Source organism: Canis aureus, chromosome 6 (genome assembly GCF_053574225.1).
Source record: "Canis aureus isolate CA01 chromosome 6, VMU_Caureus_v.1.0, whole genome shotgun sequence".
In the NCBI taxonomy this organism is placed as follows: domain Eukaryota; kingdom Metazoa; phylum Chordata; class Mammalia; order Carnivora; family Canidae; genus Canis; species Canis aureus.
In genome coordinates, this window is record NC_135616.1 from 12,063,427 (window position 1) to 12,193,019 (window position 129,593).

A 129,593-nucleotide genomic window follows, 5' to 3' on the forward strand; every position below is an offset into this window, starting at 1 on the left:
TTATGATTTTATTTATGTATTCATGAGAGACAGAGAGAGAGAGAGAGGGGGGCAGAGACAGAGGCAGAGGGAGAAGCAGGCTCCATGCAGAGAGCCTGACTTGGGACTTGATCCCAGGACCACAGGATGACCATGCCCTGAGCCAAAGGCAGCCGCTCAACTGCTGAGCCATGCAGGCATCCCTAAAATGAGTCTCTTGTAAGCAGCATATAGTTAGATATTGTTCTTTTTTTAAAATCCATTCTGTTACCCTATATCTTTTTATTAAAGTATTTATTCCTTTTATATTCAAAGTAGTAATTGATAGATATGTATTTATTACCATTTTATTACCTCTTTTGTAGTTATTTCTGAAGTTTTCTTCTGGTCCTTACTTGTCTATTTCTCTTTCATAGTTTGCTGGTTTTCTTTACTGTTGTATTTGGATTTCTTTCTCTTTATTCTTTGCATATTTATTATAGTTTTTAATTTGTCGTTACCATTAGGTTTGTATATAGCATCTTCTGCATAAAGCAGTCTATAATAAGTTGATGATTTTTAAAGTTTGAGTCCTTTCTTTATTCCTCTCCTCCCTACATTTTAGGTATATGGTGACATATTTTATATCCTTTTATTTTGTGAGATTCTTGACTGATTTTTTATGGAAATATTTACTTTTATTGCCTTTGTGTTTCTCACCTTCTTACTGTCATTTTTTTTTTGTCTGTCCACTCAGAGTCCCCTTTAATATTTCTTGCAGGGCTGGTTTAGTGGTTATGAACTCCTTTAGTTTTTGTCTAGGAAACTCTTTATCTCTTCTCTTGTTTTGAGTGATACCCTTACTAGATAGAGTATTCTAGACTACAGATTGTTCCTATTCAGCACTTTGAATATATCCTTCTAGTCCCTTCTCGTTTGGGAAGTTTCTGCTGAAATATCCACTGATAACCTTATGGTGTTTCCTTTGTATGTAACTATTTTTGTCTGGGTGCTTTAAAATTTTTTTCTTTAGCACTATCTTTTGTTATTTTAATTAATATATGTCTGGTGTGGCTCTGCTTTCTTGATTTGTTGGGGGTTCTCTGTACCTTTTGATTCTGGATAGCTCCTTCCTTCTCCAAATGAGGGATTTTTTTCAGTAATTATCTTTTCAAATAAATTTTCTGTACCTTTTTCTCTCTTCTTTTGGGACTCCTATAATGTAAATATTATTATATTTGATGGAGTCTCTGAGTTCCCTATATCTATTCTTGTTTTACACAGTTCTTTTCTCTCTCTTTTGTTCAGCTTGATTATATTCCATTATTTTGTCTTCTGGGTCATTAATTTGTTCTTCTGGTTCTTCGAATCTGCTGCTCTTTCCATCATTGTGTCTCTCATTTTGTTTATTAAGCCTTTTATTTCTGTTATGTTATTCCTTATCTCTATGTTACAGGTCTTACTGATGTTTTCCACTCTTTTCTCAAGTCCAATGAATATCTTTATGATCATCACTTTAAATCCTTTATCAGGTATGCATGTTACTTATATCTGTTTGACTTAGATCTCTGGCCATGGCCTTGTCCTGTTCCTTAATTTGGTAGTAATTCCTTCTAATTTTGCCTAGTCTCTGTGTCTGCTTCTGTGAGTTAGGAAAGCCAGATATGTCTTCTGTTCTTGAGGGTAATGGCCATATGAAGAAGAGGTCCTATAGTGCCCTGCAATGTAGTATCCCCTGTTCTCCAGGCCTGACATTTCAGGGGGTTTCTTCAAAGTATGCTGTGTTCACTCTGCTGTTATGTACTGGCTACTTTATTCTTTAGGTTCATTGTCCACAGAGGCTCTTTTTGCCTATTATAGGCAGTATCTGGTCCCGGGCCTGAATGTGGTACATTTTAACGAGATATGCTCTGATCTGTTTGTGAAATGAGACCAGTCACCACTGCTTATAAAACTGAGGCCGCGCAAAACTATTGGGTTGGGAGACAGTGTAGGCAGGGATTTGGACCAGTTTTCTGGGGGAGGGGTCCTGCCAGGCTGGGACTGAAGCAAGTGTAACTGGGATGGGTGGTTACACCACAATGCAGGGTGGGCAGGGCTTGGTGTAAGCAAGTTATGTAGTGAATATCAGTCCTGCGCTTGTTCCTGAAGGTGGCTCTATGTTTACACTGGGAGAGTTGACTGATGCCTGTCAATTTCTTTGTTCCTAGTTGTATCTCTCCATGAATGCTGCCTTTCTTGAACAAACTCCAAGATGAGCAAATAACCTCCACTGTATGCCCCAGGAACTTTTAAGATTGCTATTTCCATGCTATATGTGTATAGGCTATCTTCCCTGCCTTCTCTTTAAGAGCCGCCCCAATGTCCTCTGAGCTGTCCCATAGCCAAATATGCTGACATTTAAAACCCCATGCTTTAACCACCTGACTGCATGAACTCAAAAAATTTGCCCTTCTTGCTTTCTAAGCGAATTGCTATGGGGATTCATTTTCCCCATGTGAACCCACCTGTGTGCTAGTCTACCTCTTGCCCTTTTCTGAGACCAAGGCTCCCTCCCCACCAGAGCATCTATGATTTGTTTTTCTCCAAAATCTCTCTGCACTTCCTGTCTTCTTTGATGTGGCCTCTTCTCTGCCTTTAGTTGTGGGCATTGTTCTGCCAGTCTCCGGGTCAATTTTTGGGGTATTTAGGATGTTTTGGTAGCTATTTAGTTGTATTTGTGGGACAAGGCAAGCCTAGGGTCCTCCCACCTAACTGCCATCTTCCACTCCAGCAGTCAAAACGAACTCTTGTGCACTGTGGGTGGGGACATAAATTAATACAGTCACCATGGAAAACAGTGTGGAGGGGCCTCAAAAAATTTAAAATAGAATCATATGATCAAGCAATTCCACTTCTGAGAATATATCCAATGGTCACAAAAACACTATTTCAAAAAGATATCTGCATGCCTATATTTATAGCAATATTATTTGCAATAGCCAGGAAAACATGGAAAAAACCTAAATGTCCATTAGCAAATGAGTCAATAAAGAAGTCATGGTATATATAAATACAATAGAATATTATTTGGCCATAAAAACCGAGACAACTTTATCATTTGCAGCAACATGGATGGACCTTGAAGGCATTATGCTATGTTAAAGAAGTCAGAGAAAGACAAATACTATATGATCTTACCAAAAAACAAGCTCATAGGAAAAGAGATTAAACTTGTGGCTAATAGAAGCAGGGGGTAGGGGAAGAGGGGATAGGAAGTAGGTGGTCAAAAGTACAAACTTCCAATTATTAGATAAATAAATATTAGGGATGTGCTTTAAAGCTCCTGGATGATATATAAGAAAGTTGTTAAAAGAGTTAAAAGTTGTTAAATCTTGAGTTCTTTTCACAAGGAGAAAAGAATTTTCTTTTTTCTTCTTTTTTAAATTGTATCTATATGAGAAGATGGATGCTAGCTGAACCTATTGTGGTAATTATTTCACAATATACGTAGATCAAACTATTATGCTATATACCTTAAAATTATACAGTTATATATGTCAATTACTTCTCAATAAACCTGGAAAAAATTTAAAACTAAAAAGCATTGCAGAAAATGTATAGAATTGTGCATTTTCATTTAGAGTTATCGTCTGATTAAAATGATGTTTTCTCAGTTCATAAGTCTTTGATATCTTAGTGGACTTAGATGAGATTACTAAACTGCCAATGCTGGAGGCAGTATTTAGACTTTAAAGGCTGGATTCAAATAATGGCAGGTAAATATAAAAGTCTTATATTTAGCATCACATGCCATTATTGCACTTCTGAATTTTACAGTATTTTTGTGACTCCTTCTTTTTTTGTGATGCACACTCCTTGAGAGGACCATTTCTATTGATTCTTTTACCATCTATGTTAGTGTTCTGTAGAGTTCTGTCCTAGGATAGTTTTGCTTTTCATTCTACTCTCTTCTCCAGGATAATTTAATTTATTTCTATCTTCAATTATCATCTGTATGGTAATTAATTTATGCCATACTCTTTGGATTATTTCCAGAATTACACACCCGACTGCCTAATATACTTTTCCATTTTCCCACCTTTCAAACTTTGTCTAAGCTTGAACCCACAGTATAATCTCCCAAAACCATGTATTAGCCTTTATTCTCTCAATGAGTGAAGGTCTTTTGTTGTCTAAAATAATAATAAGAAAAATATAGGTTTCATCATTAAATCTTATTTTTCCCTCACTTCTGCCCCTGTTGATCACTAAGTATAATTGATTCTACTTGTTATTGACTCTGAAATATATTTATTTCTCTCTATTCTGACTGGTCCCAGTGCAGTAGGTATCCTTACTTTTGTGCCTAGACCACTGCCATAATTAGTCTTCCTTAATCCTGCCTTGCCAGGATGGTCCTCTACTATGCATATCTGGTCATGTGACTTCTTTGCCTAAAACTCCTCCCACATTTTTTAAGGTCATAATGTAAACAACAAAACTATTAAAGAAGTAAAAATATGGAAGAATATATTTTTTAAAGATTTTATTTTTTATTTATTCATAAGAGACACAGAGCGAGAGAGAGAGAGGCAGAGACACAGGCAGAGGGAGAAGCAGGCCCCATGCAGGCCCCAAAGTGGGACTCAATCCCGGGTCCCCAGGATCACACCCTGGGCTGCAGGCAGCACTAAACTGCTGCGCCACCGGGGCTGCCCATAGAAGAATATTTAGAACATCTTATAGCGATAGAAGCTTTTAAGTTTCTGAAAAACCCGGAAGCCAGAGGTGAGTGGATTTGTTTATTGTACTATAGAAGCAAACTTGCCTTCCTGATTCACCTTTTGATGTTGTCCATTAGCAACATTGCAATATGTTAGTTCATCTTTTTTCACTGAGTATGCATGCCATTTGTGGGAGAATATAGTGGGAATTAGAATACCTAGGCTCTGTCTGGGCATACTGTTCTTATCTGAGTAATGAGGCAGGTAGATTGGTAAAAACTACTATCTACCATATGAAGAACTTCATTATCACCTAACAAAGTTCAGGCGTATATGTTATAATAACGTGAAATTGAAAGGGTAAACACTCTCCAATCACCTTAGCTTTTCTGTGTACCATTCGTCACATTGTCTCCTGATTATGACTATTATGACCTGGATTGTGTTTCCCAAAATTCATATGATGAACCCCCAACTCCAAACCTCAAAATGTGATTCTGTTTGGAACTAGGGCCTTCAAAGAGGTGATTAAGTTAAAATGAGGCTGTTAGGGTAGGCCCTACTCCATTCTCACAGGCATACAGACACCAGGGATGTCCAAACACAGAGGAAAGACTACATGAGGACAGTGAAGGAGGTGTTTTCTGCAAGCCAAGGAGAGAGGCCTCAGTAGCCAACCCTGCCATCATCTTTATCTCAGGCTTCCAGCCTCTAGAACCGTGAGAAAACAAATTTCTGTTAAGCCACCTATGGCAGCCCTGGCAAACTAATACTTTGGTGAGTTGATGATGATTTCTAAGACAGTAGTCATCATGCTTCATTTTCCAAGGAGGACATAATATCTTCCTTGTAAGGACTCACCTGCTCCCTGATGCTCCTTTCCTGGCTTACATTTCCCAGCACTGCAGTCAGTACCCATACCCATTATTATTTTGTCTCCATGACCAAAGGTGATAGAATTTAACAAATACTGAAAGGAGTTAGTATCAAGTCCTTTTTGAAGTCTGGGAGTGGAAGCTTCTGCTAACAGCTGCTGTTTTCCTAATGCTCGTGCCTGTCTCAGTGTTGAACACTCCCACCCTCTGGTTTTGAGCTCCATTCACTTAAGCAACTTGGTCACTCCAACTCCATGAATATTGTGGTCATCAGAGATAACGATCTACTGTTTCGTGCAGTAGGGCCCACTTTGCAGCCCTTGCTTCAGTCCTATGAATGTATCTCTTTCTAGGTTGTAGGCTCTTACATTCTGCCTCATCTCACTGTCAACAGTCCTGGGATGGGTCATGTTATTAGATGCAAAGCCTTTGCATTTCTTGATTCCTTTGCTAGCATGCTTGTCCAGCCACTTCTTTCATTAATACCAGCTCTTCCTTTGGATCTAAGCTCAAATTACTCTTTCTCCCAGATAAGGCTTGGTTCTCTTACTATCATAGCAGCCTGTGTCTTTCCTTCATAGATCTCTCCCATTTATATTATACTTTCTTCAATTATTTGATGTATACCTCTCTCCATTAGTATACTGTGACCTCATTAAACCTAATGTTGAATGCCATCATATCCCCAATGGCTAGTACCAAGGCTGCCACATAGTAGGTAAAAACATTAATTTGAGTGAAATGAATGAAATAGGACTTTTATTACTGGCCATTTATGTCGCATCATTTAGACTTGTAATTCTAATCTCCTATTTTCTGTCTGAGATCTTTCTGAGATCTCTAACTCACCTTCTTCTCTTTTTTGTCATCTACTGCCACACTCTGGAACATCTCCTTTGGCCAGCTACTACATTATATCTTGATTGAAATGTTTCAAAAGTTTATGCTCAAAAGATGATCTATAATTTTCTACTGCAAGCTTCTACTTAGGCTGTTATAGTCATTTACTCTCTCAAGCCTCTAGAGTACTTTTTCCCCATAGAGCAGATTCATGAAGAAATTTTATTAGATTTGATTTTACAAAAGGGAAAACAGTTGTGTTTGGTTTGCAAGGAAGCCAGTAGACTCAGGTTGATTAAAAACCTCTTTTACAAGTGCAGGAGCAAGAATGGAAAATGTAATAAAGCTGAAATCAGAGACATAACTTTATTTTTACTCTTTTGTATCACTATAATTTCCCTCCTGGAGATTACTTCATTGAAGTATATAGTTTAATCTTCTTTCTATAATGACTGATTCAGGCCAATATGGCTGACATGTTCTGCTACTCCCTCTCAGTAGCAGAGTAAAAGATGTTATAATGCAAGCAGGTGGCAAAGGTACTAGGACCAATAGGGCTGAGCACTAGGTTGACACCGAAGGCTATAGGCACTGCTGAGGCAATTCACTTCTTGGCTGATCACAGCCAAAAAGCTGAAAAAAGCTTTCATTGTTTTCTTTTTCATGTGGAAGAGAACCTTAATTATGTAAGCCATCCCGAACTGTTGACAGTAGTGCCTCTAGTAGGCAGAATTATGGTTCTCCAAAATGCCCGCATCCTAATTCTATAGACTGAATGTTTGTTTCCTCAAAACTCACATGTTGAAGTCCTAACTACCAATATTATGGTATTAGGAAGTGGCTCTTTGGGGAAGTAATTAGATCACAAGGATAGAGCTCTCATGAGTGAGATTAGTGTCCTTATAAAAGAGACTCCAGAGAGCTTCTTCACCCTTCTGTTATGTGAGGACACAGTGAAAAGATGGCCATCTATGAACCAGAAAGCAGATTTTCACCAGGCTCCTTGTGTCCATTCCCCTTCACTGAGTTTGCCCATCTTTCCTACTCCCCTCCTCTCTATTTATGGGTTTTCTAATATAAGTGAAATCATATAGTATTTGTCTTTCACTGACTTATTTCACTCAACATAATATCCTTCAAGTCCATCCACGTTGTTGCAAATGGCAAGATCTCATCCTTTTTTATGGCTGAGTAATATGCTATTGCATATATGCTACATCTTCTTTTTCCATTCATGTATTGATGAACACTTAGGTTGCTTAAATATCTTGACTCTTATACATAATGCTGTAATACACAAAAAAGTGTATTAGTGTTTTTATAGTCTTTAGATAAATAGCCAGTTGTGAGATTACTGGGGTCACATAGTAATACATTTTTAGTTTTTTGAGCAACCTTTATAGTTTTTTCCACAGTGGCCATACTAGTTTGCATTCCCAACAACTGTGTACAAGAGTTACTTTTTCTCCACATTCTCACCAACACTTGTTATTTCTTTCTTTCTTTCTTTTTTTATTTTTTGATTCTAGCCATTCTGTAAGGTGATGTCTCATCATGGTTTTGATTTACATTTCCCTGATGATTAGTGATGTTGAGCATATTTTCATATGTATGATTACTGATTTTAAATGTTAATTTTGTCAGTTAATTTTGACATTAAACTCTATTTGTTTTCAGTCATGTTGTACATGTAGCATGGTTTCTGCTTAATTACAAAGCATCATAGTTACTGGCTAATATGATAGGTTAATATTTACTTACTTTGGACAAACTGTAGGAGAGTGGCTACTGACCTCAATCTTACCTGACTTGAATATGACTGTGATTTATAAAGCGTACTTATTTAAGAAATAATGGCATTGCATTTCAAGGAGTCAGGGTCTAGAATTACATAGACCTAGGGTTTAATTCTATATTGCCATTTATAAGCTATATGAGTTTGGGAAACTTACTTCACCTCTCTATGCTTTTTAAAATGTAATTAACAGGGGGCGGGGCAAGATGGCAAAAGAGTAGGTTCCCCAAGTCACCTGTCCCCACTAAATTACCTAGATAACCTTCAAATCATCCTGAAAATCTATGAATTTGGCCTGAGATTTAAAGAGAAAACACCTGGAATGCTACAGTGAGAAGAGTTCATGCTTCTGTCAAGGTAGGAAGATGGGGAAAAAAGAAATAAAGAAACAAAAGGCATCCAAGGGGGAGGGGCCCCTGGAGGAGCCGGGCTGAGGCTGGGCCAAGTGTCTCCAGGACTGGAGAGCCCCATCCCGGAGAAGCAGGAGCTGCACCAATCTTCTCCAGGCGGAAAGGGGCTCACAGGGAGTTGGAGAAGGACCCCAGGAGGGCGGGGATGCCCTCAGGCTTCCTGGGACACTAACAGACATCTGCGCCCCAGGAGAGTGCCCTGAGCTCCCTAAGGGCTGCAGCGCTCACGGCTGTACCCGGAGCAGCTCGGAGGGGCTCGGGTGGCGGCTCCGCGGAGGTGGCTGCGGGGCGGAGCGCAAATCCAACAGCGCAGGCCAGGGAGCACTGGGCGCCGGGCACACAGCCCAGGATCCAGCCTCCCCGGACAGGCAGAGGTCGGGAGGGCACAGGACAGCAAGGACGCTCCTGCCCCGAGCTGAGCAGATCAGCGGCCCGGCTCCCGGAGCATCCAGGCCCTGCAGACTGAAAGCTCCCTAGTTACTGCGGGAGCTGACTCCAGGGCTCCGGAGCTGGCCGCCACCACTATGGTTGTTCCTCCTGGGGCCTCACAGGATAAACAACCCCCACTGAGCCTCACAGTGGCCTCACCAGATAAACAGCTTAAACATCTTTCACTGAGCCCTGCACCACGCAGGGGGCTGAGCAGCTCCCCCAAGTGCTGACACCTGAAAATCAGCACAGCAGGCCCCTCCCCCAGAAGACCAGCTAGATGGACAGGAGAAAAACAAATTATTGACCAAGCAGCACTGGAAAGTTCCAGGGGAAGTCGAGGGACTTACAGTATAAAGATCAGAGGATACTCCCCCCACCCCTTTTTTTGTTGTTGTTGTTTGTTTTTTTGATTTCTGTTTGCTTCCCCCATATTTTTTCTTTTTTTTCTTCTCTTTTGTTTTCTTTTTTCTCTTTTTTTCTTTTTTTCTCTTTCTTTCCTTCTTTCTCTTCTTTCTTTCTCTCCGTTTCCCAATACAACTTGTTTTCAGCCACTCTGCACTGAGCAAAATGACTAGAAGGAAAACCTCACCTCAAAAGAGAGAATCAGAAACAGCCCTCTCTCCCACAGAGTTACAAAATTTGGATTACAATTCAATGTCGGAAAGCCAATTCAGAAGCACTATTATACAGCTACTGGTGGCTCTAGAAAAAAGCATAAAAGACTCAAGAGACTTCATGACTGCAGAATTTAGATCTAATCGGGCAGAAATCAAAAATCAATTGATGAGATGCAAACCAAACTAGAGGTCCTAACGAGGATGGTTAATGAGGTGGAAGAACGAGTGAGTGACATAGAAGACAAGTTGATGGCAAAGAGGGAAACTGAGGAAAAGAGAGACAAAAAATTAAAAGATCATGAGGATAGGGTGGCGCAGCGGTTTAGCTTCTGCCTTTGGCCCAGGGCACGATCCTGGAGACCTGGGATCTAATCCCATGTCGGGCTCCTGGTGCATGGAGCCTGCTTCTCCCTCTGCCTATGTCTCTGCCTCTCTCTCTCTCTCTCTCTCTGTGTGACTATCATAAATAAATTTTAAAAAAATTTTAAAAATATCATGAGGATAGACTAAAGAAAATAAGTGACAGCCTGAGGAAGAAAAATCTACGTTTACTTGGGGTTCCCGAGGGCACCGAAAGGGACAGAGGTCCAGAATATGTATTTGAACAAATCATAGCTGAAAACTTTCCTAATCTGGGAAGGGAAACAGGCATTCAGATCCAGGAAATAGAGAGATCCCCCCCTAAAATCAATAAAAACCATTCAACACCTCGACACTTAATAGTGAAGCTTGCAAATTCCAAAGATAAAGAGAAGATCCTTAAAGCAGCAAGAGACAAGAAATCCCTGACTTTTATGGGGAGGAGTATTAGGGTAACAGCAGACCTCTCCACAGAGACCTGGCAGGCCAGAAAGGGCTGGCAGGATATATTCAGGGTCCTAAATGAGAAAAACATGCAGCCAAGAATACTTTACCCAGCAAGGCTCTCATTCAGAATAGAAGGAGAGATGAAGAGCTTCCAAGACAGACAGGAACTGAAAGAATATGTGACCTCCAAACCAGCTCTGCAAGAAATTTTAAGGGGGACTCTTAAAATTCCCCTTTACGAAGAAGTCCAATGGAACAATCCACAAAAACAGGGACTGAATAGATATCATGATGACACTAAACTCATGTCTTTCAATAGTAACTCTGAATGTGAATGGACTTAATGACCCCATCAAAAGGCGCAGGGTGTCAGACTGGATAAAAAAGCAGGACCCATCTATTTGCTGTCTACAAGAGATTCATTTTAGACATAAGGACACCTACAGCCTGAAAATGAAAGGTAGGAGAACCATTTACCATGCAAATGGTCCTCAAAAGAAAGCAGGGGTAGCCATCCTTATATCAGATAAACTACAATTTACCCCGAAGACTGTAGTAAGAGATGAAGAGGGACACTATTTCAAACTTAAAGGATCTATCCAACAAGAGGACTTAACAATCATCAATATATATGCCCCGAATGTGGGAGCTGCCAAATATATCAATCAATTAATAACCAAAGTTAAGACATAACTAGATAATAATACACTTTTACTTGGTGACTTCAATCTAGCGCTTTCTACACTCCATAGGCCTTCTAAGCACACATCTCCAAAGAAACGAGAGCTTTAAATGATACACTGGACCAGATGGATTTCACAGATATCTACAGAACTTTACGTCCAAACAACTAAATACACATTCTTCTCAAGTGCACATGGAACTTTCTCCAGAATAGACCACATACTGGGTCACAAGTCAGGTCTGAATCAATACCAAAAGATTGGGATTGTCCCCTGCATATTCTCAGACCATAATGCCTTGAAATTAGAACTAAATCACAACAAGAAGCTTGGAAAGACTTCAAACATGTGGAGGTTAAGGACCATCTTGCTAAAAGATGAAAGGGTCAACCAGGAAATTAAGGAAGAATTAAAAAGATTCATGGAAACTAATGAGAATGAAGATACAACCGTTCAAAATCCTTGGGATGCAGCAAAAGCAGTCTTGAGGAGGAAATACATTGCAATACAAGCATCCATCCAAAATCGGGAAAGAACTCAAATACAAAAGCTAACCTTACACCTAAAGGAGCTAGAGAAAAAAACAGCAAATAGATCCTACACCCAGCAGAAGAAGAGAGTTAATAAAGATTTGAGCAGAACTGAATGAAATGGAGACCTGAAGAACTGTGGAAAAGATCAACAAAACCAGGAGTTGGTTCTTTGAAAGAATTAATAAGAGAGATAAACCACTAGCCAGCCTTATTAAAAAGAAGAGAGAAAAGACTCAAATTAATAAAATCATGAATGAGAAAGGAGAGATTACTACCAACACCAAGGAAATACAAACGATTTTAAAAACATATTATGAACAGCTATATGCCAATAAATTAGGCAATCTAGAAGAAACGGACGCATTTCTGGAAAGCCACAAACTACCAAAACTGGAACAGGAAGAAATAGAAAACCTGAACAGGCCAATAACCAGGGAGGAAATTGAAGCAGTCATCAAAAACCTCCCAAGACACAAAAGTCCAGGGCCAGGTGGCTTCCCTGGGGAATTCTATGAAACGTTTAAAGAAGAAATAATACCTATTCTACTAAAGCTGTTTGGAAAGATAGAAAGCGATGGAGTACTTCCAAACTCGTTCTATGAGGCCAGCATCACCTTAATTCCAAAACCAGACAAAGACCCCACCAAAAAGGAGAATTATAGACCAATATCCCTGATGAACACAGATGCAAAAATTCTCAACAAGATACTAGCCAATAGGATCCAACAGTACATTAAAAAGATTATTCACCATAGCCAAGTAGGATTTATCCCCGGGATGCAAGCCTGGTTCAACACTTGTAAAACAATCAATGTGATTCATCATATCAGCAAGAGAAAAAACAAGAACCATATGATCCTCTCATTAGATGCAGAGAAAGCATTTGACAAAATACAGCATCCATTCCTGATCAAAACTCTTCAGAGTGTAGGGATAGAGGGAACATTCCTCAACATCATAAAAGCCATCTACGAAAAACCCACAGCAAATATCATTCTCGATGGGGAAGCACTAGGAGCCTTTCCCCTAAGATCAGGAACAAGACAGGGATGTCCACTCTCACCACTGCTATTCAACATAGTACTAGAAGTCCTAGCCTCAGCAATCAGACAACAAAAAGACATAAAAGGCATTCAAATTGGCAAAGAAGAAGTCAAACTCTCCTTGTTCGCCAACGACATGATACTCTACGTAGAAAACCCAAAAGACTCCAGCCCATGATTGCTAGAACTCATACAGCACTTTGGTAGTGTGGCAGAATACAAAATCAATGCCCAGAAGTCAGTGGCACTTCTATACACTATCAACGAGACTGAAGAAAGAGAAATTAAGGAGTCAATCCCATTTACAATGGCACCCAAAAGCATAAGATACCTAGGAATAAACCTAACCAAAGATGTAAAGGATCTATACCCTAAAAACTATAGAACACTTCTGAAAGAAATTGAGGAAGACACAAAGAGATGGAAAAGTATTCCATGCTCATGGATTGGCAGAATTCATATAGTGAAAATGTCAATGTTATCCAGGGCAATTTACACGTTTAATGCAATCCCTATCAAAATACCATGGACTTTCTTCAGAGAGTTGGAACAAATCATCTTAAGATTTGTGTGGAATCAGAAAAGACCCCGAATAGCCAGGGGTATTTTAAAAAAGAAAACCATAGCTGGGGGCATCACAATGCGATTTCAGGTTGTACTACAAAGCTGTGGTCATCAAGACAGTGTGGTACCGGCACAAAAACAGACACATAGATCAATGGAACAGAATAGAGAATCCAGAAGTGGACTCTCAACTTTATGGTCAACTAATATTCAACAAAGGAGGAAAGACTCTCCATTGGAAGAGAGACAGTCTCTTCAATAAATGGTGCTGGGAAAATTGGACATCCACATGCAGAAGAATGAAACTAGACCACTCTCTTGCACCATACACAAAGATAAACTCAAAATGGATGAAAGATCTAAATGTGAGACAAGATTCCATCAAAATCTTAGAGAAGAACACAGGCAACACCCTTTTTGAACTCGGCCACAGTAACTTCTTGCAAGATACACGCAGGAAGGCAAAAGAAACAAAAGCAAAAATGAATTATTGGGACTTCATCAAGATAAGAAGCTTTCGCACAGCAAAAGAAACAGTCAACAAAACTAAAAGACAACCTACAGAATGGGAGAAGATATTTGCAAATGACATATCAGATAAAGGGCTAGTTTCCAAGATCTATATAGAACTTATTAAACTCAACACCAAAGAAACAAACAATCCAATCATGAAATGGGCAAAAGACATGAAGAGAAATCTCACAGAGGAAGACATAGACATAGACATAGCCAACATGCACATGAGAAAATGCTCTGCATCACTTGTCATCAGGGAAATACAAATCAAAACTGCAATGAGATCCCACCTCACACCAGTGAGAATGTGGAAAATTAACAAGGCAGGAAACCACAAATGTTGGAGAGGATGTGGAGAAAGGGGAATACTCTTGCACTGTTGGTGGGAATGTGAACTGGTGCAGCCACTCTGGAAAACTGTGTGGAGGTTCCTCAAAGAGTTAAAAATAGACCTGCCCAGGACCCAGCAATTGCACTGTTGGGGATTTACCCCAAAGATACAGATGTAATGAAACGCCGGGACACCTGCACCCCGATGTTTCTAGCAGCAATGTCTACAGTAGCCAAACTGTGGAAGGAGCCTCGTTGTCCATCGAAGGATGAATGGATAAAGAAGCTGTGGTCTATGTATACAAGGGAATATTACTTAGCCATTAGAAATGACAAATACCCACCATTTGCTTCGATGTGGATGGAACTGGAGGGTATTATGCTTAGTGAAATAAGTCAATCGGAGAAGGACAAACGTTATATGGTCTCATTCATTTGGGAAATATAAAAAATAGTGAAAGGGAATAAAGGGGAAAGGAGAAAAAATGAGTGGGAAATATCAGAAAGCGAGACAGAACTTGGAAGACTCCTAACTCTGGGAAACGAACTAGGGATGGTGGAAGGGGAGGAGGGTGGGAGTGGGTGTGACTGAGTGGCAGGCACTCAGTGGGCACTTGACGGGATGAGCACTGGGTGTTATTCTGTATGTTTGCAAATTGAACACCAATAAAAAATAAACTTATTATTAAAAAAATAAAAAAATAAAAAATAATAAAATGTAATTAACAATGGTACCAGCTTTATAAAGGATTTGTTGGGAGGATTAAATAAAATAATGCATTTGAAAGACTTAGCACAGAGAAAATAGTATATGCTATATATGATGATGCAAGATGATTGCATAGACAATGCTCAGTTAAAAAATAATGGGAGAAGCATGTGACAGGAAGTGGTATGTGCCTCCCAATATCTATATTTTTAGTCAAATGAGCCTTGGTTTTTAGCTGGCACATTTCCAATGATGGAGAGCTAAAATCAGGGTACAGGTAATAGTGAACAAATTGCAAACAATGAATTTCCTAGAGACTTAAATTCCATTCTAATGATGCTGATGGAGTCCTCTGCAAGTAACACTGGGGAGAAAAATAGAAGGGGCGGGGAAAACCCAAACAGAAAGCCTGGAGAATGAGAAGTAGCCACAGATCAGATGAGTTTCGGCTGGAACACTCTATTGAGTGTATGTCCAGTTGCGGGCATAAGTATAATGGTGTGCATTCCTTTTCTTTCTATCATAGCGTATTTGCCTTTATTTCTGAGGCTTAGGAAAATGCTTGGTTTGTGTGTATTATTAGACTCCTATAATTTAGGACGGTTTCTGTTTATTTTTCTTGTTGGTTATAGACTTATTGCAGGAACAGATATTGGCAAAGGGCATAGTTTCATTTTTTCAGGTATCTTTAAGGGATCAGAATGGATGAGTTGTAGGCAACATAATGCAGGCAATACAGTAAGCATGGACTGGCTGTCAGTTGGAGTCTGGTTATTAGGGAAATAACTTTCATTTGAAAGATCAGAAAAGCTTTAAAATGGAGAGACAATGGTGGATTACTGTAAGAAAATAATTGGGTTTTATTTAGTTGAAGATGGGGTACAGAGACTGAGGGATGTGGAAAGTAGACCAGCTCTCTTGTTTATATTCTTGTTTTGTTTTGTCTTTTAATTATTAGGCTTACAATTTAAACAAAGGAAAAGGGAAAACCAGATGCAATTCTGGCTTTTTGTATCCTTTCTTTACCACAGGTAAATATATTTACTTCAGCTGAGATGACTGAGTCATAGTTTGAGCTTCCTTTGTAGCTATTTGTAAACAAATAGAATTAATTCCCAGCTTCCAGGAAACAATATATATAGAAAAATAGGCCAATGTGTTTTTTGTCTTTATACCTTTCCTTCCCACCTCCCAACACTCAAACCTTATACAAGTAGAAACGATATCTCTTCCTGTTATAATAGCATGGGTGCAAAAAAAAAAAAAAATAGCATGGGTGCTAGGTCATTCAATCTATGCTTTCTTTCAGAGGTGACTCTCCATGGAAGCTAAAATCCAAATATTTGCACACGCATTTCTCTAATATTGATGGAGAAATTTAACCAAGGACATAAGAATATATGGTTTTGCAAGCTCTCAATGATAGTGTATATCATTCAAAACATTTAAAGGGCCAAAGGCCAGGGGCCAGTTATTTTTCTTTTTAAATGACCTTAAGTTTCAGTTTTCCCTAAGATAATGCTTTTTGTGGCCCCTGTTTCTCATTTTCAATTCACTCTACCATTTTTATATTGCCAGTCTCAAGTTCCACAATGCTGTCAGCATGAAACACATTTCAGATTCTCTGATTTCCTCTCCTTTTTTAGAACTAGAACTATTACTTGGAAATTAAAAAAATATCTATTCATTAGACATTGTACATCTAGTTCTTTTGAGGCTTCGAAGGACTATACCATAAGTGGACATATGGTGCATTTCTTTTGGGGCATTCCATTTGGAATCAACAGTTGATGAACAAGAGAGATGGCCAGCTTTGAGGGAAGTAGTTTCAGTTGTTATTTTTAATGTGAGGATTATTATAATGACTTTGTCATCTGTGCTTTCAAGATTTAGAACAATAAATATTTTAAAGCATCTTTTTGGAAAATGAAACTTTGGAACTCCCCATATGCATCTGAGAGCTAATATGGCATTTTATAAATAAGTATATGATATCTAGATTACTTGTAATATAAACTGAAATCATCCTTGGCTTTTCTGATGGTTGGATATGATCCAGACTTATAATGATGAATAATGCATTGAGTTTTGTTTTTCTCTATGATTGCCTACTTTGTTATATGGGAGGGATTTCTACTACAGTGTCCCATATTTGAATTGTATAGTTTCTTTTTGTAGCAGATGCCCCCAGAATTACATGAGCTCATTGAGAATATTCATAGAAAATAGAAAACCTCACTCCCTATGCTTAATGGATACAGTATCAGAACTTTCTCTAAGAATTGGCTCATCAAGTGTAATTTAACATGTATTCTGACCTGGATCCCCCGTTTTAGACAAAGCTTGTCAAATCACAAATCCTTGTATACTTGATACATTTCAACAAAGAGGAAATTATTTTATTCATCATCTGGAAATGAGTAAAGCTGAATTTTTATAAAAATAAGACAAAGCATACAAAAGGATGGGGCTAACTCTATGTATGACTTAAAATAATTTGTACGATATTCTAGCCTTCTAGGTTCCACAAGAAACCTGTGTTGTCCTTAGTCTCTACTAGACTCAGGGTGAGGGTTTGTTTCTAGGACTGTGTAAGAAGAAAATGGACTTTGGAACCACCATGCTAGATCAGGTGATAAACAACATTAAGGATGGCTTATGCCATAGCACTTTGTATTTTCCCCTTCTTTTTGGCTGAATAGGCTCCAGAATCTGGACCAGTTCTAGTCTACAGGTAGAATCAGGTAGATCCTACCATGGAGGTTGAAGAAACACAGAGCAGGAAAGTAGGCTGCTGATGATACTGTTGGGATGTGGGTTGGTGGTGATGTCAGTTGTGAATAAATAAATGGCTTCTGTCACCCCTCCCCTTCCAGTGCAAATTTGGAACCAAGTACATGTAGATCAAAGCACCAGATTTATTATTGACAACACCTGGGTTGGAGAAAGTGGTTTATATTTCCAGAAAAATGAGATTGTTAATGCTCCTCTGCATTAAACTTGAGATGGGTTGGATATAGACGATGAGTGGGAAAGGGGAAGCAAGAATAACTCCTAGGAAACAACATTGCATGTCACCTATACTCCGATGGAAAAAAAAGAATAATTACTCCGATGGAAAAAAAGAATAATTCCTAGTTTCTTTGCTTGGATAATTGGTTAGATGCTGGTGGTGTACTAAGATGGGAAAGGTGTGAGTTTTGGAGAGCATGAGAAGAATCAAGAATTCTATTTTGGTTATGATAATTCTGAGAGGCCTATATGACTTCTTTGTGGAAATGTCAAGCAGAAAGTTCGTCTTTGATATGACAACTTGTGCTAGTTCTTTATGGTTTAGGGAATTCAGAAGGTACAGAGAATAACTAAATTTCAGAACCTTAAAAAGGCATATAGTTCATTTTATCTGCATTCAGATTAGTGCAGGCCTCAGTAAGTATAGCTAGCATTGCTATGATTATGACCTTGGTTGTCTGATATCGAGATCTTAATATAGGACTTAATTTTTTTTAATTATAAATTTTAGTGGACACATTCTCTCCCCATATACCAGATTAACTTCTAGTAAGCATTTCAATCACTATTCAAAAGCATAGACAGCAAGAAGTAGTTTAGGTGTTAAGAGATGATGTAATAAGGCAGTAGATAGGAATATTCTTACTTCCAGGGTAGTTTCTTCCCTCTTCAAGGGACCATTCCCAGAATTGGAAATGAAGAAAAAGGAAATAAGAATATGTGACACATCTTTTACTTGTTAACTATATATTTTTAGCCATTATATGTTGAGTCTGCCCCCCAAAAGCCAATATATTTGAACCAGTTTTCCCTAAACAATTGTTTAACCTAATATTTGATTACTACTTACTTTTTACAAGATATTGGACTAACCATACTATTCTGAAAAGCATTCACACTTTAGTCAGATGGCTAAATGAAATTTAAGACTGAGAAAAGAGAAAGAGTATGAATCAGCTATGAAGTAAGTAAATATTCTCGATATACCTGGGGAGCTGAGAAGATGCTTGCCCCAAGAGGGCATGGTTGTGCCCCTTGCCTCTCTATCTTGTGTTGCCTATTTCATAGACAAAAGACAGGACAGGCTAGCTGAAGAGCAAAAAGGAGACAGTATTTCTTTTGCAATAAAGAGAATTCTGAGACATTTTAGTGTCAGAATGATGACTGAATTAGAGAGAGATGAGCAATTCAAATGCTTTCCCTCATAAATCTCACTCAGCAAGGAAATACAAGACAGATAGTTTCACTTAGAGATAAGACTACACCAATCCTAAGAGACAGGGCACATTGATACCAAAGTGACAAGTGCAATTTCAGCTACAAGAAAGCTCTGTCATCTGCCAACTGAGCCAGCAAGTTGGCTAAAATATTGGAAAGAGTAAAGAATTGAAATGAAAACTCTAGCAGAGGGGAAAAAAAGGGGTTTTCAGAACAAAATGTGAAGTTAGCTCAAGTTGTAAAGTCTTGGACTAATAGTTTCTCCCTTAATTGTTTCTAACATTGGTGTAGCACATAATAGCATTTTGTATTTTATACCAACTTGTCAAGTAGCTGGTTTTTAAAAGGACGAAAAAAATTAGAAAAAATGTTGTGAAGTTATATTGCCTGCTTCTGCAAAGGATTACTACATGACATTTAATCTCTATAGCAATTCAGTGTCACTGTAGATCATTTATACCTGCCTTTATCAATAATACCTGTCTTAGATTGAAAGCTGCATGTTAGAGATTTGCCTGCTGCCAAACTGTGAAGCAGACACAGTCTTATTTTGTTGCCATTTCTTCACCATTTTTTGGGTGCCAGGTGCTTCATTCATTCATTTATTTGTTCAGTCATAAAACTTTTATTGATTATGGCTATGTACAAGACACTGTTGATTGTTAAGGAAGATGCAAATTAAGTGACGTAAATGATATGATGGATGTATACAGCAATCACAAGAAAGCATGAAGAAGGAAGAAACTAACTTGCTTATGGTTCTCACAAAATTGATTTTCATTTGCACTTTGATGTAATTTTATTCACTTCTGATAATTGACAGGAAAAAACTAACAAAATGAGACAAAATGCAAACTGTTGGGGATGCTGCTAAATAACTCTCTCATTGTATTTTTTATGAGGATCCCTAGAAGATATTCCCATCAGCACTTAATACCAAGAACAATTATACTTCTCCTGAATAATTGGTAAAACTTTATTTAATGGACAGTGTGAATACTGTAACTGACAAGCTTCCATTTCTATTTAGCAAAAGCTAAAGATGTATTTTGTGTGTCTGCCTATCTATCATCTCTTCTCTATCTCAATCTTGATTCACTGAATATCTTCATATTTGTTTGTCTTTTATTCTCACTTAAAGTATAATATATATGTAGAGACGTACATGTGTTGAGAATAAATGTCAATGGATTTTCACACAGTGATTTCACGCTATGTAATCACATCCAGATCAGGAAATAAAACATTACCAGCACAGTAGAAGCCTCCCTTGTTCTTCCTCATAGTTGTCACCTGGCCCCTCCTCAAAGTGAACCATCATCTTGACTTCTATTACTGTAGATTAGAGTTTTTGAATTTTATATAAATGAAATGATACATCATGTGCTTTTTTATGTCTGACTTCTTTCATTTAACATTGTATCTGTGAGATCCATTTATGCTGTTTCATGTGGTAGTTGGTTCATTTTCTTTGCTCTGCGGTATCCATTATACTGTTAATAGACATTAGAATATTTTCTGTTTGGGGCTTTATGAATGGTATTTCAATAAACATTCTTGTATGTATCTTGATGAAAATACATATTCTTGTTGAGTATCTGAGGAGCACAACTGCAAGATCATAAGGTAGATATTATCAAACATTTTTAATGTTTTTGTAACAGTTTTCTCTCATATTGATGTGTTCCACCTACCTCACCACCATCATTTAGTATTGTCTATCTTTGTCATTTAGGTTATCCTGATGGATAGAGATGGCATCTAACTGGTTTGAGTTTGCATTGCCAGATGACAAATGATTTTGAGCATCTTCTCATATATTTACTGGTTAATTAGATATATATTTTTTCTATGATGCTCCTGTTTTCCACTAATTGTTTATGCCCACATTTAAAATTGGACATTCTGACTTTCTTTTATTGGCTTGTAGGAGTTCCTTTTGCATTGCGTATGTAGAATCTTTGTCCAGAATATATACTGAAAATAGCTTCTCTTACTCTATGGCTTGCCCTTTTATTCTGTTATTGATGCCTTTTCATGAGCAGGAGTTTTTAATTTTATAAAATCCAACTTAGCAGTTTTATATTTGTCCAGAATGAGAAACCTTTGCCTAGTCCAAGGTTGTGAATATAATTTACTCTTTGTTATGGGACCTTTATATTTAAACCTATAAAACCTCAATCTATTTAGTATTGATTTTTATCTATGGTGGGGGTAGGGTCAGCATTCATTCTTTTTTACATATATTTGTCTAATTAGCCCAGCACTCTTAGTCATATTTTCCTCAATGACTTATCCTGACACTTTTGTCAGAAATTAAGTCACTGAGTGTGTATGGTCTTTTTATGGACTTGTTCTGATTGTTATTTATTTGTCATTCTGCCAATATCATATTGTTCTTATTACTGCAGCTTTTTAAATGTCAATTTGGTATCTGATAGTATAAGTACCCAAAATGTATTATTCTTCAATATTGTCATGTTTGTTCTTGGGTTCTTTGCATTTCCATAGAAAATTAGAATGAGTTTGTCAATTTCCACAAAAATTGAGATTGAATTAAATCTATGGATCAAGTTGGAAGAAAAAAATGACATCTTTCTAATATTGTCTCCCAACCCATAAACTTGGTTTATTTCTTCTATTTCTCTCAATAACATTCAAAGTGTTCTATGTAGAATTTCTGCATATTTTGTGTTAGTTTTATTCTTAGATATGTGAAATTTTTGATACTATTAAAATGATATTATTTAGATACTTTAATGTTGAATTGTTTGTTGCAGGTACATAGAAATAAGGTTTAGTTTTATATAAACTTTGATCAAGGAATCTTGGTAAACTTGCTTTTTAGTTCTAATAGATTGTTTAATCATTCATGGATTATTTTAGTTGTCAACATACAAAATAGCACTGCCCATGAATAATGAAAGATTAATTTTTGAACCTAGATTTTTCATCTTGAGAAAGCTTCAATTACAAAAATGATTTCTTTATTGGGTATGAAATTATTCAAATTTTCTACCTTTTCTTGAATCTATTATGTTATACTTTTCTAGGAATTCGCCTATTATATCTACAATTTTATATATTATTATAATCTGTTCAGGTTGTTAAAATACCGCAGACTGGGTAGCTTATAAACAGCAAATATTTATTTCTTACAGTTTTAGAGGCTGGAAGTCTGAGATCAGGGTGCCAGCATGGGCAGGTTATGGTCCTTTTCTGAGCCAGGCACTTTTTGTATCCTTATATGGAAGAAGGGCAAGAGATCTCTGTGGCATCTTTTTTGTAAGGCACTAGTCCCATTTAGGAAGGTTTTATCCTCATGACTTAAGCACCTCCCAAGGCCCCCAACCTCCTAATATAATCTTTGGGGATTAGTATTTCAACATATAAATTTTAAAAGGAGGTAAACCTTCTGACCATAGCGCATATATTGACCTAATCCTTTTCATATCTTTTCATTGTATTTAGATTCCTTTTCCATAATTGGTTATTTATGTCTAGAATTCTAATTTTTGTTTTTAACTAGTGCTGTTAGGAACTTATAAATTTTACTTATTCGTTCCAAAGAAACAAGTTTTTACTTTGTTAAATGTTCTCTGGTTTTGTTTTTGTTTTTTTGTTTTTTGTTTTTTTGGTTTTTTTTGCATTTAATTGATTTCTGCTCTTTTTTATTTCCCTTATTTTTTTGGGAGGGGATATAAATTTGATACTATTTTTCTTTTTTCTTGAGATGGATATTAGATCATTGCTTCTTCAGTCTTTTCTAACAAATCTATTTAAATCTTATGAATTTATTATTAAATAAACTTTAGCAGAATTTCTTAAATTTTGATATATAGTATTTTCAATATCATAATTTCAAAATACTTTAAAATTTTATTGCAAACTCTTCTTTGACACATGAGTTATTCAGAGTGCTTAATTTCAAAATATTTAGGAATTTTCTGGTTAAGTGTTGTTGATTTTTAGTTTAAATTTATTTTGGTCAGAGAAAATATTTTGTATGGTTTCAAATTTCTGAGTTTTAATATTACTTTAAAAATAGCTTATGGTTGATTTTGGTAAATAGTCTTTGTGTACTTGAAAAGAGTATATTCTGCAGTTGTTGGAAATATGCTCTATATATGTCAATTAGGTTAATTTTTTAAAAAGATTTTATTTATTTATTCGTGAGAGACACACAGAGAGATGCAGGGACATAGAGGGAGAAGCAGGCTTCCTGCAAGGAGCCCAATGTGGGACTCAATCCCAGGACCCCAGAATCAGGACTTGAGCCAAAGGCAGATGCTCAACCACTGAGCCATCCAGGCATTCCACAATTAGATTAGTTTTTAAACTATGTTATTAAATCCTCAATATGCTTATGAACTCTTGTCTCCTTTTTCTATTGGATACTGATAGTGGTGTATTAAAATATCCTACAATGATTATAGATTTGTCTGTTCGCCTTTTTTATTCTATCAGTTTTGTTTTAATAATTTTCAGAATACATTGGATATACACAATTTATAATTTTACCAATGGATCAAAACTTTGTCTTTAAGATAGTATACCCTTAGAGAAAAGATTTCCAGGGGCACCTGGGTGGCTCAGTCAGTTAAACATCTACGTTTAGGTCAGGTCATGATCAGGGTCCTGGGATCAAGTCCCACATTGGGCTCCCTGCTCAGCAAGAGTCTGCTTCTCCCTCTCTCTCTCCTTGCCACTTTTCCTGCTTGTGTTCTCTCTTTCTTGGTTTATTCAAATAAATAAATAAATATCAATTTATTTATCTGTCAAATAAATAAATAAAATCTTTTTAAAAAAAGAAAAGAAAAGAGAATATTTTCCTATAATAAAAAAAAAAACAAGTAATGCAGGTAAGCCATTGTGTAGAGTTCACATGAGTGGAATGTGGAGGAAAAGTTTGGGAGAATAAAAATGTTATTGGATATTTTTAGTGACAGGGTGATTATAAGCAGAGCTGAGCTTTAAGAATCTTAATGTGGCTGGTTGTATCATGCAATGTGGATTGCATAGAAGAGAGAGAAGCAGAACAAGTGTTTTGGAGCCTATTGTGGTAATCAGTGTTGCCCAATAACGGTTAATAATTCACTAGGGGGTTCATTCTAAAGGCAGTATTGGAGTCTATTTATATATATTAATGGAAAAGCTAATTATTTGAATTTTTTATTTTATGTGGATCAATTTGAAAGCCTCCTAGTTTCTATCCACTGAACATGTGAAGAAATTAATGGAAAGCAGATGAACATGCTTATGACTCAGTTACTCAGATTTTCATTTGGTTTTATTCTTAATCATATGTTGTTTAATTCATACCCATAGTTGAGCATTGCTTTAAGTCAGGACATAGAGAATGTTTACATTGAAATACAATAGTTTAATATAAAGGCATACATTATAATATGCAAAGTCATTGCAACGTGATTTTTTACAAATCTGTAATTTCACAAATCTACAGCTAATCAAAGATCTTACAAAGGACGCCAAAACCTTATCAAACATGTCACTAAATAATATTAAAGATAGAAATATAGTGATAATTTTATTTCATTTATCATGTCAGTTATTGGGAATAATGACTATTCACTGCCTTAACATCTTATTTGTGGAGAAGTTCTTACAAACAGGATGCTGAAAACATATTTCTCCTATTACTATATATAAATAAAATATAAGAATTATGAATTTACAAATGTGTATCAGGAAGTATTTTAAAACCTATTACTGATATTATACCACATAGTAAATTTCAATGCATATTTTAATGTATAATTCATTCCCAAACTAAATATGATTATGAAGAATTGACTGTAAACTTTATCAGAGGACCTGTTGGTAATTATATTTCCTAACTTATTCAGTAGAATAAGTACAAAGTTCTGAGAGTTGTGCTGTGCATAAAATGCACTTGGTTCAGTATCTGTTGGTGTGGGACAGCTGTATTTCTGAGTGTACTTTATTCTTTAGGGGTTGGAAGTTATATGCAATATATTCATAATACAGAGGCTGATGATATGTCCATGACTAGACCAACGGTCCCTGTCACATATCCAGTTAGTGTATAGGCATGTTCTTTTTTAAAGCCTTTTTTTTCCTCTAGAGGAATTAGTTAACTTTTCCAAAAAGTCTGTTGTGACCCTCATTCTTTAAATGTTATCATTTACAACCACATTCTTCTTGGTGAGATTTCTGTTCTAGAGTGTATTGCTTATCTCTCTGTTGTGTCTGGAAACATCTTATTTTGCCAGGTATATAATTATAGGTTGGCAGTTATATTCTCCCATTATTTTAAAGAGATTTTTTTCCATTGTGTATTCACCTCCATCATTTCTTTTGAACAGTCAACTATAAGTCATATTTTTCCTCCTTTTGAAGTAATGTGCATTTATTTTTCAGGCTTCCTATAAAATTAGTTTGTCTTTGTAGCAGTTTTACTTTAATGTGGGCAGGCATGTTTATTTTATGGTTTATCCCGATTGTAGATCATCACACCTGTTGAATATTATCCTTGATGTATTTCATTATTTTGGGATAATTTGAGTTTATCATCTCATATATTCCCTCAGTCACATTATTTATCACTGTTTCCTATTTGGGACTCCTTTACATATATGCTAGAATTTCCCACAGTGTCCTTTATATCTGTAATGTTCTTTTATCTATTATATTTTATTTTTCTCTGTGCCTCAGTAAGGATATTTTACACTGACCTATTTTCCAATTCATTAGTTCAGTATTCCACTGTGTTCTGGCTGATGTTATAATTTTTATTTTGTCTAAAACTTAGTTTTTCACTTTTAAAATTCCAGTTTCGGGATCCCTGGGTGGCGCAGCGGTTTGGCGCCTGCCTTTGGCCCGGGGCGCGATCCCGGAGACCCGGGATCGAATCCAACATCGGGCTCCCAGTGCATGGAGCCTGCTTCTCCCTCTGCCTGTGTCTCTGCCTCTCTCTCTCTCTCTCTGTGACTATCATAAATAAAATAAAAATGAAAAAATAAAATAACTAAAATTCCAGTTTCATATTTCTATGCATTCTTCATCATATACTTCTTTGAAACTTTACTTTTTGTCAGATAATTTAAACAGAAGAAGAGCATTTTATTCTAACCAGGGAAAAATTGATCCAAGTCTGTGCTTCAGTCCTTTTAAGGTATGGTATATTCTGGTTTGCCCTTATTCCCATGGTGTAGTCTTTTAGGGGTCCCAACTGAAAACCTGAGATAATAAACCAGGACCTATTCACCTTAATGGGCCCTGGATTCCAATTCTTACCTTCCCAGTTCCATGAGACTGTCAAATGTTTTATTTAGTTTTTCAACTTCTTAGCTAAGTTATTTTGGAAGGGCATTTCCAGCACATAGCCATGTTGCTTAGAAATAAACAAACACTTTAAAGAGAAAAGCAACAGTAAAATGCTTGCGGTTAACTTTAATGTTTTTCTTTTCTTCTTGGATCTTGGCTTCTGGCTGTTTTGGTGACTTTATGAGGGTTTCAAATGTGTGTGTGTGTGTGTGTGCGTGTGCGTGTGTGAAGTTGTTCTTGATGGATTTACATGCTACTAGAACTTCGCTGTCTTTTGTCTGTGCCCTTTATCTGTCCTTGTAAGCTACCTCAAATGTTTTCTGTAACAGAGTTATATTGTAGAAATGCAAAGGCAAATCTATAATAAATAAGACAGTATAATATTGGCAGAAGGTTAGAAAGATAGTACAGTGGAACAAGATAGAGTACAGACACAGACTCATAAAAACAGTTAATGGATTTCTGGCAATGGTATTGTAAAAGTACATTTGGGAAAGGATGATTTCTTCTATAAAAGATGCTGTGTTAATTGGATGAAATGAAAAAAATGTTGATGGTTATTTCACATCACACACAAAACTCAATATTAGAGAGTATACATAATTTTTATAGGTATAACTGTAAAAATTCTTTTTTTAAAAAAGATTTTATTTATTTGAGAAAGAGTGCACTAGCAGGGATGGGGGAGGAAGGGAGGAGAGGGACAGAAGCTCCTTGCTGAGTGGGGAGCCCACCCTGGGGCTTGATGGGATCATGACTTGAGCTGGAGGCAGACACTTGACTGACTGAGCCACACAGGCATCCCTAAAACTTCTTGAATAAGATGTGTAAAAATTTCTTCATGATCTTGGTGTAGGCAACAATTTCTTAAGCAGAGCATCAAAAGCCTAAATGATAAAAAAAAAATCATAAAACCTCTTACAAACAGTGAAATATACCAAAAAGGAGATTGTATTTGTAATGGATACAAATGGATGTTTACAATGAGACTTGTATCTTGAATGTAAAGAAATCATACAAATCAATAAAAGAAAGAAGAAATACAATGAATAACTTCACAAAAGAGGATAACCAAATTGCCAATAAACATATGAGAAGTGCTTTGCCTCACTAGTCACCCCAAAAATCCAAATTAAAACTATGATGAACCGTGCACTCAAGAGGATCAATAAAAAGAAAAAGATGGAGAACATCGGGTATTGAAAAAGGTATGGAGCAACTGGAATTCTTGAACTCTGCTAAAATCACTTGCAAAAACTGGTAGCATCTCCTAAAGCTGGATCTCATTTAAATAATATAAAAAATAGGTAAAACTAACTATTGTATTAGAAGTCAGAATAGTGGTTACCTTTGGGTATAGTGTTTTGGAGGGGACATTGGCTACTGATAATTGTCTTGATCTGGGTGCTGGTTATGAGTGTCTTCGCTTTGTGAAAAATCATCGGGTAGTTAACTTTAAAACTGTGTAATTTGTTATACTTCAAGAAAGTCCATTCAAGCATAGATTGTAAATAAATGCCATTTTAACAGAAAAAATAATTTCAGTGAAGTTTCAATAAAGATTTGACACTTGAGTTGCAGTATGAAGAATACTTTTGAGTTCTCCAGGCAGATCATTTCAGGCAAAAGGAAACATCATTGTAGTACTGCCCTACCATATTACTCTTCTTTCTCTCCCCTTTTTCTGTATTCCATCCAACCATTACAACTTTCCTATTTTGCATATTTCTCTTTAGAGACTACTTACCCCTTGATAGTTTAATATGTTAGCACTCACAGTTGGGTTATAGACATATTCTAAATCGAGCAGAACCGCAGGAGGGGCAGTGAAGCCTCCAGTCTCCCGGAGTCACTAATAGGAGAAATGTGCCCGCCGGGAGAGCGCACCACAGACAGTGGGCCGAGCTCGATAAAGGGCTGGCGCGGGCACCGGGGTGGGGGGAGGGTGCTCAGGGAGAAGCCGGTGGGTCAGGCAGGGGCTCCAGGCGGAGGGGGCTGCACCCTGCTGCCTTCAGGAGTAGTGGCCCGACCCAGAGCGCGATTCCAGCAGCACAGGCCCCAGATTCCAGGGCACCCAGGGACACAACCCCCGGTCCTGCACTCCTGCCGAGACAGGCAGAGGTGGGGAGGGCCCAGGACAGCCGGGACTCTCCTGCTGCTTGGCGCCCCCCAGCTCTGTAGAGCAGGCCCTGCCCTGGGAGCACCTAGGCCAGTGTGGACTGGGAGACTGCTGTAGTTACTGCAGGAACTGACTCCAGAACTGGAGGCCTGGCCGCCGCCAGTGGGGTTGTTCCTCCTGGTGTCACCCTGTGCCTGGGATGGGGCGGGGCTGCCAGGGAACAGGGGCCTCACGGAGTAAACAGCTCCCACTGAACTCCTGAGAGTCAGCACAGCAGCTCCTCCCCCAGAAGACCAGCTGGAAGGACAGAGGAAGAGCAAATTCTTGACCCAGCGGTGCTGGAAAGTTCTAGGGGAAGTCCAGGAATTTATAGTATAGAACCAGAGAGTACCCCTCCTTTTTTCCCCCCTTTTCCAGTACAACTCATTTTTATATCAGACTAAAAATTTACAATATTTTTCTCTTTTCCCACCTTAACTACAATATTTTACCACCTCTTCATTTTTAAATTTCTTCTTTTTTGGTTTTTCATATTTCTACAATTACAGGTCTTAGATATATTTTCCACTTCTAGATTCCCTTCAACATACTCAATTTAATTTTGGGAGATACACAAGATACGGTTCTTCGTTTTGTCTTGTTTTCTCTGCCTCATGTTATTCTACAATGGTGGAAGTTAATGCTTTCTAAAACATGACCAGCATGTACCCAGAACCAAGTGGAATACTGTGCTGGTTCATTCCATGAGATTATATTCTCTCTTCATTCCCATTCTGCCCTGCTCTTTTATCTTGTTTATGTTTTTGTGGTCAATGTTGGGGGTATCTACAAGTATTGCTGTTTTATATAAATTTGGACTGAGCATCTTCTAACATACAGAACTTAATACACTCAGAACCAATAGGATCACCCTCTAGCACCCCTCAGGTAGACTACATTCTCCCTCTACTACAACTTCACCACCACCACATCCCAGTCCCCCCCCCCCGCTCCCGTTTTTCCTCTTTTTTTTTTCTTTTTTTCCACTTTACTTTTGCTTTTTTCCTCTTCTTTTTTTCTTTTTTCTTCTTCTTCTTTGGGATTCATGGCCTTTTATTTTTTACTACTTTGTTTTAAAATTTGTTTTTCACTTAATTAGTCCTTTGGTTTTATTTTGTTCTGATCTTTGTTTTCATTTTCTGGTCTCTGACCTAGTCAGAATCATTTAGGGTGAAATTTACTTAGGTTGTGGTTGATATTCTGGACTCAGCCCACTCATACAGCCACTCTGCACTGAGCAAAATGACTAGAAGGAAGAATTCACCACAAAAGAAAGAAGCAGAAACAGTACTCTCTGCCACAGAGTTACATATGGATTGCAATTTGATGTCAGAAAGCCAATTAATCCAAAGTCTTAACTTATATGGGGACAAAGCACAATTATAAAGCTACTGGTGGCTCTGGAAAAAAAGCATAAAGGATTCTAGAGACTTCATGACTGCAGAATTTAGATCTAATCAGGCTGAAATTAAAAATCAATTAAATGAGATGCAATCCAAACTGGATATCCTAAAGACAAGGGCTAATGAGGTGGAAGAAAGAGTGACATAGAAGACAAGTTGATGGCAAGGAAGGAAGCTGAGGAAAAAAGAGAAAAACAATTAAGAGACCATGAGGAAAGGATAAGGGAAATAAATGATAGACTCAGAAGGAAAAATCTACATATAATTAGGGTTCCAGAAAACACCAAGAGGGCCAGAGGGCCAGAAAGCAAATTTGAACAAATCATAGCTGAGAACTTCCCTAATTTGGGGAGGGAAACAGGCATTCAGATACAGGAGATAGAGAGGTTCCCCCCCCTAAAATCAATAAAAACCATTCAACACCTTGACATTTAATAATGAAACTTGCAAATTCCAAAGATAAAGAGAAAATCCTTAAGCAGTGAGAGATAAGAGATTCTTAACTTATATGGGGAGGAATATCAGATTAACAGCAGACCTCTCCACAGAGAGCTGGCAGGGCAGAAAGGGCTGGCATGATATATTCATGGTTCTAAATGAGAAGAACATGCAGCCAAGAATACCATATCCAGTAAGGTTTTCATTCAGAATAGGAGAGATAAAGAGCTTCCAAGATAGGCAGAAACTGAAAGAATATGTGACCTCCAAACCAGCTCAGCAAGAAATATTAAGGGGGACCCTGTAAAAGAAAGAGGGAGCCCAAAGAAATAATCCACAAAAACAGGAACTGAATCAGTAATACAATGACACTAAATTCATATCTTTCAATAGTAACCCTGAATGTGAATGGGCTAAATGATTCCATCACAAGATGCAGGGTTTCAGACTGGATAAAAAAGTAAGACCCATCTATTTACTGTGTACAAGAGACTCATTTAGGGACACATACAACCTGAAATGAAAGGGTGGAGAACCATTTACCATTCAAATGGTCTTCAAAAGAAAGCTGGGGTAGCACTCCTCATATCAGATAAATTAAAGTTTATCCCTAAGACTGTAGTAAGAGGTGAAGAGGGACACTATATCATACTTAAAGGGTGTATCCAACAAGAAGACCTAACAGGGGCAGCCCAGGTGGCTCAGTGGTTTAGCGCCACCTTCAGCCCAGAGTCTGATCCTGGGGACCCAGGATCGAGTCCCACATCGGGTTCCCTGAATGGAGCCTGCTTCTCTCTCTGTCTGTGTCTCTGCTTCTCTCTCTCTCTCTTTGTCTGTCATGAATAAATAAATAAATAAATAATCTTAAGAAAAAGAAGACCTAACAGTCATGAATATTTATGCCCCTAACGTGGGAGCTGCCAGTATATCAATCAATAAATAACCAAAGTAAAAACATACTTAGATAATAATACACGAATAGTAGGAGACTTCAGCATGGAGGTTTCTGCAAATGACCGATCTTCTAAGCACAACATCACCAAAGAAACAAAGGCTTTAAATGATACACTAGACCAGATGGATTTCACAGATATATATAGAACTTTTCATCCGAACACAACTAAATACACATTCTTCTTAAGTACACATGGAACTTTCTCCAGAATAGACCACATTCTGGGTCACAAATCAGGTTTCAGCTGATACCAAAAGTTTGGGATTTTCCCCTGCATATTTTCAGACCACAATGCTTTGAAACTAGAACTAAATCACAGGAAGAAATTTAGAATAAACTCAAACATGTGGAGGTTAAAGAGCATCCTACTAAAAGATGAATAGGTCAACCAGGAAATAAGAGAAGAATTAAAAAGATTCATAGAAACTAATGAAAATGAAGATACAACTGTTCAAAATCTTTGGGATACAGCAAAAGCAGTCCTAAGAGGGAAATACATAGCAATACAAGCATCCCTCAAAAAATTAGAAAACACTCAAATACACAAGCTACCCTTACAACTAAAGGATTGGAGAAAGAACAGCAAATAAAACCTACACCAAGAAGAAGAAGAGAGTTAAAGATTCGAGCAGAGCTCAATGAAATAGAGACCAGAAGAACTGTAGAACAGATCAACAAAACAAGAGTTAGTTCTTTGAAAGAATTAATAAGAGATAAAACATTAGCCGAAATTATTAAAAAGAGAAAAGACTCAAATTAATAAAATCATGAATGAAAGAGGAGAGATTACAACCAATACCAAAGAAATACAAACGATTTTAAAAATGTATTATGAGTAGCTATACACCAATAAATTAGGCAATCTAGAAGAAATGGACACATTTCTGGAAAACCACAAACTACCAAAACTGGAACTGGAAGAAATAGAAAACCTGAACAGGGCAATAACCAGGGAGGAAATTGAAGCAGTCACCATAAACCTCCCAAGACACAAAAGTCCAGGGCCAGATGGCTTCCCAGGGAAATCCTATCAAACGTTTCAGAAGAAATAATACCTATTCTACTAAAGCTGTTCAAAAGGATAGAAAGGGACAGAATACTTCCAAACTCGTTTGATGAGGCCAGCATCACCTTAATTCCAAAACCAGATAAAGACCCACCAAAAAGAATTATAGACCAATATCCCTGATGAACACAGATGCAAAAATTCTCAACAAGATACTAGCCAATAGGATCCAACAGTACATTAAAATTATTCACCATGACCAAAAGGGATTTATCCCCAGGATGCAAGGCTTGTTCAACATTTGTAAAGCAATCAATGTGATAGATCATATCAACAAGAGAAAAAACAAGAACCATATGATCCTCTCAATAGATGCAGAGAAAGCATTTGACAAAATACAGCATCCATTCCTGAGTAAAACTCCTCAAAGTGTAGGGATAGAGGGAACATTCCTCAATATCTTAAAAGCCATTTTTGAAAAGCCCACAGCAAATATCATTCTCAAAGAGGAAAAACTGAGTGCCTTTCTCCTAAGATCAGGAACATGACAGGGATGTCCACTCTCACCACTGTTATTCAACATAGTATTAGAAGTCCTAGCCTTAGGAATCAGACTTCTTGCAAGATACAGACAACAAAAAGAAATAAAAGATATTCAAATTGGCAAAGAAAAAGTCAAATACTCCTTATTCAGAGACGACATGATACTGTACATAGAAAACCCAAAAGACTCCACCCCAAGGTTGCTAGAACTCACAGCAATTTGGCCGTATGGCAGGATACAAAATCAATGCCCAGAAGTCAGTGGCATTTCTATACACCAACAATGAGACTGAAGAAAGAGAAATTAAGGAGTCAATCCCATTTACATTTGCACCCAAAAGCATAAGATACCTAGGAATAAACCTAACTAAAGAGATAAAGGATCTACACTCTGAAAACTACAGAGCACTTCTGAAAGAAATTGAGGAAGACACAAAGAGATGGAAAAATATTACATGCTCATGGATTGGCACAATTAATATTGTGAAAATGTCAAAGTTACCCAGGGCAATTTACACATTCAATGCAATCCCTATCAAAATACCATGGACTTTCTTCAGAGAGTTAGAACAAATTATTTTAAGATTTGTGTGGAATCAGAAAAGATCCCGAATAGCCAGGGGAATTTTAAAAAAGAAAACCATAGCTGGGGGCATCACAATGCCAGATTTCAGGTTGTACTACAAAGCTGTGGTCATCAAGACAGTGTGGTACTGGCACAAAAACCGACACATAGATCAATGGAACAGAATAGAGAACCCAGAAATGGGCCCTCAACTCTATGGTCAACTAATATTCGACAAAGCAGGAAAGACTATCCACTGGAAAAAAGACAGTCTCTTCAATAAATGGTGCTGGGAAAATTGGACATCCACATGCAGAAGAATGAAACTAGACCATTCTCTTACACCATACACAAAGATAAACTCAAAATGGATGAAAGATCTAAATGTGGGACAAGAATCCATTAAAACCCTAGAGGAGAACACAGGCAACACCCTTTTTGAACTCAGCCACAGTAACTTCTTGCAAGATACATCTATGAAGGCAAGGGAAAGAAAAGCAAAAATGAACTATTGGGACTTCATCAAGATAAAAAGCTTCTGCACAGCGAAAGAAACAGTCAACAAAGAATGGGAGAATGGGAGAAGATATTTGCAAATGACCCCTCAGATAAAGGGCTAGTATCCAAGATCTATAAAGAACTTATTAAACTCAACAGCAAAGAAACAAACAATCCAATCATGAAATGGGTAAAAGACATGAACAGAAATCTCACAGAGGAAAACGTAGACATGGCCAAGAAGCACATGAGAAAATGCTCCACATCACTTGCCATCAGGGAAATACAAATCAAAACCACAATGAGATACCACCTCACACCAATGAGAATGGGGAAGATTAACAAGACAGGAAACAACAAATGTTGGAGAGGATGTGGAGAAAGGGGAACCCTCTTTCACTGTTGGTGGGAATGTGAACTGGTGCAGCCACTCTGGACAACTGTGTGGAGGTTCCTCAAAGAGTTAAAAATAGAGCTACCCGGGATCCCTGGGTGGCGCAGCGGTTTGGCGCCTGCCTTTGGCCCAGGGCGTGATCCTGGAGACCGGGGATCGAGTCCCATGTCGGGCTCCCGGTGCATGGAGCCTGCTTCTCCCTCTGCCTGTGTCTCTGCCTCTCTCTCTCTCTCTCTCTCTCTGTGACTATCATAAATAAATAAAAATTTAAAAAAAATAATAAGAGTTAAAAAAAAAAATAGAGCTACCCTATGACCCAGCAATTGCACTGCTGGGGATTTACCCCAAAGATATAGATGAAGTGAAAGACTGAGACACCTGCACCCCAATATTTATAGCAGCAATGTCCACAATAGCTAAACTGTGAGAGGAGCCTTGGTGTCCATCAAGAGATGAGTGGATAAAGGATATATATATATATATATAATGGAATATTACTCAGCCATTAGAAACGATGAATACTCACCATTTGCTTCAACATGGATGGAACTAGAGGGTGTTATGCTAAGTGAAGTAAGTCAGTCGGAGAAGGACAATCGTTATATGGTTTCACTCATATGAGAGATATAAAAAATAGTGAAAGGGGGGATCCCTGGGTGGCTCAGCGGTTTAGTGCCTGCCTTTGGCCCAGGGCGCAATCCTGGAGTCACGGGATTGAGTCCAGCGTCGGGCTCCTGGCATGGAGCCTGCTCTTCCCTCTTCCTGTGTCTCTGCCTCTCTCTCTCTCTCTCTGTTTCTCTCTCTCTCTCTCTATGTCTATCATAAATAAATAAATAAATCTTTAAAAAAAATAGTGAAAGGGAATAAAGGAGAAAGGAGAGAAAATGTTTGGGAAAAATCATAGAGGGTGACAAAACATGAGAGATTCCTAACTCTGGGAAACGAACAAAGGGAAGGGGAGGTCGGTGGAGGGATGGGGTGACTGGGTGATGGGCACTGAGGGAGGGACTTGATGGGATGAGCACTGGGTGTTATATGTTGGCAAATCGAACTCCCATAAAAAATATACATATAATCAAAACAAAACAAAAATAAAACTAAAAAAAGACATATTCTAAAAATTAATTGATATGTAAATTTCTGATGTGTAGGCATACAGCTGGGGGTTTATTTATTTATTATTATTGTTATTTGTACAATACCTCTTTAAAATAACACCATACAGGGCATGGCCAGCTTAGCTCACATCAAGGATGAATTCCACTGTGGCTGACATGTTGCCATACATAAATAGGCATTTCAAATACTAAAATATAGTAAAAAGCATTTAATATCCTTAGCTTTCTCTCCAAACGGGTCTTAAAATATTCCTAATGAGTAAATTTTACCATTAGCACCATATCAATGTTTACTTCACTTGCAGTGGCTTATTAATAAAATCTAGATTTTCCCAAAGACAGTTTTAAGGAAGTAAAGTAATAAAGCACATAGCTCTTGTTTAAAAATTGCAGAGGAACATTAACATCATGTAATAGAATAGATCCTATTATGGAACCTATTAATGGTTTTGCATTAACTTTATTTTATTAATAATTACAGAATTAATAATTACAGAATTAATTCTGTAGGAATGGAGAGTGTTTTTTCTCAAGTTGCTTTTCTTGGTTGGAAGTAAGGGTATAAGACAACCAGGTTCATAGTGTTAGAATTAAAGTGTTAGCTTAAATAATGATCTATTTAAAGAGTGATTAATTTAAAATAAATTTCTTTAGAGCTGAGATTCACTAAATAGAAATAACCTTATATGGGATCCAGAGGTTTGTAATATATCTGCTTTTTTGTGCATACTTGCTACACTCAAGTTTTTCTTTTGAATAATCTAATTTTGCAGGGTAATTTGACCTGATGGGGGCAGTGTGTGCCTTTCAGTCTCAAATGGAGTCTAAATTCAAGGAAGAAAAGTTAGTTTAAGTGAAAAATGCCCTACAGTGATGAGAAGAAAGGCTGCAATAGGCTGCTGATGACTTTACCAGCTTTGAAATGGCAACTCACTTATGAACAAAACCAAAAAGGGATCAAAATGAAAAATCAGAGTTTTGTCAGATTTTACACAGTCCAGTACAAGGGCTGATTGTCATTATTTTGTAAAGCTAATAGGCTTTCCCAAGCCTCTTTCTTAATGCAGTCAAAACAGAGGTAATGAAGTCTCTCCAAAGATCAGCTTTAAGAGTAGCTAATGGATTTTTAGGCATTCTCCATAGTCATGATTTGCTTATTAGAAACATACAGTTCTCTGCACATGTGCTTGTCTTTACCTTACTTCTTTGATTGGAATGTGGGCAGAAAAGTAACTCTCTGTTGCATTAACTTGGGAACTTTTGCTTTTCTGAGCACTATCACTATAGCCAGGGCTATTCTGATTATGTGTGGGAAGCTCTAATGATTAGTCTGGAAAGTTTGGGGTTTTTTGCCTTTGTCTAAGACAAATATATTTTCTCTTTCAGTTTTTTAGGCATGAGGCAAAAAGAAAAATGGGCCTTATGTAGGCAGTACCAGGTACCTTTGTGTCCTCATATTCCCTTCTCACAATGCCTTATTACGATGGTTCACATTGGCCAGAACTGCCCATTTGGAGTCCATTAATTTTATTTTCTGGTACAGGAAAAATAAGACATTTACAGAAATGAAATGCTATCTCTTACTCCAATTCCTATGTACTTTCTGAAGTATGACTAACTTCAAATGATTAACACCATCAGGACTCATTTGTTTATAGGTTAAGAGTATTTTTTTTTTAAACCTTTCTTTAGGGTGTCTGCATGGTACAGTCAGTTAAGCATCTGACTTGGTTTTGGCTCAGACTGTGATCTCAGGGTCATGAGACTGAGTCCCTATGTGGGGCTCTATGCTCAGCATGGATTCTGCTTGAGACTCTTTCACCCTCTGCCCCTCCCCACTGTGCACTCTCTCTCAAATAAATCTTTAAAAAAAAACACATCATTTTTGTTGTGAAATATAAGAGATGTGCAAATAAATACATAATAAAAAGATATACAGCATAATAGTTAATCACAGAGGACACAACCAAGTTTAAAAATAAAGGACATTACTGTTTCCTGAAAGTCTTCCTCATATATCTTTCAAATCACTAACTCTTCCTTCTTCACTAAATGTAACTAATACCCTGTCAATCACTTCCTTGCTCTTCTTTCTTGCTTAACCTCCTAAGCGTGCCTTCCAGGGATCATTGTCCTGTAATTCTTCACACTCTTGTTGCTATCCAGTATCTCTAAGCAGATTATTTTTGAAACATTTACATTTTCTAGTTGTTTTTAGTTGAAGGGTCAGTTTGTACTACCCAGTCAAACATTCTGGGAAATGGAACCTCATTTATTTTTTTAATTCAACAAATATTTACTAAGTGCCTGCACCCAGGTGCTATTCTAAGAGCTTGGGATATAACTGGGAATGAGTTACATGCACTTCCTGTTCTAGGTGGGAGTTGTAGTCCACCTGGGCTGTTCATGCAAGTAAACATTACAACACTGATCTTCAGAGTTCTTCTGCACAGCTATGAAGTGACATCAAATAAATCATATTGAGATAGGGATTCTGAGATGCCTGCCTAGAGAAGCATATCTTCGGATAAAGTTGCCCCTAGGCTCTAATCTCCTTACAATTTCAATCTGTTTCAAAATGGAAGCTCTTTAAATATTTGCCCATTTCTAGGCCTCTTCTCTAAAGCGTTCCTTTTACAGAACAGGAACATGCAGAAAACGTTGGGCCTCTTCAGATAACCCGTTTCTCTAGCATACCTTGCAGGTGCTGCATATAATCAAGAAGTCAAAAGCCACAACAAGCATGAAACAGAATCCAGGGCCCAAATTATAAGTGGTTGTTCCTGCAAAGACCAGACCAGACCAATCAGAACAACCATGGACCCCATCCCTGACCTTTCACCACTTCCTCGTCATTATAATGCTAAAAATCATGTCCCAGGTGGAGACTTAATATGCAAATGAAACAGTGTGTAAAGAAACATGTTCTGTCAACTGCACATGTGTGCCCAACTTCTAGTATTTCTCCACCCCTACACGCTCAGATATCCCTCCTTTCTTGCCTCAGCTTTCAAAAACTTTCTGTAGGGAGCAGCATGTTACCTCTCTTGCTTCATGCCGGGGCAGGAGCTTACAATAAACACTATCCATATCATCCTTGGCCTCCTGTCTATTTCTATGTTCAAGAGTCAGAGAACCTCAAGGTAGGTGAAAATTCCACAAAGATAAATATTAGACAATATGTTAAAATACATAGTATACCTTGATTTTGCAGTGACACTTCCCTTTATAATATAATTCATAATAAGATGTTTTACAATGCTTTAGAATTTCAAAATAGATACACACACACACACACACACACACACACACCTCTTAGGACTATTTAGAAACACCATTCTAGTAATTCTAATATTATAACTGGAATGTGCTTGAGCTGGGAGGTCCTCATTGCTATGCCTTTTGGAGAAGTATGGTTTGTTGACTGTGATTTCCTCTTTCAGCCTTGCCATTTCACTTGCTGTCATTTTCTTCTTAATTTTAAAGTTTTCAGACTTCCGTAGTATCTACTGTCATTCATCCCTTTAAACTTTTTGCCAGTCTCCAAGTCAAGTCTGCAAAAGTCCCTGGATAATTCTCTTTGCTTTCCCATTTCTCAATTTTTGTGGATACCTAGGTCCTGGTGTTGGTGGTTGTGAAGAGCTGACGCTTGTCAAGGTCCAACGCAGTTTCTTTCTTACTAACGGCATTTTCCCTGAAATTATACTCTAATGTTTCTTTCTCCCACTATATCAAGGCTTCTCAATCTGGAATCAGCTTGCCAATTTATGTGAACCTCCTAAAATTTTGTGCAAAATATGACTTCTTTTTGAATATATTAATTTTCCTAGAAGTGATATATTTTAAAGAACATTTTTTATTATGGAAAATTTGAACAAACATGAAGCAGAATATAATAAGTTTCCACGTACTGTTATGATCATGTTGCCACTCTTCTTTCTTTTTTAAAGTTTAACTTCTTTTTTTATAATTATATATACTTTTGTACACAGATTATTAATGTCACAGATTTACAAGTGCTTCAGGCTGACATTGCCACTCTTATTTCACCTATCTCTCACTATTTTGGTTCCTTGGAGTATTTTAAAGGAAATCTCTGGCATAATCATTTCTTCCACAGAAACAAGTATGCATCTTCAACTGTTAGTTTTTTTTCTTACATGACCTTACATACATAGCAAAATGGACACTGATTCCTTAAACTCACCTAATTCTAGCCAATATTCTGATCTCTTTGTTTCATTTGTACCATTTTGTAGTTGGACTATTTGGCTTTTTTTTTTTTTTTGAGTGAAATAATTTCAAAAATCATTATAAAGACCATTTTTTTTAGTTAAGATTAAAGTGCACAGTAAAGTTGTACAGAGATTTCCCATATGTCTCCTATGTCTGCTTTATCAACATCCCTACCAGAATTACTGTTAGTTATAGTTGGTGGACCTACATTGACATATCATAATGACCAAGAGTCCATAGTTTACATTAGGGTTCTCTCTTGGTGTTATATACATTCTGTGGGTTTTGACAAATATATGATGATATGTATACATCACAATGGTATCATACAGAGTATTTTCACTGCCATAAAAATTTTCTGCCTCCTGCTTATTCATTTATCTCCCTCTGTCTCCCACATGACTCTGGCAACCACTGTCCTTTTACTCTTCCATAGTTTTCCCTTTTCCAGAATGTTATATAGTTGGCATCATACAAGTATATAGCCTTTCCAGATTAGCTTCTTTCACTTAGTAATAGGCATATATTGCACCTCAATGTGTTTTCATGGCTCAATAGCTCATTTCTTTTTAGTGCTGAATGATTTTCCATTGTCTGGATATTCCACAGTTTTATCCATTCACCTACTGAAGGACATCTGGCTGCTTGCAGGTTTTGGCAATTATGAAAACAAGGTGCTATAAACTAATCTGTGTGCAGGTATTAGTATGGACTTAAGTTTTCAACTCCATGGGGTACGTACCAAGGAGTACAGTTGCTGGATCATATGATAAGAGTATATTTAGTTTTGTAAGAAACTGCCAAACTGTCTTCCAAAGTCACTGTGCCATTTCCCATTCCCACCACTGACATATGAGACTTCCTGTGGCTCCACAACTTTGTCAGTACTTCACGTTGTCATGTTCCAGATTTTGGCCATTCTAAAAGCTGTGCAGTGGTTATTTCACTGCTATTTTAATTTGCATTTTCCTGATGACGAAGTGGAGCATCTTTGCAAATACTTATTTACCATCTGTATAACTTCTATAGTAAGGCAGACTATTCAATTTTATAGTCCAGTTGCTTAAATTAGAATTTAAACATAGTTCACCACTTGTCTGATAAATATATCAAGTCTCTTTATTTTGTAATAATCACCTTTCCCCATTATTTTGCTATTAAATTGTTGGAGAAACTGAATTATTTGTTCTATACAACATCCTATAGCCTGGACTTGAATGACTGCCATCTGATATTGTCATTTAACTTCTAATTCCTCTGTCCTTATATTTCCTATATACTGTAACCCAATTGTAAATTGGTGGGTAGTGTCTAGGCTTGATGAGATTTATATATTATGCAGTTGTTACTTTTAAAATAAAATTTTATCAAAATGTTAAAATTAAATAAAATTTTAAAAATCAGGCAGCCCCGGTGGCGCAGCGGTGTAGCACCACCTGAAGCCCGGGGTGTGATCCTGGAGAGCCGGGATCGAGTACCACGTCAGGCTCCCTGCATGGAGCCTGCTTCTCCCTCTCCCTCTGCCTGTGTCTCTGCCTCTCTGTGTGTGTGTGTCTCTCATGAATAAATAAATAAAATTCTTTAAAAAAAATTTTAAAAATCAAATTTTTGACTTCTAAAAGTTTAAAACCATTGTAATAGATGCAACTATAGATGATATTCTATTCTTTTTAAAAATAATCAGGTAAAAATATTGTTTACTTTTTCAGAAAATAATAATTAAAAAAAATTCATAAGTATATTTGAAGTATATCCCAGGGGATGCCTAGGTGGCTTAGTGGTTGAGTGTCTGCTTTGGCTCAGGGTGTGATCCTGGGGTCTGGGATTGAGCCCTGCATGGGCTTCCCTGCGAGGGGCCTGCTTCTCCCTCTGCCTATGTCTCTGCATCTCTCTTTGTGTCTCTAATGAATAGATCAATAAAATCTCAAAGTGTATACCAGAATTAAAAAATCAGCAATTGTGCTTTTAGAGCTAAACTATTATCCAGTTCTGGAGTCTTTTATGTTTTAAATTTTCTTTTTTTCATCTTTATTGAGGTTAATTGACATATAAAATTGTAAGATATTTAAAATGTACATCATGGCAGTTTGACATATATTAAGAAAGGAATCCTTCCCCCATCCCCAATCTAGTTAATTAACTCAACACCTCACATACTTACCTTTTTTTGTTTTTTTTTGGTAAGAACATTTAAGTTCTACTCTCTTATTTCATCTGTATAATAGAGTGTTATCAACTATAGTAACCATATTTTACATTAAATCCTCAGACCTTATCATCTATAGCTGAAAGTGTGTATACTCTTACCAGTCTCCTCATTTCCACCAGTCCCCAGCCCCTGGCACCACTTTTCTGCTCCGTGTTTCTATGAGGTTAACATTTTTAATTCCACAGATTCTTTATCTGTCTAATTTTTTTCACTTACATAATGCCTTCAAGGTCAGTCCATTTTATTGTAAATGATAGGATTTTTTTCCTCGACTTCATAATATTCCATTGTATATATAAACCGCATATTTTTTATACATTTATCCTTTGATGGACACTTAGGTTGTTTCCATATCTTGGTTGTTGTGAATAATGCTAAATAAATATGGGAGTGCACACATTGATTTGATACCGAGTTTTATTTCCATTGGATATATACTCAGAGATGGGAACCTGGGTCATATAGTAACTCTATTTTTCATTTTTTTGAGCAATCCCCATATTGTTGTCTGTAGTGGCTACAATTTACATTCCCACAGCAGTGCAAAAGGGTTCCCTTCTCTCCACATTCTCCCCAGCACTTATTTTTTGTCTTTTTGATGATAGCCTTTCTAGTAGATATGAGGTGATATCTTACTGTGGTTTTGATTTGAATTTTCCTGGTGATTAGTGATGTTGAGTATCTTTTCATGTACATGTTGGTTATTTGTATGTCTTCTTTGGAATAATGTCTACTCAGTTCTTATCAGATACACGATTTGCAAATATTTTCTCCAATTCCATAGGTTTTATTTGAATTTTGTTGATTGTTTCCTTTGCTATGCAGAAGCTTTATAGTTTGATGTAGTCCCATTTTTGTTTTCTTCTAAGAGTCTTAGAGTTTCAGAACTTACATTTGACTTAAATCTATTTTGAATTGATTTTTATGTATAGTGTAGGATGAGTCCTACTCCATTCTTTTGCATGTCACTGTACAGTTTTCCCAACACCATTTATTGAAGAGACTATTCTTTCCCCATTGTATATTCTTGGTTCCTTTGTTGTGAATAAATTGACCATATATTCATGGGTTTATTCTGGTCTATTTTGTTCTATTGATGTATTGTCTGTTTTTACACCAATAGCATATGGTTTGGGTTACTATATCTTTGTAATATAGCTTGAAATAAAAAAGTGTGATGCCTCCAGTGTTCTTTCTCAAGATTATTTTGGCTGTGAAGGTTCTTTTGTGTTTCTGTAAAAATTTTAGGATTGTTGTTCTATTTTTGTGAAAAGTGTTATTGACATTTTGGTGGGAATTGCTTGGAATCTAGAGATTGTTTTGGGAAGTATAAACAATGTTAATTCTTCCAATCCATGAGCATGGGATATTTTTCCATTTATTTGTCTTTTCTTCAATATCTTATAGTTTTCAGTGCATAGAAATTTTACATTCTTTATTAATTTTATTCCTAAGTATTTTATTGTTTTTAATGAAATTGCAAATATGACTGTTCATAATTTCTCTTTGTGATAACTCATTGTTAGTGTATAGAAAAGTGACAGATTTTTATCTATTGATTTTGTATTCTGCAATTTTATTGAATTAGTTTATTAATTCTAATACTTTTTTTTAGAAGGAGTATTTAGGGTTTTCTGAATATGACATTATGTCATTTGCAAATGGTGACAGTTTTACTTCTTCCTTTCCAATTTGGATGACTTTAATTTATTTTTCTTACCTAATTGCTGTGGCTAGGATGTCCAATACTCTGTTGAATAAAAGTGGTGAGAGGGAGTATCCTTGTCTTGATCTTGATCTTAGAGGAAAGCCTTTAGCTTTTTACCATTTTGATGAAATGGTGATTTTGATTGATGTTAGCTGTGGGCTTGTCATATATAAACTTTTGAGGGAAGTTTCCTCGATATTCATTTTGTTGAAAGCTTTTATCATAAATGGATATAGAATTTTATCACTTGCTCTTTTTGCATCTATTGAAATATATGATTTTTATCCTTCGTTTTGTTAATGTGGTTTATCACATTGATCTGCTGATGTTAAATCATCCTTGCATCCTTGGAACAAATTCTGCTTGATTATGATATATATCATTTTAATGTATATTAAATGTAATTAATGTATATTAAATTTAATGTTGAATTAATTTTGCTAATACTATGTTAAGGATTCTACATCTACCTCCATCAGTATTACTAACTTTTAGTTTTCTTGTAGTGTTTTTTTTTTTTTTTTTTTAGTGTTGGTATCAGGGTCATGCTGGCTTAGTAAAATGAGTTTGGAAGTATTCTCTCCTGTTATTTATTTATTTTTGCGGGGGAGGAATTTGAGAAGGATTGGTGTGAATTCTTCATTGAATATTTGGTAAAATTGACTAGTAAAGTTGTGTAGTCCTGCATTTTTGTTCCTTAGGAGGTTTTTGGTTACTGATTAAATGTCCTTACTGATTATTGGTCTGTTCAGATTTTCTATTTCTTTAGTAGTCAGTCTTGATAGATTGTACGCTTCTACGAATTAATTCTTTTTAAAAATAGGTCACCCAATTGGTTGGCATTAAGTTAGTCATAGTAGTCTCTTCTGATTCTTTTTATTTTTGTGATATCAGTTGAAATTTCTAATTTTTCATTTGTAATTTATTTATTGAGTCCTCTTTATTCTTAGTGAGTCTAGGTAAAGATTTGTCTATCTTCAGATAATGAGTTCTTAGTTTCATTGATCTTTCTAATTGTCTTTTTTGGTCTCTATTTATTATTTCCACTCTGCTCTTTATTATTTCCTTTCTTTACATAATTGTGAGCTTAGTTTTTTTCCTAGTTCTTTGAGTTATACAGTTAGGCAATTTATTGAGATTTTTCTTGTTTTTTAATGTAGATGTTTATTGCTGTGAACTTCCCCTTTAGAACTGCTTTTGTTTTATTTCATGAATTTAGGTGTATTACTTTTCCATTTTCATTTGTCTTAAAATATTTTTTTTTTATTTTTTTTATTTATTTGTGATACTCACAGAGAGAGATGGAGAGAGAATGAGGCAGAGACACAGGCAGAGGGAGAAGCAGGCTCCATGCACCGGGAGCCCGACGTGGGATTCGATCCCGGGTCTCCAGGATTGCGCCCTGGGCCAAAGGCAGGCGCCAAACCGCTGCGCCACCCAGGGATCCCTTAAAATATTTTTGACTTCTCATTGTTTAGTCTCCATGTTTGTGAATTTTCTAGTATTCTTGTAATCAACTTCTACTTTCATATCATCATGGTTGGAAATGATTCTTTTTTTTTTTTTTTTTATGATAGTCACACACACACACACACAGAGGCAGAGACACAGGCAGAGGGAGAAGCAGGCTCCATGCACCGGGAGCCCAACATGGGACTTGATCCCGGGTCTCCAGGATCGCACCCTGGGCCAAAGGCAGGCGCTAAACCGCTGCACCACCCAGGGATCCCTTGGAAATGATTCTTGATATTATTTTGATTTTATTAACTTTATTAAGACTTACTTTGTGGCTTAACATATATATGATCTATCTTGGAGAATGTTCCATGGGCAATGAGAAGATGTGTATTCTGATGCTGTTGGATGAAATGTTCTACATATATCTCTTCGGTCTCTTTGGTCTATTGTGTTATTTATGTCTGCAGTGTATTATTTTTGTGTCTCTATGATCTGTCCATTGATGAATCCATTTCTCTGCTCTGCTCTGTTAATATTTGCTTTATATATTTAGGTGTTCCAATGTTGGGGGCATTGTTAGATCCTCTGAATGAAGTGATACTTTATTATGATGTAATGATCTAGTTTTTCTCTTGTGACAGTTTTTGACTGAAGTCTATTTTTTCTGATATAATTATAGCCACCTCTTCTTTTTATTACCATTTACATGGAGTATCTTTTGCCATCTCTTTTTTTCAGCCTATGTGTCCCTAGAGATTAAAGTGTCTTGTAGGCAGCATATTATAGAATCTTTTTAATATTATAGAATTTTTAAAAGTTTTAAATCTATTCAGTCTTTCTTTGTCTTTGATCAGAGAATTGCATCCATTAAAGTAATTATTGAAAGGTAAGGACTTAACTATTCCATTTGTTAATTTTTTTCAGTTTTATAGTACCTTGTTCTTTTCATCTTTGCTTCTTTCTTTGTGATGATGATTTTTTGTAGTGGTATGCTTTCTTTCCTTTCACTTTATCTTTTGTGTATCATTGTGATGCCCTTTCTTTGTGGTTACAAGGCTTACATAAAAATTTATAGGTATAAGTTTATTCTAAGCTTTTTAAGAAATCAACTTCAATCATATACAAAACTTCAACATTTTATTGCCTTCCACAGTTTGTTATTTATGTCACAATTTATGTTTTTTATATTGCTTGTTGACAAATTATTATAGCCATTGTTTTTAATACTTTTGACTTAACTGTTAAGCACGAGTTAAAAGTGATTTATAGAACTCCATCACAATATTGGAGTATTTTGAATTTGAGTACATATTTACTTTTTCTGTTGAGTTTTATACTCTTAAATGTTTTCTTATTAAGATCTGTTCATTTCTACTTGAAGAATTGCCTTTAATATTTCTTTGAGGCAGTTCTACTAGTGATGAACTCCCTCAGCTTCTGTTTGTCTCAAAATGTTTTTATTTCTCTTTCATTAATGAAGGACAGTTTTGCCAAGTATAATGTTCTTGACCATTTTTTTTTCTTTTAGCATGTTGAATGAAATATATCATCAGAATTATAAATCTATTACTCTCTCAACCTTAAAGATTTCTCCTGAGAAATCTGCTGTTAATCTTAAGGGATTTCCATTGTATGTGATGAGTCAACTTCCTTTTTACCTGTACTTCTGACCAACTGTCTATAAACTAGATGTTCCCACAACCTCCTTGTTGGGCTTGATTGTGAGAGTGGCTCACAAAACTCAGTGAAATAAATTTTTTTTTACTAGATTATCAGTTTATTATAAAAGAATATAACTCAGGAATAGCCAGATGGAAGAGATGCATAGGTAAGGGTGGGGAAATGTCCTGGAGCTTCCATGCTCTTCCACATGTGCCACTCTCCTCAAATCTCCATGTGTTCACCAACCTAGAAGTTTTCCAAACTCTGTTCTTTTGGGTTTTTATTGAGCTCTCATTACATAGGCATGATTAGTTAAATTATAGGCAACTGGTGATTGAACTCAATTTCCAGTCCTCTCCTCTCCCTGAAGTTCAGGCAGTGGGACTGGTTCCATCCTGTCCTCCAGCTAACTCCCATCCTTAGGTGCTTTCCAAAAGTCACCTTGTTAACACAACCGAAGATACCTTTATTGCTCTAAGGATTCTAAGGATTTTAGGAGTTCTGTGCTAGAAATGGGAATGAAGATCAAATATATATTTTTTATTGTAAGTCACAGTATCACAGATACAAAACTGGAATCTGAGATAGTCTATGTCAGTCATATATAGATTGTTCATAAACTTCAAATTGTACATGAGGATCATGTTGACTATTTTTTTACACATGGCAAAACGGTCAGCATAGACCTATTAGCAAAACAAGCTCCAGTAATATTGTGAAGCAGATTTACTTGTTCTTAATGTACTTTGATCTACTACTCTGATGGCCTTTCAAATCATATATTGGAAAGCCTCATGCTCATGTTAGATTCTTAGGGCATCTCACTGTGGTACTTTACGTTGTCAGACTCAAATGATTTTTTCTGTGTTTTGTTTTCTCAGAGTCCTCTTCTTTCTTTGCTTTTTTGCAAAAGTGGTAGGGCTATGTGAATTCCTTAGCAAAATGTTTATATTTTAATTGGAGAATTATGGATAAAATATTTTAACCCAAATAAATCATTTCAGTAGTTTTTGGTAAATCATGGAATGAGAGGCATTGTAGAGAAAGAAAAATCTTTCATAATCTTTAAATTATACATAACTATATAACTTTCTTCATTTCTTTGTGAAGGTCTGAAATAGCCAAAATGAGTTGTTCCAGTTGAATAGGTGAATTTTGGCTAATGTTTGATTTAAAATTTCAGTCAATATCCTGGGAAAAGTTTCTGACATTAAAATTGTTGATATAGGTAAATTCTATTTAACATGTACAACCATATATCATAGCAATCAATCTTCCTAACATTTGCATCTTTATCCCTTTCCTTGAATGAGGAACATAGGTCTGTGGAAAAAACTAAAAATCAATCTGGTGTTCAGACAACAGAAAGAAGTGAAAGGCATCCAGATGAGTAAGGGAGAAGTAAAACTTTCACTATTTGCAGATGACTTGATACTCTATATAGCAAATTTGAAAGACTCCACCAAAAAATTGCTACCACTGATAAATTTAGTAAAGGTGCAGGAAACATAGTCAACACATAGAAATCTGTTGCATTTCTGTACACCAGAAATGAATCATTAGAAAGAGAAATTAAAGAATCAATCAATTTACAATTGCACCAAAAACAATAAGATATCTAGGAATTACCTTAACCAAAGAAGTGAAGGACCTGTACTCCTACTCCAAAAACTGTAAAACACTTATGTCAGATATTGGAGATAACACAAAGAAATGAAAAGACATTCCATGGTCATGGATTGGAAGAACAAATATTGTTAAAATCTCTATACTACCCAAAGCAATCTATGCATGAAATGCAATTCTGATCAAAATACCACCAGCATTTTCCACAGCTAGAACAAACAATCCTAAAATTTGTATGGAAACAGAAAAGACCCTGAACAGCCAAAGTAACATTGAAGAAGAAAAGCAAAGCTAGAAGCATCACAATTCTTGACTTCAAGTTATATTATGAAGCTGTAGTGATCAAGACAGTGTGGTGCTGGCACAAAAATAGACACATAAATTAATGGAACAGAATAGAAAACTCAGAAATGAACCCACAGTTATATGGTCAACTAATCTTTGACAAAGCAGGGAAGTATATTCAATGGAAAAAAGTCTCATCAACAAATTCTTTTGGAAAAACTTGGTGGCAACATGCAAAAGAATGAAACTGGACCATTTCATTACACCATACACAAAAATAAATTTAAAATGGATGAAAAGCCTATGTGTGAAGCCAGAAACCATCAAAATACTAAACTAAACATAGGCAGTAATCTCTTTGATACTGGCTGTAGCAACTTGTTTCTAATTATGTCTCCCGAGGCAAGAGAAACAAAAGCAAAAATAAACTATTGGGACTTCATCAAAATGAAAAGCTTCTGCACAGCAAAAGAAACAATCAACAAAACTAAGCAATAACCTACTGAATGGGGGAAGGTATTTGGAAATGACATATCTGATAAAGGGTTAGTATCCAAAATCTATAAACAACTTATGAAACTCAGCCCTCAAAAACCAAATAATCCAATTTAAAAATGGATAGAAGACATGAATAGACATTTTTCCAAAGAATCATATCCATAAAAAGTTGCTCAATGTCATTGATCATCAGGGACATACAAATCAAAACTACAATGAGATATCACCTCACAGCTGTCAGAATGATTAAAACCAACAATACAAGAAACAACAGATGTTAGTAAGGGTGTGGAAAAAGATAAACCATCTTACACAGTTGCTAGGAATGCAGGCTGGGGAAGCCAGTGTGGAAAACAGTCTGTAGGTTCCTCAAAAAGTTAAAAATAAAAGTACCCTATGGTCCAGCAATTGCAATACAATATGCTTGCTCAAAGAATACAAAAATACTAATTCAAAAGGATACATGCACCCCAATGTCTATAGCAGCATTATCTACAATAGCCAAATTATGTGAACAGCCCAAGTGTCCATTGACTGATGAATGGACAAAGAAGATGTGACACACACACACACACACACAGGAATATTACTCAGCCATAAAAGGAACAAAATCTTGCCATTTGCAATGATATTGATGGAGCTAGAGAGTATTATACTAAGTGAAAGAAGTCAGAAAAGAAAAATACAGGGCAGCCCTGGTGGCCCAGTAGTTTAGCGCCACCTTCAGTCCAGGGTGTGATCCTGGAGATCCTGGATTGAGTCCCACCTCAGACTCCCTGCATGGAGCCTGTTTCTCCCTCTGCCTGTGTCTCTGGCTCTCTCTCTCTGTCTGTCATGAATAAAAAAATAAAATCTTTAAAAAAAAAAGGAAAAATACATATGGTTTTACTCGTGGAATATAAGAAACAAAACAAACGAGCAAATGGGAAAATAAGAGAGAGAGAGAGAGAAGAAAAGCAATAAATAGACTCCTCATTACAGAGAACAAACTAATGGTTATGAGGATAGAGGTGGGTGGGGAAATGGGTTACATAGGTGATGAGGATTAAGGAGTACACTTGTTTTGATGAGCAGTGGGTGTTTTATGCAAGTGTTCAGTCACAGTATTGTACAGCTGAAACTAGTAGTACACTGTATGTTAACTAAGTGGAATTTAAATAAAAATGTAAAAAATAAAATAAAAATTAGCTGGAGTTAATTAAACAAATGGAAGAGGAAATCACATTTGGTGTATAGTTGTCGTATTCCTTTCATTTTTATTTCATTTCTTATGTTGGTATTGTGTTCTCTTTTTAAATTCTTCTTGCTAAAGTTTTATCAATCTTACTGACCTGAATTTCAGAGGACCAGCCTGTTGCTTCATTAATTTTCTGTATTCCTTTACTGTTTTCAATTTCATTGATCTCTGCTCTTATCTTAATTATTTACTTTTAAATTTGGTTATATTTTTCTTTTCCTTTTTTAACTTTTAAGGTTGAAACTTAGGTTGACTTGAGACTTTTATCCTTTTCTCTTATAGCATGTAATACTGTAAATAACCCTGTAAGAGATATTTGATGCATCCCACAACTTTTATTATGCAATTTTTTCATTTTCATTCAGTATAAAATATTTTAAAATTTTCTTGAGAATTCTTTTATTGACCCATGGGTTATTTAGAAGTGCTGCTTAATTTCCAACTTTTCCAGTTATCTTTCTGTTACCAATTTTCAGTATAATTACAATGTGGTCTGAAGATATACTTTCTATACCTTCAATTTTTTAGAATATCCTGTGATTTGCTTTGTGTTTCAGGCCACATCTTGGTGGAAGTTCTAAGTACCCTGGAAAAGATTATGTTTTGGGGTTGAATTTTCAATTAATGTCTATTACAACTGGCATTGTTCAGTTATTTTATATCTTTATCTTGTTTCTGTCTTGTAGTTATGTGGTTACTAAGAGAGGAGCACCAAAATATCTAACGATAGTCATAGATTTATGTATATCTCCTTTTAGTTCCTTCAGTTTTTGCATCATGTATTTCCAAACTCTAGTGTAAGATCAATAAACATCTAGAATGTTTATGCCTTCTTGTGAATTAATTCCTGTATCAGTAGATAATATCCTTCTTTATTCCTGAAAATTTTCTTTTCTCTGAAGTTTAGTTTGATATTAACATAGTCACTTCAGCTTTCTGTTTATTAGTGTTGCAGCATAATTATGTCATTATATTTGAAGTGAGTTTACTGTAGAAAACCTAGAGTTGAGTCATTTTTTTAATACTGACAATCTATGTCTTTTAGCTGGTATGTTTAGACCATTTATATTTAATGCATTTATTGATACTTTTGGATATAACTCTATTAGTTTGTTGGTTGCTTTTCCTTGTTCCCATTTTGTTTTGTTTCTTCTTTCCCCCTTTCTGGACTTCTTTGCATTCTTTGAATACTTTTTGTATTCTGTTTTAATTTATCTATTGTGACTTTATGCTCCATCATTTTGCATTACTTTTTTTTTTTAATAGTGACTCTAGGGATTCCAAAATACCTAATTAACTTTTCACATTATAATTTAGCAGATGTTTTGCCACTTCAATTGGGATGTAACAATCTTACCACCTTTTAGGTCCCCTTGCCCTCTCCCTTTATGCTATAATTGTCATATATATATATATGTACAATGTATGTACAATATATGTATATATATATATATATATATACACATTGTAAACACCATCAATCAGTTATGATTTTGTTTTCAATAGTCAAGAATATTTTTAAAAAATTCAAGACAAGAGTGGTCTATTATGTTTACCAAGATATTTACATTTTTGTGTTTTTTTTGTTTGTTTGTTTTCTATTCTTTTTTTCCCATGTTGTTTCAGGTTTTCTTCTAGTATCATTTTCATTCTGTCTGAGAGTTTCCTTTAGCATTTCTTTTAGAGAAGATCTGCTAAGAATTGTCTTAGTATTTCTTTATCTGAAAATGTCTTTATTTCACCTTCATTTCTGAAAAATGTTTTTGCTAATGATAGAGTTCATTGTTGATAGTCATTAAGTGAGGCAGCTGGGTGGCTCAGGGTGTGATTCCAGGTTCTTGGGATGGAGTCCTCCCCCAGGATCCCTGCAGAAAACCTGCTTCTCCCTCTGCCTATGTCTTGAGCTCTCTTTCTGTGTCTCTCATGAATAAATAAATAAAATCTTAAAAGAAATAGTCATTAAGTACTGTAAGATTATTGCACCAGTTCTTTCTGGCCTCTATGATTTCTTATGAAAAATACACAGTCAGTAGAATCATTGCTGTCTATGGGCATGGGTGTTTGGATTTATCCTGCTTGGTGTTTGCTCTTCTATTTGTAGATTTATTTAGCCAAATTTCCAAAAAATTTCAACCATTATTTTTTCAAATATATTTTCATCATTACACTTTTTCTCCTCTCTCTGATACTCTAATGACATGGCATGAGACTTTATGCTACTTTCCCATTGGTCCCTGTGGCTCTGTCCATTTTTTAGTTTATTCTTTCTATTGCTCAGATCAGTCATTTCTATTATGCCATCTTCAAGTTCACTGATTCTGCTCTGTCATCTTCTTTCTGCTATTGAACCATCCAATGTATTTTTATCTCAATAATTTTGCTTTTCAGTTCAATCTTCTCTGTATCTTGTGTTTATTTGCCAAGATTTTTATTTTAACATTTATTGCAAGAGTGTTCACAATCGCTAGTTTGAAGATTTTAGTCTTTGTCAATTAATCCAATAATTGTGTTATCTTGGCATTGATGTCTTGATTTTTTTTAATGTAAGTTGAAATTTTCTTGGTTTATCATATATCAAGTTATTTGAATTATATTATGGAAATTTTGAACATTACATTTTGAGACTGAGGCTTAGTAAAATTTATAGAGAATGTAGCTTTTTCTGTCTTATCAGGCAGTTGATTTAGTTAGATTCAGGGTACAAATATCTACCTATCTTCTGTGGGCTATGGTTTCAATGTCATTTTAGTTTTCAAAGCCTTTGTAATGCTCTTCAGATATGTTCTGGGTGTGTGCCACCCAGTAGTCAGTCTGGGGCTTAAGCGGTGGAATATAGTAACTTCAGTTCTCAAAGTCTTTGGTGGGCTAATTAGAATCAGAGTCACACAGGTGTAGGTCAGGAGTGAGCTCAGGAGTTCATAAACAACTTTATGAAGTTGCTTTCCTAAGCTCTTCCCTCTTCATCATTTCCCAAGTGCTTTTTGATTCCCTGAGCCCCATTTTTGGTCCTCTATCTGGACCCCTCTCTGTCATGTACTTTTGTGATTGGGCTCACATTCTGACCTAGTAAGAGGGAGGGCAGAGAGAAAGAAAAAAAAAGCAACATGATTTTGTCCTACCCTCTTTTAACTGCAGGTTTGCAAAGCAGGGAATAAGATTTCCTGCTTTAGGAATATGGGCTCTTGCAGGATCTCATAAATACTGCAATTCTGCTGTGGAATTTTTGGGGGGCTGGAACATGGCAAAAAGAAAAAAAATTTTCCCCACCTTGAGCATTAACAGTTGTCTTTCCTACTCCTTAGCCAGTCTAGAGTTCTTCTTCTGGAGTTCAGTCTTTCTGTGCCATAGTGCTTACTTGTGAGTTTCAGGCTTCACTGAATTCGAGTCACAGGCTACTGGAGAAGAAGAATGGCAAATTCACCACTGATTCTGTGATATTTCAAATTATGGTGTTCTTCCTTGATGTGCCTGCACCTATTTACTTTTATAGTCTTCAGATAGTTATCCAATATATTTTTTCTGGGTTTGGTAGATGTTGTATGTAGCATGAAAGAAAGAGTGAAGCATGATTACTCCTTTACATATTTAACCACAACCCACAACCATTTTATTTAAATTTAATTAATTTAAATTTAAATAGCCACTGTGGCTAATGGCTACCATATTGCATGGCACAGTTCTGGAATGACTAATATAAAAACAATTATGAATTTCCTAGATTCATTAGAATCTACCATTTGAGTTCTCTGGGAGAACTGGAAAATGCCTAGTGATCAAATTATGAATCAAATTCTGTCAGGACACCATGGAAATCATTTCTAAAACAAAGATGAAAGATTTAAAAGCATGAAACAAGTTCATGATTTTTATAATATCAAATTTATAACTAGAAACATAAAAATCACTGTTAAGAGTACATAAAGTATAGAGAAAACAGGAGAATTTGAATTATTCATTTGCATTACCAGATAACAATTTGGTAATAAGGCAGTCATCTAAATGACTTGATTTTGATGTAACTCTGAGCAGAAGAAACCATCCAGTATTTTATTTGATGATATTACAGTAGTTTCCTAGTCGTTTCATCTGTAACATAAATCAGCAAATATATATAAAAAAATAGGCAATGGGTCGTATGTGCCCTAATTTTAAACTTAAATTTTGTTTTATGTAGAAATTTTAGTTACAAAGAGAATTGGTGAGTAAATGCAGATACTTTTATAATTTTGGTTCTTAAACCTATATTCCCTATAAAATATTTTTTCCTTAACAAGTTGCAAGGTGACCATAAAACATGATAGATGATAGAATTCACTTTATTTTTAGGATGCTGCTAAAATGCTTTTTAAAAAAATATTGCACCCTGCTACAATGTTGTGTTGAAGAATAAAACTGAGGAACTGTTCTGTAATGACTGTTATATACTGTAATGACTGTTATATACTTTTAGTTGTTAGCCCCCCAAGGAATTGGTGGTCAACTCCCTTATACTGAATTCTGGGCCATAAATTCAGGCATTCTGGGACAGTTTTAGTATTATATTTATGATTGTATATCCCTTAACTATTGACATGTCCTATTATATTTATTTTCCTGTTGTTTAAATGGAATCAAATGTATATTTAAAGCCAGTGATGGGGGTTTGTGTGTGCCTGGGTGGTTCAGTGGTTGAGCATCTGCCTTTGGCTCAGGTCATGATCCTGTGTTCTTGGGATCAAGCCCCACATCAGGATCCTTGCAGAGAGCCTGCCTCTCTCTTTGCCTATGTCTCTGCCTCTCTCTGTGCATGTCTCATGAATAAAAAATAAAATCTTAAAAAAAAAAAATAAAGCCAGTGATGGGTGTGCCTGGGTAGCTCAGTTGGTTGAGCGGCTGCCTTTGGCTCTCAGATCATGATCCCAGGGTCCTGGGATGGAGCCCCATATCAGGCTCCCTGCTCAGTGGGCAGCCTGTTTCTCTCTCTGCCTGCCAGTCCTCCTGCTTGTGTGTGTGTGTGTGTCTCTCTCTCTGTCAAATAAATGAAATCTTTAAAAAAATAAAGCCAATGATGATTAAATATCAATTTCCACTGTCAATGATTTAGGTAAATCTTAGGAAGAATAGATCTTGTCTCCTAGATATTCAATTGTTTTCATTTTGATATTGAAAATATGTCCCTATTTTCCTTTTCATTTCTCCTATTTAGTTTTATATAGTTTGGTAGAAGTAATAAGAAAGCAGAAAAGCTCAGACAAAACCTTACTTCTCAGTATTTCTACATTAATCAAAATTAATTTTATAGTAATGTATAAGTTGCCTTGACAATTATGAAAACTAAGTAATACACATGAGGGAATGATTGTGTGGAGCCAAAAGCTTGCCCTGTGCATCACAAGTCACACTCAAAGATTTTTTCTTGGGAATGTTTAAGAAAGTCTCCAAATTTTCAAGCTCTTGAAACATGAAACTACCAAAATATGCCCATTTTCCAGGAGCACTACTATTCTTCTCCTTTGTAAGTATTTGTTGACTGACTACAAAATTTGACAAAATTTTATTTTCATGAAATTTACACTCTAGTTTCTCTGCAATTTATGCCTTTGGGTAATTTGAGATTGATTTTTTTTTCTTTTAAGATTTTATTTATTTATTCATGAGAGACACAGAAAGAGAGTGGCAGAGACATAGGCAGAAGGAGAAGCAGACCTCCATGCAGGGAGCCTAATGTGGGACTTGATCCTGGGACTCCAGGAATACGACCTGAGCCGAAGGCAGATGCTCAACCGCTGAGCCACTAAGGCATCCCAAGATTGATTGTTGAACCTGATTGAACTAGGTACCATAAGTACTAATAATCTGGGAAAAATTGCTGCCCACATTTGTATATCACAACTCTGGAGATTAAGAACATGTTTCTTACTACATGTTCTAGATAGTCTCAATATAGATGTTCTTGAATATATTTTGTTTTATTTTAGTACATACAGGTCCTTTTACAAAATGACCCTTTAATCTCATAGCCACAGATCTTTCTGATACTGAAGGACCTCATGAAAACCCATACATAAGATTTTTCTTTTTTGCTTACTACTATACAAGTAGTATGTGTATAAATACACAGATATAACAAGGGAGGTACTATTACTCAATATAAGTTGGTCCTGAGAAATAAGAGATGCAGGAAGATGAGAAAGTCAGATAAAATAAACTATAATAATTTTTGCTTATATTCATCTAAAGAGTGTTTGTGACCCTAATTTACAATGTGAGGGGGATGGGGGTGTATTTCACCACACATCCACCAGTTCTTTGGACACATGCGAGTGTGCTGTAAGTCAAGTCAATTCTGACACTATCTATTCAAGACAGCATCAGATTTCACAGGTTGAGGGGTCATTTTCACAAAACTGTTCTCCCTCCACTGCTCCCCCCTCCCCCAATTTAGAGGTCTTGCCAGTTGCAAGACCAGGTTGTCAGCTATATTTCTGACTTGACTGGCTATATATAGCCAGTCACCTCTTCCTGGAGTTTGATTAATTTGTCAGAGTGGCTCACAACTCAGAGAAACATTTTACTTACTAGAGCATTAGATTAATTATAAAAGAATATAACCCAGGGACAACCAGATGGAAGAGAAGCATAAGGCAATGTATGGGGAAAGGGTGAGAAACTTCCATGCTCTTTGAGTGTACCACTCTCCCAAAATCTCCATGTGTTCACCAGCCTGGAGCTCTTCAAATGCTGCCCTTTTAGATTTTTATAGAGGCTTCATTACATAGGCATGATAGGCTAAATTGTTGGCTGTTGGCTGTCAACTCAATCTCCAGACCTCTGTTCTCCCTAGAGATCACGGGGGTTAGAGGGGAAGGCTGAAAGTTCCAACTTTCAGATGGCAGGCTTGATTCCCCAGGCAACCAGCTCCCATCTTTAGGTGACCTATGGGCATTCCGAAAGTCACCTCATTAACATGACAAAACATACCTTTATCAGTCTCCACACTTAAAAATTCCAAGTGTTTTAGAAGCTAAGTGCTAGAAACAGGGACAAAAACCAAATATATATTTCTAATTATAAATCACAAAATCACACTAACTTATGGTAATTATCTCTAGGTTTTTAGGACAGTACTGTGGAAGCCAAGAAAAATTAAGGCATCCCACCTAAAGTTTAGCATTAGCACAAGTACAGCCATCTTAGGCCCCTGTGAATAAGAGCTGAAATTTACATTACTTCAGTTACAGGAAGAAGACAGTTTACAGCTTAACATCCTAGAAAGCCCCATATTAGAATAAGAACAGAGCCCAAGCCAAGGGCAGGAAGCCCCTATTAGAATAAGAACAGAGCTCAATGCCCTTGAAAGCCCCATATCAAAATGTAAACAGAACTTGAGAAATTCCTCTACCCCTTCTGAAAATCCCCTAGACCAGCCTATAAAAAACTAAGCTGAAACCCACCTTGGGGTCCAAGTCCCTGCTCCGCTGTGTCGGGTACACTTGGACCCAAGCTCGAGCTTGTAAATAAACCCTCGTGTGTTTGCATTTGTGTCGGCTCCTTGGTGGTTTCTCGGATTCGCAATCTTGGGCACAACATTAACTGCCCCTAAAAATGTAAATGCAATATAGTGTTCTTTCAGGATGTCTATGTTTTAAAGTCCATTTATTCCTCTGGTATGAAAAGTAGTGAATCATGTGAAGTTCTAAAAGTTTGCTTACTTCACTAAATCCTGACATGGAAGATAAGTTACTGATATGTGTACACAGAGAAGAGCCCTGAGAGGTTAGAGAATTGGGAGATGGTATTACATCATCATGTGGGAATGAAGATGGTTTCCTCATTGCTAGGCTGCCCCTTTGATCTTAAGATGACAAGGAGGCTGTGTACCCCTCTTTTATAAGGGGTACATTAAAAGGAAAAAAAAATGAACAGGTGAATCTGGACTTTGACTTTAGAGGGAGGTCCAAGCAGATAGGACATTCAGGTCAAGAAGCTTTGATGGCAAATACCAGTAAGGTGGCTGTGTCGTTTTGAGGACTAGGCTAGGATGCACACTTTTGGAAATTCTTTGGCTGGCAAAGTAAGTTAGAACTCTGGTGTTAGACTTCTAGAGGTATTGGGCAAGAAATCAAGGGACAGACCTAGGACAGAATAACAAGATATTAAGTTCTAGTAATCTAGCTACTAGAAAAAGGGTATGATATTCCAAAAATATATTTTTGGTTTTTTTTAAAGATTTTGTTTATTTATTCATGAGAGAGAAAGAGAGAGAGAGAGAGAGGCAGAGACATATGCAGAGGGAAAAGCAGGCTCCATGCAGGGAGCCCGATGTGAGACTTGATACTGGGACTCTGGGACCACGCCCTGAGCCAAAGGCAAATGCTCAACCACTGAGTAACCCAGGCATCCCCCCAAAATATATTTTTGGATGTCTATCCTGTACCAGATACTGCTTTACTAAAGAAAATAGGCAAAGTGACTACCTTTGTAGAGCTGACCTTTAGTGGAGAGACAGAAATTAAACAAGATGAACTTGTGAAATATTTGGCATTTTCTAAATAGTGCATTAGGGGGGGAAAAAAACCCACAACAGAGAAGGAGATAGAGTGCCATGGACGAAATATGTACGCAACTTTTGTGTGGTTAGGGAAGTCCTCACTGAGAAGGTGATATTTGAGAAGGGTACAAGATTAGAGAGTGACCAGCCTTGAGGCAATTGTGATAAGCTTCTTTTGGGGTTTTTAATAATTACTTGAGTATAGGTAGGAATAGTCTCAGGGTCTGGGGTAGTGATGGAATCTTGTGGTTCTTAAGTGGTCCCAAGCTTTGAAGATTAGGAACTCTGGTTCATGGAGTTGAGAAGTCTTATTTATACAATAACCATTAAGAGGTGAAAGGACTTAAGAATCCATTTGAACATCTGCTCCTGGTCCGGTTGGCACCTGGTATCCCTAAGAAATGAGGGACCTAGAGAATGGTTACAAAAATTAGTAAGATTTAAGTCAGTAACTAGGATGAGAGAATGGCTAAATCAGAAAGTCTAGAAGCAAAATGGGTAACAGGGAATCTTCAGGAAGAGCTTACTGTGCTAAACTTGATACATACCATCCAGGTTGATCTGTAGCCCCCACTCCTGGTAGAGCTTTCTGGAATATAAAATATAAACTTATGGTGATTTTTGCCATTTATAGCAGATCGAGCAGATCTACATGCTCGAGTCTGACTTGGGTAGGGTTGCCAGATAAGGTATTGGATACCTAGATAAATTTGGATTTTAGATAAACAATGAAAAAATTTTTATTATATATGCTCCAAATATTACATGAGATATACTATGGTAAGTATGTATACACTCACAATCTGTTGTTTTTCTGAAATTCAAATTTAATTGGGCATATTTTCTTTGTTAATCTGGTAGCCCTAGATCTGAAGATCATTTGGACGTCCAGATCTTGGTGGGCCAAACTTTGAGGTATGTGTTGGAAGCCAAGACCTCCTTCCTCTTTAGTAGTATTTTGGTTCTTAGAGGTATTAGCATCCTCCAAATCTGAGGACTGAAAATGGATACTTACAGTGATCTTTTTAGAAAATTCTACTGTTTATAGCAGTGGTATATATAATGGCTGGTGATGAATTGTATTCCTCTAGAGCAGCATTTACACTTTTAACAGCATAGAACTTATGTAGGAAATATAAAATCAGAGTGGTACTAGGAATCCTGAGCCATACCTAATGGGTTTCCCCTTTATCTTCTGTGATGGCTCCTAAAACATGTCTGTGAAAACCTGGGACTCCATGGTATTTACTTGGAAAACCATTGCTTTAGCATCAAGAAATGGCTAAAAAGATCATAAGTCATTTTTGAAAACTTCATTTCTACTGTGTTTGGGATCAAGCATTCTAAATACTTGAGTGGGAATAAGGGAATCTAAAGGAATGAGACATTTTTTTTTTTCTAAAGAAAAGAAATGTAAATGCAATGTTTTTCTAATGGTGAGAATGTCTGGGGAAAATATATTAGTTTGGCAGGGAGGGAAGCTCCATCTTTCTACCACCTACACTTTTTTTTGGCCATTATCTCTTTCATTATAATGTCCACATTATTTTTTTTCATAAAGAATTAGACTCTATTTTATTCCTAGCACAAAAGATGTAGCATGCATTTTTATTTGCTTTTGATTAAAGTCTCACCCATTTTGAAGATCTGTAGATAATTACTAAAAGAGTTATAGGTCACTTAAGAATACTGAAGTACATCCAGACAATACATATGCTATTTTAATTAATTTTCTATCAGTTCTTTTCTTTGTGCAGTTGTCATTGTTGAACAGTTTAAAAGCCATATGAACATACATAATTATAGTTGGCTTTAGAGTGGGCAAGGCCATGTGGAAAATGCTATCTTGAGGAGTCAGATTTATATTGTGATTCTTAGAATTCACTTCGAGAATAATGTGTTAGAATCAAGTGTGTACTCCCAAATTAGGGATATCATCTTATTTCTGACTTATTTTCAAGTTAAAATGCTATTTAGATTTGACATGGAATATATTATCACAGAATAGGCCTTGACAATCGTAATTCAGGCAAAACTCAATGCTGGAGAGTCTCAAACCACGGTCCTAGGCTTCCCTTTGCCAGGATTCCTCCTCCATTCTTTCCTTTCTGTACACATTCCTTTCTATCCTGTTTTGTCCCTATCTTTTCCTTTCCTTCTTTTCTTTCTCACTTGCTCTGTAAGTGATCTTATCCATTCCTATCAACATCCTCCTTCCCTCCACCCAAAATAAATATTCCTGGTACTTGATTTTATCCCTACTATTCACAATGGGAGTATGAGAAGGTGGGCTTGGCAAATCAGCTGCTAATGCCTGGATTTGAATTAGAGGTCAGTGACTCAAAGAAGCAAGGACAGTAGAGAGTTTATCTGGATGGGAAAGCAAGCTTCCAAGTGTATATCCTGAGAACAGTCTGAACTGTGGTGCCAGTAGCCATATTCAGCATCCGGAGCCAGCAGTGGCAGCTGCCAAGGCCTCAGTAGAGGAACAACGGCATGATTTTTACTGATCTTGGCTGACCAGCATTTTGGGATTTTTGTTTATTTTCTTGGTGTGTTTTTTTCCAAACTCTTTGGAAATTCCATGAGCTATCTAATATCTTTTCAATAAATTTCTTTTCTATTCACATTACCCGGAGTTGGTTCTTATTGTTTGTTGATTGCCATGATGCCCAGATTCATAATTTTAGCCCAAACTTCTTTTCTAAACTTCAAATCCAAATGCCAACTTAAAGTTTTCACTTAGATGTCTTACATTAGAGTCATCTCACACTAATGTATCAAAAACTGAACTTATATTCATTTTCCAGGCCTGATCTTTCCACCAGTCTTCCCCATTCTACCTTTATTCACTCCGGTTAGGTTGACATCTGTTGGGTGGTGGATTGTTTACTTCTATGTAGCCACTTCAGGCCAGAGGCCAGCAAATAGCCATAACAACTGAGTGGAGGAAAGAAGACCGTCTGAGAAGGGATCAAAGTTAACTTCTCAAGGAGCTGCTTCACTTGTGTCTGATGGTGTGTCTGTGTCCACCAGTGTTATCTTGTGATACCCATGCACATCCCTCCAGCCTGGCATCATGTCATTTCTGTTTTTGCTGACTATGCTACAGACCCACTGGTTATTGTTCAAGTTCTTGAACATGCCAAGTTCTTTTCATTATCAGGCCCTTACACAGGCTGTTCACTGTCTTTGAAAAGCTCTTCTCTTCACTTCACTAACTTCTTTCCATCCTTTAGTTTAAATAGTATTTATTTGTCTTCTCTGATCCCTAAAGCTAAATTATATCTCCTGGTATTGTCTTTTATTTTCTCCTAGGCAGCAACTACTGATGTGGATCTTTCCAAAACACAATTTACAATCCGGGGTGCCTGGGTGGCTCCGTCAGTTAAGCATCTGCCTTTGGCTCAGGTCATGATTTCAGGGGTCCTGTGATCGAGTCCTGCATCAGGCTCCCAGCTCAACAGGGAGTCTGCTTCTCTCTCTATCTCCCCTCCCCAACCCTGCTTGTGTGCTCTCTCTCAAATAAATAAATAAATAAAATCTTAAAAATTTTTTTACAATCCTTGAACTTATACTAATGAGTGCTAAAGTAGATGATGTATAGGTGTTTTGTGTTCCTAACTCACAAGGTCCCCTACTTTTTCCCTGGTCTAGTCCCTTACCATTTCCCCACCTTTCCCCTAAGACTTGCACCATCAACCATTCTCTCATCGCTCGGTTTTTCTTTCCATTGATCGTTTCTTTTAAGCCTATGAATATAAACACACCAATATCCCAGAATCTAAAACATTACACACACTAGTTCTTTTAAATCTGATTTCTCTTTAAGTTGTCTCAACTCTCTCATTTCTTTAACTGCCAACCCTTTTGAGATCATGATATCTACTATCTACCTTTACTTCTTCATATTTTACTCTTTCCAAGCATTTAAATATTGTTTTTGCCTTTACTTCTATCTTAGTTTCCTATGGCTACTATAACAAATCACCACATACTTGGTGGCTTAAAACAACACAAATGTCTTCTCTTACAGATCTTGAAGATGGTGTTCCAAAATCAGGTTCACTGGGCTGAAACCAAGGTGTTGGCAGGACCTTATTCTCTCTGGAGACTTTAGGAGAAAAATCTGTTTCATTGCTTTTTCCAGCCTCTAGAACTGTATTTGCCTTTTCAGCAGCTAGTAGCCATCTGTATTCTTTGGCTCGTGGACTCTTCCTCTGTCTTCAAAGCCCATAGTGTAGCATCTTCACATCTCTCTCTCTGCTGCTGTCATCAAATCATTTTTGCTCTTCTCTATTAACTCTCCTTCTGCATCCCTTCTCTAAAGATACTTGTGATACATTTAGGGTCCACCCACATAACCTAGGGTAATCTCACTTCAAAATTCTTAATTTAATCACATCTGGAATTTGAAAGGGCCATTATTCAGCCTACCACACCTTCCAAGAAATCAGTTCAGCAGATTTCTAATCACAAACCTGATGGCATTACTCATCCTTTTCTTTTCTGCTTCTGTGTAGCATTTAACAGTGTCTCTGGCTTCTTGAAACACCCCTATGCCTGGCTTCTGTGTCAATACTCCTGTTTCTCTGACAACCATGTTATGTCCTTCTCTTCCTCTCACTTCTAAATGTAAGTTTTCCTGAATATTTTCTCCTTAATTTCTCCTTTCTTGCTTTCTGTACTACCTTCCCTGACCAACTCATCCACTCCCATGACTTCTTCATCTTCATATTCTGGTTAAATCCTCTTCAGGGCTCTGGCTCTCATTTCTAGGTGCAGGCTAGACTTCTTTCAGACAGACAACCTTGAGGTTTAGTAATGAGACTGAATTCATTACCAAACTCTTTAAACATCTTCTGCCTCCTTAATCAGCATTGCAGTTAATGACTCCAGCATTCAGAAGAATAATCAAACCTCTTTCTCTTGCTTTGTCTTGGCTACTACCTTATTTCAGGCCCTAATTGCTTCTCATATGAGCTATAATAGTAATTTCATAGCAGATATTCCTCTCTGTGATTTTTAGCCTTTCTTTGCTCCTAGAATCAGCTTTCTAAAGCCTGGCTGTAATGAGTGCAAATTTTGCATTAAAAATCCTTTGTGCTCTGTCCTTCTCCTTGTCAGCAAGTTCTGATTAAAACGCAGATTTGTGAGGGGTGCTTGGGTGGCTTAGTTGGTTAAGTATCTGCTTGTGGCTCAGGTCATGATCCCAGGGTCCTGGACTCAAGCCATGCTCTTGGTTACATCTCTGCATTGGGCTCCTGCTCATCAGGGAGCCTGCTTCTCCCTGTGTCTTTGCACCCTGCATGCTATCTTTTTCTCTCTCTCTCAAATAATAAATAAGATCTTTAAAAAAGCCATATTTGTGGACTTCAAGGCTGTCTCCAACTTTATTTCAAGTGTAAACCTATAGACGTATCCCCCACCTCTCTGTACTCACTTTAGGTCCTGCTATAGCCTGCTAAATGTGCAGAGTTCATGCCTCTGTGTCAGTTTATTATATTCATTTCTTCATTTTTCTTTATGAAAATCTCACAATGTGGACCTCCAGGCAAAACACAATATGCATGATAGCTAAGTATATTTTAAATTTAAATAATTATTCAATATTTTCTTTGCTTTGCCATTGCATAGAGCTAGTATTCTCTGGTGAGCTTTAGTAAGTAATGCCCTTATCAAAATTGGAGGTCCTACCTGCATTTTCTGTTATTGAAAGGAAGGTGAAACTTAGCCAAAGGCCTAGTTTAAAATCATTCAGTTCATTCATTCATTCTTTCTTTACCTTATACATTAATTCTACAACTCTTTACTGAATACCTACTATGTGCTGGACACTGTTCTAGGCACTGGGGGATAAAACAAGCAATATTAATATGGTCTTTGCATTTCTGGAGCTTACAGATTAGTGAGGAAACAGTATTAATGAAATATACCAAAATAAAGTCAATGATGTCTGTGTCAAGTACTAAAGAAGAAGAGCACTTTTTCTGGAGTTTATCAGTGGGGTACTGACCTAGTTGGAGTTCATAAAGGCTTCCCTGAGGAAATAATGAATGAATAGCAAAGAGGAGGAAGACATTCTCAAAAGCCCTTATCTACATTCTTTTAGTTTCAAGTTTTTATTTAAATTCCAGTTAGTTTACATACAGTGTAATATTAATTTTGTGCGTAGAATTCAGTGATCCATCACTTACATACAACATCCAGTACTCATCACAATCAGTGCCCATCACACATTTAATCCATCCCCCACCCCACCTATCTACCCTCTAGCAACCCTCAGTTTGTTCTCTGTAGTTAAGAAGTCTGTTTTATGGTTTGTCTCTCTTTTTCTTCTCTCATGTTCATCTGTTTTGTTTCTTAAATTCCACATGAATGAAATCCTATGGTATTTGTCTTTCTCTGACTTACTTATTAGGCTTAGCATAATAGTCTCTAGCTCTCCATGTCATTGCAAATGGCAATATTTCATTCTTTTTGATGGCTAAGTAATATTCCTTTGTCTCTATATACCAAGTATTTTTTTATCCATTCATCAGTTTATGGACATTTGGGCACCTTCTGTAATTTGGCTGTTGTAAATAATGCAACAGGGTGCATGACCCTAGACCCTAGACCACTTACACCATACATAAAAATAAATTCAAAATGAATGTAAGACCTAAATGTAAGATAGGAAACCATCAAAATCCTAGAGAAGAACATAGGCAGTAATTTCTTTGACATTGCCCATAGCAACTTCTCACTAGATATATCTCCAAAGGCAAGGGGAAATAAAGCAAAAATGCACTAGCATAAACACTAAGGTCCATGAATGACTTTAAATCAGTATTTTTGTATCCTTTGGGTAAATACCTAGTGGTGCAATGCTGCATCATAGGATAGCTCTATTTTTAACTTTTTTGAGGAAACTCCATATTGTTTTCCATATTGATTGAACTGGTTTGCATTTCCACCAACAGTGTAAGAGGGTCCCCTTTCTCCATATTCTCACCAATATCTGTTATTTCCTATGTTATTAATTTTAGCCATTCTGGCAGGTGTGAGGTGATATCTCATTTTGTTTTGATTGTATTTCCCTGATGATGAGTGATGTTGAGTATCTTTTTTGTATGTTTGTTAGCCTTATGTATGTCCCAGTGGACATAGGAAAATGTCTATTGCTATCTTCTGCCAGTTTCTTATCTCAGTTATTTGTATTTTAGGTGTTGACTTTGTAAGTTCTTTATATATACTGGATACTAACACTTTATCAGATGTATAATTTACAAATATCTTCTTCCATCCTAGAGGTTGCTTTTTGTGATTGTTTTCTTTGATGTGCAAAAGCCTTTCATCTTGATAAATTTCCAATGGTTCATTTTTGCTTTATTTCCCTTGCCTCTGGAGATATATCTAGTGAGAGGTTGCTATGGGCAATGTCAAAGAGATTACTGCCTATGTTCTTCTCTAGAATTTTGATGGTTTCTTATCTCACATTTAGGTCTTTCATTCATTTTAAATTTATTTTTGTGTATGGTGTAAGTGGTCTAGTTTCATTCTTCTGCTGGTTGCTGTAAAATTTTCCCAGCAGCATTTATTGAAGAAACTATTTCTTTTTCCTTTGGATATTCTTTCCCTCTTTGTCGAAGATTAATTGACTATAAAATTGTGGGTCCATTTTTGGGTTCTCTATTCTGTTCTATTGACCTATGTGTCTGTTTTGTGCCAGTATCATGGTGTCTTGGTGATTACAGCTTCATAATATAGCTTGAAATCTGGGATTGTGATGCCTCGTGCTTTGCTTTTCTTTTTCAAGATTGCGTTGGCTAGTCAGGGTCTTTTGTCATTCTATACAAATTTTAGGATTCTTTGTTTTAGCTCTGTGAGAAATGCTGGTGTTATTTTGATAAGAGTTATATTGAATGTGTAGATCAGGGATGCCTGGGTGGCTCAGCAGTTGAGCATCTGCTTTGGCTCAGGGTGTGATCCCGGGGTCCTGGGATCAAGTCCCATATCAGGCTTCCTGTGTGGGGCCTGCTTTTCCCTCTGCTTGGATCTCTGCCTCTCTCTGTCCATGTCTCTCATGAATAAATACATAAAATCTTAAAAAAAAAAAGAATGTGTATATCGCTTTTGGTAGTATAGACATTTTTAACAATATTTGTTCTTCCAATCTATGAGCATGGAATGTTTTTCCCTTTCTTTGTCTCTTCTTCAATTTCTTTAATAAGTGTTGTATAGTTTTCAGAGTACAGGTCTTTTGCCTCTTTGGTTATATTCCTAGATGTCTTATTATTTATATGTTTCTAGGAATTTATCCATTTCTTTCCGGTTGCCCAATCGGTTGGCATTTAATTTTTCTTAATATTCTCTTATAATTGTTTGTATTTCTGCAGTGTTGGTTATAATCTCTCCTCTTTCATTCATGGTTTTATTTATTTGGGTCCTTTATCTTTTGTTTTTGACAAGTCTGGCTAGGGGTTTATCAATTTTTAAAAATTTTTTGTAGTACCAGCTTATGGTTTCATTTGTCTGTTCTACTGTTTGTTTTGTTGTTGTTGTTGTTATGTTCTTTCTATATCATTTATTTCTGCTCTAGTCTTTATTATTTCCTTTCTTCTTCTGGCTTTAGACTTCATTTGTGGTTCTTTTTCTGTCTGCTTAAGGTGTAAAGTTAGATTGCATATTTGAGATTTTTCTTGTTTCTTGAGGTAGGCTGGTATTGCTGTGTACTTTCCTCTTATGACTGCTTTTGCTGCATCCCAAATGTTGTGGACCATTTTGTTTTCATTTTCATGTATATTTTTTTATTTCTTCTTTAATTTTGTGGTTGACCCAGTCATTATTTTGTAGGATGTTCTTTAGCCTCCATGTATTTCTGGTCTTTCCAATTTTTTTCTTGTGGTTGACTTCATGTTTCATAGTGTTGTGGTATGAAAATATGCATGATATGATCACCATCATTTTGTTCTTGTTGGGGGCTTATTTGTGACCCAGCATATGTTCTATTCTGGAGAATGTCCCATGTGCACTTGAAAAGACTATATATTCTGCTACTTTAGGATGAAATGTTCTGAATATACCTGATAAGTCCATTTGATCCAGTGTGTCATTCAAAGTCATTGTTTCCTTATTGATTTTCTGCTTAGAAGGTCTGTCCATCGCTGGAAGTGGGAGTGTTAAAGTCCCCTACTATTATTGTATCATTATTAATAGTCTTTTCTGTTTGTTATTGTTTTATATAGTTGGTTGCTCCCAAGTTGGGGGCATAAATATTTACAATTGTTAGATCTTCTTGTTGGATAGACTCCTTTATTATGATATAATGCCCTTCTTCATCTCTTATTACAGTCTTTGGTCTACATTCTAGTTTGTTTGATGTAATGTGGTTATTCAGGCTTTTTTTGACATCCATTTGCATAGTAAATATTTCTTCATTCCCTCACTTTCAATCTGCAGGTGTTTTTAGGTCTAAAATGAGTCTCTTTATAGACAGCATGTCAATGGGTCTTTTTTTATATTCATTCTGACACCCTATGTCTTTTGATTGGAGCATTGAGTCGATTTACATTCAGAGTGATTATTGCTAGATATGAATTCAGTGCCATTTTATTACTTATTTTGTCATTGTTTCTGGGGATTGTCTCTGTTCCTTTCTAGTTTTTGCCACTTTGGTCTTTCTTTACTACTCAGAGTCTTTTAATATTTCTCGCAGGCTGGTTTAGTGGTCATGAACTCCTTTGGTTTTTGCTTGTCTGGGGAACTCTTTAGCTTTCCTTCTATTCTGAATGATAGTCCAGATGAATACAAGTGTTCTCGACTGCATGTTTTTCCCATTCCACAGGCTGAATACATCATGCTGCTCTCTTCTTGCCTGCAAAGTTTCTATAGAGAGATCTTTTGCTAAACTTATTTGTCTTCCCTTGTAAGTTAGGGACTATTTTTTTTTGTCTTGTGGTTTTTATGACTTTTTATTTATATCTATATTTTGAAAATTTAACAACAATATGTCTTGGTGTTTGTATGCTTTTGTTGATTTTGTTAGGAATTCTCTGTGCCTCCTCTATTTGGATGTCTGTTTCCCCAGATTAGGGAAGTTTTCAGCTATAATTTGCTCAAATAAACTTTATGCCCCCTTTTCTTTTCTTTTTCTGGGACTCCTATGATATGAATGTTATGCTTTATAGAGTCACTGAGTTCCCTAAGTCTAACTTGTGTTCTAATGTTTTTCTTCCCCTTTTCTTCTCAACTTAATTATTTTCCATAGTTTTATGTTCTATATCACTTATTTGTTCCTCTGCTTCTTCTATCCCTATGGTCATTACATCCAGTCAGTTTTGAATCTTGGTTATTGCATTTTTCATTTCAGCCTGATTAGTTTTTAGATCTTTCATCTCTGTGGTAGGTGACTCCCCCGTGTCTTCTATGGTTTTCTCAAGCCCAGCTAGTGTCCTTATGATTCTTGCTTTAAATTCTGGGTCAGTCATATTACTTATATCTCTTTTAATTATATCCCTGGCCATGACCTTTTATTGTTCTTTCTATTGTGATGAAATTCCTCCATCTTGCCATTTTGTGTAGGTCTCTATCTTTCTCTCTGTGTTAGGAAAGCCTAATGTTTCCTGCTCCTGAGAGTAATGGCTTTATGGAGAAGAGGTTATATACTATCCAGGGCCTAGTGCTGGAATTGTCACTTGTATATAGTGTATGCACTCTTAATTTGTCTTTTAGCTGTTCTTTTCCTTAGGTCAGTCCTCTTTAGAGTTTCTCTTTGCCTGCAGTGTGGAGTGTTTGGACCTCAGCCAGAGTTTGGTGAGTTTTAACTAGGTATACTATGGTCAGCTTGTTAATAAAGACCAGATGCTATTTCCTAGAGCTGAAGCTCTGTAGCACTCTGTGGTCAGACTTGGTGCTTGCAGGGGTTTATGCTAGTTTTCTGGGGAAGGGGATCACTGTTCTGGTTCTCAGGCATACTTGCCCAAGCAAAGCGGTACCTCAAGAGTGCAAGGGAATGGGGGTTGGTATAAGTGGTTTAGGCTGCGAGTGCTGCTTACTGAAGTTAGTTTGTGCTAAAGGGCTGGGTCAGAACAAAGTGGGACCAGCTAGGTCCCAGTTCCCCTGAGAGGAGAGTTTGTGTTTGCGGCTGTCCAGCAAGACTTCCAGAAGTGCAAACAATCTCCCCTTGTGTGTCCCAGGTATCCCTCAGATTGCTGCTTTCACTCGTTGTCTGAGCCATCTGCCTGTCTGGCAGTGCAGTACACCTTGGGGTATATCCATGGCAGGCCAGCTGAGTTTTGAAACTCCAAACTTTAGGGGACCTAGCATGGCAGGGACCTGCACTGTCCTGTGAGGAAGGGTCTCACTGCACTGGAGGTGATGCAAGTTTTTCCTAGAAGGGCAGCTGACTAAAGCACAGTGTCATGGGTTTGTGGTAAGACACAGGAAAAAGCCAGTGTCTGGCTTAGCTGCTTTAGGAGATGTCTCTGTGCCTATGCTGGGGGTCAGGAAAGGGAAATGGTGCCTGCCAACTCTTTTGTCCCCAGAGAGGCAATGCCACCTCTCCCAGATGCTCCGAGAAGGGGGAGCCATCTCTTCCAGTGTGTCCCAGAGGATCTGCAGATCATGCCATCTGCGCCCTGGGCTCTCTGCCCTCCTTCTCCACGGAAGCACTACAGTGCTCTCAGGGCTCCACATCCACCATGCTGTAGACCTCAAAAACTCTTCTTTAAGCCTCCCTGTATTGTAAAAGCTCACAAAAGTCAGCCCCTTTCATTTTCCCAGTCAATGGCTCTGGGGCAGTGTTTTCATTGTCCAATCCCCTGTGTGCTCCTCTGTCTTGTGTCTCTCTCTCACCTCTCTCCATAACCAGGGCTCCTTCCCCTCAACAGGATCTGCCCTCTGTTTCTCTGCCAAACCCTGTCTCTGCACCTCCTACTTTCCACAGAGTGGCTTCTTCTCTCCCTCTAGTTGTGCCGTTTGTTCTGTCAGGCCTCAGATCGATTTTTTGGCTATTCAGAATGATATAAAATTTATCTAGCTGTGTTTGAAGGATAAGACAAGCCTAGGGTCCTCCTACTACTCCACCATCTTAGCACCTTCTGCTCTTATCCACATATTACACAGAGATTAATTGGGAGGTCAAAAACTCACCTCAAATATAAAGTTAGGTACTAATTCTGAATGTGCAGATTGTTAGATGTAGAAATTATATCTTTGAAATATACCTAGGATGATAGAAATCTATGCTAAGGCCAAAAGCGGTATTAAGAGGTAACATAGTACTTGTAGTGGGTGTGCTGAGGTGTAGCATTCTTTATAATGCTATTTGTAATCCCATAGCTTTGTGAGAAAGGTTTATATGTTTTGCTTTTCCAAAGTATTTCCAAAGTGTTCCATAGACACAATTCTTACTTCCTCAATAGCACCTGGTTTGCTTATTATTTACTCAACAGCTACAAAACAACTTGTTCTATTATATTAGTGTTTCTTTCCTTTTTAACCCCTGAGATCAGAGAGTTAAGTGTTAATTATGCTCCATATTTGTCATCATTGTCATCATCAGTGTATAAAATGTCTCCTGTTTCATTTTATTTTATATTTTCCCCTATCTTTCTTGATACCTCCTGTTCTACCGCTTACCTCACATTGTCTCTTTAAATATTCATGTATTCTATGCAGTGCATCCAAATGAACTTGCTATCCACCCCAAGATTCTACTCATTTCTAGTCTACAGGTCTCGGCTGCTAGGGGATGTCGGGGATTCCATCTTTCAGATACCTCTGGACTCTACCTTTCCCTCCATCCATACTGCCATTTTTCAGGGGTTCACACACTTGCTATTATTTCTTGCTCTATTGTAACCGATCTCCCTAAGTGGTTTTCCTAATTCTAGCCTGATTTGCCAAATGCAGCCAAAATGATTTTTCTAAAACACAAATCTGGCGATGTCACCCCTCTGCTTTAATATCTTCCCTTGCTATTTTTCTGGTGAAAGTCCTCAGAATGATGTCAAGGCTCCTCCATTCTCACCCCTGTCTGCAGTCACTGTACCTTTTCATAAGCACACACTATGCCTGCAGATTAAGCTACCTGGCAGGTCCCCATAAGTACCTCTTGTTTCTTGCCTCTGTACCTTAGAAGATGGTGTTCAAAATGCAAACATGACCAGAAAAAAATATTACAAATGGAAAATCCAGCAATAGAACAAAGGCACAGAGGAGAATCACCTGATTTTAAATCAGTATATAGTTAACCATATGCTGTTTATTTTATACATATAACAGACCCATTGGCTGTAGTGATGAAGCATTAGGACTGTTGACATTGATATATAAGAATATCATGAAGAGCATGAAATTCTGATAAATCTTCAAATTTATTTTAAAATAATTTGTAACAAATCTGTAATTTGGCAAATGTAATAAAAATTCTTATATAAGTGAAGCAAAATCTTGCCAAGAAATGTACAGGAGTGCCTGGGTGGCACAGTCAGTTAAGCATATAACTCTTGGTTTTGGCTTGGGTTGTGATCTCAGGGTCATGAGATTGGGCCCTGAGTGAGTGCAGTGTGGAGTCTGCTTGAAGTTTTCTTTCCTTCTCCCTCTGCCCCTCCCACTCATGCTTTCTCTTTCTCTCTCAAATTAATAAATCATTTTTTTAAAAAGGAAAAACAAAGAAATGCACAAAAATGATCATATTCTTTTTATGATTTCATTGATTGGTAATAAAGCCTGTTTTCAGCCTCAGTGTGTTACCTGCCAGCTGTATCCTGAGACTTTATGTTTCATCTTTTTATTTACAATCAAAATTTAAAAATGCAAAAATAGTCCTGTTGAATTTTCTGAAGGCAAGAATTTCAAATAATGAAATAATTTTAAAATTTATTTTTAATATTGAAACATGCATATTTTATTAAATGCATATTTTAACATATGCCCTCAACCTAAATGTTAGCAGGACTCCTAGAAATGAATAAGGAACTCCCTTTTGATTTGGTTCCCATGAGCTGAGTTCAGAAATGCCCTTGGACCTGGCTGCAGTAGACTAGGTTTATACCTGAGTGTAGTTTATGTCCTGGATTCTGTGTTACTATGTCCTGAAAGATATGGAGGAACTGTGGGCCATGTTAATATCCAGTTGGCCTACCTGGAGTAGCACTGTGTTTCCAATCTTGATCCTCCTGGAGAGTGATGGTGATCTTTCAAAAGGTTTGATGTGACTCTTGCTCAGTTAAATATTATCAGCAAACCTGGGCTCCCAGGTGAGAACACAGTCCTATGGGATGTTGCTAATTACTCTACTATGGGTTTTGACTGCCCTAGTTTCCTTAAATATCCTTTGCTATAGAAACCATGTTTGACTTATCCATGTAGTGGCTGGGTCTAGCCTTTCTGTGAGTTTTAGTTTACTATCAACATGATCCACAGAGTGGTTGAGCATTATAATGTCATTTAAAGACGTTTGGGTTGAGGATGCCTGGCTGACTCAGTCAGTAGAGCATGCAACTCTTGATCTTGGGGTGGTGAATTCTAGCCCTGTTTACTTAAAAAAAAATAAAAAGTTTTGGGTTGAATCATGCTTTCTCTTAAAAAAATTAAATTTAGAGGTGTGTGTCATTTTTTAAGTGTTAAGATTTGTATTCATATTTTGAAATTTTAAGTCCATTAGACTTAAAAATATATTTACTTAAAATGGAAATATGTATTTTTGTTATTATTTAAAGTTCCTATGTGGACTACCTGGGTGGATCAGTCAATTAAGCGTCAGACTCTTGATTTTGGATCAGGTCATGATTTCAGGGCCATGAAATCGAACCTGGCAGCAGACTCCACACTGGGCATGGAGCCTGCTTGGGATTCTTTATCTCTCCCTCTCCCTTTGCCCCTCCCCCCTTGCTCACTCACACTTTTTCTCTCAAAAAAAAATTTCCTATGGGGGATAGACAAAAGTTACTTAGGAATGTGAAAGTGTTCATAATACAAAAAATTAGGAAATGCTGTCTTGAGAGAAAAGCAATGCTATCCTAAATTACCCTGTTCTTGGTGAGAAATGAAAGGAGAACATGGAGATGATAGATCTTTCAACACTACCAGATTTTATAAGCATATAAGAAAAAAAAATCCAAGGGATGATTGTGCACAAGTAATTAGTGAGATTAAACTCTAGAATTCCCTTATATATGTTTTTTGTACGGAAGCATGGAAGCATTGCTAATTGAAAATTGTCACTATGTACTTAGCCCTATGCAAACAGATCAAAATGTTGCTCTTACAAATTCAGTGTGCCTGCTATCCTAAATGTGATTTCAATTTCAGGGAATTTGACAGGAATAACAGCATTGATATAATATTATTCATGTCCATTATAGTAAATTATTTGCACTGAGGCTAAGTGTAATTCCAAACTTCATGCTTCTATCTACTTTTAATACTTTATGATAGCTTATGAAAACTTGGAAAGTATCATTTTAAAATAATAATGAAATAAAGATACCAGATAGCAAAAGAATATCATGCAAAGTTAAACTTTTGTTAGGGTCTCATAAATTGGCCTTGCAGTGTGGAAAGATCAGAAATTGGAAGTTCCACCTCTGTGAGGACCTGAGAGTCTAATCAATAAATATAACATTTTCACACTTTGGCTTCACCTAGAACTAGAGATTGTATTTAAAATGCTCTCAGACCAATTTTTCTCTTCTTCCAGGAAATAAGACCCAGCTTTGTAGAAAACACCACAGCTAATGTTCAGTCCCTGGAAGTAAAAATCTTTTACTGAGGACAGTGACACGAAATATATCATAGCTCCTGATGAGCAAAAAGCTGATTTTTACCTTTAAGACTGGTGACTGGGCAATAGATAGTGGTAATAGTGGAAAGAGGATGGCAGCTAATAACTAAGTATTTTAATCACAAAATGTACCTGTTAAACCTGGGCTGAGAGGTGGCAAACCCTATAAAATCCATTAGCCACTCAAAATTAACATCCCTTCTAATCTGCAGAAAGGAATAGAAGAGTAAAGAGCCTTATTTTGTCTTTCCAAACAGCATATTGCCCCTTATGGGATTGCAAAAATCTTGAATCAGTCTGGAAACCAACCATGATTTGTAGTTCTAGTGGGGGAGAAAGTATGACATGTTTGTAGCCCTTCCTGAGATTAAGTGAAATGAAACCCAGCCTTCTCCTGTTGTTGTACACACAAATTCTTCCTAAAGATTTGCCACTTTAATGCTCCATTTTAGCTGGAGAAATACTAAATTACCTCAATCATTCTTCCATTTTCCCTACCATTCTCTCTTCTACTCAAAAAAAGATGTCTGACCCATTGGTATTGTCCTATCTGCTTAAGCAATCCTTTACCATGTTGGAGCCATTTAGAACATTACATACATCAGATTGCTATAGCACTAATTAGACTTCTGATCAATATAGCAGATTGATCTCATATGAGTCCACTAAAACAGAAATACTGGGTAAAATATCTTAGCACATGCATGAAAACCATAAAAATATATTTTAAAAATGTAGTGAAGTTTCAAAGCAAGATAGGGAGATTTCTAGGGGCCAGAAATGAAGTAGGACTTTTTAGTGGTTAAAGGGAGTGGAATCTGCATGGTACATCTCAGATGCTGGGGAAGAATCTTAAAAAGGGACTAGAAATCTTTGCTAACCAGTTCCCTGTTGTGATCAAAAGTGAGCTTCTTTCACTCTAAGTCAGTGGAGTGATAAAAGACAGCAAAACACTAAGATTTCCATGTAGAGATGTGAGGGCCATATTTGTGAATATTTTATCATGGCCTTACTTTGGGGACTCCAAGTAGGTTTGATTTTGCCATTCCGGTATCAGCTCCATAGAGCTCCCAGAAATTTTCATTTCCCTCTATTCCCTGAGATGTGCCGTTTAACTTGTACCTTTCTGACTGTCTTCAACCTTTAAAAAAAACGTTGCCACTCTAATGCTATCAAAATCTTTTCTTGGCAATCTGTGGCTATTATTACTTCAAATATTGCTTCTGCCCTGATTTCTTTCCCCTTTGGGCCTTCAGTTATAGATAAGATGGCATTTTTTCACTTTGTCCCATATGTCACTTATACTATTTCCTGCATTTTTCTTTTTTCTTTTTTTTTTAAAGATTTATTTTTATTTTATGATAGACAGAGAGACAGACAGGCAGAGGGAGAAGCAGGCTCCATGCCAGGAGCCCGATGCAGGACTCGATCCCAGGACTCCAGGACCGCACCCTGGGCCAAAGGCAGGCGTGAAACCGCTGAGCCACCCAGGGATCCCTCCTGCATTTTTCATTGCCTTTTATTTCTTTCTTTGTGCTTATATGTTTTCAACTGACCTGCCTTCCAGTTTTAATAATTCTTTCTTTTACATGTCTGATTGTTGGTAATCCTATCCACTTAGTTCTTAAGTTTGGTTGTTAAGTTTTTTCAAGTCTAGAACTCTTGTTTATTTTTCCAGTTATCTTGAAAGATTCTACATTTTGTCATTTATTATCATCAGTTATTAGTTATAGATTTGTAAAATTCCATCAGTGATAATTCCAATAGATATCTTTTCTTTGAGTCTGTTTTTATTGCTTATTTTTTCTTTGAATCCTGTTTCTTGGTGTGCCTGGTGCTTTTTATTGAATATTGGACATTATGTTTGATACATGGTAGAGGCTCCAGATAATGTTATCTTCCTCTTGAGGATTCTTTTTATCATCCAGTAGGCTGGAAAAGTGGTGGCAGATAATCACCTCAATGCAATCAGGGATTAAACTAACTAAAGACTTGGCTGGAGTTTTGTTGTTGTTTTCCCCTCATTCCCAGAATTTAGATGACCAGACTCAATAATTGGTATATTTGTTAAAGGTCTTTTATTTATTTATTTTTTTTTTAAAGATTTTATTTATTTATTCATGAGAGATACAGAGAGAGAGAGAGAGAGAGAGGCAGAGACACAGGCAGAGAGAGAAACAGGCTCCATGCACTGGGAGCCCGATGTGGGATTCGATCCCGGGTCTCCAGGATCGCGCCCTGGGCTAAATGCAGGCGCTAAACCGCTGCGCCACCCAGGGATCCCTAAAGGTCTTTTAAATGACATCGAATTCTACAAAAAGATGAGAGATCAAATGGATCTTACCTTAATAGGGATTTGTTTATCAGAAGCTCCTTCCTATTTCTTCCCATGCCTTGCCACTTTAGGTGTTTCCAATGACCTGCTGTAAGCCTTGATAGTACTTTTTAATCAAATGGGAAGCTTTTAAAATTACCCATGCCGGGGTTACTCCCAAGACCAATTAGAATATCTTGAGGTGGGAACCTCAGCAACAAAAATTTTTAAAGTTCTCCAGGTAAACCAAAGTGCAGTCAAGGTTGAGTGCTGCTGCCCTGGACTTCCATAATTACTGTGTTGGGATTGGTTTCTGTGGAGTCATGTGAAATAGATTACACAATCACCTGTCAAAATATTCTTTGTTATGTGTCCTTAAAGTTCTTCTATTGGCTTTGTTTTATTTTGGGGGTTTTGCCAACCCAATTTATTCCACAGATATTTACTTAGCACCTCTTCTTTGCCAGCACTATGTTACAAGAGTGTAATATATATTAAACAAGATCTTCTTTCCTTTAAGTAGCTTACAATCTAGTGGGTAGAGATGGACTGATAAACAGTGAATTCAGTGTGAGAAGTCCTGTGAAAGGAATAAGCACAGTGTGAGTCACCTGAGCAAGTCTTAGGGGATGATAGGCTTCCAGAGGGGACATGATAAAGAAGATGGAGTAATTCAGGCAGGAAGTAAAGTAGAAAGAGGAGCAAATGACACAGGTAAAGGGAACAATGTAGGCAAATTCTTGAGGCAAAAAAAATACAAGGCACACTTAAGGAACCACACGTTCCCATGACCACATATTTTTCCTCCCTTTCAGTCATTTACCACTTGACGAGTTATGTTTTCTGATTTCATTGGCTTTATATATCTCACTTGTTCTCTGCTATTTATATATTTCTAGATTTTTATCATCTATCTGAATTATGAGTGAGTCAGTTTGGGCTAATTTTCTTTTCTTTTCTTTTCTTTTCTTTCTTTCTTTCTTTCTTTCTTTCTTTCTTTCTTTCTTTCTTTTTTTTTTTTTGCATATGCTTATCTGATTGGCCATTTAGGTGCATGTTTTTATTTTTCCTAGATGCTTTATCTTCTTCACATGTGGCTCTTTGAAATTATTCCTAATTCATTGGTGCAATACAGATTGTGCATTTGCTATGTGCCGGACATATATCTAGGTACTGGTAATACATTGGAGTCATAGGAGTAAACCAAACAGACGAAAGTCCCCATTCTCACAGAACTTACACTAATTGAAAATCATTCTTAACGACCTCTGGCCACGGACTATAAAGTGTGTTTTCAAATCTCCCCATTAGGTTAAATTTCCAATCTTGTCCAATATTTCTTATCTTGGCTTTAAATTCCAAATGCATGGTCTACTGCTATTTGTGTTCTTTTTTTTTCTTTTTTTAATTTATGATAGACATAGAGAGAGAGAGAAAGGCAGAGACACAGGCAGAGGGATAAGCAGGCTCCATGCCGGGAGCCCGACGCAGGACTCGATCCCAGAACTCAGGATCGGGTCCTGGGCAAAGGCAGGCACCAAACCGCCGAGCCACCCAGGGATCCCCTATTTGTGTTCTTAATGAGAAAATGTTTGATGCCTTCTACACGAACTCTGAGGTAACATCCAGAACCTTTACAGGGCCAACAAACCACAGCTTTAGTTGCCACTTGTTTCTATAAATAAAGCTTGAGGTACATGGCCATGCCCATTTATTTAGGTATTATCTGTGGCTGTTTTCAGGCTACACCAGGAGTTGAGTAAACAGAGACCACATGACCTGCAAGCCTAAAATACTTACTATCTGGCCCTTTAAGAGAGTTTGTTAGTCCCAATCTATTCTAGATCATTTAACATAGGCTTTTAACAGATCCTCCTGGGCCCTCACTTTATGATCCATTATTTCTCTACTTTGGTTGAAGTGAGGTTTCAACTAAAGGGCAAAAGAATATTTCTGGCTTCTTGAGTGCAGGCATACCTTGGAGATATTGTAGGTTTGGTTCCAGACCACCATAATAAAGTAAATATTGCAATAAAGTGAGTCAAATTAATTTTTTGGCATCCCAGTGCACATAAAAGTTACATTTACACTATACTATAGTCTATTAAGTGTGTAATAACATTATGTCTTTAAAAACAATGTGCATATTTTAGTTTAAAAATATGTTCCAAAAAATTGGCTGTGGCAATTTCTCAAAATAGACAATGAAATTTGCCTAATGCATTGACTCTTCCATTCATGAATGATTTCTCTATAGCACTTTACCCACAGAAGAATCCAGGTAGCAGCACAGTAGAATTTCAAAGCTAAAATTACTCCTTGATTCATGGGTACAGAATGGATGTTGTTATGCTGGGCATATAATCTCATTGTATATCCCCATTGGAGCTCTTGAGTGACCAGATACGTGGTCAATGAGCAGAAATATTTTGAAAAGAATTTTTTTTCTGAGTCGCAGATCCCAACAGCGGGGTCAAAATATGCCATAAACCATGTTGTCAATAGATACACTGTTATCCGAGCTTTGTTGTTCCATTTCTAGAGTACAAGAAAAGTATATTTAGTATACTTCTTAAGGGCCCTAGAATTTTGGAATGGTAGATGAGCATTAGCTTAAACTTAAAGTCTCCAATTGCATTAGCCCCTAACAAGAGAGCCAACCTGTCCTTTGAAACTTTGAAGTCAGGCATTCTCCAATCTAGCTATGAGAGTCCTAGATGGCCTCTTTTTCCAATAGAAGGCTGTTTCATCTACAGTGAAGATCTGTTGTTTAGTGTAGGCACCTTCAATAATGATCTTAGCTACATTATCTGGATCACTCGTGCAGCTTCTATGTCAGCACTTGCTACTTCACCTTGCACATTGATGTTAGGGAGATGACCTCTTTTCTTATACTTCATCATCAAATCCCTTCTAGCTTCCAACTTTTCTACTACAGCTTATTCACCTCTTTCAGCCTTCACAGAATTGAAGAGAGTCAGGGCCTTGCTCTGAATTATACTTTGGTTTAAGGGAATTTTGTGGTTGATTTGATCTTTTATGTAGACCACTCAGACTTTCTCTATATCAGCAATAAGACTGTTTGTTCTCTTATCATTTGTGAGTTCACTGGACTAGCACTTTTAATTTCCTTCACAAATTTTTGCTTTGCATTCATTACTTGGCTAACTGTATGGTACAAGGGGCCTAGCTTTCAGCCTCTCTTGGCTTTCGACATGCATTTCTCACTAAGCTTAATTATTTCTAGCTTTTGATTTAAAATGAGAGATACAACTTTTCATTTCACTTGAACACTTACAGGCTATATTGTAATATTATTAATTGGCTAATTTCAATATTGTTGTGTTTTAGGGAATAGGGAGGCCTGATGGGAGGGAGAGATGGTGGAACAGCTGGTTGGTATCAATTAAGTTCATCATGTAGTACGGGCACAGTTCATGGCACCTCAAAAAAATTACAGTAGTAATATCAAAGATCACTGATCACAATTCACCATAACAAATATAATAAAAAGTTCAAAGTATTGTAATAAAAAGAAAAAGTTCAAAGTATTGTCAAAATTACCAAAATGTGACACAGAGGCACAAAGTGAGCAAATGCTGTTAGAAGAGTTGTACTGAGAGACTTACTCAATGCAGGGTTGCCACAAACCTTCAATTTATACTGCAAAATCTGTAAAGTGCAATAAAACAAAGTGCGATAAAATGAGGTAGGCCTATATTAGGATAAAGAACAAATTTGGGCTGCTAATACTACAAATTTGCTTGGTTTGAGAAATAGCCATGTTGTCTCTCAGTACAATGGCCCAAGAGAAGAGATGGCAGGCGTAGGTTCATGTTCCTCCTAAATAAGGAAAGTATGCCACCACTCCCAAGTGAACTAACATGTTCTCAGCTCATGAATTCTAGAACACTCTGGCATTTTGGTTAGGCTGAAAGGAGAAAATATCTTTCATTTATCTTTCTGCTCTCAGGTACTATGAATGTCTGCAGTGGGATTTGCAACACCAGTTGTTGGGTTCTAGGGACATAATTTTGCCTGGATTAACTGCCCTAAGAAGGTGAGATTGCTGTATTTTCTAAACTTAGTGGGTGGGTGTTGAGTATGGAACATATAATATTATATGTACCAACTTTTTGGATTTTTAAGATAGTGGGACAGTTTAGAAACTGATTTTTAATTCTGAGGTATGGAGGAACTATACACATTCCTAAGAAAGATAATAACCCAGGCAGAAGCTGCTGAAAAAACTCAAATATATTCAGGTTTAGAATAAGACAACAGCTCTCTATGTCTGGGAAGAATAAAAACCTTGGAAATAATGATAAAAATGATTATAGGACTTTAGCTTGAGAACTTTGGATTTTAGTTTCTTTGAACTTTTACATGCAAGGACAAGAAAGTTTTATTTTGTGCTATAATGACTTTGGACATTAAACTCACAGAAGCAAGGCAATTTGATTTTGGACTGAATTGCTTTGGACTTTAAAACCTAAGGAAATTTAATTTGCGGACATTAATGTCTCTCTAGGAAATTTATAATGGAAGGTAATTTTTACTCAAATGTATGGCTCTTATATGTGTTGGCATTTTTAAATGGCGTATCTTGATGTTTTTATTCAATCTCTTTGCAAAATCTTTGATGACCTATGTTGGATGTGGCCAGACATAACTTGAAATGAGAAATTTAGACATTATATGATCTTAGAGTTAATTTAATTAGTGACAATTTTCAGAACATTCTAGGGGCAAATTCTGTGCTATTTACCAGTGTTATTAAGAGGATCCACAAAACAATCATGGCTAGTATTGGGAAAGAGGGCTCATGAATTTAGCACAGAACTATCATGATAAATTCCTGATCTGTCAGAAAGGAATAATTACTGTCCTGATTAACTATAGCCCTAATGAGTTAACAGAACAAACAGCTACAGAATTTTAGGGACAAATACTTCTCAGCCTCTTAGGTCTCCATGTGGAAGTACTTCTCTAGAATAAGTCTTCTGACCTTTTGCCCCATGGAGTAGGAGGGAGGTTCCTGATGAGTGATTGACCATAATTGTTGTAAATTTCTCCTTTGGGGCAGAGATAATCTGTTACTAGAGGTTCTGTTTTCTTTTTCTACACCAGAACAGGCTTTTGTGGTCTGTGCACTTACACTTTTCTGCTAGTGGCTTTCTCAAATTTTAAACATGTAGAGAGTGTTTTGCAAGCCCTTTCTGTTCTGAGGCCTAAGCCACATTCTCCAAATATTTGTGTCAATAATAAAAGTGGTATTTTGATTTGTGTTCTGTTTACCTCTCAATGGATTTGGAACTTGTGCAAGAAAGAGGAGTGTTATATATCTGACACATTGAGACCCCACCTCTAGATTTTGACTTCTGGCTTGATTCTTGATTCCCCAACTTGATCTATGGCCTACAGCTTGGTCTTTTTTTTTTTTTTTTTTCTATAACATATTACCTGACAATTAGGTTAGTAATAGAGACATGATTGTACTCTTTAATTGAAATGAAATTCACTAAAAATTACTAAAGAAATCTTAACAGTAAGGTGGAGCAGTGTATTGAACTTGTGTAAATGGATGAAATAAAGCTGATAGGACAGATTTGGAACCTTTTGGGTATTAGATATTGTGTAGATAAAGCATTCTATTTGGGTTGAATTTCTCATTCTTTATCCCAAGGTTTTGTATCATATGGATAGGATAAAAGAACATTGGATTAAACTCCAACAACCTCATGGTTGTAAATTCTCCTATCTCTAATCTAAATCCATCCCAGCAACCTGCCCACATGCCAAGGTTGTTGCTTTTTAGTTTGTTTCTGGTAACTTTTATTACTTTAAGAAATATCTGCATCCAAACTTTATAGGTAGCAAATTACACATAAAATATATATGGGTATAGTTCTTACTGTTCTTTTGTAACTTCTTGTTTCCTTTCAACCTAGAAAGTAAGTCATTTCTTTTTATATTGAAGAAAAATCATACCATTAGGTTTTTGTGCTCAAGAGAATTTTACAGTTGCTAAAACATACTTCTAATTCTCTCTTATTCACTGAACACTGTTTAGAGGTTACTGTAGTCTATGATTGTTTTCTTTGAGTATATTTTGTAAGCATCATGTTTTGACGTATTTTACAATTATATATTTCAATGGCCTCTACTTTGTAATAGGTTGCAATTAAATGAAAATGTAGGAATGATTTTATACTGATTTGTAAATAAAACCCTATGAATTTATTTAATCCAGGTCACAATAATAAAAATAAACTTAAGTAAAAACTAGTGACCAAATTATAAGTGGATTTTTTTTTGTCTTTTTTCCCCCCATTACTATTATGGATACCAAGGGCCCAACTTCAGAAATATTTAAATTCTGAGCCTTCTTCAAATATTCAGCAGTGTGGAAGTAGTTTTTAAAAGAATGATTTTCATTAGTTAGTTAATCACAGGCTTTTCTCTGTTCTTGAAAGAGTGGCAAATAGACTTTACATCTTTTAATGTATTTATGAAGAATTTACCTTGAAAGAGGGAAAAATATTTCAAAGGCAAATATAACACAAGAACTGATGAATTTAGTTCTCTCTACCCAAGGGAAACTAAAATCTTGACAAATCCTTTGTCAGCTACTAGTTACATTTTCAACTGAAAATAAGAAAATACAGATGAAAGAACTATGATTTCATCTAAGTCATGAGCAAAGTTACCATTTATTTGGGAAACATACTGTCTTTTGTTCAGTGATTGAGTCTTATTACTGTATATTTATCTTTGTAAACATAGTCTCAGTGCATCTAAGAGTAAGACATGATTTTGTTTCCACAGTCTTAAATGAACATTACCCTCTTGACTTTCTTCATTTTAATGGGTTTTGAAATAATCATTGGGAAGTGGATCACAGCTGTAACTGCCAAGTTGCAATTTGGTCAAAGAAGCTATGTAGCTCTTATCCTGTAATCAGAATTGGCAATCTCAGAAATATAAAGATCTCATGTTTGCTGGGTGAACACTAATAAAAACCACCAAAAGAGTTCAAACATTCATTTATTGCATGAGTTCATCTGGAGAACTATTCAAAACCAACTCATCATCATAATGTTGCACATTATGTATATACACTAGCACACCCACACACTAAGTGTCCTTGTTTCCTCTCCTTGAAACAGTGATTGTATAGCATCATTCTTTCCCATTATTTTTAGAAATACTTGAAAACTGAAACATATCAAAGTGCTGCACTCCCAATTTGAACAAATTGGTATGAAAATGCCTGTCTCAGCTATGCATCAGTGTGGAAAGAGATGAGGGCTTTTGTTTTTAGTAAACCTTTCATTTAAATATAACATATTAACGAAAATGGAGAGGAATAATAGCAGTTATTTAGGTGGCTGCTGAGACCAGAGTGATAAGCTTCTGAAAGCAAGCCATCTTTTCAAATAGAATTAAAAAAAAATCAGTGCTTTAAGAAATTTAATTCAGTGTTAGGGTAAGTAATGATGGCATGTATAATAGAGGTGACTGGTTGATGCTTTTGAGTCATATAGGTATGAGTTCAAATTCAGACTCATCTAGTACTAGCTATATAACCATTAGGTAGGCTAGTTAATTTTCTTAACATTCCTTTCTTCATTTATAAAATAAGAGCTGATTAAGTTGTATTTTTTTTTCATTATAGGGTAAGGATTAAGACAATGGGTAAGAGTATTGTAGCACTATGGTTGGCACATGGCAAAAATCCATTGTTAGATAAAAATGATATTAATAGTAGCAACAAAAATGCTGATAATAGTAAGGAGCAGAAAGGGTTGGGAGGAGTACTTTGACTTAAGGGACCAGTAAGTTTTATGGTATTTCATGATACCAAAATAAAATGCATATTAGTGATTCAGGGAAATGAAATCCAGTGTGGTGAATTTGGGATTTTGGAACCTGGAAATTCAGTCTTAATCACCATCTCTGTGGATCATGCATTCTTAGACATAAAACCTAGTGACCTGTTTCTCACAAATTGGAATAGTGGCAAGGATGGGATGGAGGAAGAGGTACAAGTACTTAAGTCATCAACTGACAAAGGGAGAGAGTATTTTTTTATTTATGTTACTATCATCCATTTTTTAGCTTTCAACTTCTTAAGGTGATGATTCAAGAAAAATGACCAAAAGCAAATAAATAAAAACAATAAATGGGAAGTAAGTGACAGGCTAAAAGAGAGGAATGAAAACAGATTTAAAGGTTAGGTTATGTGTCTTAGCGCTTTTAATGTAAATACATGATATTTAAAGAAAATTTGGAATATAGTTGTTAATTGCTTCAGCATTTCTACAGGATTGTGGTGGAGTTCAGGAATATGGATTTTTAACAAGCACCATGATTATTCTAGCTCATATGTCCTTGGGCCACACTCTGAGAAACTCTGTCATAGACTGCCACTTAAAGCATGGTCCATGGACATGTAGCCTCAGCTTCCTCTTGCAGAATCTCAGGCTACTGTCTATCTTAGACCCACTGAATCAGAATCTGCATTTTAAAAATACCTCCATGGTTTGTACACACACAGTTATATTTGGGAAACTCTGATCTAGATGCTTCTCAGTTCCTCAGTGACACTGGGCTGATGCAGAGGTCACAAACTCTTAGCTGCAGAGTGTCTGGTGGCAACTGACACAGTGAACAGTTTATTTCCTTTCCTAAAAATGGAAGGTTTGATCAATGACCTGAGCTCATCCAGCTATGGAATTCTTAAGTTTTTAAAAATTATTCTGACATCAGTTTCACCTAATATTAGTTCTTTCATTTTTCCTTCAGCTTATTTATTTTCCCAAGTTCCTTTCATTTCTCTGGTTTCCTGTTAGCTTATTCTGAGCTCCTTATAAAGCCTTCAACAATTGACTTGATACCTTTCTTTGCATAGAGTGAGAATTAATTCCTTTGTAATTCCTTTACTCCATCCCTCCTATAGTTCAGAGCTCATTTCTTTTTTTCTTTTCTCTTCTTTCTTCAAATGTTCTCTGCCTGGCTTGCTATTTTATTCTTGTTTTCAAAAACGAAAGTGTTCATGAATATTTTAAAAAAACACCCAACTACCCCCAATAATGACTAAAACAAACATTTAACTGATTTTTCATAAATAAGATATAAGCCTAACAGAAAATGTATGCACTTATTAATGAGTCATCACTAATGAGCCCAGCCACTGCTATGTGCATAGTGCTGAGGCTAGACAGACACAGACAAGAAGACAGCCTCTGCTGGCAATCTAGTGGAGATTTCAAATATATAAACTGTAAATTTCTTTTATTATATAAAAGGAGAATTGTAAACCCTGGAAAATTAAAGTTCTAAAAAAACTTATCATTTATTCCACCAAAATAATCTTTTCTCTTATTTTTCTCTTTTATCTCTCTTATTTTCTTCTGTTTTCCTTTTTTCTTTCCCTTTTTCTTTTTCTCCTGATTCTTCTATTTGCCTCTTTTTCTTTTTCTTTTTTTTTTTTTTGTTTCTTATCTTTATCATACTCAATCTTTTCCTTACCAAGTACAGCCACAGAAGACAGAGTACAGATGCAATGTAAGGCAACTAATGAATACTGCATCTTGTTTTTTAGATACTTAATAGTGATACTTTGATCACTCAGCACTCATAAAATCTGAATTGGATGAAATCAGTCCTGTGGACATTCTCAATAGAGTGAGTTTTGTGTGTTGCATTTTTAAGTGCTCTGTATGATACTTCTGAGGATTCAGAGGTTGTAAGGAGCACTCCATATGTCTGAATTTCAGCTAGTTTGTCACACTTAAGATTAATATATTCTCTATACTCATACTATTCTTGCAGCCATTAAAAAACTTTTCTCTGAAGTATTCAACGAGGTTAAAACATTTAGCTTATAATGATATGTGTATTACTTATTATTCTTAGAGAACATCCTTTTCTTTTAAAGATACAATGTGATATCCATAAGGGAGTTTAGAATAATTGAGAACATGGAGGAACAAAAAAAAAAAAAAAGAAGAAAAAAGAAAGAAAGAAAGAGAAGAAAAGTTTCTCAGGGAAAAAGCAATATAACAATTAAGAGTAGTGGTTTCATAGAAACAGATGAAGCTAAATTCTTGTTTTATACAGCCACTGGAATGGCAAATAGAATTCCTAGCTCTTGGGAAGAGTGGTAGGGCACAGACTCAAATCTGGCATACTGGGAAACTTACAAAGTTTCACTGATTTTAAAATATACACCCCCCCCCCCCCCGACATTTTATTCTCTCTAAACTGGGATAGCTCTGACAATGGATGGTCTGCTATTGTTTAGCTGGTAGCATCTATCTCCCACTCCCTTTCCTAGTGGTACATAAAATAATGCTGTAATTTACAAAACAATGGTTACTAAGGCTTAGGGAAGTACAGATGTAGTGGTAATTTCAGTGATACCTAAACACATTCTAGTCTCTGTCCAAAATCTTTGAGAATTGTAACTTCTTAGGTTGCTGATGCCAAAAATTTCATTAATAGAACTTAATTTACTTTGTAGCCTTTAACTGGGGTGGGCACACATCAGACTGTATCATTCACCTAAACTTTATTTGAATAGGTTTAGCAGAACTTGTGATTGTTGTGCTCTTCGCAGTTAGCTTTGATAGCATCACCTATTGATATGTGCTAGTACATGAGAGTGCCTTATGTCCACCACTGTTTCTGATCATTAATGCTAAATTTTTTAGGAACAGAACTGTATTTGGCTTGAAGGTGCAAGACCCATCTTAATTAACAACAAAGCCACCTGAAGAATGAACAATGCTGTAACTAACAAATCTTTGCACTTATCAGAACCAAATGTTCCACCCCCGCTTCTTTGGTCACAGACTTATAATATGTCCTTATTACCAGACTTTTGAAGAGAGCTTATCTCACGTTAAGCCTATACCTGAGATGCTCTCACCACATCTGAAACAGTAGAAACTTTTGCTTGTCTGTACATCTTAAAGAATGAGGTTGACTATTGGTGAACCAAGTTGTTGCTTTTTAAAATCATCAATCTCTGTGTCCCAACACTGGAAATGTTTATGTTGGAAGAACTCTTTTATGACTTTTCAAGCAACCAGGAATTTTGGTATAGTTTAAAATAGAATGTAGAGAATACATACATATATATGTGTGTATATATGTAATGAATACATATATATGTATATATATACACACACATACACATAGAAATTACTGTATTATGGGGTTTGCATACATTCCACTTTAGTAGATATTGCCAAATTGTTTTCCACCCTGGTATTACCAGCAGTATATGAGAAATTCACTTGTTCCATATCTTCTCAGTCTTTGGAATTGCCAGTCTTTTTCATTTTTGCTATTCTTGTGGGTTGTAGTAGTATCTCATTGTGGTTTTAATTTGCATTTGATTGTTAACTAATGTACCTGTTTATATGGTCATTTGAATGGAATCTCCCATTCATGTCTTTTGCACATTTTTTATTTTTTTATTTTTCTACTTAGTTGCTTGTTTTTTTTATTGACTTAAAGAAACTATAGAAATTTTTTTTTGTTTTATATGTTGCAAATATTTTCTCTCATGTTATGACTGGTCTTTTTACTCTCTTACTGGTGCCTTTTGATGTAACCCAATTTGTTAGTTTCCCTCTTTCTATTTATTGCTTTTGGGCTTCTGCTTAAGAAGACTTTTCTTATATTGGAATCATGAAAGTATTCTCTGACATTATGTTCTAGAAGCTTTATAATTTTACAGTTTATATTTCTATCTACATTGCACCTTGCTATGGATTCTGACCTATTCACCTAGATTTTCCCTTTCTCCCATCCACTATCCCTTTAAGACCTTCTAGGAGGATGCTGAGTCTTTTTGGGTTTTACCCTGAAACTCCTCCCAAGAAAGCAACCTTACCCAAAGTCCTCTTCCCTAGGGGCAGCCTGTATTCAGTGCTGCTAATTGGATGGTATAAAGGTCAGTGGTTTGGCCCCTTTGCCTATATTGTGGGTAATTTTAAAAGGTTGAGTCAGCTCTGAGCAACTCGTGCATTTGGTAGAGGCCTTCGCTATAGCTGTATTGCATTTCAGTCTTCACTTGGACAAATCTCCTTCTTTACTCCCACATAAGTGCTGATCTTAAGGACATATCCTGATAAACCTACTGCACACAAATCATATCCTGTGGAATCTAGCCTAAGAATCTAGCAACTTGAACTGATGTTTATAAAAGGTATCAAGTAAAGTTTAGTTTTCCCTATGGATGCCCACTTGACCTAGTGCCACTTATTGAAAAGTAGTTATTTTCTCTTTACCCTGCAAAAAATCATAAGTATAGTGGCCATATTTGTCTCAGTTGGTATCTTAGCTCTAAATTCTGTTCCATTGATATATCTAAAATTTTGCTCTAAAATTGTTATGTTTGATATTCTGATAGACTTTTTCTATCCAAGAAAACTTGTCCTTTAAAAATCTTAGCTTAAAAAAAATAAAAAAAATAAAAAAATAAAAATCTTAGCTTCTTTAATTATTACACAAGTTTTAGAATAATCTGATCAGATTTCAAAAAAAATAAATTGTGATTTTATTTGGGTTGGATTAAATCTATATATTACAATTTAAGAGAAAGGACATATTTGTCTTTGATCTATGTACATTGTATACCCTTCATTTATTTTGTTCTTTAATTTCTGTCAGCAAAGTTTTATAATTATCTGCATAGTTCTTAAACATCTTTCAGTAGCTTTATTCTTATTTTGTATTTTATGCTATTGCAGATGTTATATATTTAAAAATAAAATGTATTTTTCATTTGTTGCTAGTATGCAGAAATATGATTGATTTTCTGTGTGTTGATCTGACATTAATATCTATGCTCCTCACTTTCTGACTTTAGTAATTTATTTGTAGATTTTTTTAAAGCTTTTATTTATTTATTCGTGAGAGACACAGAGAGAGAGGCAGAGGCATAGGCAGAGGGAAAAGCAGGCTCCCTGTGGGGATCCCAGTGTGGAACTCTATCCCAGGACCCCAAGATCATGACCTGAGCCAGAGGCAGATGCTCAACTACTGGGCCACCCAGGTGCCCCTATTTGCAGATTTTTAAATATACACAATCATTTCACTGTTAATAATGTAAATTTCTTTTTTTTTTTTAATTTTCTAATCATTATCTTTCCTTGTTCTGTTTATAGAAGTTAATAGAAGTCATGTTGGCAGTCATCCTTAATTTTGTAAAGAACGCTTTCAGGTCTTCATAGGAAATATAATGTCTTCAGAAAGTTTATTTTCATAGATATATGTGTTGGTTATTTTTTGTTTGCCTGTCTATATTTTTTCTCCACCATCTCTACCTTCCTTCCTCTATGCTTGATTTGTGTGGACAATGTCAACCAACTTCCTTTGCCCTCTGCAATACCACTGGGTTTAGCCAATTGCAGGTTGGAGTATTTATTTCTAGAGCTTCCTCCTTCTGGGAACAAATCTCTGCCTTCCAGTGCCCAAGTGCATACAGATAGGTGTGCCATGTGCAGTTGATAAGGGTGAAGAGGTCCGTCAAAGATGACTTGGTAAGAATGTAGCTGTTAGAAGCAGCTTCCAAAAGATGTTTTTTTTCCCTTTTGTCTTGAAATCATAAAGTGAGGCAATATTTCTTCTCTGATTGCTACAGAAGCAAATGATAAATCTCCTAGAATATTTGTATCTTCTAATAGTATAACGAAAAGTTATACTTTCTTCCTGGTTAATAATACAAATACATAGCATTTCATTTTAATATCTTTTATGACACATTGTCTTATGTATTATATTTTTTTACATTCTATTTGTAAGTCCTACTTGTATCTATAAGTTTCCTGAGGGCAGGTCTAATGTCTCACCTTTCTTTGCATAGGTAGATATTCAATAAATACATTTTTTCTTTCCTTTGAACTACTTTTCAGTTGCATAAATACAAAAATAAGATGATAATGGAAATAGCATTCTCTTTGCAATTCTACTATGCTTACAAATTAATGACTTTATTTTTCCATAGTCCATTCAAATCTGTATTTATAAGTATAAAGTTACTATCATGGCAAAGACACAATCATATGTTCTACTGTTTTACTGGTCATTATAACCTAAACATTTTATGTCACATTCTGTAGATATACCAGTTTTTATTTAATCATTTCTCTAATGTTGAATATTTAGGTATTTTCTATATTTCAGTTTTACAAATTATACTGCATTAAATGAAAATTTTCAGGATGATAATTTTGTCTTTTTTTAACACTGCTTTGTGAAAATTAATTCCAGGATATGTGATTTACACACCGTATATATGATATTATTTGAGCTCTTGCAACATTCAATAACTATGTCTTTAGATAAATAATATCTGGCAAAATAACTATCTTATAATGGTTACACAGAAATATTTTGTTGTAAAATGAATGAGCTAAGTTCTCTTTTAGTCTGAATTACTAACGTTTTACTAACAGTAAGCTTCTAAGATTATATGACTTGTCTAGTGATCCAGGCTGCTTCATGTGTGAAATATAACTACAAGAAAGATTTATTTAATTTTTTGACAAGAAAGATTTGAATATTCATTATAAGTTAATACAGAAACATCATAGGAAGAGATAAAATAGAGCTACAGAACTAGAAAAAAAAAGTATACAGCAGTTGAGAAGTGGAAATACCAGTTTGTTTGAATTGTTTTCTCAAGCAAATCTTGGCGTTGTTTTCTTTCTTTTTGGTTGCTTTTTAATTTTTTTTTTTAAATTTATGATAGTCACACAGAGAGAGAGAGAGAGAGAGAGGCAGAGACATAGGCAGAGGGAGAAGCAGGCTCCATGCACCAGGAGCCCGACGTGGGATTCGATCCCGGGTCTCCAGGATCACGCCCTGGGCCAAAGGCAGGCGCTAAACCGCTGTGCCACCCAAGGATCCCTCTTTTTGGTTTCTGCAAACTATATCCCTCTAGTGGAGAACTTTCCTGATCAAGGGGCTGTTTAAGAAGCAATTGTGCTTTCATAAAAATCAGTTCTAATGTAGTATCTCTCAAAAGACTCTGAATAACAGTGTAGTGCATTAGTTTACTATCAAAAGAGATGGCAGAGCTGGAAACCAGCAGGGTTTCTTACCACATTTGGAGTAGCTGTGTTTCCCTCCTTCTAGCATGTGTGGTGAGTCCATCTATGCTACTCTCTTCTATGATGTCATACAGCTACTTATTAAGGAGAAGTTATGAAAACAAGTGTGGTAACTAGCACCATGGTGAAGTCCTCTGGTGTGTCTTATTGGCTTCAGTGTTTTTTATTCCTTGGGATTATAGAAGTAACACTCAGCCCATTTTGGCCATCATCACCATCAGCGTCATTACCCCACTACCATCACTATTGCAGTCTTTTGTGGAGATGTGAGAAAATTTTGTGTTCTGTTGTCAATTTATACTTATATGCTGACCTTGGAACATGATACTGGTTATTGTGGTAGGTTGCCTCTTGAGAATTTTGTGACTGAGAATTTTGAGGAGTGGAAAAGCTAGTAACTTTAATCCATACATGATTTGATCATCTAATTTTATTTATGAGGATTTATAACACTATTCTGAAAAGGGTTGTGTAACAGGCAAGGAGAACTTTAGAGCCAAGTACGTCTGCTGTTGTTACTGTCTATACACAGTGAACTTGTCTCTTTTGTGTTGTTTTGTTTTTCTTGCTTGTTTCTCCCTTGGTTTCTCTTCATTTTTAGCAAAGAGCCATTAGATAATATCTACCTGTCATAACTGAAGTAAAAAGAAAGAAAAGGAGAGGCTTTTGTCCACATTTAGGATAGAACCAAAGGTAAACAACAACTTACTCTGAAGAGGAGTTCTGACCCCAGTGTGGGAAAAGTAATCAACATCAAAAGATTTTAAAGAAAAAAAAAAGTAACTTGGAAGAAAGACAGTGGGCATGTCTTACACAGTATTCCCTTTATGTTTAGGAATAGTTAAAAGCAATTGTGTTTAAGGAGAGAAACTGGGAAGGGGGATACAGGTGGTACAAAAGACTAACTTTACTACACTTCATTTTTATTACTTGATTTTTAAAATATTGTGCACATATTATTCAAGAGAAAAGTCATACCTTTATTTAATGCTACCCTAAGTTTGAATCCAGTTAAACCAGAGATATGAAATCTATATTATTAGCAATTATACCTGTGAACCTCTGAGACAGATTCAGGAGGTTCACTCACTCCTATGTCTTTAAGTTATTCAAAGAAATAAAATAACCTTAGTTCTTAAGATTTTGTTTGCTAAATATAGTGATGAGCAGCATAATAGTAACAAATTGCAACCCTCTGATTGTGAATCAAGTAACCTGTATTGAAAGCCCTTCTGATAGTTGAAATGACATTCATTCAGTCATTAGGGTGAATGGTTGGTTGCCATGTTTCACTTTGGGCTCCATCCTCTTAGACAAAGTCTCAAGTCTATCTCAGGGATAGGCTTCTTCTACTGGGGGTGTGGAGCTGGAAAATACTGTAAATTTGACTATCAGTCTGAGGGATGAGTGGTATGGGAAAGGAAGATGGAGCATGTCTAGGAGGAACTGGGATCTTGATTTAGTTTAAAGCGTGCTCAGAATAGCTTTCAGGGAGGAAGAAAGATGACATTGAAAGATATCCCTGTTTCTCTCTGGTCTGGTCCTGGTGGTGGTTGAAGAATTGAATTACGTGGATCTCTTTTGTTGACACTGATTTGGTGACTATTATTGGAGAATTTGCTAAGCTTTCTTATATATTTTTTAAATTTCTGTGTCAACTATTATTTTTAACTCTTTAATACATCTCCCAATAACTGTATTTTCCCATTCCCGGGACCATATATGGGTGTTATGTTCATCCTTTGAATAACAAATGGCTTAGCTAGGTAGCTGGCCTGAAGCAAGTGAGGTCCCCAAAGACCAACTGTTAGTGACAGAAATGATATAGTGACAGGGACACTGGCTCTGGAATCAGAATTTGCCATTTGTTTAATTCTTCTTTCCCTGATAATCCATTTTTTATTTGAAATGGAAATAATGCTGCCCTACTTACCCCCCAACGTTGTTGTGAAGGTCATATGAAATGGTATGTTAGAATACTTGATAAATTTTCAGTCCTAAAGGAATGTTAGAAATTATTATTTTATCTAACCATGAGGATAAGGAGAAATAAGGGAAAGTTTTGACAATTTACAGGTTAGAAATATAATCTTTGCATCTGTATTGATTTGGCCCTGTTTCCTTTTCTATTGTATTTCAAATATCAGCAATTGAATGGACTGTCTCTTCAGGAGGTAGGAAGCCAGCTTGGCATCTATCTATGAGTTATGATTTGATAGAGGCCCCAGGAAATTACCTTATCACAGGAATGTGTTTTCATGGTACCTCTGAATCATTGTCATCTGTGCTAGCTCTCTCTAGGCACTTAGTACATGTGGACAGAGTGTGATAAAAGTTGTGTTTCTAGGAATTACTGAACACAGATGTCCTCATGTACAATTGTCCCTAATTAGTCACTTGAAGTCAATAACACAGAGATATTTTGGAGCATTCAACCATACTTGGAAAGAAATTATAGGTTCATTAAAAGGAATCTTGGTCCCTTTCTTGGTATTACCCATTTCATGAGCTCTGTAGACTCAACTTGTGATTATTTTTAATAGTGTGAGAATAAAATTAAAGGCTATATTGATATTTTCCACAGAGTTTGCCATGTGGGGAAGTAGTTTTTAAAGTTTAGCAAATACTAGTTAACCATATATTATGTGCTAGGGCATTACTTAGCACCAGGGAGAGAGAGATGTCTAAGAACCATTCTGTTCATTTAAGGAGTTCACAGTCTAATTTTACCTTTGGACAACTATAATAAAAAATAGGAAACCAGGAACACATAAGGAGCATTTTGTGAAGTGAGGGTACACTGACAGGCAAAGGACTTCTTTAAAAAACCTTTTTTCAAGATGCACATCTATTAAAGGGACTCTTGCTTATGACTACATTTTTATTGGATATAAGTCTTCTTATAATGTTAAAAATAATTTCATTTGCTATTGCTTATTTCCTTATAAATTCTGTATATGCAGACCATTTTATGGAGCTATATAAATCTCTGTCAAATCGTGGACTAAAGTCCCTTCAGCTTTTTGTATTCTGAACTACTTAGAATCCACAAAAGATTTTGATTCTTTTAAGACCAGCAACTATCTTCCTCTAAGCAACAAAGAGCTCTTTCCAAATATCCACAGTTACAATACAGGACATATCTTTAACATTGCTTAGAAGGGATTGTTGGGGCCATTTGTGTGTATTTCAGGGCTTATAGTCTGTCAATTGACTGTGACTTTGTTCCTTCCTTTATGTACTTCTCAGTATAATTCTCTCAGAGGCACTCTGTGCAGCTATCTCAGCCATGGCACTCCTGGCACGGGCTTATGTCTTTGAACTTCAGAGATCTGAAAGCAAGAAAGTTTGTCTGATGCTCAACCAAGAGTTCAGGAATTCTCTTCTGCACTTGTCCAAAAAATCTTGAAACTTTTTTTAAATAACCAGCTTCTTGAAATATTGGGGAACATCACTGCTTTTCTTGATGCTTTGCACTTTACAATGTATCTTTAAAAAAATAGGCTAAGATGTGAGTTCTTAGATACTTGATGTATTATTCAGAACAAATTTGTTTGAAGGTACATCAAGACCTTACCATCGGAGCTGCTTTTTCATGTTTCCTTTGTTTTAATTCACTCAGTGTTTGGGTCTTAGAGTCTAGAATTCATGGTGATATGCTTATCCTGTTGGGGGAAAAATGCTTTTTGAAATATCATTCAAAAAACCAGAAAGCTTGCTCTCTTTTCTTTGTAGCCTTCTTTTAAAGAACCTAGTTAATTGAGCCTTCTTGGAACTGTCATGTGACCTGAAAATCGTGTCTGAGGCTGGTCAGAACTCCCTATACACTCTGCATCATTTAACCATTGCCATGAGCCAGGGCAAATGGACTCTCAGGATCCCACATTTTAAAAAAAATATTTATTTATTTATTCATGAGAGACACAGACAGAGATGCAGAGACACAGGCAGAGGGAGAAGCAGGCTTCCGGCAGGAAGCCTGATGATCCCACATTTTTATTCATGGAATAATGGCACTCGTATCCCCAGAAGGGTTAAAATATTTCATAGGACTCTTTATGCTTAGAAATTATTTCCTAATCTTTAAAAATTCTACTCAATAACAATCTAGAATTTGGAAAGCTTTTTAATTCTGTCTTTTGCATATTTGACTAATAGCCTTTGTCTGGTCAGGTTGCTATAACAAAGTACCACAGACCTGGTGGCTTAAACAACAGAAATTTATATCTCACTGTTCTGGAAACTGGAAGTGCAAGATCAAGGCGCTGTCTGATTCAGTCTGCTGAGAGCTCTCTTCCTGGTACAGATTGCTGCTTTCTTGCTTTGTCCTCACATGGCCCTTTCTCAGTGTGTGTTCATGGGGAGGCAGAGTGAGGTCTCTTTCTCCTTTTATAAGGGTATTAATCTCATCTTGAGGGTCCCACCTTTCTGACCAAATGTAACCGTAATCACCTCTCAAAGGCGCCACCTCCAGATACCATCACATTGAGGATTAGGGCTTCAACATATGAATTTGTCAGGATATGGGGAAATACACAAACCTTCAGTCCATGGCAACTAGCAACTAAAATAAAACAAATAAACAAAAAAGAAATGGAGTCATCATGTGCAAAAGTTTCTGAAAAAGTTGAATTGGATGTAGCAGAAGAATGAATATGCCTAATGGATATCAGCCTTGAAGTGTTATGAAGACAAACTCAAGCAGCCTTCAAAATGTGTTTTGTTATGGCCCAGTATGGAGGCAATACTTTTGACCTTGGTTGTTACTTTGCAAAATGATGTATCCAGAGCTGTATGATAACCAAGAAAAAAAACTCTCCATATTGGCCCCTTGCCTGAGAACGCTACCTTAGAATTATGTTGGCAAATCAAAGCAGTCAGCATGACGTCAGAAATCATGCTTCAGTCTGCAAGAGGTGATTGTGAATGGGAACAGTCACCAGGATCATTACACTAGATGAAATCCCATGCAATCTGACTTCCTGTGTGATAAAGAAAAACTGGTGGAAGTTGTATCTTTTCCCTTCAATAACATGCCTGCCACCCACTTGGCTCTCTGCTTCCTTACAATAACATGTATTTGAGATGAAAAGTATAGATTGATTCTTTGCACCTCATTAACCCCATCCTTCTGTCTTCCACGCAGGAGTTTATAAAAACTGGTAACTGCCTGAAATTTTGTCACAGTCCAATGAATAGGTAATTTCAGTTTTTCAAAAAATATTCATAGCAGTACTGTATGAAAAATTTTATAGCCAAGTTTTAGGTTTCTTCACAAGGGGCATAACCTGGAAGTAGCAGAGTTCAATTATTCCCACATTCTGTGTGTGTGTGTGTGTGTGAGAGAGAGAGAAAGAGAGGTGAGGGGGTGAGGGGGCTAGGGAGTCTTGATATCTGGGAAACATGGAAATAGTGTGATTTGGCTTGCTAATGTGTTTCTTTATAGTAGAACTTTACTGAAGGGTAATGTGGGAAAAAAGTTCTAACCTGGCTTTTACCTCTTTCTGTTTTGTGAACTTGAGTAAGTCACTTGGTTCTTCTGATCTGGAATTCAATTTCCTCACCTTTAAAAAAAAAAAAAAGCGGGCTTGGATTAGACAAGGTCTCAGCTTCCTTCCAGCCCCAAACTCTAGCATGTTGTGACTTTATCATTAAAGTCAAAGGCTCATGGAACAAGCATGAACATGGGAATCAGACAAACTTGGGTTTTTAAATCCCTCTCTATTTCTTATTTGCTGTGTGAAACTGGGAAAACGTTACCCTTCTGATGGTCCATTTCTTCACTTTAAAATTGGAATTCCAGCATCCCTTCAGCATGGTCCAGAGATCTAAAAATATGTGATGTAGGTAGTGTGGTATAGAGTGGGTGCTCAATATTGATGGTTATGATTATTGGTATTATGAGAAAGATGACTGTTCTTTCAGTTTGGCAGTGAGAATTGGGTAGAACTGAGCTTGGAACACATGGTTGAATCAGGAGGTGATTGTTGAAAGATCAAGAGATCCTGGTAAGTGGTTTGTGATGCAGCTAATGTTTGTAAAGCATTTGTAATTGAAGACCCTGTGTGTTTTATTTATTTTTGTTCTTGATCATTTAAGAAGGTATTTCAAATAAGGTCCCTCGTCTCCTGCTCTCCAGCTGTCACAAAGATAAACCAAGAATTAAGTGAGAACAAACAGTCCTGTGAGCCACATAAACATTATTTACTTCTCTTTAAGTAGCTCCATTTCTTATGACACCCAAGCTTCATTCAAATTTTAGACACCTTATTGTTGCCATGTGATTTCACTGCACTATTAATAAATAATAGTTTTCATTTGTTGGGTTCTGGTTATGCCAGACATGCTGCTTTTATATGGGATGTACCTGTACTTCTTCTACTTCTATTTTCACAAAAATCCTCTAGTACTTTCATTATATTCTCCAGATGAAGAACACAAGGCTTGAAAAGGTTGAGTAGTTTGCCAAGTATTATTCAGCCTTGAAGATAGGAGAAATTCATGACTGTTTTATAAAATTTGGGTTGTTCCTACTAAGATTTACTACATCAAATCAAAACAACCACTCCATTTTTTCTGTTTTTGTGTTTAAATCATAAATTAAATTGAACTAAAGAGCTCTATTCAATATTTTGAAAAATTTTCAACTATCTCTGAGATAGCTAAAAACACCCTGAATAGGTTGTCTCCAAAATAGCTTAAACATTGCTGACTGGAATGGTTTGCCAAATCAACTTCATTGTAGAAATGAAAGAACAATATTTTAAGTATCAAACAGTAAATCGATGGCTGAGTAAGGATTCTAATTTTGGATTCTGAGTTTCCCATCTGCTCTTTAATCCCCAAGCTACCTGAGTTCTAAATTTATATGGTATCTGAATCTATATTGGTCTTGGAATAAAAATAAGAAAGGAAAAAGGTGCAGATTTATTGATGTCAGGGATTAGGATCTTAAACTTTTTTTTAAACCTCAAGGTATTTTAGTCAGTTTTATTCCTTTTTTGCCTCAAAATATGGATATTTTTCTGCATTCAATTCATTACTATACATCATATATTTTTAATGATAATAATATTCTTTATGGCTTTTTACAAAACCTTAAAAGCCTGACTTGAACATTCAAGATATAATGTAGCTGAAGTTTATGGGTATAATTTGAGCTGAGCGTCCATATAAAAAAGGCTGTAATAATGATTATAAATAATTGCATTCAAGGAAGAGAATGATGGCAGATAGAACTGCCACTTCAACTAATAGAAGACAATGGTCAATTCCAACCCTGGTAAGTAGCAATATCAATAACCATTCAAATCATCATAAAATCCTAGTAAAATGTAAAACATAGACCACTTCTTTTTGAGATATTTCCAAAACTTTTATTAGATTAAAAATGTACTTTTCAAACAGGATTCTTCCCTCCTTTTATTTTTAAAAAATATTTGTTACTTATTTTTAGAAAGAGAGAGAGTGTGTGTGTGTGAGAGAGAGAGCTGGAGGAGGGATAGAGAGAGAGAGGGAGAGAAGCAGACTTCCTATTGAGTAGGGCACCCAATACGGAGCTTGGTCCAATTACCCTGAGATCTTGTCCTGAGTTGAAATCAAGGACCCTGGTGCCCTTGATTCTGCCCTTCTTTTTTTTTTTTAATTTTTATTTATTTATTTTTTAATTTATGATAGGCACACAGTGAGAGAGAGAGAGAGAGAGAGAGAGAGAGAGGGGCAGAGACACAGGCAGAGGGAGAAGCAGGCTCCATGCACCAGGAGCCTGACGTGGGATTCGATCCCGGGTCTCCAGGATCGCGCCCTGGGCCAAAGGCAGGCGCTAAACTGCTGCGCCACCCAGGGATCCCGGTTCTGCCCTTCTTACACTCTTTTCACTGGCTAAAGACAATGGTTTATAAACTGGAGATTTAGAGAATATACATCAAGCACAGTTCCTATAGCAGTAATGCAGCATAAGCAAAGAACTCCAAAACTCATTGGTTTGACATATCAATGATTCATTTCTTGTTCTTTGCTCTGCTGGTCAGCTAATGTGGTTCTGTCTCAGTCTGTGGGCTGAGTTCAAGTCTGCTCCAAAGATCTTTTGTTCCAAGGTCAGTAGTTACCTGAGGCTTTTTCTTCTCATAGAAGATGTCATAATTTCTTTCTTTTTTTTTTAAGATTTTATTTATTTATTCATGAGAGACAAAGAAAGAAAGAGGCAGAGACAGGAGAGAGGAGAAGCAGGCTCCATGCAGGGATCCTGACATGTGACTTGATCCCGGGTCTCCAGGATCATGCCCTGGGCGGAAAGTGGCAGCACCAAACTGCTGAGCCACCTCGGGCTGCCCAAGATGTCATAATATCAAAGGAAGAAACAGAAACATGTGATGCTTATAGGTGGGAATTGACAGTTTCACCTCCACTCACATATCAGAGAAAGCAAATCACATAGCTGAGCCCAACTTCATTGGCACATTGAAGCATTTGCTATGGTTCATCTCACAGTGAATCATGATAAGGATATGGAGGGATGAAAAATAGAGCAAACAATAAAATCCAGCACATGTAATGACTAAATGAAGCTTTCTGAAGATACAAAGAAAGTAGAGCCATAAAGTTGTTTTTTTTAAATTTATTTTTATTTTTATTTATGATAGTCATAGAGAGAGAGAGAGACAGAGACAGAGACAGAGACATAGGCAGAGGGAGAAGCAGGCTCCATGCACCGGGAGCCGATGTGGGATTCGATCCCGGGTCTTCAGGATCGCACCCTGGGCCAAAGGCAGGTGCCAAACTGCTGCACCACCCAGGGATCCCAGAGCCATAAAGTTTATAACTGAATCAGTGCTGTTTCTACCCACATTGGGACTTGACTGCTGTTTACTTAGTTCCCTGAAAATCCTAAGCAAAAAGGGGATAGAAAGGGAGAAGAAAGAAAATGGATATTCAATGAGAAAGCTCCACTTAGTTAAGAGACTTGCATCCATGGCAGCAAAAATGATTTACTGGGATGTCATTATAAGAGGAAAGCATACACATTTATTTAATAGAAATTTTATGTTAGCTTGGAGCTTTCATGAAGAAATGAAGGCCTGAGGAAATGGTTAAACCTGAGTGGTTTTGTATTAGGTATGATGAAGAGTCATGAAAAAATGTGGTAGGACAGAAAAGAGTATGAGCTTAATGCAGTTCTGGGAGACACTGCAAGGACTGTTCATTCGGATTGCTCTTGGTGTCCTGTGTCTGCAAGGTAAGGATACTCCTTTCCTCTTAGTGTAAGGAGGGTACCTCTCACTTGAGGGTCTGTGACTTGTCAGAAAATCCTTTCTGCACTTGTCATCTCTCCAATTCTTTCAGCCTGAAATATTCTATATGTCAAGGTACCATATTTTGGGATAACTTGTCTGAATGCTGTCTTCTGTGATAAGAATGGGAAGACAGTGGTGCAGGAGTTGGTGATTTAGTCACTTAGCAAATATTTACAAAAATCTCTAGTGTTCCAATTCAGGAAGTATGTTATGTATCAGGAATACAAAGAAGAAGACACAGCTCTTACCTTCAAGTCTCTGAGAGACTGATGGGGGAGTCACACAAGTGAATAGACAATTATTAAGCAACCTTTTAAGTGCAGAGGCAATGATAAACATAAAGTCCTTCAAGAGTGCAATAAAGGTACTAAGACCTCAGAAGGTAGTAGAGACTTCTAGAACCCCCTGACATTATGCCAGAGTCCAGACGGACTTTAAATCATAATATAGGTTTCAATACAAAAATTTAATTGATAGCAGAGGAACAAAGTTTAGAAGTAGTAATAGTGATCAAGGATACTACAGTATTCCAAATTTAAATTGGGGAGAGTGGAAGAAGTAATAGGTCTGAAAAGTTGGGTAACAGGTTGTGGGGTCCAAACCCTTTGCTTCTCAGGAAGAAACTGGAAGTTATGAGTTACCTTCCTAGTGTGTGTTGCTGTGCTGGAGGTGGAGTTTATGGCAAGATTGTATCTCAGCCTTTCCTACCCATTGTGATATGCGTTTAAAAAAATCATTTACTCAGCATTTAGATGTCACTCAGCTAGCTTCTGGATTTTTTCCAGAGGGACTTGTTCTATTTGTAGCTTTGGTATTGGTGTGTCCCTGGGAAGAACTGAATTCACAAGCCTGCTATGGTCACTGTCTTGAACCAGAACTCCTTTTGAAGTCATATTCCTTTTATTTATGTATTTATTATTTATTCCCATTTGTTTGCTTGTTTGTGTGTTTATTTATCTTTTATTCCAGTATAATTAACACACAATGTTACATCAGTGTCAGGCACACAATATAGTGATTCAGCAATTCTTCATGAGAGACACAGAGAGAGAGACAGAGACACAGGCAGAGGGAAAAGCAGGCTCCCTGCAAAGAGCCTAATGTGAGACTTAATCCCAGGACCCCAGGATCATGACCTGAGCCAAAGGCAGATAGATGCTCAACCACTGAGCCACCCAGGCATCCCAGTGATTCAGCAATTCTGTATATTACTCAGTGCTCATCATATGTGTACTCTTTAATCCCCATCATCTATTTCACCCATTCCCCCTGCCCCCATAACCATCAGTTTGTTCTCTATACTTAAGAGTTTTCCTGTTTGTTGGTTTCTTTTTTCTTTGTTTTATTTCCTAAATTCCACATTTGAATGAAATCATAATGGTATTTGTCTTTCTCTGATTGACTTATTGCACTTAGCATTATACCCTCTAGACTCATCTATGTTGTTGCAAATGGCAAGATTTCATTCTTTTTATGGCTCAAGAATATTCCATTGTATAAATACTGCATATTTTTTATCCATTTGTGTATCAGTGGACACTTGGGCTGCTTCCATATGTTGGCTATTATAAGTAATGCTGTAATAAACAAAGGGATGCATGTATTTTTTTGAATTAATATTTTTGTATTCTTTGGTAAAAATACCCAGTAGTGGAATTATTAGATCATATAGTAATTCTACTTTTTTTTTTTTTTTTTTTTTAGTAATTCTACTTTTAATTATTGGGGGAAGCTCCATCCTGTTTTCTGGGAAAGTTACATTCCCTTTAAATGTTCTCATTTACTGAGTGGGAAATATCAGAGAGGGAGAAAGAACATGAGAGACTCCTAACTCTGGGAAATGAACAAGGGGTAGTAGTGGAAGGGGAGGTGAGTGGGAGGATGAGGTGACTGGGTGACGGGCACTGAGAGGGCACTTGATGGGATGAGCACTGGGTGTTATACTATATGTTGGCAAATCGAACTCCAATAAAAAATATCCAAAAAAAAAAGTTATCATTTACGACTTTTTAGCCAAGCAACTATCTCATTAAGATACACCCTTCTTCTTCAATATGCTTTGCATATTCTTGAAGAACAAGGGAGCTTGGTGTACTTGCTCTTACCATTTTTCTTTTACACATGAGACTTAGTGGAGTAGTATTGAAATATATTAGAGATAAATGTAAGTGAATATAGTGAAATGGGTGAAAATATATTTTGTCATAGGTCTCTTTTAGAAAAATGAGGAATAATGAAACAAGCAGACATTTCTGAGGCAGAAAGGATTAAAATGAAAGTTAAAAGAGACATTCATTTTTATATGGATGAATGGTGAAAATTATATAAATGGAACTAAAGAAAATAAATGCAATCAATACATAGTATTATAATGTTAGTTTTAACAATCATACTTATCCTATTGACTCAATATATAGATATCTGTTTACTGTTAAGGTCTTAAGAGATTGACTTACACCCATGTTAATTAAGCATGCTATAGACTTGCATGTAATCGTTTCCAGGGGTAACATGAATGTAAAATAAATCAATTTGCAGAATTATTTTATTATAGTTCATGAGCATTTTTTTTTGTGGGACATAGCCTCAAAGATATTCTAAGGAAAATAAGACCTATAAAATAAGTGAAATAAATATAGAAAAGTCTAGTACTTTAAAGAAAATTCAAACACTATATTGGAAACTGAATTGACTGAGAACACATTAAACATATGAAAGAACTGGGCATTAATTAGATGCTGGTATACAGGAGATATTTAATATCTCAACCAGTGATAGACTCTTATTGTATCTTAGCCTTTTATTTTAGTATTGGAGGAAATGTTTCTATATAAGAACAAACAAACCCAAAAATTCCCACTCACCCAACCAATCTTTTTTTTTTTTCACCCAACCAATCTAATAAATAAACAACAACCAAACACACAGCTCTATTGACTTTTTCTGTTTTGTTTTACCATAGGTTTTGAACATGGGAAGTTAAAAGATATTTAGTGAATAAGTAAGAAAAGGAAGGAGTGGTTAAAAAATACAGTGAGGAAATAATGCATGAAAAGAAGGTTTGGTGGAGATAATCTGTCTTGACATGGCCTTAAATATGAGTTTCCTACAAATTGGAAAAAAAAAAGGGTTTTTTTTGATGGATTTTCAGACCTATGATTTAAAATCTCATTACATTAATATTTAACTATTTTGCTTCACATCTGAGTTGCTTTTACTTCCCTCTGAATTTGGGCTGTTATGGCTTGAGGTTTGAAATATTGTAAATATAAAGCTTTTAGTTCCAAAGTTTTAAGTATGTTCAGAGTGCTTTTTCATTATGGGATAAGTTTATTGGGAATCTTCTAAATGCTTAATCATAGTTCAGGCAGCTTAGGGGATTTTGAAAAAATGAAAAGAAATAAGAAAAATCTGGATAAAGGGGAAACATGGAACTAAAAATGTCAGGACTAAAAAATTAATGAAAGGGGACATTTAATGTCAGATGATTTTGGGCAGATCTAGAATCTTTCCCACATGCAAGTAACAGATATTTTAGTATACGGTATTGTGAACCGGCACAATTTTGACAGCATGGCCCTAGAATTTTGGAACGTCTTGCGCAATCACCTCATTTTATTAATGAGGAAACATGAGAGCCTTTTCAAAGTTGCAGAACTATTAGTGTCAAGGCTCTAGATTCTCAGCCCTGTGCTTTTCTTTTGTCATAAGAATAATATCCTTCCTATCATGAACAGTTGGGTGAGAGACACCTGACTTGAATATCTCCTCACATTCATCAAATACTCTGTGGGGGCTTTTGGTAAATTACTTCTTATATGAATGCCCTAATGTCCTTATCTGTAAAAATCAACATAATATTTGCTTTCTAGGGGGTGCCTGGGTGGCTCAGTAGGTTAAGCATCTACCTTTGCTCAGGTCATGGTCCCAGAGTCTGGGGATCCAGCCCCACATCGGGTTCCCTGCTCAGTGGAAAGTCTGTTTCTTTCCCTCTGCCCTTTTCCCTGCTTGTGGCTTCTCTCTCTCTCTCTTACTCTCTCTCTCTCCCTCTCTTTCTCTCTCAAATTAATAAGTAAAATCTTTAAAAATATTTGCTTTCTTAAAAAAGTCTCTAGAAAACATTATACAGATTAATGGGAAAATGGCTCTGAAACATACTGAATTTCTTGTCTGCAAAATTAAGAGGTTAATTGAACCAGCTTGTGGCAAACATTTGTTCTGGCTCTGAAAGAGACAGACCCACAATTACTGATAAGATGAGAGCCTTTCATCTTCACTTTTCCTTGCTGACTTGAGTTCATCCTTTGAAACTCAGTACTTTAGAGTCAACTTCTTTTAGCTCCTGGTAGTGGGTGGGTACAACTGCTGCATGTCCTCATAGTCACCTGTACCTATTACTAGTATTTTCCTCACTATGTGTATCAGTCTTCCTCCATTTAAATGAGTTCTTTGATGTTGGATGCTATATTTATCTTTGTAAGCCAAATACCTTGCAGAGCATTTGGGACTGAGTAGGATCAAAACAAATATTTATCAAATCAATGAAAAAACATAAGATGTTTTCAGCTTCTGAGTTTGCTGGTGATGATGGGCTAGCACTTGGACATAATGGTCAGTGTGTGTGGGGTTCTAGATTATTAAGGTAAATTGTAAGTGTAGGACTACCTCCCCTACCCTAGAATTAGATTAGATCTAGAATTGTCATTTCACCCCCAGCAAAGAAAAATTTCAGTTTAAAATAAATTGTTTATATCTGGTGGAAAATGGAGAATCAGAAAGAAAAGGGGATACATGATCAAAGATAATGGAAGGGGAAAAGAAGGTGAGTTCAAGATAACACTATTTACATGAACTTAATCTGTAATTGTCATTGCAATTAATTTCATGGTAATTATTTGACATCAGAATGTTATTCACATTTTATATAAATGTTATTGAAATATTTTTTATGGCTGTAGTGAAAGCATTTATTCTTGAAGACATATCAATGAAAGATCTGAATAGTGCTTATTTTCATCAGTTTTCTAATAAGCAAAGAAATAAAACATATGCTTTTTTGACCTATTTGAATTTCCAGTTATATGTTAGAGTTATATTTAAAATTTAATCAGAAATTAATGCCCAGGGGAGTGAGAAGTTGAAGGAATTAAAAGTAAAAATTATGAAGTTTTAAAAAGACTGTTTACTAGAGTTCAATTAAAATAAAGGTGATAAAAGCTAATGTATCATTGAAGATTCAATATAAATTGTAAGAACTTGGTTCTTCGCTGACTATAGATGTAATTTATTAGAAAATAGATCAGACTGTACCACAGAAAAGGAAATTTTCAAGGTATCAGGTGGTAGTTGGATAGGATGATCTTTATTGTCCCTTTCAACCCAGAGATGCTGTAAATGGATGAAAACCCAATAATGTGGAAGGTGCTAATGACACACCATAGTGTCCTCTATTTTTAAAATGAATATTTTAAATGTCAATATGTTATTTGTTTTCAATGCCTCTAACTTTTATCAAAAAAAAATCAATGTTACCATTTCTCATTCAAGCTTCTAATGATAGACTGTGACCTTTTTCTGGGAGGAAAAAAAGGCCAAGTCTGTCTAAATTCCTATTACAAAGAAGTAATGCAAATGAAAGAGGTTCCAATTCCCCAAAGGCTGCTAAATGACACCCTCCAACTCTAACCTGCTGGTCTCCAGAGGGTAATTAAATTGCAGATCAGGAATATATCTGTGATTTATTTTTAGGAGACCAGGCTGGAGAAAATAAAATACACCTGACCTTTAAGTTTTTAGGTTTGTAGGGGAATTATTAGTGACTTTATTGTGACTTTACATTTGCAGTATTTGGTAAGAAATTTCCATCAGTTAACAGTGCTGTTTGCTCTAATGGAAACTTAATGGTAAATTATAGACATGGAATAAGAAACTATACAATAATTGCAACAATAGTTTGCTGCACTAAGTGCAGATATTACGACCCATTTATGAAGAGGTGTCCTTAAAATTTGTAATTGTATGTTGACATTGGCAAATAGCAATATGAAACTGATCAGAATAGAGGAAATCACTTCAAACTTGGCAAATGGGCAAAGGAGAGCTATCCTTAGGTGAACTACTTTCTACCATCTGTTTTTTGTCAACTTTACTAAAAATGGTTATATTGCATACATTGGTGATCTTTTAAAAGAGTTTAAAATGTTTAATATATGAACTTGATATTTTATTCTCCTTTATTCTCCATATTATTGATATTGATATTTTATTCTCCATTTTATTCTCCTTTTTAGAGAGTAGATGAGAAAATATTTGGTTAAGATGCCAGCTGTAGCTCACTGAATATGAGACCTTTATTAGTTTTTCCCTAGGTGTGTGGGAAAATATAAATGTAAATTTGGAGGCAATTTTTTATTTTACTAAATTCATTAAAGTTTTTCTTTATAGGTTACATAGGGGATATGAGGAGGGGGATTATGAAAACAGGTATTTACAATTTAAAGACACATCTTACAGATAGCAGCTTGCAGAACTTCTAAGTGTGAGTGACTACTTTGCAAGTTACAGGATACCAAACCAAATATTGGCTTTGGGGAAGAGAATTTTAATATTTTTTCCAGCAAATCTAAAAATGTTTAGATACATTTAGTGTGAGATAGATTAAAAAACAGCATTTTCCATTTTTAATTTAAGAACAATAGAATTCTGCATATAAAATTCCTTTCGGGGCAGCCAGGTGGCCCAGCGGTTTAGCACTACCTTCGGCCTAGGGTGTGATCCTGGAGACCCTGGATCGAATCCCATAACAGGCTCCCTGCATGGAGTCTGCTTCTCCCTCTGCCTGTGTCTGTGCCTCTCTCTCTCTCTCTGTCTCTCATGAATAAATAAAATAAAATAAAATAAAATAAAATAAAATAAAATAAAATAAAATTCCTTTCGTGGGAAACTGAGTCCATGAGATAATTGTGTATGGAACATGAAAGAGAGGTGAAAATTAGGAAAAATATCAGTCTTGTTTTTTTGTAAATGATGGGAATGAGTAAGAATTAAAATTTAGTATTTAATTACAGTCATCCCCAACTCCAGCCCAGCTTAATAGACTTGAATATTTCTGACCTGATCTGAGCATCAGGAGGAAAGAGTACATTATGGAAAATGGTGACTCTGGGCTGCTCCTAATTTAACATCCAAGTGTTCTTGATAGGAGAAAATTGAAATTGTCAGAATTGTAATAGAAATGCAAAAAAAAAAAAAAAAAGGGGGGTGCCTAGGTAGCTCAGTTGGTTAAGCATCTGCCTTCAGCTCAGGTCATGATCCCAGGGGTCCTGGGATCAAGCCCTGTGTCAGGATCCCTGCTCAGTGGAGAGTCTGCTTCTCTTTTTTCCTCTGTCCCTCACCTCTGCTCTCTCTCTCTCTAAAATAAATAAATAAAATCTTCAAAAGAAAATAAATGCAAAAATATAAACAATAAAAGCTATGTAAATTGTGAAACATACTCCACAGCTCAATTTAATCTGTGGTAGGGTAACAATTACAAATTTTCCATCTAGCTAATAATCTACCTCTATCATGTTAAATCCTCTCTGCCTTTTCCTTCCTTTGAAATTATATTTGTTCATGCTTACATCTATGTTCTAAGTGGGAATGTCCAAATTAAGCTACTGCAATTGCTGATGCTACTTCAGCTCCCACAAAGGAATTTAGCACTTCCTATGTGGTAAGTCTGAACTAAAGAAAGCCTTTATAAAAATTTAAGTTCTTTGAGTCTCTCAAAACTCCTGTGAAGTCAGTAGCTTCATTAGCTTTCTTAGATGAATGAGGAAACAGAGGCTTAGAAGGGTTTGAGGCAGACAGTTCAGCTCTTAACCCATGCCTGGCTGTCATGAAAAAAACTCTAACATTATCTGTGCTCTCCTCTTCCCAGGTTTAACCCGTAATGTATGTAGTCTATTAATTATTAATTAAACAACTATTTGCATGTGCACTATTGAATGCTAATTTGGGAGACCCCCAAAATGGGTAATATCCAGACTCTACCATAAAGAGGGGAAATTAAGGGATAGGCATATAACTTAAGAACAAAGTTATTGTTATTATTTATTGTCTCTTATTGAGCAAGACTTTGTTGATATGACATCCAGACTGCCTTATTTTTTTCTGGCAGATGTTCTGCTTTAAGCTGCTTATGCCTTCCTAGCTTGACTTTTTTTTTTTCACTTATGGCTCCAGAATTGCATTGAGATTCATTTATTTATTAGGAGTTTTAGGAGACTAATAAATAATTCTCCTTTTCCCCCCACCTGTGTTTAGAACCAACTGATATGGACACAGGAGTCCAATAAATGGAGATAAAATGTTTTATAACATCTATATAGTTATATGGAGATTGTGGTTGAGGTCAGCCAAATGAGTATTTGAATACACCCACACCCTTAATGAAACAGGCAGCTCTTGGAAGCCACAGCCCAAAGAGCCAGGCCCCTGCTACTGCATAGGATGGAGAAGACCATACATATTATCTCATCCAATCACACAGATTATGAAGAAAAGAGAATGAGACAGGAAAAGAGCTGAACATGGCTGGTTTATTCTAACACCCACCCAATTAGAGGGACTAGAGTGAGGGGTGGTGGAAAGAGGCTAGGAATGTCATCTAGTGGAGGTCTTGAGGCATAGACACATGAAAAGCAAGAGACAGAGGTTCCCTCTAATACATACGACTGGATTGGAAAATGTGGCTAAAAGATCCCAATCAGGGCAGCCCAGGTGGCTCAGTGGTTTAGCATGGCCTTTGGCCTGGAGTGTGATCCTGGAGGCCTGGGATTGAGTCCCATGTCGGGCTCCCTGCATGGAGCCTGCTTCTCCCTCTGCCTGTGTCTCTGCTTCTCTCTCTCTCTTTCTGTGTCTCTCATGAATAAATAAAAAAATCTTAAAAAAAAAAAAAAAAAAAAAAAAGATCTCAGGGATCCCTGGGTGGCTCAGTGGTTTAGCGCCTGCCTTTGGCCCAGGGCTTGATCCTGGAGTCCAGGGATCGAGTTCCACGTCGGGCTCCCAGCATGGAGCCTGCTTCTCCCTCCTCCTGTGTCTCTGCCTCTCTCTCTCTTTCTCTATGTCTATCATAAAAAGTAAATAAATAAATCTTAAAAAGAAATCAAATAAAAAGCCATAATGAGAAATAGACAATTCTAATATAGGGAAGTTATGTATTGTTTTCTCTTTTTTTCCAGATTTATTGAGGTATAATTGACAAAATTAGAAGATACTTAAAGTATATAGTGTGATGATTTAATTTGTATATACATTATGAAAGGGTTTCTTTCATTGAATTAATTAAAATACATCCATCCCCTTACATGTTTACTTTTTTTTTTTTTTTTTGGTGAGAACATTTAGGTTCTACTCTCTTAGCAAATTTCAGTTATACAATATAGTGTTACCAATTACAGTCACCATGTTATATATTAAGTTCTCAGACCTTATTCACCTTATAAGTGAAAGAAAGTTTATACATCTTACCAGCCTTTCCCTGTCTCTGGCAACCAGTTTTCTATTCTCTGTTTCTATGAATTCACCTTTTTTGTCTGTTTATTTGTTTTGGGTTCTACATATTAGTGATGCTGTGTGGTGTGTGTCTTTGTCTGGCTTACTTCACTTAGCACAATGCCTTCCAGGTTCATCCATGTTGTCACAAATGACACGATTTCTTTCTTTTTAAAGGCTAAATGTTATTCCATCATGTCTATATATGCCACACTCTCCTATTCACTGCAGCATTATTCACAATAACCAAGGTAAGGAAACAACCTTTCCATTTGTTGATGGACACTTAGGCTGTTTCCATACCTTGGTTATTATGAATAACATTGTAGTGAACATGGGGGTACAGACATCTTTTTGAGATAATGATTTTGTTTCATTTGGATATATGTCTAGAAGTATGATTGCTAGATCCATATGGTAGTTCATTTTTCAATATCTGAGGAACCCTGATACTATTTACCATAGTGGCTGGACCAGTTTACATTCTAGGGAGGTTTTATAATACAGGTCCAAGTGTGTGGAATATGCCAGAGATAGATTCCCAGAGGAGATGACACTAATTGACTCTTGAGGAAGGAAGATGAGTTTGCTGGAGAAACAGCAACTAGGCAGTGCAATAATGCTCTGGCATAGAAATAGCATACATACAGATTCTGAGGCTGTATGTATTTGGATAATTACAACTGCTTAGATGTTGTCTGAGTGTAATAACTTTAAAAGATGAGGGAATATGTCAGAATATGTGGCTGGATGGTAAACAAAGTTGGCTGACTTCCTATTCCCTGCTTTTGAGTCTGTATTTGGGGTCTTTAGGTGACTTTTACTGAAGCTCTGACCATTGGCATGACATTATGCAACCTGTTGAGAGATTCTCAAGGTACTCAGCTGTAAGTGTAGGTGGACTTTTTTCTCTCTTTTCTTCATTCATCTCAGCCTCACAATTCTTGAGATCATATTATCCCCACTTTGTACTTCCAGGAAAGTCAGAAGCAATTCTAAAGAAATGTTGAAAACAGGAAGCAATTTATAGTTTAAAACTATTAGTTTTTCCTAATTTAGACTGAGTTTTTACATTTTTAGGGTTAGAAAATTCCATTGTTTTGACAGGCAAGAGTGATCTCAAACCATGGGTCCAGATGGCTGATTTACCGCAAATGCTGCATTGATAAATTCACCACTAGGTGGACTCAAATACCACAGCCTTTTTGATTCCAAGACAGGCTGATCTCTGAGAATAGGGTGATCGCTTACTTTATCCCTTGAGCATGCTCATAGAATATTATCCCGCTCTAGGAGTTTATCCATCATGGAGTCTGTCAGATAGTTTGGTGTGCTCAGCATTTCAAATTTATATGAACTGAAAGCATTGAAAGGTTTGGAGGATAAATCCACATTTCTTACTTTTGTTTAGCATTTTGAAATCCTTTGCCAGAACAGCTAAAAGTTACATTTACCACTTGGATTCATTATGCTGACTTTTTCATAAGGAATTATTCTTTTTTGATAGTAGTGTGCAATAGCTTTTAAGATGTCTCCTATACATTAGTTCATTTATCTTGACAGCAAATCAATAAGATAGAGCAATAGTTGTTTTCTCCATTTTACAGAAGTGGAAACTGACGTTAGAGAAGTTAATATGTTATCTCTTAGACTAGTGCTGATCCAAAGAAATCTAATGCAAACCACATATGTAGCTGTAAATATTTTGATTGCTACATTAAACAAAATAAAATGAAACAAATGAAATTATTTTTAGTAATATATTTTAGTCAACCCAATGTGTCCAACTGTTATCATCTCTGCATGTAATTAAGACTTGCTAAATGAAAATTTTATATTGTATTTTTCTTTCGAAGTCTTTGAAATCCAGTGTGTAATTTATACTTAAAGCAGGTTTTAATTCAGACTAGCCACATTTCAGGTGCTTACTAGCTGTAAGAGGCTAGTGGCTACCATATTGGACTGTACAGATTTAAATAAAAAGTATACTGCTACATTTTCTACTATGTATTATATAGACCTACTACTAGTTTGCATGATGGAGTGGGATTATATTTTCAAGAGTTATGATAAATCTAAATAACTTTATTTACAAACTTTTTTCTTGTTTTCCTTGAAAATATTATTTATCTTTGTATCACTTGATAATTTCCACAAATGTGATCTATGGGCCTTGTAGAGGAATTGAGCAGAAACCCATAGATAATGAACAAAGAACCCTAATCAGGGGATCCCTGGGTGGCGCAGCGATTTGGCGCCTGCCTTTGGCCCAGGGTGCAATCCTGGAGACCTGGGATTGAATCCCACATCGGGCTCCCAGTGCATGGAGCCTGCTTCTCCCTCTGCCTGTGTCTCTGCCTCTCTCTCTCTCTCTCTCTCTCTCTCTCTGTGACTATCATAAATAAATAAAAATTAAAAAAAAAAAAGAACTCTAATCAGTACTCCTTGAGCAGCCAGTTAGTAATGAATAAATTTACCTTTGTATGTTAGTAATGAAGGAGCCTACCCAATGATCTCAAATTTGTGTGAAAATGCTTAGGTAAATGGATTTGCATAAGGAAAACTTTCTAAATGAAATTGAGAATTTACATCTAGTCCTTTTCTGGCATCTTTCTTTGCTTTGGCCCTACTATTTTCAGTTTGTGTAGGCCAAAATTTCATTTCTATTGATTGTTTAGTGTGGGTGGAATAGGTTGGCAGACATTTTTATTGACTAAATGAAAGCTATGCCTTTATGAGATTCGTCATCTGTTTTCCTGAAATAGCAACTCTACATTTTCCAGGTAGCTAAAAGGAAAAATCTCAGCCACTCTAGACAACTGCCTCAGAATTTTATTTCTATAGTGGTTCAAAGATGTAAATCTTAGATTTTCAAACATATAAGCATACATGTATATTTGATTCTCGGGGGGCTCCATTCCTCCCCATCAGAAAACTGAAACTAAAACCAAAATAAAACAAATAAACCCCAAATACTTTTGTTGAAAAGAACTTCCAGAGAGAGCATTTGGAAATTCCAGATACTACGAGAGCCACTTGTTTTCCAGTCCTTCCAGACTAAGCACTGAACTCTACTTTCTCCTAGTGTTTACTCTATAAAGCTGGCCTTTTGTGCTATTGTCAACCATCTGTAGTCACTTGCTTAAACTGACCCATTTCTTGAAGTCTCTAATTCCCCAAATTAAACATTTTTTTCTCTTGAGTTCCCATAATACTTTTATGTTTCTACTATAAAAAATAATTACCTTGTCTTCTAAGTTATATTAGGTTGATCCAAATGTGATTGCTGTTTTTGTAGATAAAAATTTTCATTTTAATATGCTTTAAACTACTAGAATTAACATAGAATTCTGAACACACACTCATATACATCTATGAGGCAGAATCTGGCTCAAATTAACTTCTGACTATCCCATAGCATCTTGGCTATAGTTGCCCTTCAATAAGGATTTGTTGATTTGAACTGAATTAAATAAAAATGGAATGCATGTTGGGGAAATAGAATCCTATAAATCACCTCTTTTCTCCATAAAACTCATAGGTTGCACGTGCCTTGCATGTTTTGATTGCAAAGAAATTGAGAGACTTCAACCTGACACTCTGATATCTTGATTTAAGTAGAGAATGTCAAAGGAATTAGAAGTAAACAAATTCCAGAATTTAGATAATGCTAGTTGTAAGCAGGGAAGTGATTGTATTGCCAATAAGTGGGTTGTACGTACATGTGCCATATTTAGGTTTATTTTTTAATAGATCCAATTTGAGGTGAAATCTTTAACAAATTGAGAATAAGACAAGCTCTTCATAGTGCCAAAAACAATTGGTCTGAATGATATGGCAGATTGAACTGACAGTGGACAAGTTTTTATTTGTTCAAGAGTGATAAAGATACAAAAAAAAACCATGTGTTATTTTCATATTTGATTTTTATAGACATTTAATGAAATCATGATTACAAAGCCAGTCAGTTTCAAAATCAATAAACTATTCTTTGAATTTGCTGATTTTCCTGTGTACACCTGTTCAGCAGGTGTGACAGGATTATGACAATGGTATTTCTTTACATATCTGTGCCAAAGACAATTGCATTAGGAATTCATAAGGAGGAAGCATCTGTGGATTTGATATATATGACATGAATTTTTTATATGAAGCAATCTAGTCAGTTTGAAATTCAGGTCTCTGAATTCTCAATTAGACCTTGGTTTCAAAGTGTGGCTAGATAGAATATGAGTCAAATTGTGTAAGATAAAGTTCATACTTTGTCTTGGACCACTATGTATCACTTTATGCGGCCATGGAAAGACTATTGCAATAGATGTCAAGAATGTGCTCTGGATATGCTGCTCAAATTTTCCTTTAGAAATGAAGAACCTGAGACACCTGGGTGGCTCAGCATTTAAGAATCTGCCTTTGGCTCAGGGCATGATCCTGGAGTCTCAGGATTGAGTCCCACATCGGGCTCCCTGAATGGAACCTGCTTCTCCCTTTGCCTCTCTGTATCTCTCATGGATAAATTAAAAAAAAAAAAATCTTAAAAAAAAAAAAAAGAGAAATGAAGAACCTATTCCCTGGCTGCTGAAAGTGGTACCAACAGATGCCCCTCAGTTCTCAGATTTTGGGGAAGTGTCCTGACAGAGATCTACATTGTCCAAGGTCATGTCCCTTCCCGGAGAAGCCTGCATCCTATGAGTGTCAATGCAGAGGTATAAAGTTCTGTACTTCTCATTCCAGTTCAGGACAAGAAAGGTCATTTAAACTTCAGAGTCCCTGGGCAGAGGTGGGGGGTGTCATCTGAGTTGACTTTGGATTTGTTGAAGCGAAGTTCTGCTTTGCCCAATCCTGCTTCATTCCCTCTTCTTCCTTTATGCAAGGACTTGGTATCAAGGATTTTTCCAACAGATTTCTTGTATGCTCATATCTGTCTCAGAGTCTATTTTTGTGGAGCCCAATTTATGACAATATTAAATTAGGAGAGAAGAGAGATGTTCTGAACTGTTAGACACTTAAATAAGACTTCAGACTAAAGAAAAATTGCAAATTACCTATTCCTTAAACATAGTATTGATGAAGAGACCCAGATGCCATTAGCCACTTGCCCATAGTTGCTGCTACCACATCAGGGACTTGACCTTACAGGGTCCGGTCTTACCATTTTGGCTGCAGAGTTGATAGGAGAGAGGTTCCGCCTCCTGCCCTTTGTGTTTCTGTTTAGCTGGTTGTAGTCCAAGGTTATTTATATATCTGATCTATAATTGCTATGGCAAATCAGCTCAATTGAGTGATTTAATAGATCCAAAAAATTCTTCAGAGGCAATGTCTAAATTTGAGTTTGAGGATATCCTGAAATATTCTGACTTGGGCAGGAGTGGTTGGTGTTTGCTCTGGTCTCTGGAGTTCATTGCAAACAACTTGAAATCCCAGTCATTCTAGAGGGTTTTGTGAGGAATGTCTGAATAGAATCAGAATAATACTAGGACCATTTCATGTAGGTTGGAGTCTTCTGAGTCCATCACTGGAGAGATCCAGTTCCCTGGGCTTGCTTTCATATAGTTTGCTTCAAGATAGTATAAAACTGACTGGACTACTGAAGGGTATTTTTTTTTTTCCTTTTTGCCCCGGCATTTATTTGAATGACCTCCAAATGACATAATGCAAATGATTCAGGGCTAGTTTTGTTTTCAATACTACCATTCTGTGTGAAAATGCACCTATCAGAGACTGTCTCCCATGTTGAGCTCCCCTCTCTTTTTCTTTCTCTCTTCTATGTTTTAACTTGAGTCTTTTATAATTGTCTTGGAAGATTATTATTAGTTGTTGCTTTAAGAATTAGCCCAATTATCCTCTTGTGAGAAATTTAAGAGAATAGTCAAGCCTATCCTAAGTAGACCTGATATTCAGTTGCCATTGAAAGTTTCACCAAGCTGGTAAGAAGAAACTGAGAATGCTGAGCTCACAAAGCAGATGTGGGGACTTGGAAAAGTATGGAGAAACATAATGTTCTCTTTACATTTTTTTTAGGTGTTATGCTTAGAAAGGGAAAACAAATCCATTTTTTCTGTGTTCCTCAAGAGAGCAGAAATAGGATTAGTGGCTAGAAATTAGAGGAAGACAGAGGAAGCATTTTCTAAAAAATTTTGTCTCGAATTGGTCTGTCTTACTAGGTAATGAGTGCAATCTGGTTAAAGTATTCAAGGATAATTGAGGTATGTACTTGAGATATTTTCTCTTGGGTGGAGAACTGGATGGGAACTTGGATCACTATATTGGTGCTCCCCAATGATATCTTCTGATATCTACACCCTGTGCTATCCTCTTGCATAGTAATGCTTAACTTAGCCACATGGCTTCTTCTGGCCATTGGGAAAATTGGCAAACATGATTCAAGCGGAGGCTTATTGAGTGTTTTTACATTGGAGCTTATAATTTAGGAACATTCCTTCTTGGGAGCAAGGCATTGTGCCCTAAAGAAGTTTGGGCTGGAAAGCTCAAGTATGAGAGGCTATTGGAGGGAGATGAAACTCCTAGTTGAGTACAGCAATATGAGTGATTACATACTGCAGAGAGCAGAAAAAGCAAGCTTAGAATCATGAGATATAGTATATTTTTAACCTAAGCCACTAAATTTTGGGGTGGTTTATTATGCAGGAGTATATAATGGAAATACTGAATATATTATATTATCTCTGGGACCTTTCCCAATTCTTATGCTCTCCAACAAATTGTAAATAGTGGGAGGAAGAATTTGAAAAAGCATATGGTATGAGCTACCCTCTGAGATACTGTGGTTCATTCCTTCGCCTTGAGGAAATGTACATTTAAACTATCTCTACTTTGTGACAATCTGACAAGTACATAAATACCTCCCACAAAAGGAACACCTCATCCATCCTCCTCTGCTGATTAATCCTGATTGTCTGGCAGATTGTGTGGATATGGGGATGGTATTCTGGCTTCAAGTTGAGATGAGAATTAAGATAGCAAAATCTCCCTCAAATTGTCACATTTCTGAAACTTCAACAGATGTTGAATATAGTTTAATCAACATTGATTGATTCTACACACTGTTTTCTCTTCTATTAAATGAGGTTTAATAGAAGTCAGTTAGTGGGAGAAAGGAAAAGTTACGCAGACTATAAATCAATGTGTCCATTTTAAAATTAATTAGATAGGATTTTATATTTGCCTTACTATTTTCCTTAGTAACTATCATTTGCTTTCTTTTCAGGAAATTCTTGCTAATCAAAGCTTATTTTTTGTCCTTTCCACTAGAGTTCCAAACCAGCAGTATAAGTGGGAAGATAAAGATCTTCCTTGATGTGTTTGATTTATTTTGAATGTTGGCAAATTAACAGATTAGAGCAGCAGTTTGATTTTAGCTTAGGCTTTAGGAAATTTTTTATGATGTCAATATAGAAAACCATGATAAGGGTAGATCAACACATTGTAGTTTTCTTATATATTGTATCTTCATTTATTTACTTTTGGGCATAGTGAGAAGATATGTTATTTTTTCTGTTGTTTGCTTAATTTGGGTGATTAGTACTTTCTCTAGTGTGGTCAGCCCGTGTTTTGGGGTTCCTTAAAAGTTCCGCTATAAACTGATGTTAGAAATACTGCTGTGAGTAGTATCTGTGTTCAGTTAATCACTGCTGGTGTAGTCGAGGTGCCAAGTTTGGCCCCATGAAAAGGCCAGTGTCTGCTAGTTCCTGACTTTCAAATGGGTCATAACTGTAATCTTACCTCACAAGTGGAACATCTGCCATCACAAAGGAAACAGGATGAGGGACCAAGGCTATGTCGATCATAGTCATCACTCCTGGAAAAATACCTAAACATGGAGGCCTGTTTCAGAATTGAAGCATACCCCATGAGATAAACTAAAGCAACATGTTATAGCTTATCTTACAGAGGAAATGTGAAGGGGAGACTGAAATGATAACAAGAGGAAGCTTGTTCCTTTTCTCACAATTTAGAGGAGGACAGTGATGACATTGTCCCATGCACTCAATTTCGGCATCAAGACTCTGAGGGGTCACTAATATAGTGCAAAGGCAGGGATGTTAGCCAAACTGGGAGGCTAGGAGCCCCTTTGTGTTGAGACTTGGTCTCTTCTAGGAGAGAAGGCTTGAATGCCAACCTCCAAGCTTGCCCGGTGCTTGAGCTCCATTCTACAGCAGCCTAGCATTGTTTGGACATTCGTACACAATCATTCAAGGGTCATGTAAAACTACATTTCCTGTGGTGTGTCTATTCTTTCATAAGCTTACCTTCTGCAACCAAAGTGAGAACACCATTACCCATAACAAGATAATATGGTCCCCATATTCTTTCCTCCAAACCCTTTCCAGCTGACAAAGAGTGTGACTTGTTTGCTTACCTATTCCTAGGGTAAGGAGTGAAAAAGTGTGGGACTTTGTGTGTATGTGTATGTGTATGTGTATGTGTATGTGTGTTTAGGAGGTAGGGAAATTGAAGGGACAATAGCTATTTTTATTCATTATAAAGCTAGTCAAAGTTTGCACATTTCTAAAAGAAATGTCAGATGTCAGATTCTTTACTGTCATGTATCTTTAAAGTCCAGCTTATCTTTGTCTGAAGGGAAAATGTGTTATTTTAATTGCATTGTTCACACTAAAGGAATATGAAAAATAGCTTGAAAAGAATAAAACAGCTAATAGTTATGAATGTTTACTGTGTTAGAGACACTCTACTTTTATTAACTAATTTATTCTTGTTACAAACTTTCAAGGTCCTGTTATTGTCAATATTAACAGCTTAGGAAACAGAGGTGTAGAAAAATTAATGGAGCTGGTCCAAGGACATTGTGGCATACTAAAGATGTCCACAAATTCTTCAACACTCTCCCACTGAGACAAGTTACCTCCCTGTGAAACTCATGGGCTCTGTGTCTGGTTTCACTAATATGATATGGCAAGAGTAACACTTTGCCATTGGGTCCAGGCCTTAAGGATTTGGCAGCTTCCACTTCTTGTCCCTTGGAGCACTTGCTCATGGAGTCCTGAGACACATGTAAAAGTCTGATGACCTTGAGGTCATCATGCTGAAAGCAGCTAAAGGGAGCCAAGTGGAAGGCCCATGTATAGAAGGGTTGATGCTTAGTGAGCCCCCAGTTTTCATGGCTGTAGCTCCCAGCTGTTCAAGCCATCACCTTGAAGCCACAGACTTCATGCACACAGATGCTCATTTTCTGCTGTGCCGTCAGAATTCCTGACTCACAGATTCATGAGTAAAATAAATGATTGTTATTATTTTAAACCACAGAGTGTTGGGGTCATTTGTTACATAGCAGCAAATAAGGAGAACAGTCAGACAGCTATTCTCTATACAACCCAAGTAGATTTAACCCAAGTGACCTGGCTCCAGAGTGCACGTGCTTGACAAGTATTCTACACAACGTATGTGTTGTGCTATTTTAGTTCAAACAGCAACTCTCCCAGTTCTGCAACACACTGCATGTACTTTTTCTTTAGCCTGCTTTATTCTCCTTCAAAACCCTACCACCACCTGACATCTTACCTCCTATGTTCATGCTTGTTTAATGTCCATTACCCTCCCCCCTCCCCATTTGAATAGATGACACAAAGGTTTTCCTGAGCTGTTGACTGCTATATACCTAGCACTTAGAATAGTGCCAGGCACAGAGTAGACACTAAATATATATTTTTTTAATTATAAGGATTTTTAATTTCCAAGTCTTTTGAGGAAGCCAAATTAAGCAGTACAAATTGGAAGATCTAATTAATAATTTAACAACAAGCAAAAGTAATTTTGTTACATAAATTAACCCATTTATTATCAGCTAGCAGTGTTTCAAATGGTCTACTGGTCTTCCAATTCCTTCAGTCTTCTGATGGCAGACTTTACTGTGATGGCAGAAATGGTGTTGTAGGTCCATGCAACTACAGTTTTCATACAAAAGCCACAATGCCAGATGCCCAGAGCTCGTCTTTTCATCTTGATTTTGCCACAGAAGGAGCAAGTGTGCTTAGCATGCTGGCTTATTTTAATCTTCTTCACCATTTTCCTGAGGGAGGCACCATAATGGGTCTATATTTATCCACAGATTCTGACCTTCTTGATGCATTTAGCCATGTCACCGCAAGCTAGGTCTGAGCCCAGAGAGTGACACTAAATATTTTTGACTGAATGAATAAATGATAGAGATGTTTCATTTCATTTCATTTTATTTTTAAAGATTTTATTTATGTGAGACAGAGAGCAAGTGAGAGAGCACAAGCAGGGGGAGGGACGGGGAAAAGGGAGAAGCAGGTTCCCCTCTGAGCAGGGAGCCCCACAAGGGACTTAATCCCAGGACCCTGAGATCATTACCTGAGCTGAAGGCAGATGCTTAACCGACTGAGCCACCCAGGTGCCCAGAAATGTTTCATTTTAAAGTGAGTAAAATGGGAAATGCTTTTTGCTTCAGTCACTTGAGACATTCTGTGTAGTTATTTACTCTTCAGTAAGGAGAAAGAAAAAGGTCAGAAAGAGAGGGTCTTGCAAATAAAATGAATGATATATTAATCTCATAAGACAATTACCTGAGTCTAAACCAGGCTAGGAAAAGCAAGAATGCCAAGAGTAAAAAAGCAATTGTGATGAGCTGCATGTTATTGAAGACAATATTTTTTTCTGGCTATAAATCTGATGGTGAAATCTGCAGTGAGGATGTGCAGCAGAGTGCCATCCCGTCGAAGTAAGCTACTCCCTTGGGGGTGACTCAAATATGACACCATTCTACTTTGAAGAATTTGAATAGTGATGGGATGGCCTCCAAGAATTCCATTGGCTGGAATAATTAAATATGTTAAACTAAATCAAGCAAGAAAAATTATGTTGTGGGTAACAGAAGAAAGAAAAGAAACTAGACCTTTCTAGAAACCCTAGAGCAAAGATTGACCTCTTCAGATTCTGGTGAGGAATTAGGAAAATAAATCTAAATGATAGCTATAGTATATGGTAAGTTGAAAGTATGACATAAATGAAGTTCTATTATTATAACATAACAATGAAGGAGACTTTGTAAGTGACTTAGGGGAAATGAACTGTTTAATTTGAGATAGTAACAAGTTGGAAAATCCCTACAAATAGAGCCTCTCTCTCATCAAGTGTTTGCTGTCTGTTTTTGTGACTTCCAGAAGAAACAGTTAAGCCTGAATGCTGTAAGAGATTTAAACACTTTTAAGAATGATAACAAGATGAAAAAGTGATCTCACTGAGAGGTTATCAGTTTCTAAATCAATTGAGAGGGCTAAAGTTAGACCAAAACTAAGTATATTCAGATAGGTGTGCTGCAGTGGGAACTGGGAAACTGCTCTCCATATGGCGTGGGTGAGTATTAAGCTCCCTCAGGAAATTTAAACAATTCTTTGTGGGCACGTAACTCACGTTTCATGGTATGAATTCTAGAACTGTTTTCAAAAATTGGCCATAAAACCAAAGCTATAGCAATCGTTTAAAATAAGAAGAGTCACTTCCTCTAAATACAAATATCCAGTTCAGCATTTATGAGAAAAGAGAAATTGGGTTACCAAAAGTCAAAAGATTATGTTTTTTACTTAACGGATTATATTTTTTCTAATTATACAAGTTATGTCAGATAGAATGGCAATCATGAAGTCTAGTTCATGAAAAGTGCCATGTTTTACTAATTCTATGCTCTGAATAAGCACTGATGAATTGTAAATGTCAGTGAATTGGGCCAAGAATTGAGAGTTGATTTGCTAGAGGGCCACTTTAGCCATATTTGTTTATTTCCTGCCATCAGAGTGTCTTAAAACCTTGATCCTCCTCCATTTATGTCATTTGTTTTATTTAATCTCCAAAAAACAAGGGCCAAATGTTTTCAAAATGTAGAGAAATTCTAACAATTGTCATGCATATATTTCCATAAATCTTTAAAAAATATCTGTGATTTGTGCTGTTTTTTTATTTTACCAGAAGATTGGCATGCAATTAAAATGACTTTACATATTATTATATTCTTATTCCTCACTGATTAGTGGTTGTTGCTACTGTTTAAAAGGGGAACAAAAGGCCTATTAAAAAATAAATTTGGTCCATTTGTATTTGTATTATAAGCAATGATAGCTCAATTCATTCTGGGCATTACATATTAATCCATTAAGTTTTGTGGCTGAGTAATGATAATAAACATTAACTATGTTACTTTATTTATTTCAACTCATATGATTCTTTTTTTTTTTTTTAATTTATGATAGTCACACAGAGGAGAGAGAGAGAGAGAGAGGCAGAGACATAAGCAGGCTCCATACACCGGGAGCCCGACGTAGGACTCGATCCCGGGCCTGCAGGATCGCGCCCTGGGCCAAAGGCAGGCGCCAAACCGCTGCGCCACCCAGGGTTCCCAACTCATATGATTCTTATATCAACTTACCCCTATTTCACACATGAGAAAATAGAGGCGCAGAGATGTTGGGTAACTTTGCTGTAGTTGGGAGCTAGTAAGTGGCAGAGCTGGAATTAGAATACAAGGAGTTTGATTTATAACCCAGTCTGTGCTCAGAAGCACAAGGCTGTGATGCTTCTCAAATACTGCATGTAGTAATTTTGCATTTTGCCTTGTAAGTCTTTCAATTGAATTAGCATATTGATGTTGAAATAGTAGAAGTTCATTTATTTAAAAAGTAAAGACATTTTCTTTCTGTTATGCTCTTGATGCAAAGAATACCAGAATTCAAATTTTATATCTCATTTGGAACATGTAAGAAATAGATTTCTTTAGGTTGATATGATGTCAATGCTGATGGCTGATTTGGGGGAAGGGGGAGCAGGGGAAAGATGGCTTAACTATAGCAGTTTGTCAGAAAGAAATTGACTCAAAGTGAGATTTTATGGTTCATACGTACTCCTGCTACCTATAAAGAGTGTTATAGAAAGAAAAATAAATAGGCATATTCTAGAGTCTGTGTTGTTTAATGTAGTTGTAAGGAATATGGATAAATTAAAATATTACTGCCATTTTGCAGATAGAGAAACTGAAGAGTAGAACTTGCTTAAGATGTTAAGAGACATTAGAAGCTGAACCAGTTTGAGAAACAAAAATTTAGAATTATATAAAATGAGAATCTGAGAGATTAGATTGCAATACCCAACCTGTCATTTACAAGATGAGAAAATGAAGCTTGATGGTTTTAGAGGTTTTCTTTTTTTTTATTTTGAATGTGTGCATGTATTTGTGTATTTATATACCTTGCCTTATTCCCTCAAACACATGAATACAAGTATGATACATAAGGGTTTTTATGAGCCAGGAAATTATGGTAAAGAGAAAACAAAGGTTAGAATGATAAGCAGGTAGATTTAGAACACAAAATGCACATTATTAGTTCCCAAACACTTTTGGAAGGCCATTTGGCTTTCAGATTTCTAGCAGCAAACACTAAGACAAAAATAGAAGCCACAGTGTCCATGAGATAAAACATCAGTTTTTCAGAATAGCACAATTATTCCTGGTTCTGAGCCCTTGATGGATTTATCCTAAAGGACCACGTAAAAAGGGGTGTGTTTTTATAAAATGAGCAATATCCTCAACAATAAATACTATAAGCTTTATGCTGTGGTATTTACTGTTTCCTTACCATCACTCTGTGCAGGCTGTTGGCAGAATAAATCAGCACGATGTAGCAGGAAAATTTTATGAGCAGCCAAAGCAATGCAGGCCAGGTATCCTGACATCCTCTTAAGGAAGAATTTTCCAGGTTTAGAAGACATACATACAACACGTAATTCAGGCAGTTCTGCAGAATACATATTTCTCCCAATCAGGCTTTTAACTAAGTGCTGAGTAGCAATGAGTTTAACATTATCCTTTCAAATAGATGTTTGAGAGGTAGTCTGTGTTCTGGTTAAATGCAGACTTGTAAGCATCAGAGTTCTCTGAACTGAGGGAAGGCTTGCCACACTGTAGGAGCTCTTATATTCTCTTTGCACATATTTTCCCTAGTATAATATTTATACTTTATCTTTTTAATAATGTATTTTTCCATGTAGAATTATGGATTTGCATGTTAGAGTAGGAGGCCACTCCAACTCCTTGGAGTGATGGATTGAGCAAGTACTGAAAAGAAAGCCAAGATTTCTCCTAAAAATAATTTTAAGTCTATTCCAGCTCATGGAACAGATGGGTGACCGAGGCCTTCAAAACATGGCCACAAGAATTTTAGTTTGGAACAATTTCAAAGTGGGTGTTAACAAATGCCCATCATGGCCATAAAAATAAACCTCAGGAAGGGATTCATAGAACATCTAAATGTTGAGCAATGTAATTTCCTACAGAATGCTCCCAGATAAAATAATTACAAAACATACCCCTAATGCCTGAATGAAGTGTCACCATACATGATTATATATTTAGAGATCCGTACGAATGCACCTATAGTAATCACGTGGCCTGGTGGCCTGGATAGTCCTGGATAATGCCCGTTGTCCTGGCATGATTCATAATAGAACCTCCTTTATTGTGAAATAAAGGTTCTGGCTCCTTTGATATCTTTTGGTAACATTTGTAATTATAGAAGATGTTTACTGAAAATCTTATATTAATGTTAAATAGTTTTCTAGAAATTTTGCATTCATGTTTCTTACTGGTCTCCCTGCTGAATTTGAAGATATGAAGGAACAAAAAATGATCATTAAAAACAATCTTTAAATATAATCCAAATATTTGTTTTATCATGATGTTGAACACCTCTAATTTGTGTGTGTGTGTATATTTTGCACTAATTAAAAACTTTGGAGGCATTTTAGTGTTGTAAAGATTCATTGCCATTATTAAGGTCCTGGAATTGTCCATTTGTCTCTGAAGATGTAATTAAACCAAATGAAGTACTTATGGAAGGTTTATGTTGACTTTATAAAATATATGTTAATCCTCTAAGTGTTAAGTAAAAGTATAACTTCTGGCAAACATACAACAAAGTATCCTGGATAAATTATATGATCACACTACTCTTACTTGATTCTTGTTTTAAGGAGCCAGTGCCAAGGAGAGGCACATACAAGCTGCAATCATACACTGTATTTTATTGAAGAATAATTAACATACAGTGTTATATTAGTTTTAAGTGTACAATATAATGCTTCAAAAATTCTATACATTTCTCAGTGCTCATTTTTATTTTTTCTTTTATTTTTTTAAAAGATCTTATTTATTTATTTGACAGAGAGAGCACAAGCAAGGGGAGAAGCAGTCAGAGAGAGAGGGAGAAGCAGGCTTCCTGCTCAGGGACTGGGGGCTCAGGGAGCCTGGGATCGTGACCTGAGCCAAAGGCAGATGATTAACTGACTGAGCCACCCGGGCACCCCTCAGTGCTCATTTTTAAAAAGATTTTATTTATTTATTCTTGAGATACAGAGAGGGAGAGAGAGAGAGAGGCAGAGACACAGGCAAATGGAGGAGCAGGTTCCATGCAGAGAGCCCGACGTGGGACTCGATCCTGGGACCCCAGTATCATGCCCTGGCCTCAAGGCAGGCACTAAACCACTGAGCCACCAGGGCTGTCCCTCAGTGCTCATTTTTAATGATGGTCATAGGTAAAATGGTGATCTTCAATACCCTGCATAGAATACTAACCTGAGAAATCAAGGCTTCCAATTTATTGATGAGAGCTTGCCATACATATGAAATAACCAATAAAAAATTTGTGGACAGAGGGGTAGCTCTTTAAAACAATAAATGGATCACATCCTGAGTAGTACTAGATCATGTAAATATATGAGGAAGAATTTGAGCCCATAGCTTGGAGTGTTCCTTGAGCAGTTCTGAAGTAAAGAAATCATCCCCCAAGAGCTAGCTTTATATAGATTGAACTTTTGAAAATAATCAGCAGTAAGAGATGAGGAAGTAGTGTCTGAATACAATCCCAGAGGTGGCTGGAATTCACAAAGTTCAGAACAATTGACCTTGGTTTGTCCAGCGGACACACGGATACATCCTAAGGATCAACCTGAATCTGAGTTTGAATGACCTCTTTCACCAATACCATACTCTAGTAACTTCCTTCAATATTAAGTCCTGTTGTTATATCTAGGAAACAAAGTCAGGCCTTTCCACAAGGATTTATTTACCCAAGTTCTTTTCAAGGTGCAGAGATTTAAAATTATAGAAAGAAGTCCTGATTCTCAAGTGTTATGACTCAGTTTCCTTGTACAGATGCTAATAAAACTGTGAATGTGCTAAAATATGAAGCAATGCATTTGACTTGAATTCTTCCCTTTAGTAGGGAAACCACTTGGAATTACTTTCCAAGGATGTTTAGCATCTGTACAAGGAAATTCTACTGAGGTAGAATTGATCATCTGTTTTGTGTGCTCACTGAATCTTCTGTTAATATCTATTATTTGTATCTACCACTGTCACACATTCAAGTACTTGCATATCCATCTCCTATCAGACTTTGAATTCAACAATAACAAGGATTGTGACTAATTTACCTGTGCCTTTCCAACACTTAGCACAAGGTATGTGTGGAATAAGTAGAAGGATGTGTTTTATCCATTTCTCTGACATACTTAAGTAGCATTTTTTTAAAGTTTAAAAATAATATGACAGACATCTACACTCCATATTTACTACATAGTAGTTTTTCATTTTGCTCCAGATAATTTTATTTTTAAGGAAATAAAAGTTTATAGTTATAACTAAGTCTCCTTTCTCCATCCCACTGGGCTATCTTCCCAGAGGTAACCACTGTCCTGAAGTTGATTGTGCCACTTTCTGACACATATTTTTACTTCTTTATTCATATGCCTGTGTGTATCTATAAAAATAGCATTGTTCAGTGTTTTAAAATTTTACATGAATGATATCCTATAAATCTTTTTTTTACAACTTGCCTTATTAATTTGATATTTTGTTTTCAATATTCACCTATATTGATACATGTAGATGTAATTTTTTCATCCTAACTGCTGTATTCTATGATGTGAGTCCACCACAACGTATTTATCTATTCTAGTATTGATAGACATATTAAGGTTGTCTTCAGATTTGCCCAGTTATGAACCATGCAGCAATAAATACCCTGGTACATCTCTTATTGATTATGTATGTATTTCTAAGACATATAAATATTAAAAGGAATTTCTGGATTTTCTGGCTAATCACATTGTTAGCTCTCTAATGTGGTGTAGTAATTTACACCACCACCAGCAATGTATAACTGTTCTAATTTCCCCATCTCACCATTCTTGGATAATCCAAGTACATTTTTGTCTTTATGAGAGATGTAAAACATCTCATTGATGATTAGGAAGATTGAAAATCTTTTCTTTTTTTAATTAATTATTTTTTTAAATTGGAGTTCAATTTGCCAACGTATAGCATATCACCCAGTGCTCATCCTGTCAGGTGCCCCACCTCAGTGCCTGTCACCCAGTCACCCCATCCCCCCACCCACCTCCTCTTCCACCACCCCTTGTTCATTTCCTAGAGTTAGGAGTCTCTCATGTTCTGTCACCCTCACTGATATTTTCACTCATTTTGTCTCCTTTCCCCTTTATTCCCTTTCACTATTTTTTATATTCCCCAAATGAATGAGACCATATAATGTTTGTCCTTCTCCGATTGGCTTGCTTCACTCAGCATAATACCCTCCAGTTTCATCCACATCGAAGCAAATGGTGGGTATTTGTCGTTTCTAATGGCTGAGTAATATTCCATTGTATACATAGACCACATCTTCTTTATCCATTCGTCTTTCGATGGACACCGAGGCTCCTTCCACAGTTTGGCTATTGTGGACATTGCTGCTATAAACATCGGGGTACAGGTGTCCCGGCGTTTTACTGCATCTGTATCTTTGGGGTAAATCCCCAGCAGTGCAATTGCTGGGTCGTAGGGCAGGTCTATGTTTAACTCTCTGAGGAACCTCCACACAGTTTTCCAGAGTGGCTGCACCAGTTCACATTCCCACCAACAGAGCAAGAAGGTTCCCCTTTCTCCATATCCTCTCCAACATTTGTTGTTTCCTGTCTTGTTAATTTTCTCCATTCTCACTGGTGTGAGGTGGTATCTCATTGTGGTTTTGATTTGTATTTCCCTGATGGCCAGTGATGCGGACCATTTTCTCATGTGCTTGTTGGGAAAATCTTTTCATTTGTTTATTGTACTATCATGTTTCCCCTTCTGTGAATTGCCTGTTTATTATCTTTTCCCATTTTTCTGTTGTTTGTCTTTTATTATTGAGTTTAAGGTATTCATTATGCATTCTTGATCTAAACCTATTGTCTGTTACATGAATTGGAAACATATTTCCTAGTCTGTAGCTTCTATTTTAATTTTGATGGGTCTTTTGTCAGACAGGGATTTTAATGCAACTAAATTTCTTAGAGTTTTCCTTTATTTTGTGGGGTATTTTGTACCTTGATTAAGATATTCTTTCAAACACAGAGATAATACATATTGTCTTCCAGAGTGTTTAAAATTTTACTTTTCACACTTGTGCCTTTAATAAATTTGAAACCAATTTTCAGCATGAAATGAAGGAAAGATGTAGTTTTACTGTTTTTCATACAGATAGCATTTTTTTTCCCCCACTGCACCATCCCCCTTCACTGATTTGAAAGTCGCATGTCATATACCAAGGTTTCATATAACTGTAGATCTGTTTTAGTTCT

General features: G+C 36.5%; 1 protein-coding gene, 1 long non-coding RNA gene and 1 pseudogene across 3 annotated transcripts; all 3 read right to left on the reverse strand.

The window, feature by feature from the left end:
* Positions 1 to 27,011: 27,011 nt before the first annotated feature.
* LOC144315520 (uncharacterized) lies at positions 27,012 to 54,445 on the reverse strand. The gene is made up of 3 exons (XR_013381236.1): positions 54,319 to 54,445; positions 53,621 to 53,748; positions 27,012 to 27,243 (listed from the first exon to the last, which is right to left on the reverse strand). It is a non-coding gene; the product is annotated as an uncharacterized LOC144315520 (long non-coding RNA).
* Positions 54,446 to 56,876: 2,431 nt separating this feature from the next.
* Positions 56,877 to 92,164, reverse strand: LOC144315518 (uncharacterized). 2 transcript variants are annotated; one of them, XR_013381234.1, is made up of 5 exons: positions 92,092 to 92,149; positions 80,599 to 80,641; positions 59,432 to 59,472; positions 57,787 to 57,931; positions 56,877 to 57,268 (listed from the first exon to the last, which is right to left on the reverse strand). XR_013381234.1 is itself a non-coding variant. In XM_077900192.1 (4 exons), the coding sequence occupies exons 1-4, from the start codon at positions 92,141 to 92,143 to the stop codon at positions 57,189 to 57,191; spliced, it is 318 nt and encodes a 105-aa protein (XP_077756318.1). In that variant the 5' UTR covers positions 92,144 to 92,164; the 3' UTR covers positions 56,878 to 57,188. The 2 variants fall into 2 exon arrangements, 1 of the variants encoding a protein (XP_077756318.1); XM_077900192.1 differs by lacking the exon at positions 80,599 to 80,641 and having other exon boundaries at positions 56,878 to 57,268; positions 92,092 to 92,164.
* A 28,609-nt stretch (positions 92,165 to 120,773) lies between these two features.
* On the reverse strand, positions 120,774 to 121,046 carry LOC144315117 (large ribosomal subunit protein eL43 pseudogene; annotated as a pseudogene).
* Positions 121,047 to 129,593: the final 8,547 nt, after the last annotated feature.

Bases quoted from the DNA above. Each gene is read 5' to 3' on its own strand.
- LOC144315518 (XM_077900192.1), bottom strand. From the start codon at position 92,143: ATGGACTCACCACACATGCTAGAAGGAGGGAAACACAGCTACTCCAAA. The intron at 57,932-59,431 runs GTATGTATCAAG...TTACATTTTTAG, and splicing joins GCTACAGATCAACCTGGATG to GGGCAGTTAATGTTGTGCCC. The intron at 57,269-57,786 runs GTGGGTTTCAGC...GAATGCCCATAG, and splicing joins GCAGGGACTTGGACCCCAAG to GTCACCTAAAGATGGGAGCT.